A 136,212-nucleotide genomic window follows, 5' to 3' on the forward strand; every position below is an offset into this window, starting at 1 on the left:
AAAATAAACTGTAGCTGTGTAAAGAATAATGCTAGAAGTTTCTATAGTATCTTGAAATGAACTCGCTAGAAACAAATAATAGAAAATGTCATAATGAAGTGAGTATTGTTAAACAAAATAGTTTATGAAACATATGCAACGAATTAGCGTCAAACGTCATTATAACTATATATATATATATATATATATATATATTAGGCTTTGACTATTAGTAGGCACTCTAATAATAATAAATAATAAATAAATAAAATAATAAATACATATATATATATATATATAATTATACACAGCCATTTGGGAAAAATATGAAGGGCGAGGTATTTTTACTCCAATTATTAACATATCAAATATTGCATACAAAGATTCTGTAAGTTCTTACCTCAGTATTTAAATGTTAGCAATATAAATTTCAAAGCAATGAAATAATTATTTTTACATATTCAATCCAATTGTTCGTATATTAGTTTCAATTAAAAGAATAGCTATTGTTCTATTATTTCTGTGTCGTTTATTTATATTATTTATGTAAACTCTTCTCGTGCAATGATTTCTAAGCATATACATATATAAGCATATATATGTGGAAGAAGCAGACGCGATAGTGAAATGTTCCTGGAGATCACGTCTTCGTTTACGTGATCCATCTCCTTTTCCCGCGCCATTGTGGAACAGGCATCAGACGGCTCAAGGGTTGTGTTCCAACGGACCTATCGCGTCGAACACGCACGCATGTGGAGACCTGCAGCTGAGACAGACGGGCGGTTTATCCGTCGGCGCCATGTCCGAGTCTCTCTCTTCCGCGCTCCTGCTTGTGGGACGAGCTTCAGTAGCTGTCCGTGTTGGGTTTTCTCGACGACCAGTATACGCGAAATCAGGTGACGCCAGCGTGTTTTAAGTCGCTTATCGAATGTCCAGAAGCAAATAAACTGTGAGGACGCCTCGCAAAACCTTCTATATACGTATCCACTTAAATTTTTAACGTGTGAAAACCTTGTTGTTTTGTTTTAATCGAGACGTTTAATAAACCACGTAAGTAAGTGTTACAACCCAGAGGTGCACTTTACTGGTACATAAAGTGTTAATAATTTTGTATTTGAAATTTTAAAAAAAATAGCAGTGAGCTAAATTATTGTAATACAAAATATTTTCAGAATTTTTTGACTGTTGATATCTTGCGCCCGTTGTACTGGCACTGTTAGTAAGCTTGTGTTTGATCGTTAATTTGACTAGATAGTGTTTGAAATGTTTGCATTTAAAGTTATTATATGTGTTTACTTGGAAAATTGGGAAATTTAAATTACTCGTGAAATTTAAAAGAAGTGCAAACTGATATTCAGTAATATGGACAAAAAATTCTGTGGATACTGCCTCGCATATCTGAATTTTAAATGGAAAACACAAGTAGATAGTCTGGTCGATAGGGCTGGACGCAACCACCAACGAAAAAGTCTTTTCTTTTTTACGTAGTTTTTTTTTAGCAAAGCACAAACAGGCAACTTATATTTATAAGGCATCAAACTCGTGAGTTGTCCGTATAGCCTACGCGGCTGTCCACAAGTCGGGTTTAAAATGCGATATCTCGTCCGTCTATTAGGAGCCTTATCAATTATACGCTGTTAGATAAACTGTTTTAAAAAAAATTTCCTAACAATTCTTTGATTTATTATTTTAACTGTTCACTCAGCTTGCCTTTTTTTCTTTTTTTTTAACCTACATTGTCTTCCCTTACATCGCTAAAAGAAAATGGTTCAAGTTGCATTGATTAAATTATTAATTCATTGCTTTCTCTTCAACAAAATTATGTGATATTTTTCCTAGGTTTGCGGATCTGCCTGAATCTCGTGCGTGACCATTAAAATCGTAGTGTCTAACGCCGAGCGTTCACATTACTAAGGCTCAAGGTGACGGTACCGCCAAGGTAACAGAGGGCGTAGAACCTCTTTGGTACCGTATTCATTCTCATAAACGTGAGTCGTACAGAGTCGTTGGTACTATCGTGATTTTCGCCACATGAGCGAAAATTATTGTTTTTCATGGTCATGAGAGATATTGTATGGCTTACAGAGCAACTTGTTGGAAACCGACTTTGTAGAGAATCTTAGATAACAGGAGATTCTAAATATTTTATTTTTATCGGGGCTGGCTGGTTAGAGATGACTCGCAAACTAAGCTGTTCATAATCTTACATTTAAAAAAACATGTTAATGCATCATTCAGGATTGAAGCCATAATCCATCGCGCAGAAGTTGGCACTAAACTAACTGCGTCTTCACGGTTGGCTTTTGTTTAGATTAATGTGATGATAAATGCATACCCCATTTTATCGAACAATATAAAATGGCTACACGTGTGCTTTTCAGCTAAATTCCAGACATGGAACTTTAACTACACAAGTGGTGATGTCTAGAAAGTCAGTGTTGTTTATACTTTCTTGCCCTAGTGCTTGTCCTAAATGCACTCATTTTCACCAGCAGTTTTGCAATATCACTTTAAAACATTAAGGAGATTTTAAAATAATGATACAATTAAAGTGAAAAATTAATTGTTTTTTCTTCTTTTTATGAAACAAAATGTGACATCAGCCACAATTTAGAAAATGTGACTTGGTAAAATGTTGCAAGTGCCTTACCTATCATCAATGGGTAATAATTATTAGTGCGTGTTGTAAGAGACATTCTCATGTCTTAAATGACCACCAAAATGTTGTAAGAGCCAAATAAATATGATAAACACATTTTGTTACTATTTTAAACATATGACAGTGTTGTATGATGGAATTAATGATTAAGGAACAAACTTAATCGCTGTGGCTTCCTAAATATACAAAATATAGGTTTTTTGTCTCTCCTGAAAAATTTGGTTTGTGGCGCTTACAACAATCTGGCTTTCAACCATCGATATATACATTCACGTCACGAGACCATGTCGATGACAACTTACATGAATTTACTCCCTATCCAAACGTTCCCATAGAAGTTTTCACTTCAAAAATGGATAGTTCTCACGAACAACGTGCGGCTGTGAAGTTTCCGCTGCGTTCTTGCCGAGTAAAAAACAAAACTTTTCATAACGATTCCGGTTATTTTTGAGTCCCCCCCCCCCCTCATGTATATATACACACATAACGTATAATTGGGTGGATTCGTAACCAGCTACCATGTTGATCATTCAATAATCATTACTACCATCATCATCGATCATCATTCATAACATTTATAATTAGATATCCAGAAATTATGATAATTTTATTTTACGACAAATTAAAATCATACCAAATGTATGTGTATTTTTTGTGACGTCTTCAATTCAGCCACATCTGTTTTGACAAATCTCAACGTAGTCCAAGCCAGTGACAAATCAACAGCAACTGAGACGGTTAAATCACGTTCAGTTCATTCGATAGCAAACAATGTCTTCTCTCGAAGATAATGACCAAATAACAAACGAATAATGTTTAGGGGATTTTTTTTTTCACGAAAATATCTCAAGACTAGCTGAGACTTAAAACACTGTAGCAATGTATGCGCTTCGTTATTGGTGAGTTTCTTTCAGGTACATGTTCACAGTTAGTACACGAGTCACAACCATTCTGTGCGGAAGCAAACGCGTTCCGAATGGCCCGGTCAAAAGAGGCAATTGCTTCTCTTGCTGACGTTCACAAATTACGAGGGAGAAACCGCTGGCGCAGGGATACCTTATTGCAGTCTATTCAGCGTTAAGATATTTTCCGCGGAAAATAAGTGGCCCTACTAATTCTGAACTAAAAACATCATAGTCACCATTGGAATAATCGGAATCGTCGTGTAATAAATTGTTCTGAATATCTTTTTACGGCACTGGAAGGTTTTTTTTAAATTCATTTATCTCAGCATGACTGATGTAGTGATGTTGCCCTTAGACGTATCCCTCGGCAACGCCGCTTATTACTTCTTCAAGCCTCCCCTCCCAGTTATGACCTCTGAAGAATATTCTGGGAGAACGGCTTTGCATCTGGTCTTTCAGCGGTGACATCACTCTGCTGCGCGTAGGCAGACAGCCCCTTTGAATGAGAGGCATCTATGGCAGTTCGCTTTAGCTAAATACATTATTACTTCATGGATTAAATTAATCAAACCTAGAATTCCAGCGATACTCATTGGTTAGTAACAAGGCTGCATCTTTTGGCGGATTGTGCGTGATTCTGTAATATGTGAAATAATTGCGGCTCTAGCTATACCGCATTGCAGCTCGTATAAACATTTTGGAATCGCCTTAAAACAGTCATTACTGTAAAACGAAACTAAATCAAATTTGAATTAAATTATAGCCTGTCCTACAATTGTTTCATATGATGATATTAAGAAAATTAAGAAATACATGTTTTAAAGTGCCTTTTTAAGTGAAGGATTATCTGAAATTCATTCAATATTCTTGGTTGACGTTCTCAGGTCACTGTGAGAAAGTGACCAGAGTGCTTTCTCGGTAAAGTCACCAGTAATAAAATTCTAAATTATGGCTGAAACAGTAAAAGCCTGATTAATCTTTATTATAATAAATCGTTTTAATCCTTAGAAATTTTTTTCAAGATATTGGCGTTAAACCTGTTCTTACTGCATAGTGAACTGTATAAAAATTTTTTAGCAAGTTGTTTTTTTTAGAAACTGGTTGCCAAAATATTTCCTGGTAAAAAAATTAATTGAAAATTTCACAACAAATTACTATGGAATGTGTAATACGAACAGTGACGCCGACGATAGGTTTATTGCAGTTTCCCAAATTATAAAAACACGCAATTACACAGTGACAGTGAATTTTTTTTTAAATGAAAAACTGTTTACATCTAGCAACACAATAAAAATTTTGGCCAGCTAAATTTTCAAATGATTTCCTTGTAAAAGCGGTATCGAGTAACTTGCCTCAAATTTGACAGTTCTGATAAGTAGTAAGAAGTGTCCATACTCCAATTGTCACGAACACTGACAACTACATGAAGGAATTTACAAACACTCTTGACAGAACCAACAGTGGCAGACGTATACATAGATAACTGCTACTTCTATTGAAAATGGTAAAAGTTTGAGACAAGTTTCATGGTTCAGACTATAAAACGTGTGATGTTTTGATGTTTTATAGGTTTATAGCGTAAACATCAATCTGAAAGATAAACCAGCAAAGAGACTCCAGAAGCTCTAACACTGATGTGTAAGATATATTTTTAACCTTAAATTCCGAGATCATCTAACCCAATATACCAACAACAGCTAAAATGGTTCAAAATCACCCAAAAATGTAATATGCTCACACTTTCTTACAAAGCACTGCTTCACGGATCACACAATTAACCGTCAGCCAATATTATTTACCTAAATAAATAACCGTAGCCACAATACTACACGATCCACGCGCATTAATCATAATGTTTGTCAGGATCTTTTGCAGCCAAGATTAGCAGGATCTGGAATGAACTATATCAAGGAGAATGCAATTAAAAATCATAGCTAATATAAAACATAGGCTAAAAACAACATCTTTGGGATATTTACTTCCCATGATAACTTCGCGGCTTACCCACTGCTTGAATCTGCGTGTGAATGTGTTACCGACTGGCTTTGATGTAATACTACGTATTATTATTATTATCATCTTGTTTTGGCAACGCCAGGTATTTTAAAGTGTTAATTACTTTCCAGCACGTGTTCGCCTATACTTAATTATTAATTAGCACCCGTAAATGAGCTTTTTGGTTAAATTTTGTAATGGCTACATCTTATCTTTAGTTAAAGCTTAATTATGCTGTTTTTTTTAAATCTTATTACGTATTTTATCAATTATCATGTTTATGTAATGCTTATTTTTTGTGTAATGATGTAATAGCAGAAACTGTGTTTAAGTGTAAAGTAAAAGCGTATCGCCTCAACTTCGTCGGCAATAAGGACGATAATAAATAAATAAATGATATAAGCCTTGACGTTTGCCCTCAGGTCCGGAATGAATACGAGGCCCCGCCGCACGTTCGCCGGCTGGGCGCCGGGCGCGCCTCCCCTGCCGGCCGGCCGACTCGAAGAAGAAGGCCGAGAGGCCCAGGAAGCCGCCGGAGATGTCCCGGGAGCTGACCACGGAGGAGCAGAAGGACGTGGACGAGAACTTGGAGCCGATGGACGGAGGGCTCGCCGGGAGAAGGTGTTCGGCCTGTCCGCGTTCCGCCGCAGTCCCCGGTGGCGGCGGAAAGGGGGGGGGGGGGGCGGCGAGCCCATCGTCCCGCCCCCGGGGAAAGGGGGAACCACATAACTTAAGTCACAACTTAGAACTGTCATAACTTAGAAAACTTGGAAAAATCCACGTAACTTAGAAACACACAACTTAGAAAGATCATAACTTAGAAACACACAACGCAGAACCACACAACTTAGAAATTTATAACGTAGAAACTCGTAACTTAGAACTATCACAACTTAGAAACACACAACTTAGAACTGTCATAACTTAGAAACACGCAACTTAGAAACACGCAACGCAGAACCACACAACATAGAAACGTCATAACGTAGAAAGTCACAACTTAGAACTATCACAACTTAGAAACACACAACTTAGAACTGTCATAACTTAGAAACACGCAACTTAGAAACACGCAACGCAGAACCACACAACTTAGAAATGTCATAACGTAGAAAGTCACAACTTAGAACTATCACAACTTAGAAACACACAACTTAGAACTGGCATAACATAGAAACACGCAACTTAGAAACACGCAACGCAGAACCACACAACTTAGAAACGTCATAACGTAGAAAGTCACAACTTAGAAACACATAACTTAGAAACACGTAACTTAGAAACACGCAAAGCAGAACCACACAACTTAGAAACGTCATAACGTACAAGTCATAACTTAGAACCATCATAACTTAGAAAATTCTAAGTTATGTGTTTCTAAGTTGTGTGCTTCTAAGTTATGACAGCACCCCGGGGAAAGGTCAGGTCAAGGTGACCTTCAGCCGTCCCGAGAGCGTCCTCTCCGAGACGGGGCGCGAGGATCGACCGGCGGCGACGGCGCGCGGCGCCCGAAGATGCCGCCGCTAAACTGGGCGCGAAGAACCAACGAAAGAAGAAAACCCGGGAAGAAAGGAGAAGCGAGGCGGAAGAAGCCTCGAACCGAAGAGGAAGAACAACCCTGTAAAGTTCGTGGCGAGGCACAGCATCATCCTGGGTCGAGCAGCTGAGGTCCGAGAGCTCTTTATCTTCGGTCGGACCAAGAAGAAGAAGTGAATGCTATTTTTTTTTTCGTCGATGTTTTGTTTCAATAAACCTGAACCAACGTGAATCAGTTACAAGAATTATTTTTACGTAGTATGTAATCATCCAGCATGACTTCCGAACGTTTGTTATGATGATAGAGATTCCTGATGGCTGATGGGCCAAAGATCTAGAATTAGATTCCCAGTTTTGGCCTCGTGGATGATTTCCTTCCTGGGCGTTTGGCGTTGTTATTCATTTCCGCACATTGCAGAAGGCAATGGAAAATCTCTTTCGGTTCTTCGTAGCTTCCACCACCACGCCACCACTTGGTGAGCGACAAGGACTCATCAACATCCAACAACACCGAACCATGCTTACCCGCTCAGCACCCCAATCCAGCTTCGCCAAATATCAGTTTAGGATAATATTGTCACAGCGGGGCGGAGGAAAAAAAACGAGTTCGGGACGTTCGGGTGTGCCATATTTCTAAACCTTTAAATTTAATCAAACTGTGATTAATCATTTGGTGATTTAGCGCAGAGATAGGCCTTATTTTAACTGAAAAGCGAATTGCCAAGGATACGGCGTCATGTTTATATTTGCAAAACTATTGGGCAAAACATTACAACAAAAGGATAACTGCACACATTCAGTACAATATACTTCGAAAACATTACGATGTAATAAAGTTTTATGAAAACTAATTTGTAATTAGAATCTACCAACATAAAAATGTTTTCTTTTCTTTAGAAAGAGAAATTACATAAAAGATAGGTATCTTAGAAGCAAAATTTTCAGGTAATTTGAAAAGATGCTAAGCAACATTTGTAAGAATATTTTAAACATGGTAACAAGAAAGTATTTTTATTAATCCACAGCACTGGTTAGTTGTAAATATTGCGATAGCGTTTTAGAAGAGATTAAATATTTGATCAAAATATGAATATTAATTAATTTTGTGGTACTGTTAAGGCGAAACGCGGCACATGCATCAAAACCTCGAAAACTTTTATAGTCTACACTCTACAGTAAATAAAAACACTTCTTCCTTCCACGTACCTGTTTACGCTGTTCACAGCAGAAATCAACAGAACTAGTAACCTCAGTTACCCCTTTTTTTTTTTTTTAATTTTTTAGCCCGTTTTTTGTCTATCTCTTTTAAATATCTCTTGGGCTGCACAGGGTCACTAATTTTGTTTTTCATTGGTTAATTTGTCCGTCAAAAATGTCTTGCCTTTTTTAATGTCCAATTCGTGTTTCGCTTAGTTGACTGGTACAATGGCTCGTAGTCGTAGATGGAAGTGACGAAAATTACTGAAATCCAGGCAATAAAAGTCACAAAAAAAACCACGTGAACGAATCTTTCCGTACTCGTCAGAGAGCTGTAGCATCTAACCTGAGAAATAAATTAAATATTTAAAGTAAAAATTTAATGTTTCATTTCTTGAATTCTGATTTCTAAGACTTAGTTCTCGTAACACAGCTTCATTTTTTTTATTGTGCTTCCAAATGCGAGTCCTTTTCGTTTGGTAGATTGTGCTTCCTTTTGTAGATTGTGCTTCCTTTTTTTTTATTGTGCTTCCAAATGTGCTTGCAAATGTGCTGCCTTTTTGTTGATGGTGCTTCCAAAATGTGCTTCCTTTTTGTTGATTGTGCTTCCTTTTGGTTGATGGTGCTTTTAAAATGCGCTTCATTTTTGTTGATTGTGCTTTGTTTGTAGATTGTGCTTCCAATTCTACTGCCTTTTTTATTGTGCTTCTAAATGTGCTTCCTTTTTGTTGATTGTGCTTCCAAATGCGCTGCCTTTTTGATTGTGCTTCCAAATGTGCTTCCTTTTTAGTGATGGTGATTCCAAAATGTGTTACCTTTTTGATAGGATTCTTGGTCCTCTTGTTACGTTGGTTTAATTGAATATAATTAGCTGTCGATGAAGAAGGTCGTAAGGTTCGGAAATGACTGGTCTATACGTCTGACATTGAATATGACCCGGTCTCGTAGTCCGAAAACGTTTGGTCTATATGTATGTATCTATGTATGTATGTATGGCTTTGTACATGAACGTTTTAGAGGTTATTCTAAGTATCGGAACACTAGACTTTCATGTTAGGCTTATCGGCAACGTATTTAATTCGTTGGTCAGGTATATTGTCTTGAGTTGTTTTTTGTAGAGTGAATGATCAATAAACTCCGCGAAAGGTAATGGAAAACAGAATATAAAATTTATTTATATATTTAGTTACACTTGACACTGGTCAAGAATCAAACCGAAGACAGGAATCCATTGATTCAACATGTAAACTAATTAGTACATTTTTCGGTGCATTTTGAAATGTTTTTCCGAATTTCTAGGTCAATAAATACAAATTTTCAAGATGGCGGTCATATCAGCTTAATGAAGGCTGGTAGTAGAGGATTTGAAGCCTCTTTTTAGGATTTTGAACATGATTTTTTTGAAGTTATTATTTTTTTTTACATAAAATTAATTTTTTTATCTACCAGGGATCGAACCAATAACAGGAATCGATCGAATCAATAAGTATATTAATTGCAAATTTATTTAATAAATTTTGGAATTTTTCCCGAATTTCTAGCTAAATAATTACAAATTACCAAGATGGCATTCAAATGGTAAGATGGCGGGTGTCACAGTAATAATAAACGATTAATACACTCTAGTGGATAAGAATTAAACTAATATGATGGTAGCGCACTCTAGTAGATGTAAACAAGATGTTGGTCTCCAGCAGACGTAAACAATATGGTTGGACGTGACGACATAGGCCTACTAGCCGATGTTGTATATATACCTTGACATTAGTGGTGGGAGGTCAGTCTGCCGGCGACTTCCATGGAGGCAGAATCTGTCGCATTTTTTTTTGACTTCATCGGGTTCGAACCAAAGACATAAGTGCGATTTTAAATAATGTTTTATTAAATTTTAATTAATTAAATTTTATATAAATTTTAATTTATTTTCATTAAAATCGAATAATAAATAAATATTTGCAAAATGGCTACCGTAACGAAAATGGCAAAGTACTAGAATCCAATATGGTAGCCGTAACGAAAAGTGTAGCGATGACATTATAGTCATCCGAGATGGCGGACGTAACTAATCAAGCAATGTTTCTAGAATCCAAGATGGTATCCGTAACGTAAATTGCAACGGTGACGACATAATTCAAAATGACGGGTGTGGCCCAAGATGGCGGTCGGCTCCACGGCTCCACACCCTGAACCCTGTCCCCGGACCGGCTTTCCTATACTACTGTCAGTAAATGGGAATAATGTGACGTAATGTAGGTTATTATATTCTTTCTACCTCACCACCATCGTATTGTCTTAAACAAAACCTCTTGGAAATCATGGGGGTAAGAATTAAGGGCGTGTACAATTTTTGCCATATTAATACTTGAAGTCAAGATGAGAAAACCATCCCACCCTCCTTTACTACGTGCATAGCAAAAAACGGCTGGTTATAATAAAGTTAAACGCTAATTTCTTGCAGATTTTTTGGTATTTTGTATTTTTTAAACAAAATTCATTACATGAAGGCACCTTCACGATGCTCCCTAGCGAGTTCTTTTTAAGCAATTGAACACATATATATCATTTCAAACTTTATACGGCTACAATTTTTTAAAGTGAAACTTCTTTGGACGCAATGAGAGTAAAATATCAAGACCGAATTTTAATGCTACTTTTTCGTGAAAAATTGTTGTGAAACGTTTCTGATGCGATAAAAACAGATAATAGGTACTTATGCTATACACTTTGCTGGGCTCGTTTTAGTTTTCCTCTTTGTGCGATGATTCGTCCCCCGAACCCCCCCCCCCCCCACCAAAAAAAAAAAGAAAGATAGATGAACGTAAGAATAAGACAGAGTGTGTGCATTCACTTGTTTCAGAAAATAGATACATGTATCCTATTAAGTCAGCAGTGAGAACTTTGAATTTTATATTTGCTACCAGCGCGCTCGCGTTTATTCCTTGTATGACTAGCAGCGTAGAGAGCACTTTTGAGACAGTCCCTGCATTTCCCGCATACATGTATAGCGCTACCTGTTATGGCTTTCATATTTCGTTCAGAGATTTGGCGTGTTCCAAATAGCAGAATTGTTTGAATTAACAGTATCACGCACAGTTTTTCTTTATGGTTTGAGTATTTCAACTGTCAGTAAATTTATTACTATTTATTCATTATTGATTGATCAATAATTGTTATTAATATCCTGTGCGTTTATTTTGAACCGAATTGTAATTTTGAAAAAGGTTTTCTCTCTCTTTCTCTGCCGTTTAACCCCTTACGAGACACATAAGAGTCGATGTTTGAATCGCCAAATCATTTCACTTCTATCACGTGTACTGAGTGACACGCGCTATTTTTTTTTCCATTCAATTGCTAACCAGTTGACATAGTCTTCAGAACAGACACTGACTCCATAGACTAATTCTTCCATGGTGAAAATGGTGCTGATGATGGTTAGTACAAATCGGTATTTCCGTACCATATAGTAATTTAAACCTTTTTGAGAAATGTAAACACTGCATTTCATCCGATGCATAGAATGTTCTGCAAGTATGACGCAGACCATCAGCTGTACAGAGAGCTGCATAGCTACAAATAAACAAAATTTTGCGTATTTTTTTTTTACAAAAGGTTCCTTTAGAAACTAGTTGCCAAGAAATAATTTGTGATACTACAAAAAAGATATAATAAACTTTTTTACAACACATTGCTATGGTTATTTTTGCATGTATAAAATACGTTTTTCATGATAATACTGAGTATTTCTTAAGAAAATTGGCACATCATTTTATAATTAAATTGATGTTTCATTCAAACATAATTATTTTAAACATGGAAAAGTTAATCAAATATTCGATGATTGTAATTCATTTTGTTATATCTTACGTATTATGTGCGCAGTTAATATTGGAAAGCTATTTTGGAAAAGATTTTCAAAATAGGTCAACTATTGGAGCTAATGGGACAACACAGAGCATAAATGCCCTGGTAAGAATCCGAACACAGATATACTGCGAACACTATTTTGTAGTGATGCAGTTGTTTTTCATGTGAATGTGCAAATTTACAAATGCCTGTAATTTTACTTGAATATTTCTGTTCCATTTACGAAATAGAAAAAAATAAATATATCTCAGTGGACTTTCCGGTTTCGCTCGACCCGTTTGTGTGGCGCGGCGCGGGATATGTGTACATAGGAAGGTTGTTTAAATAAAAAAAAAAGTGCTTACACGCTATGCGTCAGCAGCACCGCGCTTTGAGACAATGCCTCGTGGCCGCGACTTTTAGCGTTCCAGGGACTTGCTTTATTCTCTGGAGGCTGTTTCTGGGTCGCACTGCTGGCGCGCGTGATTCGCCCTCGTGTGAATGCCGCTTACGAACCATCGACTAGTTAACATGATACCGAGAGTGCCCGAACCACTCAAAGCTCGGTCTCGGCACGCCTTGTCGATCATTCAGTTTATTCATGTCATAACTTTTATTTAAGGTTTTTTTTTTTTTTATTTTATCTCTATTCCTTCCTGGGTATTTTTTGTTTGTCACAAATATTTCCAACCGGTGGTCACTGAGTATAATAACATAATTGTTAAAGTTCGCGGAAGTGATAACAATTACAAAGACCTTTACACCCAATATATATTTCACTAAATGAACATCAGTTAAAAAAAAAAAACTATTTGAGACAGAGCGACAAATGCAAGGGAGCAGGGCTGCCACTCATGGGTTTTTCCACCCAGATCTGGGTTTTTCCGATGTTGTATGGGTTTCTGGGTTTTTAAATAATGAATTACAACAATTATAGGTTTTTTATAATTTTAATTATTTTTATACCTAAAACAGTAATAAAGGTAGCTACTGTATCTGTTGCAATATCTGTTTGAAAAATGCAAACAAGTCTATGTGTTTCACACACAAAAATACATATAAACACAAAACTAGTTTTCAAGAAGCTAAGTCGAATATTAAATTAGACACATTCTTCAAAGAGGCTTGAAGAACACAAAACCAATGCAACAATTAACCTTCAAACCTATCTTGTAGAATCAGACTCTGAATAAAGACTAACGTACATGATGCAGTTTTATAAAAACAATTACCGGTTTAAAGAATGAAGTGATGGTGTTTGTTTTGTCATGTATATATTTTTAGGTGTTTTTTGTGATATGTGCTGCTCCAAGAATTATTTATATAGCCATTTTGCTGCAGTGTAGTTTTCTTGTATTGGTTGTATTTATCCGTTTTCAGTCTTGTAAGGTAATTAATTGTTTTATATTAAAAACAGTTATGTTTATATTTTCGAATTAATACGCAAACATTTTCAACGATAGCATTTTAAACGCATCTGGGTTTTTTACCCATGTGCCTGGGTTTTTTTTGTAGGTTATCTAGGTTTTTCATGAATATCAGAGTGGCAGCCCTGCAAGGGAGGTATCAATCTGAAATGTCAGAACTAGACCTTAAATTAAAGTACTGACAAAAAATATTTTTCAACATGGTGTGTGTAAAGGCTTGGTCTTTCACGACGTGTGTGATTTATTTCCTTTCATTGTTACAACTATCATTTCCAAGATTTTTTCCTGTAAGTTCATCTCGTTAGCTCCTTCACATGTTATGCTTCGTCTCAAATTTTCTCCAACATACATTTACTGTGCATTATCTAACAGCGGCACTAAGTTGTGTTTGTAAACACAAACGTTACCACTTAAAGCTGAAAAATAATATTATGTGAACATCTGGATTTGAAAAGTCGTGTCACAACAACAAATGTAAGAGCGCTATCGAAATAAATTTACGGGAAATTTCCTTAAGAGGGACTGAGGGACTAACGAGTGAAACAAAAAAAAAACGTAATTTAAAACTAGCTGAAACCATGATTTCATGTGCGTGAACACAATAACTCACCTCATATATTTATTTTAAAAACGACAAAAAAACATTTTTCCATTATTAAGTGAGTTACATTGTGAAAGAAACATCGGCAAAGATCCTTAGGTGGCAAATTATGAAGCCCCTCACTGTAGGGGCCCACTTGCTCTTCGAAATTGTGAGTGTGAAATGGGGTCGATAAACGTAAACATCAAAACTATGTTTTGCAGAATACCATTTTGAATATTATAAAGTTGTTTTTTATTGTTGCAACATATGGCCAGTATACAACATACAAGTGCCCTCCCCCCCCCCCCCCCCCCACTACACAACGAATTTCCACGTGCGTTTCCCTTGCGAATCCTACAGATTTGAGCACCCGGGGAGAAATAATTTAATAAACAATATTTTATTTCAAAGTTTTAATGTGAATTTCACTTTACTTTTGGCTTAGCATAACTTCATACTATTCCATCCTTTAGTGAGATTTTAAAATATATTTTTGTTCGTTTTTTGCAGCCCTTATTAAACTTATTAAACTTCATTGCCGTCAAGTTTATTCGTGCATGACCTCATAACCATTTTTAATGGTATTTTCAGAGGATTATAAGGACTGAGTCATAATTCAACCTTCAACTTTGGCTGCAGGTTCATCAGGACTAAATAAGTTGAAAACATGATTGCCACTTATGGTGTAAAGTGCTTCCCAAGTCTGGTATACGTCTTTGAAATTAGAGCTCAACAACTTTTACATTGAAAATAATAGTGAAGGTATTTTAATATTGAACACTGGGTGTCTAGATAATGTTTTTTGTTGAACATAGTTATACAACCACCGTAAAAATTTGTCACTTTTGTTTGATGATTTCATTGAAACAATTGGATAGTACAACACACTACAAAAAAATGTATAGGTATTGAGGGTGTTACCTCAAATTATTTCAACGTATTCATTTTATAAAACCAACACCTTTTACGGGGGTTGAAGACCTCTAAACATCATCGAGAACCACTGTCGGCTCAGTGTTATATAATAAATAATTTCTCTATTGATTGCAAAAAACTACAGGTTCAGCTCCAATATCAAAATGGTGTATATTGTTCTGATAAACCTACAGATGATGTTTGTCGGTCGAATTCATAATTGCCTTATATTAAGGCAACAGTTTCACCAAGAATTTCCTTGCAAAACGTGCATTAATGTTTTTACCGTACATTCATACCGTCGTTACACAACCTGTTTCCTCATTGGACTTCATTTCACAGTTTAAAAAAAAATCTTTGGAAACCAGTGGCCAAAAAACAGTTTGTAATATTAAAAGAAAATTATCGTAAATTTAAGTACACTACATGACTACGGTTATTTTTGCATATATGAAATACGTTTTTCGGGATAGTAATGAGTATTTGTTAAGAAAATAGCATATTTTTTTAACCATGGAAAATATTATCAAATATTCAAAATTCTGACTTTATTTGGTTTTACCGTACTTATTAATATTAGCAGTTAAAACTGGAAAGCAATTCAGGGAACGTTTACAAATATTTTTAAATGGTACGGGTATAGTCTGTGTCATATAACTCGTCGTGAATTCGACAGTGTTCAAAATAATTTACTACCACATAGTTTGTGCATTCTTCGACGACTGTGTTCTAATAACAACGTTGTGTAGTTGTCGGTGTTCGTGAGCAAACATCGTGGCTGTTGAGGGAAAAGTGTACCACTGGTTCTATATTTGCGGGGGGGGGGGGGGGGGAGCGAGTATTTCAATACTCTCCAGATATGTGTAACATCTAACCTCGGTAACGAGTAAATTCATGTGTTCTCATGTTGCAAATACATTTATAATACGAAACACGCCGAGCGTGTTAAATATACGCAATTCTTTTTTTATAAACTACATTTCTGGACGCGAAATCACACGTAGTTTTCGCGCCCAAATTCGGTGCCACAGCTGCTACGTCAACTATCGAATCTTTATATTTCCAGAGCAAAATCTTAAACAATTTAATGAAACGGCCCTGATAAAAGTGAAAAAATTACATTTAAAAAATATTAAACATCGGTTTCAGGCCAGATTTTCGACAAAAATTTTTTTGGCTAAAATTCAACAAATAGTTAATACTATGATGTTTCCCTTTGGCTTTGTGAACTTTGGTTCGCGCCACACGCCACAGACGGCAGCAATGTGGATACATATTTCCGTTCCGCGCGATTTTCCCGTACCACACACGCGAAATCACTCCCACCAAATGCCGTCCGTACTCCTAGGGTTTAAGATGTTACTCATGTTACACGTGTTACGTGGCACAGACTGTATGCGAGGACAGGTGTGTGTGTGTGTGTGTGCCGTTTCATGCGCGCGCGTTTTTGGAATGCCTCGCCGCTGCGTCAGCAGCTGACGCTATGGTCGGCTCCACGCGCGGGCGGAATGTGCTTGTTGCTGGTCGGGAAGGATGGGGGAGGAGAGGGGGAAGGGGGGAAACTTCGGGCAAAGTTTTGTCTTGGTTTGAACTACGGGACGACGTGACGTCGCAAGCCATCTCCCCCCCGCCCCCCAACTACTCCTCCCCCTACTGGCACAACATACCTTTTGGTCGCCGGCGAAGAGCTGTTCTCCGTCGGCCCAGTCCGTCGCCGGCAGCCAGGACAGAGGTCGTCATGGGTCACCGCGAGCTCGTCGTCTCCTCGCTGCTGGCGTGGCTCGTCGCTGGGTCTTCCGTGGTCGCCGTCGATCATCTCCGTAAGCCGCCACTTGTTTCTTTTTTTAAGTTACTTCTTTAAGGCGCGTCATTGATGAGAGTGGATCACCACGATGCGCGCGCGCAACGCAACGAAATTTTTTCGCAGGAAGATGGTGGACCCATACGTATGAACATAAACCTATAACATAATCAGGGCACGTACCAAACCTATTGGTGTGCCAAATTAAACATAATTATGGTGAAACTACCCTGCGATGTATACGGTAAACTAAAATACTCATGGTAAAGAGAAATTTCAAGTTTTAAAAAACCTAAGGAAACCGGTATACTTTTTTATTGCATTGTTTTAATATTATTAATTACATGGCTCAATCCATTTAATTGATTATTTAATACTAGGTAGGCCTATATCCTTTATTTTCAGTTAAGTAATATTAAATTAATTAAGTTTGTTAGGAAATTAATTGCCATGAATTCGCTTATTTAATAAAAAATAAAACTTTTTTATAGTACAACTATCCTTTAGTATTTAATAACATATAGTCATCTAACTTGTGCCAAAACTATATAGTAAATTTTTTTTAATGAATTTTAACAATATAAGAAGAATTTTAATCGGCCCAAGCCGGTGTTACGGATTTTTTAAAGTCGTTTTAGTTATAATCGGGGACGTTTCATTGTATAGTTTAACCTTTCGCTCTACAAATTGAATGATTGGATAGTTGACGTAGCTGTTTTGGTAGCGAATTATAGGGGTGGGTGCGGAAACTACGTGTTATTCGCGTCAAGAAATGTTTTTGAGAACACAGTTTTCGTATATTTATCAGGATTTGCTTTATCTTTTTTAAGAATAAAATAGGTACTGTGTTAGAAGTAGAGACTATAGCTGGGTTCGCAATGATCCGTCTCATCAGTCCGTCAATCACGTGATACATTTAACCAATCAGATGGCCCGAACAATTCCATCCGTCCGTCCGTTAAAAGCGTGCAAGCTTTAATATTCGACGGATGGACGGATGAAATCATAACCTCAAAAAAGTCTGAAAATCTTTATCATTAGGTATTTTAAAAGTTTTTAGTTTGTTTATTTGTTAAGCTTTTTCCGTTTTATGTTCTTAAATTGCCTACGAACACGTTTTGAGTTTGATACAAAAAATTATAGTCTGAAACACAAAAGTAATTGATAATGAACGGTAACTCAAAAATATATTTAAAATGTGTATTTTAAAGTTTGTTTAATAATTTAGCGTACATGGTCGTCGAACTGGTAAACCTTCGCAAAAGAATTTTCTCGAAAATGTAAGCCTTAATAGTTTTTTGCAGCATCCAAGTGGAAAAATATTATGACTTACATGCGGATGATTGTAAACCACTCGGCTCGTTGACGGACAGACGGACGGGTGACGGATGGACGCTACGGATCATTGTGAGTCCAGCTATTGCCGCAATGTTGGTGGTTTCGCGTCCCGGATCACACAATATTTTCAAAATGTGCCCCACCAAAAATGTATCATGGTCACAGCCAAACACTTTTGTATGCCTCAGGCCAGAATTTCAATAGTCCGCCACGTCCGTCCGTCATTCGTCCGTCGATCATGCGTACGTCCGTCCATCCGTCAGCTTGCCGAGGGATTTGCAGCACTCCGCTCATCCGTCATAGTATTTTTTCCTCCCATTTTAAAAGCGGCCAAGTGTAGAGAAAACTAAAATTTTGGAAAAATGTTATCTTACATATTTTGATTGGTTTGACTATCGTGTAAGATATGCACTGATAACTCATTAAGTAAAATATTTATTTTCATCTGGCATTTATTAAAACATTTTAAAAGTTACCATTAATTTTTGTTTTTTATGTGTAATATCTTATCTCTCTGTGTACGGCATTGGGTGGGAGTAATTTTTATGAATGCAACGGAGGTTGCATCGTTTGCTCCCACTTAAAATCATTGTGATTCGTTTGTTGGCAGAAATAGGTATATTTGAAAATATATATCCTCGGACCAGTTACGAAACGCAGACAATGCTACTGTCTATTAAAATACAGCTATAGTCACGAAATATTATCGCCATAAATACGTTCTCCCTTTGGTATTTTAAGATTTGCTATCGTAAGAGGCCTGCCAAATTCGCGTTAGTCTTTGGAGATAGCTGCTACCCCTGAGCTGCTTTCTCATTCTACCATAGGTAGCTATTATGACACGCCCAGAAACATTACAAAATTCAAATGGTCCATACACAGAAAAAATAACTTTTCTGTACTATTACAATTGATTCCTGTGGCAACCAATTGCCAAAAGTTAGTTTGTAACACTACAAGAAATATATTGTACAATTTGTACAACACATGACCAGGGCCGCTGAGAGAATTTGTGGGCCCCTGGGCAGCTGGGGTAGTAGGCCCCCTTCCTTTTTTTTTGCATACCACTACTACGTAGGCCTATACCATAAATATATATGGTATCGTAAAATTGCATACTTCATTTGAACATACATAACGATTTCCTAGTTACGCAAAAAAAAAGAGAGCATGTGCATGTATTATCTCAGTGCACTTTTACATTGTTAATCCCATGAAAATAAAAATAATAATTAATTTTAATGTATATGTTGCTAAAAAAAAATATCTTAAATGGTAATCAGAAACTGCATTATTATGAGTGTTTAAAATACATAAGTATAATAATTTATTCTGAAAGTAAATATTACTAAAATAATGTAAAGTAATAATCAATTTTATTACTTCGAAAACATCAAACACACTGAACCACGTTCATTACATTGAAAAATTTGTAATACATATTAATTATTTATAATGTTCCAGGGACGTCGGAACGTTTTCATTAGTGAGGGGCTGAACAGATGTATCACACTTACCTCAGTCATAGAGCGGGGGGTCCGGGGGCCCTCCCCCGGAAAAATTTGGATTTTTAGATGCAAAATTGTGCTATTTAATGAGTTTCCGAACCAAAATATTAAATATACCATTCCAAGACTTTGATAACGTAGTATGTGTTAAATACTAATCTGACAGTAGATGTAGTACAATTTAAATAAAATACCATCTAGGAATTTGCAATCATTTTACAGTATATTGACAATCATAAATTTGATTTTCTAATCAATGTGATCACCAATGCAACATTTGTAACTACAGGTTGAGAAAAATACTACTACGACCAAACATTTATTCCGGGAAAAGGAGGGGGGAGAAATGCTACTCTCGTCCCCCCCTGCATAACAGCACGGGGGCGACTCGCCCCTGCTGTCCCCCCTGTTCCGACGTCCCTGTAACGTTCCCATTTCTGCTACTAAGCAAGTATTTTGGTGTGAACTGAATGTTACAAGTACCTACTGCTCGGATAGGTTATTGGTTATCGACTGTAGTTTTAGGAACACATAAAACAATTATATATATATATATATATATATATATATATATATATATATATATATAGTACAAGATTTTTTAATAGCAGGGGGAAAATGTTCTTCCAGCCATTTTTTTTCCACTTCCCAGCCGGGCGCCCGGGCCTCTAAGGCTACCGGGCCCCTGGGCATTTGCCCCTTTTGCCCCCCCCCCCCTCTCGGCGGCCCTGCACATGACTGTGGTTATTTCTGCATATGTGAAATACGTTTTTCGAGATAACACTGAGTATAATTTACAAAAATTGGTGGATAATTTATGTTTCATTCAAGAATATGTTTTAAAACCTTGCAAAAGATAATAGAATATTAATTAAATTGTTATTTTTATTATTATGCTTATAAATGTGCGCAGTTATTACTGGAAAGTTATTCAGGGAACGGTTCACAAATAACTCAAACTATTGGAGGTAATGAGACAACACAAAGCATAAATGCCTTGGCAATAATCCGAACCCAGTATTACTGCGGAGTTATTTTGTAGAGATATAGTTGTTTTCACGAAAATGTACAAATGTAAACACATCTGTAATTTTACATGATATTTCTGTACCGTTTACAAAAAAAATAATTACGGCGTTCCTTGCGTTCGTCGTTCTCACTTTTTTCGCAGCCAATCGGAAGGAATTACTAAATTACCGACCCCCCCCCCCCTCCACCCCGGCCAAACAGAAAGCGGGGATAGCTTTGATTTTTGACGGACGGGTGCACGAAACAGCAGAATTTTTAGAAGTTTTACTGGCAGGGGAATGATTTTATAGCAGTGTTACTGTGCCAAATGTAAGCAACGAACAGTTGAACGAACAATAAAAAAGAACTACATATGCATGAATTAACAACTGACTGGTGCAATCCCCATGGAAAGAGAACTCGGAAATTTCGAGAACTCTTTTGACTACAGGCTATAAATAAAAATTCCTGGTGTGATCTTCCAATGTTTGCTATTCCATTGGCTATTTCTTCTGAGATACCTACTCATTGTTCTTGTTAATCGTCACTTTCTGATTCGCTTGCTTCTCTCCTTAGCTGAGCATTTCTTTCTCACGAACGAAGGGGGCGTATCTAAAAAAACTGCGGTATGAAGGTTTGCATCCTAACTTGCGACCAAAATAAATCCGCAAAATTTTCATAACTCTACCGTCCGCCAGTCAAAAGTAGAAATTTGCCAAATTTTTGAGGACGGACAGACAGACTTGGAATTTTTCGGGCCACCTTATTGGCTGCAGGTCACAAGGATGATGGACGGATGACGGACAGTCTTGCGGAAATATTCAACGCTGGACTGCATACCTTACAATTTACATATTTATTCCAGCTGTTTATGATTTTTTTTTCCCCACAGATTCCATTACGTATTATTTACACAACTATTTGGCATAACATTGCATTTTTACCTTCCCAAAATAACCGCATTCGTGCAGAGTAAACATTTTACTCGCATTAGGTAACCCATCCTGTTTTAGGTTTTCCATGATTTTCCGAAATTACTCAGTTTTAATACTCTGGTGGTTACTTCCCCCAGTTAAAAATTCTGAAATTAGATTTAATTTTTGACTTTTGTTTTAATGGAAAGGTAAAAATAGTTTTGTTGATATCTAGTGATGGGTCGAATCCAAATTTTCTCAAATCCAAATATCGAATTCTAATTCCTCAGGGTACCTCGAATATCCCCTTCAAAACGGAATCTAAGTGCCAAGGGTAAAAAATAAAATAAAGTACGATAACTTAAATTTATTAACTATGGTGTTGAAACATTCTACCCTTTAAATGGTTGTTTCACCAACAAAGTTTCCAGAATCAATAAATATTGTAATTTTATTTGCTTAATCACATGTTAAAAGGACAATATCTTGGGGAATTGACCTAGTAAACTTAAGAGATAATCAGTAATGTATATGTTTTTTTTTAATTTACCATACGTGCTGTAATATTTTACTTCGAATGTTTTTACTCGAATATAGAATCCTTAGAATACTGAAGTTTGTATGGTATTTGAGAATCAGATGATTTTATTGGCTCATTGATAATTACCTATAACTTATAACATATAGTTATAGAATTAAAAATAAGTGCAATTTTTTATTTACAAAGGCCCCTATAAAATATTATTAAAATTAAAAAAAGCAATTCAACTGTGATCTTGAGAATAGTATTTTTGTCTGGTCAAGAAATTTAAGAAAAATGGGTTAAAGTTACATAAAGAAATTCCTACTACTAGCAAGGAAACCTAAAAATAAATAAGTTGAAACTAATTTTAAAAAAACTGCTCTCCTGAAATGATAAAATTGTGTGTCAGAGATACATAAATATAAACGCATATAATTTTTTTTCTTGGTACATGCATAATACCTAAGATTTTTACTCTATGAAAAGTAACTTCTACAAAGATAATTGATAACTATGCCTGTTAACCTAGAAATGTGGGTTTGTTCATTACCTTCAACAAACGCTCCTATAGGAAAATTGTTATTCTGTTGTTGTAATATTTAATTTCAAAATACAATCGACGACATGTTGGCCGGAAATTGCATATATATATATATATGTATAAATGTATATATACCCATATATACATAGGTACATACTCCTTTTACGTATATTGTTAAACGTTTAAAAAATTATTTATATGACTTGATGACAGTCACCCAAGTATTTTTGTATAGTATATGCATGCTTTGCATTACCAGTTCAACACATAACGGGAATACAGATAACTTGTCGTCACTATCATAATATGGCTAAAATACTCAGTAGGAATCAATGAAGTGCTCAAACAGAAATATATTTTATTCCTAGCAGATGGCTGATCCAGACAACTCTAACCACAATATTTTTTTTTCTCTCGGAAAGGTATATAAAAATAAATATAATAAGAATTTACGTATTCATAAAATCTTATGTCAACAAAATAATATTTGAAATGGTACATTAATATTCTCAATTTGTATTACTTCTTGTGTGGTTTTTCATTTCCAGATGTTTGTAACAACTCACTTTTCATTATTCAAAATAACAAACTGTCTTCATCGAGATCTCGCAAATGATTTTTTTATAACTTCAAGGGGGGAGGGGGGTAAATCCTCCCCGCTCCACTTCCTTGCGACAACAACTGTTAAAACACATCACATGCGTGGCGTGGCGACGCATCCTTCCCATATTCAGCCAGTTCGCATTCTAGGAACCGCAGTTGTTTTTCCCTGACGTCAGCACTGCGCGGTCAGTTGACTCCAAACATCACGTTGTTTTGCCAACAGTGCTCAACTCCGCGTGGTCATTTTTAGCTTCCGCGAAACGCTTGCATAACTGTCTCACTTCAGCTTTGCCAACAACTAGGGGCGATTTGCAAACTCGGGAGACTCAGAGCAGCGTTTCCAATAGAACAAACGTCTGTTTGTTGTTTAGAGTTGAAACTTTGAGGCCTCGCTTCTGGTGATATGCGGATTTATTTATAAAATACTACGGTCGTCAGCTAGATCAGTTTTTAGACCGATTGAAACTAGACATATGCTCTCAGGGTAATTTGAAAAATGTTAAAAATAAACTGCGAAAAAATCTTGTTATTATTCTTGTTGTTATTTATAGGTTAATTTAAGGTTATAATGTCCTTAAATGTATTCAGCATAAATTATAACTTCGCTTAATTTCAATGAATTTTGTAGAGTTGAAGAAGTATTTACTTTTCCCTAATCTAACTAAAGCTAAGTGCATTGGGAGGGATCTGGGTTAGGGATGACTCTAGGTGCGTCTCACGCCGAAGCCTACATATATGTCTAATCATGCTGGGTTTCAGACATGCATAGGGGTGAAGTATTCACCTTGTGCTAGGTAGGGATTGGCTGACCATGGCACAGTGATTGATACCATGAACTAGTCCTCTACTTTAACACTAGACTATAATTAGTTGAGTTGGGCGCAGGTAAAAACCTGCATAGGCACAGGAAAACTCGAGGCTCATTCATGAGGGATGCAATAAGTCATGCAGGCTGAGTGCAGGTCAAAGAAAGAGGGCCCAGGAAGAAGATATTATCGGTGCAGAAAAGGGACAAGTGGTGGGAATTTGGATATTTATGTCCTCATTGGCATTGGATGGCACAGTTTTTTTTGGGGGAGGGGGAGGGCGGATGCTGTCGTTTCCCATCCGGTTGCCAGTCAGCTTATTGGAGGAATTGCGTAATCGCATTCGGTTTTATTTAGCATTTTTACGTCACCCTGTTATGCACAGAAGTTACAGTTGACGGTATGTACCTCCAACTGTGTATGCGTCCACTGCGCACATGTCCCTACATTCCTTAGCAAATGCTGCCACAAAGGAAAGAACGCATTTATAAGGAATTGATGATATCCGAATATTCTTACTGCTAACACTACCTTCTGAACTTTGATCGAAATAATGTAAACGCATCCAATTTGAGTCGTGGTATATAAGTTACTTAAACAACCACGAACATTCGAAGTAATTTTAACGTAGCGTAGATGTAGTTTTGGATACCGAAATAATAAATATACTTACAGTGAACATATACTTTTTTTTAACGATTTTCTTTGTCTCTTTTTGAGGTATAACTTACTATTTACGTTTTCAATCAATCTTATGCCAAAATTATGAAGTAATATTATGAACAAACACAATAAAACTATATTCCGATGCTAATGAATGGAGAGACGCATCTCTGGACGCAAGTGTAACATTCCTAAAAATCTACATTTTTTACTAACATTCACACACACTCGCGCATGTTCGATCACACGTTACTGAGACCACAGTAAAATCTGAGCATAGGAGTTTATAATAATTACCTGAAACGTTTCCTTGAAAATCGAACGATATTTTTGTAGTTGTGTAGCGAGAGAGATAGCTGAATGGGTCTGAACCCTTCCCAAAGGTAAAATAGTTACACAAATTATTTAGTAGAGAAAGAAATTTAGGATTGAGAAACCGCTTGACATTCCTGCAGCAGTTAAAATGATTTAAAGTTATGCCATTTATCCCGCTGAGTTAAATTAAACGACACTCAAAAATTACCCTTATAATTAACATTGTTAGGGCGTAAAATTTTTTCAGTTAGAAATTAAATGCGAAAATGTACCAAAACCTAATAAAATTAAAATGTATAGTTCTGGGCGACCAAAAAATTAAAAATAAATATTGATTTAGAATATAATCTTCACACCCTGATGAATCAAATGATAAAACAATTAAATTACGATGTGTTGTTAATACAGTGATAGCAGCACTTGCTAGAACAATTTTAAGATGATAAAGGATTGAACTATTATAATATTTCTGTTTAATTTTTATTAACTGCGTTCAAGAAGACTTTTACATTCCCAGTGATCAAAGAGATACTACTATTTAAATGTCTTTAATTGGGCGCGTTCGGGAACACGGCCGTACCGGATTAAGGATTTTGCCAGATTATCGAACGTTAATATAGTTTTAATGAGGATCCCAAACAATAACAATTTAAAAATATATATTATCTGCTCCAAGACAAAAAAAATACTAATGGGCGTTAATGTTTTCAAAATACTCAGATATCACGCTGCTTCAAAATAAAAAAATAAAAACCTCCCGAATCAAACCGGAAAAATCAGAATGTTAGTTGCTATATCAGTTCCGGATTACAGAATGTTACGAACGGAAGAATTCCGGATTAAAGAGCCCGTATGTACATGACAACTTTTGTTTATTTCCTCGCTGGTTGGGCACCCTTACATAACTAAGCTCTTGGCCACGTTACTGATGTGTTGATTGTCTTTGGTTTTTGACGTTTTTGACGTTTTAACGTCTAATAAATCGATGAACGCCGGCTGCACGCACGAACAAGTGTCCCGTTACGCACATTGTCCCGTTACGCTGTGTCCCGTTACGCTCATTGTACGCTTGCGCCGCATCTATCTCTCTTCCACTCGATTGGAACAACCATCGATTTGACTTTTTCGAGGCACATTAAACTTGGAAACACTCCCATTCGTTTCCTACTTTTCCTATCATCGTCCTATCCTTAACAGAATAACACAGATTGGAAGAAGTTAAATAGCAAACATGTATAAAGGTTATAGTTAAAATAATCTCTTCGTTAAAGTAATAAACATATTTGAATTAATGAGTGCAAATAGAAGTAAATTTATCAATTAAAATGTAGATTTAATTTCACTCCTTTGTATCCATACAAAATAGTGATAATTCAATAAAAATGATTCAATTGTATTCATAAAAGTATGCAATCATTTCATCAATGTTTTGTTATGACTTTGTCATGTTAAACTATCGTCCGTAAACCGACTTTACAGACAACCATTTTTTTTTTTGCAGCTTCGTTCGTCAAGATCTGCAGGAGAAGCGACCCGAAGCTGAGCGAATGCGTCAAAGACTCAGTGGAAAACCTGAGGCCGTACTTAGCCGCAGGTGAGAACACTTATTATTAAGGACTGGAAAAATTCTTCGTTTCAGTAACTAGGATGGACTTCACGATGTTCCACATATATGAGAAAATTACACATGCTCGTTAGATTTCCAACTCATGACATCTGTTAACTGGGACGCTTGTGATTTTGGTACTTCTTTTGTAGAGGGTTTTCCATTTGGCTCAGACTCCTTTATGTAACTAACCTGTGGTCCAATCACTGAAGCAGCATGAAGATGAAACGAGTTTGGATTCTACTCTATCGCAAAAATTGTATCCGCGAATTTTTCAGGTCTCTACTTATAATTTACGTTCATCTCGAGGTGATTAGAGACGATAACATACGACTGTAAGTATATTCTGTGTCGCATAACTTGTCTCAAAATTTGACGTCTTTCTTAAGAACTGTAACTTGCAAAGCATCATATGACGTTTATTTACGAATGTAAACAACCACATGAAATTGCTTACAAACAGTTTTGACAGAATAAACATAGGTAGATGGATGTGTAAAACATTTGAACAAATTTTGAGAACTGTCACATTTGAGACAAGTTAAATGTCTCATTCTGTACGCAAAATAAGTGTACACTGTAAAATTTTCTTTTAAACAGAACATAAACATTCGTGTTAAATAACATATATTTATAAATTTGTACACCGACATTTCAACAACTGTATCGCTGCAAAATAGTGTTCGCAGCAATACTGGGTTCGGATTCTTACCCTGGCATTTATTATGTGTGTTGTCCCAGTACAACCAATAGTTAAAGTTATTTGTAAAACCGTTTCCTGAGGAGCTTTCCAGAATTAAATGCGCACATAATCATGATACAACAAAATAAAGTCAAATATTTTACATGGTTGAAAAAAGATTTGCTTGAATGAAACATCAATTTAAAAAAAACATTTCCGCCAATGTTCGTAAGATGTACTCAATATTATCTCGATAAACATATTTCACATATGAAAAAAATAACCGTAATCTCGTGTTGTACAAAGTTACAATATCTTTCTTGTAGTGTTACAAACTATTTCTTGGCAAGTGGTCTCAAAAGGGATATTTGTAAAAGTACAGAATATTACTTTCTGGCAACTCTAATAGGTCGTGGATAAGAGTATAGAACCACGCAAAAGTTTCCTTGGAGTGATTTTACCGAAATCAGTATGGCCGGATCGAATTTTAAAACTGGGATCTGTTGACTTCCAGTCCAGTGTCTTACCACTAAGTCCCGGATCTCGTTCAAAATTCCATGCCAACCCCTGGGAAGATTAGCGTTTACTCGCGAGCAGAGATTGCAGACATTTGCAGCCATTTTTCTATCAAACTGTCTTGGCTTTCGAGGTAATCAACCCTGAAGATGCCTGCTGCAGTGCGGAGTGAAATGTCGGTACACACTACCACGTTGTAGTTTTGACTGACAGTTACCTCACCTAAAGTCGTTTCGCCGACTTTTCGGACGAATTACTATTAGCCTACTAACTGCATCTTTTGGAGAAAAAAAAGTTCATTTAAGAGGGTAGTATCGTATACAATCTTTTCCTGTTATTTTGTGTTTTGATGCGATTTGGATTAAAATCTTAACTATGTGTAACTTTATTGTTAAAAATAAATTTCAATCAATTAAAATTGTGGTTCTTTAATCTAAATAGGGACGTATATATAATTTTTAGTGTCTCCATAAATTGGAATAAACATAATGTTACGAAATTTTTAATAATATACTGAAACTGAAGATTTTTATAAAAATAATCTAGGTATAAACATAAATACAAACCTGTAAATTACTTCACTACGGACATATCTCGTATCATGTTGGGATCGAAACATAAATAAGTTTTTACGTTCTTCAATCCAATAAATTATCACTTGTTCAAAAGATAAAACTATTTATAAAAGCTCTACTATAAATTATTTTAGGGTTTCCTCTAGCAGGGAAAACCTGAAAAACAAAGGAAACTAAAAATGTGCTTTCAAACCTTTGAAAATACAGGGAAAACTAAGGGAATTGTAAATGTGGCCTCTATACCTTCAGAAACACAGAAAAAACGTATGGAATTTAAAATATGCCTTAAAAATGTTTGGAAAAACCAGGAAACTGGCAACATCCAAGTAAAAATCAGTATATCGCACATCCAGTAAAGTAGTACCAAAACTCAAAGAATGCAAAACAGTGTTGAACTTTAACACCATTATTTTGATGGGTTGAGAAACAAATTGCTATTATAAAATAACGAAGTATTTGTATTACAATTTGTTTGACACCAAACGGACATAAAACAGTATTTAACTCACGAAAAATACGTTTTACTTAAATTTTGAGTATAGTAACTAAAAAATTGCATTTTTGCGTTACAACAATATTTTACTCGGTGTGCGATTTTTAATATTTAAACTATATTATAGTTTTATTTTTTTATATGAATTCAACTTAATGGAAACAAACAAATGTGTGTTAATTTCAGTGATGTATCTTTTTAAAATTTGTATAAAACTAATTTATTTGTTTGATTTCAGGCGGGCAGTTTTCGTTATTTAGTTTTGGTGTATATATTAACAGTGAAAACTGCATATTTTTTTTTGGAAAAACATTCTATAGAAAGTTTTGCATTTATGTCTCTTGATAAATACTTGTGCTGTGGTGAATCTGTTGTATTACCAGGTATGCCAATATGAAAAAAACTGAGAAGGGCGGGGAGGTTTCATGGGATAGGGAAAACAGGGAAACGCTAGATAAAATCACGTTCTTTGGATGGTAATTGAAATGGGGAAGATTGACTAAAATTGTATTTTTAGACATACGCCATTGCTAGTTATACTGTATGTCTAGGGGCAGGCATTTTTCGCGAAAAGACCTGAACACTTATTAAACTGCAACAAGGTAAACCCGCACATGTGGTTTCTTCCTTGTGAATGGCGGCCGTCTGCGAGAGAAGTCGTTGCCTTATTTGCCCGAGCCACCCAGGACGCGTTTACTTCCGCACTGAATCACTGTGATTGGTGTTGTTACAATCGATTTGTACCTGGGAGAAACTCGCCCAATCACGAAACACAGACGGTGCTATAGTGTTTTAACTTTCATCTAGTCTCGAAATCTTTTCGCGAAATCTGCATGCCCCTATGTATGTCATATGAAACCTCAATAACGGATGTTCCAGGCCACTGTGTCCATCTGTGCTGCAGTATTTATCTGACTAATTGTCTGTATCTTCTTATATTTCAACTTTTGACATCAGCTAATTTTGGCTTGTTTCCTTTGATACTTTGTCTGAAACCTCATCTTAACCCAGATAAACTGGCTGGAGTAATTGTGTAGACAGCCTGTAAAAAGTCTTCGTTCAAGGATAACCAGACGTTGACTGACTCGCGCGCTGCGCTGCCTGCCTGTAGGCATACCGGAGCTGCGCATACCGCCGTGCGAGCCGCTGGTAATACCGCAGGTGGAACTGAACCAGGGCAAAGGCCCAGTGAACGTGAGGTCGACCTACTCCAACATCAAGGTCTGGGGCCCCACCAACTTCCAGCTGAAAACTGTCAAGTGAGTAGCCTACACTCTCTTCTCCGGGGCGATAACTCGAGATGATTTACTGAACCACGATTATTTTTAGAGACCTGAAAAATTCGCGGGTTCAATGACCTGCAGGATGAACTCCACAGTTCTACGTACACTCGGTCAAATGTCACCCACTCATTGGCTGCTGTCGTGTGAGACGTCCCAGCGTAGCAGCCTGTGATTCGATAAAGCTTTGGTCGGGCGTTTATCATTGGCCCAGAGGCGTCCAGGTGAGTTGTGAGCCAATAGCAGATGCAGCACTGAGGTATAACTATTTGTATTTTAGCCTATCGCGAAATGAATTCGCGAATTTTTCCGGTCTCTAATTGTTTTCCATATTCGTCAGGTAGCAAAGTGGACTTGGAACACACAAACACCTGATTCGCGTTGATGATTGGTAGGGACGTGTATTTTTTTTTTTTTTTTTGTGGATTGATCCGGGCAATCATTAGACTGCAAACGAAGTAACGCCCACGCGAGCAGTTTCTTCCTTGTGATTGGCGGCCGACGGTAGGCAAAGCCTATTTGTCCGGGCCACTCACTGGGATGGCCGTGATTCGTTTGCCTGCAGTAAACACCTACCTTGTAGGCCCGGTCCGTCCTTCAAGGCGAACCCTTGTGAAGCGCGCTTCCTTCTCCGGGGGCGCACCGAGACCGCGTCAGTCCTTCTTGCGGCTCCTGAGGCCAGGGATTTCTTACTGGTTGGCTTCGGTGGTTACGCCAAGCGGGCTGGATTCAAAAAAATTGCCGCAATGCGAACATTTCCCGGCGGGTTGCGGACACGTCAGGGATGCAGCTAAGGAGTTTCGCTGGCTGCCTAACGCTCAGGCGTGTAGCGGTGACGCTCTTAAGGACGTCCGCGTTTATGGGAGCTGCCCTGCCACTCATGTCGCTGTGATGGCGTGCTTGATTCAGGGGACCGTTCAAAAAAACTGATGTAAACTTAACTCATCTCGAAACACATACGACACAGTAATGTTTTACCGTGTAGCTGGTCTCGAAATCTTTACGCGAAAAATTGCCTGCCCCTGATGATTGGACTGGCGGGCCTTTGGACACGCCCTTGACGTCTTTGAGCCAGTTATAAAACAAGGTAAATAAGTCGCCAGCAAATCACGTAACACCGTCTAAAGGACGTGACGTTGTTTTTGAACTGTGGGCATTCTACTGATATCCCATTACATGTAGGCAAGTTCATCTAGAATGGAAATGAAATAAAAAAACCGTGAAATTATTTCAGCTGTTGTCCTTGGAGAGAGAGGCGGATCTACTACTTGATGCTGAATGGCATAGGATGCAGAAGGTAACAGTAATTATGTAAGGACCTTCAAGATTTTGTTGTGAAAATCTGGCGTCGTTGTTTTAGCAGTCCGCTAAATGGCACAATATTAATCCTGTTTTAACAATAATTTAGTTTAAAATTTACAGTGGGAACATTATGACAGTAAAGTGCTCTGCTTTAAGAAAAATATTTTTTTATCGTTAAACCTCCAGTGGTTTAAATTTCCTTAATGAAATAATCAATTTGCGTCAGGGGATGATAAAATACATTATTTCAGTATGAAGTTGTAAAATATTAATGTAATGTGGCACCATTCCACTAGGGACTCTATGTTGAATGCACAAAGAGCGGCCCGAAATTTGCCAACTAGCATTTCTGCCCAGACCTCCACCAAGCATCCATCTTTGCTCCGGCTGAGTCGCTTAAGTCGTGTTAGAGAAAAGGCAACTGCGAATTCAAGCAGCAATGCTTAACTTTTATTGCTACTATGGAAAATGGGACTATTTGTTATTTTTGAGTTGCTGTCGTGATTGGTAGGGACTTGCAAAATTCTAGTCATTCCCCAGTGCCAAGTTAGCGTGCCCAATAAAGTCTATGTCAAATGGGTATTGGCTCCTGCTATATTTCCCATCCTCTCCAGGTTACACATGTGTCCGTCAGCTGTTTTCGTAAGTATTTGTGATTATATTATAGCCATAAAATGCATATCAATTAACGAACTCATCCAATGCTAAATTAAATTCACGTATACTATCTTATTGTTTTTTTATTAGTTCATATTTTCACCGCGGGACTTGGTTCGTGGTGCGAGCTCTAGTAATATTGACGTTCGGCTTTCGGTTTTGTAAGCAAGGTCCCCACTACACGCACACATCTTTTGATTGTCACTGTTCCTGAGCAGAAAGCCCGAGGGAAAAAAAGGAAGTTTTAATAATAAATAATTCTACTGAAAATAAGATTATTTCAATCCAGTGCTCTCTTTAAATTAAAACTTACTGGGAAATCAACGAAAGATGCACACGGTAAATACAACAGCGTTTTTAACTTTGCGTTTTAACCTACGATGTTGGTTGGGGTTGTTTGCGTGGAGGGAGGGCCGATGGTGCAGTCACGCCGTGTGCTGAGGTGTCGCGCGCTGCTCTGCCGCAGGCTGGACCTGCAGCACAACCGGGTGCGCATGCGCGTGTTCCTGCCCCACCTGTACTTCACCAGCGACTACGAGATGTCGGGCCGCGTCCTGCTGCTGCCCATCGCCGGCCGCGGTCGCTGCCACAGCAACTACAGTGAGTCGCGCTCCTCCGCCGTCCCCCGCTGTCCTTGGCTGTCCTCCGCTGTCCTTCGCTATACTTCACTGTCCTTCCGCGTCCGGTTGACCATACCGCAGGGACCGTAAAATTTTCACGTTTTCGAAGTCCACTTTGGTTGCCACAATTTTTTTTCGACATCACTTTTTAAACCATAACATTGAATTTTTTTTAAAGAAAATTATAAAGACAGTAAAATAGTGCATATTTACTGTAATTTTTTTACAGTTTAAGGCAATTGGAAAATGAGTTAAATACTGAAGACCAATGACTTCACGAGAAAAAAAAAAGTTATTCGCAGCAGCCATTTCACCAAGTTATATTCAAATGCTTAAATTTTGAAAATCAAACCATAATAATTTTTATGGTTTGTTTATCCCCTCTTACGGGGTAGTATTACATCTTTCATTTTTAACATTTTGTGTTTTTGCTATTGATTTTTAATAGATTTATACAAAAACCTTATTCAATTGCTTATAACATGCGTTCTATACAAAAAAAGCCCTTGTTTAATGGTTCCTCTGAACTCATAGGCAAATAACACAGTTTTGGATTAACTTTACATATGCAGAATTCATCTTCGAACTCTTTCATTTTATTATATAATAGACTAAATCAATAAAAAATAGGTTTTCTCGAAACCACGGAGACATTAGTTTTTTCAAAGTGTTAAGGAAACAAAGTTTCTAATTGATTTTTGATTGGTATACTAAATAGTAAAGTGTTTGAAGACGAGGGCTGCATACGAACGGCTAATCCAAAACTGTAAACCACAAGATTCCATGCTTTTAGTACTTGCTAGCACCGACGAATTTTAGCCTTTTAAGTTAAAAAATTAAAAAAACTATTTGAAAGAGCCTCTTATTGAAATGAAATATTTATATATTATTAATTTATAGGAAACAATAAAAAAAACAGGAAATATTAGAAGGAAAATGAATCGTGGCACGACCACCTGGACGGTATGAACATGGGCGTCGCAAGGATATATTTTTTTTTGGGGGGGGACTTAAATTTATTTAGTTGTTTGAGGAATATCCATCCCCTGGAAAAAAAAAGCGGCGGGGGGGGGGGGTCCTACCCCGGGAAAATTTGGGGTTTGAAGGTGCAAAAAGGTATTTTTTAGGCATTTTTCTTTCATAAATATTCTAATTATAGTTGGTTGTAATATATAATTTATTTTTTTGTAAAAAAATATTTTCAGAGAACAAATTTGAAAAAAAAAAACAGTTAACATATCTGATGTTGCTATATCCACACAAAATCATTAATTTAAACATCAGGAGAAACTACGAAACTACGAAACTAAATATATTATTGGAGGGGACGAAATTGAAGACTTTTATTATTTGGGGGGGGAGGGCGTGTCCCCCCCGTCCCCCCCGGTTGCGAAGCCCATGGTATGAAACTCTCTGATCGCTCCCTGGTCGGTCCCGCAGCCGACGTGGAAGCAGCTTGCGACATGAGCGGCAGGATGAACAAGCACGCTGACGGGAAGACCTACTACCAGGTGACCGACTTGAGGTTCCGGCTCGACATCGGCAACGCCAGCATGCACCTGTCGGACCTCTTCAATGGCGACCAGATGCTAGGTGAGCATCCGAACCTCACTCGTACGTTTGAATATATATACTGTATAGAAGTCGCCAGCCCAGGTTAAAATTTCTAATACGGTTTTGAGGTAGTTGGTTAATTCACCGCCGCAATCGCCACCATCTCTAGGGCATCGACTTGTGGTGGTCCCTAGCGGACGAGTGCCGAACTCTTCAAACACCCCTTCCCCACCCTCCCTCAAACTTGCGTTGTCCTCCACCCACCCTCTACCCCACCTCTCATCCCTACAGTTTTGTGACGCACAAACTCCCGTTGAAAGACCTTGACCTGCAGTGAATGTTGGGTTAGGGGTGCGGGGAATGACAGCGGGCGACAGTGCTGCGCTCTAACGTGTAAATAACAACCTAAGACGATACAGGGAGTTACGGCAGCGCACTGCAGCGGTGAAGTTCCCAAGCTGCTCCTCATACGCTCCTGAAAAACGTAGAGTAAATCCTATCCACTCGCGACTTCTATACAGTATATATATTCAAAGCTCGTACGTTGGGTATGCTCGGCTCCTGGCTTGTAGCCGCGTCAAAGAAGAAGAAGATTTCACCGACGTTCCAAGCGCGGCTCCAGAAGGGAGAGGGGTAACTCAGGGGGGCGATAGCCCCTCCCGAGCCCAAATTTTGTTTTAAATTTAATTTTATAGGGTACATTTACGTTAACTTCCTTCAAAAGTTGTTTCAAACTATTAAATGACGTATTTGAGACCATACATTCGTAAATATTCCAAGCCTATCTCTGACTTATTTGGAAGGGGGGCCTAAATGTCATGCTTTGATACTGAACCTTTCTCTATACGATAGCCCCTCCCGAGAAAGTCTTCCTGGAGCCGCCGCTGCGACGTTTCGGTAGACGTGGCAGTCGCCATCGTCAGGGCAGCAGTCACCTGTAAGTGAATGCTGCCCTGAATGTGACGACTGCGCGTCGGTAAAATCTTCTCCTTCGCGGCGGCTACAAGGCCACAAGACTTCAGAAAATGACTTCAAGAGCCTACACCAATGTTCTATGATTGGTTATTGTAATGGGGAAGATTAATTTTATTTTATTTTAATTGGACATAACGCCATTGTCGGTTACATTGCATGTCATAAGAGACATCAATAACGGGGAGAAAAATTTGCAAGCACACAGACACAAATAAAAATCAGCCTTTGTAAAAAGTTTAAAGCATCGATAACACAGAGAATTCCGTGGAAGGAATTTTAGTCGGGAAAATATAACAGCACAGACGACGGTACTGCAGCAGAAAGAACAATGACCTTAGGCTACACAGCGACGAACAGAGATCCCTACGACGATACTAAACAGACAATGTAGACAACACGAAGACAAACAGACGAGCTCAGCAATGTAACTAAACAGATATCATGAACCACAACAAAGATAGCATAGATGAACACAGTAGTCTTCCTAATAATTTTAAACTTTTTATATCAACTGATTTTGGATTTTTTTTTCAGTTTATTATATATTACATATTTTTCGTCCGTTATGGATATTTCTTATGGCATACAGTGCGAATGTCAAACAGGAAAAAAAATTTGCAATTGAAGACACCGTTAAATACTTTCACTTTTATTTAACGAAACCAGTTACGTGAAACTTGAAACTTAAATTTACCTAACCATTCAATGCAATAACCAATATATATACTTATATGAACGAGTTTCACGAAAACAAAATTTCTGCCAAAATTCTGTGAACTTCTAATTAATACTTCATGCAACAAATTTTCGTCAGTTTTGCATTAGACATTTCAAGAACCAATTTCAATTATTGAAATTCCTTTTATAAATATTATTATAGTTGGTATTATCTTTGAAATATTTGTGCAATCGGAGTGCATGACTTGATGTAAGCTTTTGGACATACGCCACTGCTATGCACATGTATGTCTGTAGAAGAAAACTACAAAAAACACAAATGACAAAAACACAAATGACAAAAACACAAATTAAGCAATAAATTGCTGTTGTCAGGATATAAACACCACACAATACTCCACAGCAGGAATATGGTCAACAAACAAAGAAAAACAAATAAAAATCGACTAACAAAACGAAGAAACACCCACAAATAATAACAGCACAAAAATACCGAACCCAAAAAATTCAGCACAACAGTTGAAACGAGACAAAAACACAGCAAAACGATAAGACGAAACAAACACAATAGTTTTCCAAAAACAGAATAGAACGAAAAAAAAAACACAAATGATGACAGCACAAAAATATTGAACCCAAAAAAATTCAGCACAACAGTCAAAACGAGACAAAAACACGACAAAACAAAAAAAAAAACAACAGTTTTCTACATCAGAAACAAGCATGTTTTTCAAAAAAACTTTCTCCATTTCTACCCTTGTGGTCGAATATTGTTCATAAACTAACTCGGCCAAGATTTTCCGCAATATTAAATTTTATGTATCAGTTTGGGAGTGATTTGTGAACAATTGTGGCAGTTATCATGTCCACAAAATTGTGCTGTGTGAGCGTGTATATGCACGCGCGCACACACACACTGCCACAATTTGTCTCAAATCACTTCCAAACTTATATAAACACATATAAACTTTTGAGTTGACGGTTTTGGTTTCGATGGACCATGAAACTAAAACTATACAATAAAAAATTTTTTTTTCCGAAAGTCGCACCATGGTAACAGCTACAATAGGTAGTATTTCTTTAACATCGACCTAATTATTTTTCTTTATATCGTGTTTACCATGGATCCATTGCCTAAAAATTTCTTCATAGATTGTTTTTATTTCCTTGACTTACGGACCAAAAAATTTTCATGTCAATAGTTTACGCATATATCACTTTTTTATGAACGGAAGTGTTCATAGTCTATATTTCACTTCCAAAATGATACATAAAATTAAAATATAGAATATTTTGGTCCAGTTAGTTACTAAGCAAAATTGGACGAAATGGGAGAGATTTTCTAAAAAATTCTGGTAAATATTTTTAACTTTATTGCTATGAAAAATTAACACAACCGAATAGAGATTTTATACCTCAAAGAATAATACTAAAAATTATTTCTTAAACAATTTTTTATATGATCGCACATTATTACAATGGATAGACAGTCATTGGCTATATATCCATACTATTGATAACACAATGTTTTTGGGTGTTAGGCAAACATGGCTCAGACCAGCAGATGGACACAAATCGGCTTCGCGCGGTATCCACGTGATAATGCAAGCATTCCCACCCCCTCTGCTTCTCTGTATATGTCTGATTATGCTTCACTCTGTCTGCAGGCGATGCCATGAACACCTTCCTGAACGAGAACTGGAAGACTGTCGCGATGGAAATCCGGCCCCTGATCGAGGAGACGATAGCTGCCACCATCAAGGACATGTCCAACCGAATCTACAGCTCGACAAGCATGGACGTCCTTATGCCCGAATAGACTCACTCGAGTTGCACACATACACGCCCTCGTATTTACTAAACCCTTTCGTTATTAGTTATTTATTTCACATCCTATCTGTATATACGAATCGAGCACCCTTAGTTAAAATAAAATAAAAATCACTGGTTACTGTCAAATGTGCATTTTTTTTTTTAGAAGTGTTCTCATAATATTCTATGTGTAACATCAGTCCGAACTATCAGTTCCAGACTTATCAGTCGGAATCACGGTCTAAGAAGGGGAGGTCTGGACACTCCCCAACCTGGCCAGCATGCAAAAGTGGCACACCTAATGTCTCCGTAGTTCCGCTCCGCTCCACCATCTGACGTGTAGCGCTGGTTGTCTTGCGGTGGTATTTTAAGCTTTGTTGTTATGAACAACTCAACATAATAATCATTTAAATTTTCATTTAAATGTTTAAAATGCATTAATCTCCAGATATCGATACAGTATTAAATTGGATGTGTTTATTTTTTATAAGTTTGGGAATTATTTCATAAATTAGGTCAATTAGGTTACGAAGTATAGTTTCCACATTGGCATTTGCGGGAACTTCATTGTGAGCAAGGAGCATTGATTTTAGTAAAGAGAATAAGCGTATATTATTTTAATTGTGAAAATGCCTAACCTTTGTGTTGCACCTGGGTGCAAAACAAATTATCAGGCAAAGTCGGACGAGAAAGTTGCAATATTCCGAGTTCCCAATGATGACAATGTTAGGCAATTGTGGCAGAAAGCAATTCCATCAGACAAGTTTGTACTTAAAAGATCCCATTATGTATGCGAAAAACATTTTGTGGAAGACGACATTCTCACAAAAAAAGGAACACAAAGATCAGTTCGGAAACGTCATTGGAATAGTAAGTTAATTTTTATTATTTGTATGAATGCAGTCTAAAGATTACTTATTTTTGTATAGGCCCAACTTTTTAAAAAATGGAATGTATGATGTCGAATTTTATTAATGACCAGCACAACCCTGATAATACCTGTTTGTAAGTAGTTTGACAATACACCATTTTTTATTAAAATACAAAATTTGCAAAACGAGTGCGATCTCTTCCTTAAAAAAATTATAAAAATCCCAAAATACTTTTATTCAGTGCTTTAAACTTTCCTTTGTTATCTTAAAAGGCGCAGATACGGAATTCAAACTCGTTTAGGAGTAATAGCAGTTTGTAATTTACATTACAATACCTGTGCATTCATGCGGCTATCAATATTATTTTTGCTTGCTGTGTATGTGCGTCTTGTTTGTTTTCGACAACTTATAAAAACGTATATATTTTTTATTTAGATATTGTAAGGCAATGTAAATAAAACAAATTAAAAAAATACGTCCCTACTATGCACCCAAGCTGAAGCGTCAACACTTGACATGAGACACGAAACATTGACGATGGCACTTATTTGTGTAGCAAATAATGTATTGTAAATGCAGGTTTGGTATTGTTATTCAAATACGTAAATCAGCCAAGTTATGTAATTTGATTCAGCCTTTAATTTTAAATGTTAAAATATAGTGTAATTATATTAAAATTCATTGCAGTGCATCAAATACTGTCGTAACTCTCTACGTTTGTAATTATGGAGTATAGGGCCACCATGGAAATAAAAAAAGTAAAAACAAAACTTATTTTACTTCCTTACATGATTCCTGATCATTCTGCAAAACGGCATTGCGATATTTCCAGTAATTTGCATAAAAATTACCTTTTTAAACGAGTGTATTTTTTAAAGTTTTATAGACATTAACAAATTAGGTTGCGGAAATGTGGCCCTATGCCCGATTATCACGTTACTGTGCGTCCTCCGGCGATGATTTTAAACTATCGTTGTATCGTATATTATTTACCTCTTGTTTGTTTTTCACGAGAATTGACAAAATCATCATAACGCCTAATGATATATTTCCACCGCAAGACACCTAGCGCTAGAGTTGAATAGCGGACGTCGAACGAACTATGGAGACAGTAAGTGGTCACTTTTATCTGGCGAGTGTCCAGACCTCCCCTTCTTAGACCGTGGTCGGAATTAAAGAGTCGGAACTGCCGTGTGTGAGCAAGGTAGGTGGACTAATCAGTCGGAATTGATGGGCTGACGAACTGATGGCCGCCCATCAGATCGAACTGTGGGCTCCAGAGCACCGCTCAGTCCGAACTGCCCGTGTTGTGGGAACAGCGTCTCGCCAGTCCGAAACTGCCAGTCCAAACAATCAGTCCTTCAGCTAAGTGTCGTGTCGTTGTTTGTACTCTTTAGTTGCTTTGTTTTTTCTTCTTTTTATAACCAAAAAAATGTAAATGATATTACAACATCCAAAGTTTTTTTTTTTTTCATATTCTACGACGAAACGATTCATCCAGTAGCGACAGCAACCACAAGACTGGTCATTTGTGGGGAAGGCTTTAGTTACTAAATAATAACTAAATAATGGATTGGTTATAAAGTGTCGATGCCAGTTAGATTTATGAGATTCCTGGAAGAATCCAACTGTCTGGTTCGCAACAGGTGGGTTTGTCGTCGAAACGAAAATGCCAGATGCAGGATATTGGGCAAAATCCACTACCAAACCATTCCTAATTACACATCCTAATGAAAAACCTCAATTCTCTGAGCTCACAACTTCTTCTCTTGCGCACTGATTGTGTGCAGTGTGCGAATTCAATATGGTGCATGAGTTCAGCAAGTTATGTTATGTAGCACTATTGGCTAATGTTCTGATATTTTGAGAGCTAAAAAATGTTTTCATGTTAAGAACTATTTTACCCATTCTACTTTTAATGTTCAGTGGAAAAAGAATATTAATATGTTTTATTTAATCGTGTATTTAAATACTTTCTCATAAATTAATCTTATGTATCTAACAAGACACTAAATGTTTATTCATATTCTGGACTCGATGAATGAACTATCCACTCCTGCTCTCCCTCATTTATTTCCAATAATAAAAATTTTGTATAAAATTTGCAGTTGAATTTTTTGATTCGTTTAAGAGTAAAAAAGTTATATTACACTCCAAGTCTCAACTGGGAGTCACACAAATAGTTTTGTTCACTGCTGAAAAATCAATAATATTTTTTAAGCTTGCATGCTTCATGCTGCATGCTGAATAACCAATAAAAATTACAAGGAAAATATCAGTAAAAAATCCACTTAAATATAGAAAGAGAAATCTTACAATCATTTCCGATTTCTATCCTATCAGTTTTCTTTATATTGAATGTATAGTAATAAAAATGCAGCAAATTAAAAAAAAACACTTTTAAAAACTAAAATATTTATTTGGCTGTATCTACAATAAAATGCAGTAGACTGCATTTTTTAAAACTCCAATGTGTTGCACAACATGTGCGAATAAATAGTTCTAGGGCATGCACTTTCCGCGAAAAGGTTACGAGAATGTTTGAGAGTTAAAACACTGTAGCATCGTGATCGGTCGAGTTTCTTTCAGGTACATGTCTACTGTAATTCATAGCGGAAGTAAACGCCTCCCTGAATGGCCCGGTCAAATAAGGCAATGGCTTCTCTCTCAGACGGCCGCCAATCAAAAGGAAGCAACAGCTGGCACGGGCATACCATAATGCAGAATAATTGGGGTTCAGTTTTTTTATTCGCGAAAAATCTCTGCACTTACTTTTTAATCGTGCATGTACAAGTTTGTGGAGTCTAACGTAGTAGAAGTAAATAACGCAAAATTCGCAGGACTATGTAGCACACATTTGGCTGTTTTTTTTTTTTTTAACTATTCACGCGTCAACTAATTCCACACGAATCACGGCTTACTAGCGTTACTGTCACCGGGCTTCAAATTATACTTTCCATTAGCGTGGGTACATATCGTAGAGACATCAGCCAACAGGAAGATAAAGAGACGTATTTGTCCCTGCCGAACCAGAGACCTTCCCGAATTCACGTTATTTCCTGGTACCAGAATGAACGCCACACACTTCTATAACAAGTTATGAGTCGGTGTCTACTGCATTCACATTTTTATCTCCCGGCCAGATTGCGTGAGATCGTGATATTTGAGTATAGTAATGTTATCTATTTTATCATCTTATTTTTACACGTGGAAAAGTTTAGGCCGGGACACTACCTTGTCTTACACTACATCACAGATAGAAAAAAAAATATTACTTTTACAAAAAAAATATTAAATAGAAAACAAAGAAGTGATCAATTTAAAAAAAAAATACAACTAAGAAAGAAGCACATTCACACTTAAACTAACAAAAAAATTATTAAGAATTTTTAATTTTCTCTTTTCTGGAGATCTGATTTCTTACAGAGAAAAAGCACTTAGTATAAATATAACATTTTAAAAAGATAGCTAACCAAGAACAAAAATTATAATTTTCAAAAAAATTAAACCACGGTATTATTTAATAACTAAAAATTTCGGGGCGTATCAAAACTACTTATGATCCAAAGAGAATGTAATTTAAGTGTATGCATTTTAGCTTCTCTTCAAATATTTACACGGATTCTGGAAATCTCTGTAACTACACAAGGCTATATTGCGTGTGTTCACAGTATTTGGCGAAAAATCTGTGGCCCTAGACATCACATGTGCCAACTACATGCGACAGAGTACTGTTCAGCCATAATGCCTTGTTGAGCCTAATTTCAGTTCCAAGCTTATTTCAGCAGTCATAGGATGGGATGTGAAACAAAGGAGACAGGAAGAGTAGACTCCGTTTAACTACCCGTGGTTCGTTGCACCTTTTAGTCCAAGAATGAGGCGCGCGTAATCCAGTGTTGGGCAGAATGTGTGTGTTCCTATGTTATCATCGATTCATTAACTCCTTAAATATGAAAAAATCTATTCATCTTCACTCTTTCCTTCACCCAAGCACAATATAACTAGTCTCTACTGTTACAAAGTAAATATCTTTCGCGTGGCCGAATGCTTGATCACTGAAAGCAAGGATACCTTGCAGAATTCGTAGGAAAGTTTTCATATACCTCCATGCATTTTGTTTTACAAGTGGAATTTCAGTTGAGTTTTTTTTTCCATTCCATTTTATACTCATAATATCTAAATTTGTATCCTTATTTTTTACGGGAAATGGCATGGCATTTTAAAACTGAAGAATGCTAAAAAAAAAAAAAAAAATCTGTGTATGTACACATAATACAGAAGTAACAAAAAAAACCATCTCAAGTTTCAACTGCGTCACAAGATTTCGGTAGCATGAATCGAATATGAAAATCGATTATGAAAATCGATCATTACAACTACTCGGTTTCGCCCATCACTAAGCGGCACGCACGCCTCAGTCTGGGCTCGGCAGGTGTGGCAGAAGCCAGGACCGAAGGCACCGGGGCCCGGGTTGGAAAGTGAAGAGCAGTCAGGGAAGAGTCCTCAGTGTTCGCCCACGTCGGCGATGTAGAACTCGGCGGGCGTCTCGTCGAACAGCTTCTTCATGATGGTGTAGACGATGTCCGCGCACGTCCTCTCCAGGATGGGCTGCAGCGTCTCGCCCACGGCGCGCCAGTTGTTGTTGATGTAGTTGTTGGTGCTGTCCTCTGCCAGGGACAACAACAACATCGTCGAGGCAACTTTGACAAGACAACGTCGTCGAGATATCACCAACAATACATCATCAAGACCACATCGACAAGAGAACATCGTCGAGACATTTTCCAGACCGAAATCGTCGAAATACCAACACATCATTGACAAGACAAAAAACCGTTCAGAAAAAAAAATGTCCAGACAATAATTTCATGACATAATAAACAAGACAACGCTCTCAAAGAAGAAGAATGTCGCACAGTGACCGAGATTGCCATAGTTTAAATTAACTTGAAAACATTTTTACTTAAAACTCAATATCATCGGATAAATTTATTAGCTACCTACGACGGAAAAAAACACATTTGAGGGAGACGTTGATACTAGCTCTGCGGGTTTCGATAACACAATACGCGCTCAACATACTCACTCGCTCACAAGATGTTTTCGCAAGATCTTGTACATCTGTTTTTAAATGATAATGTTTTGTTACTGTTTTAATAAGTTTAAGTTTTTTTCAATCAAATCAAACATTATATATAATTTTGAAGAAATTAACTTTATACTTTTTGAAAAGACAATAAAATAGTGTCTATTGACAGTATTAATACAATTGTAGTCATTCTGTCAGAAAAATAATTAAATGCTAAACACCAATTATAATCTCCCAGAAGAAACTATTTGTAACAGTCAGTCACTATTAGCAAATATTGTAGAAGACAAGATAGGAAACTCAGGACAGTTAACATGAGCGAATCGCGAGAATGCGCTACTACAGCGATCCTAGCGGCGAGAGCTGTAAGCATACGCGTTAAATAGAAATTTGTGTACGTTTTAATGGTGTGACTTAGTTGTCCGTAGATGTAATAAGGCACAGTTTTTTTTCTTAAATGCTAAGAAAAATAAACTGTTCTTGTACTGAAAATAATGCTATTATGTCGTATTCGTATTACTCCGAGGAAATGAAAATGTGTATTCATACTTCAAGATTATACAAATGAAATTTAAAAAAAATTAATGTGAAATAAAAACTCAAAATCTCGTACTAACAACATTGATCACAACACTAAGTACAACTCGTGCCGCCAGGATCACTGAGCATCACTTGTCTCGCGGATTTTCGACGACTTGCCTATATTAACCTACTGTAATATTTGCTATTAGTAACAAGGCATTCCAAGAAAGTAACTAAAATGCTGAAAAGAGCAAAACTTCTTAAAATTAAATACTGTAAACAAATAGTTGACTAAAACAGTTGAAACCAAGATGGCGTCTTTAAATTACGTCACCTTAAGTAAATAATGGAAATTATAATATGAAGTTCTTGATTAAATACACCACGAAAATTGATTTACACCATCCTCATTCCAAATTGTAACTTTCAAAATACAATATCTGATACATTAACCTAATGATTTATTTTGATTACATTGGAAAGTTGTTTCTATGAATTTTGCGCTCTATGGCGTGCATCTGGCAACAGGGCGCGCCGAAACAAGGACAGAAAGCGTGCACTGGAAAGAGGAAGTAAGGATAATAATGCGCCATGGTTGAGGTGACTGTACTGACCCAGGATCTTGCGGCCGTTGTATAGATTGTTCAGTCTCATCTTCAGGCTGGACACCTCGTAGGTCACGTCGACGCGCTTCACGTCGAAGAACAAGTGGCCGTCGTGCTCCTTCAGGACTATTGTCTGCTTCGACATCACCCGCATGTTCTCTGTGGAGCGTCACACACACATTGCTGATGTCACTGTTGTATGATTTATATAATATTTCGGTAGGTTATTATTTCAAAATCTAATTCATTTAGATTAATTTTACTGTTAATCGTAATTTTAAATTAAATGTAACTGCTCTCTCTTGATGGCGACTTCAACGTCGACCGAAACGTCGGTGATACCTTCGCCTTCGAATACGCGGCTACAAACAGCCCAGAAGCCAAGCAACTCCAAACAGTGGCTGCGAAAACCTGCGATCTTTACTTTACCTAGCATAACCATGAATTGTATTTTCATACTTCCAGCATTTTAATAATTAATTAAATGCGTGTGAGTTTTTTGATGTGTAACATCTTAGCTCTCGGTATAAGGCATTTTGTAAGAGTAATTTCGTGAATGGAACAGAAGTCGCATGGAATGGGCAGTGTTTTAATAAAATAACGTGTCGAAAATCAGGCCCAAACCCGAGGATAAGTATTTTTAAAGTCTTCTTTATCTTTTATTGGAGCCGCATCATTATATAGTATATAATTTCGGTGTGCTAATCAATTAAATCAACTGATTCAGTAGTCGACGCAGCTGTTCCGGCAACGAATTCTAGAGGTTGGTGCTGAAACTACGTGTGATTCGCGTCAAGAAATGCAGTTGAGAACACAACACGCACATAGTACTTATCACGCGTGGCGTTATTTTAAAGAATTCCGCTTTAAATGTCATGACGAGTTTCGTATTACAAGTGTATTTTGCACCGTGAGAACACAAATTTGCTTGTCACCAAGGTTAGTCGCCGGCGAGAACTGCCAGCTGATATGTTGGCGGCGCGGAAGTCTGCCATACTGGAAAACTACCATAAATGTTGTATTCCGCCTGCCATCTTCGAAAAAAGGCTGAAAAGTACCATAACGAAATGGAATTCTGCCATATTTTCTTATACAGTCTATGGAATGAATACAGCAGCATTTCTCTCGAAGTAATGTACAGAATACTCGGTAGATAGTGCTGTCAAACCTCTAGCTGTTTCTCCGGTCAACTTTAAAGCCTACAGGTAGCGCTTTCTGACGGTGATGGTTTTGCAATCAAACCCGATACGCCAGAGGATAAGTTACACTCACGCGGCTCGAACCAGGCGTCGCCTCTGCCCACGAGGGGCAGCAGCAGCACCCGGCCCTTCAGGGTGTAGTTGCCCTCCACCCGCAGGTCGGGCACCTGCATCTCCGTCGCGAAGCTGTACGTCTTGAAGTCCACCCTGCGGACACAGCGCGTCGTCCAGGTTCCGCCAACCCTCTCCCTCTGCTGCACACACACACACACTCACTTGCTGCGCCTTCACAAGCCATTCCTTTCCCTACGGTTATGTTTGCAAGTTTCTTTCCAGATAATACTGCTTGTTTCTTTCGTTTTAACCACGGAAAAGAAAATCGGATATTCAAAAAACTGGAATTTTTTTTGTTTTGTTTTTGAAGTCACAACGTCTAATAAATTGATGAAACGCCGGCTGCACGCACGAAAAAGTGTCCCGTAACGCACATTGTCCCGTTACGCTTGCGCCGCATCTACCTCTCTTCCACTCGATTGGAACAACCATCGATTTGAGATTTTCGAGGCACGTTAAACTTGAAACACTGTTCATTCGTCGCCTACTTTTCCTATCATCGTCCTATCCTTAACAGAATAACACAGATTGGAAGAAGTTAAATAGCAAACATGTATAAAAGTTATAGTTAAAATCATCTCTTCGTTAAAGTAATAAACATATTTGAATTAATGAGTGCAAGTAAAAGTAAATTTATCAATTAAATTGTAGATTGCATTTCACTCATTCTTTGTATCCATACAAAATAGTGATAATTCAATAATAATTATTCAATTTTATTCATAAAATAATGAAATCATTTCATCAATGTTTTGTTATGACGTCACGTTAAACTATCGTCCGTAAACCGACTTTCCAGACAACCAATCTTTTTATGCTTATTAATGACCACAGTAAATACTGCAAAGCTATTCAGGGAACAGTTTACAAAAAACCTTTTAGTATTGAAGGTACTGGGAGGACAACACAAAGCATAAACGCCCGGGTAAGAATCCGAGCCTAGTATTACTGCGGACTATATTCTGTAGTGATATAGTTGTGTTCTTGTAAATGTGAAAATTTACAAACATCTGTAATTTTACATGAATATTTCTGCTCCATTTACAAAAATATTACAGTGTAAGAAAATATAAATATGAATCGAAATATTCCATAACCATTTCATATATCGTTTGGCTGTCGAAATCTGGCTTCGTTAAAACATAGCGTTCAAAATATCTCAGGTATTTAACTGTGAGAATGTTGGAATCAATTTTAGGAAATATCTCTTCTTCAAGGGATATTTCATGTTATGTTTTTTCTCAAATTTTAATTACCTTACCAAATAAAAACGTTAATACTTAAATAAATACTTATACTACAACAAACACAATCACATCATGCGAAAGAGCATTGGATTTTCCGTTAGATAACCGTGTTTTAAAGTTTCAGAGTAACTTGGGATGCTGGCCAATATAAGTTCAAACATTTAAAAATTAAAAAATTGTATTTGTGAAAAACTTTTTGCATGAACTGTATTTAAATAAAATACCTAAAACTCCTCAGATTTCACCAAAATGACTTCATACACACACTCAGGTGTAAAAATGTGCCCACGTGATAAAGAAAGAAATCGGGCTATAAGAAATTTTCTATTTTATTTCCTCTAGTAACATTTTTAGCTAATGTCAATTTATCTAGCTATCACTAATTGAAGACTAGCCTAAATAGTAAGGCTAAATGTCAAAATTTTCCAAATTCTTATCTCTAAATGGATGGACTAAATTTTTTTTTGTTATTCAAAATATGCATAAACTGCTATTCTAAGTACTGTACATGACTTTGCAAATATGAGTCAAGCAAACAAACCACATAAAAGTGTACTCACTTTATTAGTAGTACTTTCTATATGAAAATATGAAAGTTAAATATGTTATTATTATATAACGTTCTAAACTTTGCATTTATGTTTCGGTTTGTAATTCACGTCAAAAACTATTTATTTGTCTAAGTCACAAACGAATCGTGATCATTTTCATAGTACCAGGTAAAGTTTCCTAATTTAGGAAGTAAAAAATAGTGATGGTTCACTTACTTGTTCTTGATTACCTTGATACCGGATAACCCGCGTATGATCACGTCGTTCAGCGAGGCATTGATGGTCACAGGACCATCGTTTCCTTGGAAGATGTTGATCTTGCTTACCCGCAGCGGGTCTGTGGGCAACAGGCCGATCTCAGGATAGCCTGAAAACACACAGAATTTAATTCAGTAACGTCTGCTTGGATGGCAGCCCTCAATAAACGTAAAAAGGATTTTACGGCTGGATTATGATGTCAAAATTCCTTCACAGCTATGAGTAACGGTCTAATATTTTTTAAAAATACATTATAATAATAAGAAAATTACTAATATATTTTAATTAAGTTTTGTTTAAACCATGTAATATTCGTTAACGATATCTGAAATTTAAGTACACAGATCTCTAAGTGTAGTTATATAGTAAATGGTGAACAACATTTCTTGCATCTGTTTGTTTAAAGCAAATGTGTAATGTATCCACGCATGAAGACTTGGTGTAATTCAAATTTATGTTTTTTTTATTTGCAATTTTTTGAAACATTGAAACACATGTGTAGATAGCATTTTTTCTGACACCCATAAATTTATTCGTGTTTTTTATTTCGTATGATTCTTTAAGTAGGGACGGCCGTTGTCGCGTTCACTCTTTCCAAATTAAAAGTAATTTGAGGCATGGAGTTAAGAATTATCGGATGATGACATGCTGTGACGTAGTTGCAGAAAATTCCGTCCTCACTATCGCCATATTGTGACGCCCAAAACACTGTGGAAATGGTGCTTGATCACGCCTGATGATAGTTAACAAGCATGATACAGAATTTCCGTCGTTAACAATGTCACTTCCATAAAATATCGTCCTTTTGAAACTGTTTCCACATTGCAACAAGTGCACTTCGCCCAAAATTGACTTAAAGTTAAATATATTTATTACTATTTCCCTCCTAACTATTTTTTCTCATAATAACAGAATGTTCCCCAATAGTTGGCTCAAAATATGATCCAAAACTTAAACTGTCTCCTTTTGGAAATAAAAATTACCATCTTTAAAGTGCTGTATTTCGGAAACTATGAGACGTATAAAGATGCAATTTAGCTAAGATTGTGGAAAATTTAATCCTATTTGAAAATGTGCAAAGTAAGTTTTTCGCTACCACATATACTGTTGATATAATAAGTGAAAAACAAAACAAGTGTGAAAATTTGTCCTATTGTGAATATTTCAAAACGCACCAGGAAATTTTGTAGAACTCCAGATTCGTATTAAGCAACCCAAAAAAAAAAACATTGGAAACGATAATAAAACTTACTACTGGTATTTTTGCAACGAGGGACCGTTTTTTAACACTGTTTGCTTGGGTCACAATGTTTTGGATGTCCCGCAGCATACCGCAGATCATCAGCGGCTTCAGTGTCCATGTGGTAATGGGGTAAAGCATGGCGACCAACATACATGTTTAGGTAGCCCTGAAAAAGGCTTTTCTTTTAACATTGAACTATGGTGAATTTGAGTTTTATTTATGACAATAGATTATGTCAGACATTCCTTAGCCTTAAGTACTGAAAACGTTTTAAGGAACGGGAACCGTTGTGATGTGAATGCTATAATACGAAAACCTTATTACAAATAACAGTATTCTAATAGACACCACTACCTTTTATAATGCTTCTGTAGTGTCTCGTTCTATGAGTTCCAGAAAAAAAACCATGTGCACACTGCATTATGCGAACTTATTGCGAAGGTGTGTAACTATATTGCAGTAGAAAAGTGTTTTTTTAAGTAAGTTTCGTTTTTAAAGAAAAAAAGTAGATTTTCTTTTATATATATTATAGGATGTTGGTATGTAGGACGTTGATAAACTCCGACACCGTTTGACCGATCGCCATGAAAGTTGGCGTATAGAAGTGTTTTTCATGGATAAATTTTTATGCTATCCATTTTTTTTTGTAACGCCGCTAGATGGTGCTACAGCGCATCAAATTTTAAAACGTTCAATCGATCGCCATGGGTAAATAGAAAATCATAGGTCAAAGACATACAAATAGCAATTGTGTGTCATTTCTCTATGTCCACCACACTGCCATACAGCGCTATCCATTTTGCTTTAACTCGCAGACAATATATCAATCACCCTGTATTCAGCCCGGGAAACACCGGGTACTGCAGCTAGTCATTTATATTTTTACATGTAAGGCTGTATCTTATTCTACTTTTCTACATAATTTTCACCAATATTAAGGCAGGTAACATATCTTACACCCAGCTTTTAAATCCATTCCTCATTGAAGTCTAACACCTGATTTAACAACCACTGCAACACGTCAAATGATGTAGAAACTGTAAAAGTATGTTCTCTTTCAATTTTTTTTTAACTTTCTTCACCAAATCTTCAGTAATTAACGAAGGTCGCCCACTTAGTTCCCCGTCATTAACATTCGTGCAGCTTTCTTTAAGAACTCTAACCCGTTCTCGTACCATTTCATCGATATTAAATATTTCTCAATGCAGTTCACTGATCTCACGATGAATTTCAGCAGCTTTTACTCCATTAGGACTGAGATAACGAATCGCAGCCCGTATTTAACAGTCGGTGGGATTCTCAATCGACGGAGGCATTTTAAGTACTCAGAAACAAACGTAAACAAGTTAGAATGTTTCCGTAATGGCGTCTGTGGCTTGCCAACAGATGTGGGTACATAGCCCGCATGTGCGTAATGCCGACTGCAGCGCTGCAGCTGCAGATTTTCAAAACAGTATTTACCTAAAAAAAATCGTAATTCGTCTGACAACAGGATGTGTCAAATCAAGATTTTGTAAGTTTGTCCTGTTTGCAGTTTCTCGTTTCATCACCTAACATCATCCTTTCTTCTTTGACGTTGCAGTTATCTGTGATCTTCTTCTTCCTGTGTGCACTTGCACTGAACCCGGCCTTGGATGACGTCACTCAGTCACGCATGTCCCATTCATTTGGCTTCTCCCGCAGGCTATGTATATCTGCTCAGGGTCTCTTCAGTGAGTGTGTACTATGGAAGTATTAGCGTATGTTCTAGAATATAAGTTAGCAATTGCTTTGTAAAACAAAACGCAGCAGTATAAGAATAATGCTTGTAATATGTAATGCAGGATTGAAAGAATCTAGCTTGTAAGAACAAGGAAAATACCATATTTACGACAGTATAGTTCAACAAAGAAGTTTACAACACATTAGGAAGGAATTAGTGTGAAACTTAACTAAAACAAAAAAAAAATACCATTTAAATGGGAAAGGAAAATGTACTAATTTTAATTTCAATTATTAACATGACAGTTTGCACACACCAACTCCCTAACTTCTTACTTCCATGGTGAGTACAAAATTTGATTAACTTAGTTTAACAGGTTGGCCAACTTCAAAATTTGCTGGTTATTCCCAGTCAAAAATTGTACAAATTTGTTTGGGTGACAAGGGAAGAAAAACACACAAAAACACTTTTTCTGTACTTTTACAAAATATTCCTTGGAAACCAATTTGCGAAGAAATATGAATTTGTTCGTTACTGAGGTTAGATGTTACACATTTCTGGCAAGTACTAAACTCACATGATTTTTTTTTTAATTTCCAAATAATATTTTGGTTAAACTTCTGCCAGTTTGTTCCACATGTTACTTCTTGCAGTTACATGGTACTTTATATTCAAAAATTCTTAGACAATGCTTCGTCTTTCACAGTGTCTAGAAATGTCTTAAGTTTATCGCTTGTCTTGTAAACTGTTTGACTATTCTTCATGTTGTAGTCTTTTTGTAATGCAGTGCTGTAAAATGTTCTTTGTGGTCACGTGGCCTCAACTTAGAAGCCAAGAATAGGCTTCGTTCTGAAATACGCGTGTGCATATTTAAATAGTTATCGATTTTTCCACGCATGTGGCTTTGCTTCAATATTTGTTGAGTGGTTTATGTTAGCTCTTCAAAGTGAAGGACAGTCGGCTGGTTCTTTGTCCGCACGTGACATTAAGAGTTACGTATACCCCCGCAGCCTTGGCACCGTCCTCTGCTAGCCATCCGCTGCAGTGACTGCTAAAGTAACCACGACAGTCACCCGCGACTTTGTGGGCAGATATTTGGTTCTTCTTCTTCACAAATTCATGGACAGATGTTCCTGGCCAGACGCACAACGCAGAATCATCTGCTAGAATTGACGCTCAACAGTTTACTCAAATGAGAATTCGGTAAGTTGAAACGCGCTCCTTTAGGGAGGAGGGGGGGTTCAATAGCAAAATAAAGTCCTATCCTGATTTCAAAATGTTTTAGGATATACCATTTTTTTCTTCAAATTTTAGCATCATTAAAAAAGTAATTAACATAGTGTAAGGCCTGAATTTAATAGTGACGGTTCACTACAAATGTTATACTTAAAGTTTATTATTTAATGCCCCCGCCTACCAGCGCACACTTACTGTATGCAGAGCCCCAGATAAAAAAAAAATTCGATTCAAAAACTGTTTGAGATATCATAATGTTGTGTGTTTACGAAAAAGCATTTAACAATACAACGAGGGCGGATGAATAGTTCTGTATCCGTTGTATTTTTTTAGAAGAGTGAAAATTTCTAATACACAAGTTTTCATGATAGTTTTTAGGTATGAAACACTTGATAAAGATTTTTGAAAGTACTCAAGAGACTTGCATTGCACCTTTATCCTTATTTATCCACTATATAACGTAATTATTGTCACCGCTCAAATTTCAAAGTTGTCCTATGCACGACTAGAAGACTGCGCCTTACGCTTAGAAGCGATACCGCTCTAGAAGAACAAGCATATCGTACTGCAGTATACCTTAGGACTTGTAGGCTTGTAACCTCGTAATTGCATTTGTAGTATGCGTAATGCATGCTTATTATTTCTGTATCTATAGTATGCACAATATATATCAGAAGGCTATTGAGTGCCAAAACTACATAATTTCGTTGTCTACTTCTATAGTATCTTAAATTGTAGATGTTTCGTAATTTTCATTGTCTTTTTTTATTAGTGATCTCGTCTAGACTTAAAGCCAATATTTTAATGTTTGTTTTGGCTCTGTTTGTAACTATAAATACATTTAATTACTTTTTTAAATAATATGATGGTACAATTTCATGCGCTCGTAGAAATTCAAACAGATGACCTAACTTGAGCTTGGACGACTTCCGTTCAGTATTTATAAAGACATCATAGCTCTTTATACTATAAACAATCTAATTAAAACTGTTTGAATGTTAAGTTATCATACAGTATGGTAGAATATTAATTTGTACCTAATGTATTTGTAAATTTACCTGTTAGTAATGTATGTACAAATGTATTTTCTGGCCCAGGCTTCAGTTTGTGGAGCCGTGGAGCCGACCGCCATCTTGGAATGTGACGTCACGGTGGCATAAATTCCCGGGTAAGAATCCAAACCTATTATTACTGGGAACACTTGTTTTGTGGTAACACGGTTCTTTTTCATGTAAATACACAGACGTACAAATTTCTGTACTTTCACACGAATAGTTTTGGTACATTTTAATTGTTTTTTAAATATTAAATATATTCAATTTTAGAAATGGCGTGTGTCCAATGTAAAGTTTTAAAGCAAGAAATTAATTTTTTAAAAAGATTTCACTCTCGGTGTGGTGAGGAAACCTGCGTGGCTGAAGCGCGTGATCTCTGCGAGTCGAGTTTTCGCTCGCGACTTTCTCCCGCGACCTCAGCGACAAGCGCCGAACGCGCGCGACCTTGCCTGCATCTGCTGCCGCCTAAACAGTGAAAGCTGGAAACATCTTCTTCAGAGATAGATAGAGAGAGAGAGAGAGAGAGAGAGAGAGAGAGAGAAGAAAAGAAAACTCGGCGACCATTTCTGTCGACGATACTTTTCGGGAAAAAGTAAAATCACAACCGGAAGCGACTCGTGCGGAATGGGCGGCTGCAGTAATCGCGGAGGCAAAGAAAGAAGCCAAGGAGTTTGTGCGTGCAATCCTTGCCGTATTAATACTTAAAGTCAAAACAAGTACCACTTTCCAACCACCTTTTTCATCTAGACAACAAACTATTTTTTTTTCTTTCTATTATGATGACGTTTGACGCTACAGTGTATTTTTTTTAAATATGGAACAGAAATATTCATGCAAAATTTCAGGTAACTGTAAAGTTGTACATTTACATGGAAAAAAACTGTATCAGTACAAAATAGTGTTCGCAGTAATACTGGGTTTGGATTCTCACCGGGGCATTTGTGCTTTGTGTTGTCCCAGTGCTTTTAATATTTGAAGTAATTTGTTCTCTGAATATCTTTCCAATATTAACTGCGCACATTGATGAGCATATTAAAACAAAATATAGCCCAAGTATTTAATATTCAATTATCGGTTCTATTGTTTAAAAAAATTATACTTGAATGTAACATTAATTAAAGTATAAATTGTTGGGGCCAATTTTCGTAACAGCAAACTTAGTATTACCTCGAAAAACGTATTTCATTCATGCAAAAATAACCTTATGTGTTGTACGAAGTTACAATTTTTTTTTGTAGTATTACACGTTATTTCTTGGCAAATGGTCTTCAAAGGTATCTATTAAAAAAGGACAGAAAATGTTTCTTCTATGTAATTCCTTGTTGATGTGTCGTTAAATTCTTTGTGGAACAATGCTCTCTCCTGATGGCACTTTTACTATTCTTCCTAGCGAGTTACTTTCAAGCTGTTAAACAAACTTCTAGCATTAGCCTTTGTTTTTCTGACCAATTTCCAGCCAGAGACACTTTAAGTTTAGAACAAACACACTCTCCATGTATTAATACCTTCATTGGTGTTCTGAGCCCAGGTTTTGCCCCCGAGAAGTCAATCATAATTTTATACTCTCGTGGTGCTAGGGTTCTAATTACGTAATTGTTATCACTTTCGTGATAGGATACACCCATTATAAGCAATTACATCAAGTGGTACTTGTTGAAAATATTTTTAACAGAAAAACAAATGCAAGGAAGCTTTCGTGTTAAAATTTTATTACCAGCTTTTACATAAACTATGACCAAAAAAATAACTTGGCTTGTGAGAGCCGAGCCTTCAATGTGTGAAGTGTGACTTTGCGAAATGAGGTTCCTAACCAAATTATAAGTCATAAATCGTTTTCTGAAAAAAAATTATGAACGCTCTAATGATTCATCCTGAGTCGCGATAGCATCAAAAGAATATGCGGAGAAAATGTTAAACTTAAAGAAAGCAGTGGCCTTGATTGCAGCGTTTATTGTCATTTTATTCTTAAGAAATATGCAGTGTGCGAAAAAAAATATATTAATTATTTTTGGTACATACGCATTTGATAGTTAACAACTGCATCAAATTGCTTTTTCGATTTTATAAATCACATTTTTTTTTTTTTTTTTTTTTTTTTTAGTAATGCTCACAAGTACAAAGATCTGGATTAGATTTTTAACAAAATATTTATTCAAAAGAGAAAGCTTTACCTAATAATTAAAACATAAGTTCGCTTTAAAATTGAACTTTTTTTCATTTAAATAACAACCAATTTTAAGAGAAACTTTATACAGCCATTATGGTAATTTTAGTGATGGCATTATTACAGGGTAACGGAAGTGAGTATAGGTAGTTTGCTTTCAACATACATTTTTTTTTAGTGGCGCAGAGCTTATAAAGGCGCTTGAAAATAAATTGTAATGAAAATATTAAACGGTTTTAACCTGTAAATTATTTAACTGGGCTATTGCACACAAAATAATGATAAAATACATGAATATAGTTGCAAGATGTAATTTCTCAACGCATGGGAATAGTAGACACATCATCCTTCATTTACGGACGAGAGATGTACTCACGAGAAGAGTGCCAGAGTGAAAGAGGAGAGCCCCCGGATAAATTGGACGGACGTTACCCAACGACACTGGGAGGACATGTAGATGATGAAACAACGACGTAATGAGCAGTTGTAAAGCGAACCTGTTCCTGATCGTGTCCCGTCGAACACAATATTACCAACAAGGGCACTGTCCGATGAGGAGAAACTTCGTCATGAGAATCCAGTTCGGGAAACAAGCAACGAACAGATTAAAAAAGAAAGGAAAATTCTTCATCCAGCACCATCATTCATAACCTGTATAATACTCGTTTGGTCTGTGAAAGTTCCTATGGTTTATTACTTAATGCACGTATTACCTGAAAGGCCTTTGTAGAGATGAGTGTTGTGTGCTCAATCTGACTCTGCTTACCCTGACTCAGCTTATCAAAGATGCCCTGAACGGTTTGACGGTTGCAGTCCTCGAAGTCCGGTTTCTTGTGGTAGCATGTCTTGATGAAGTCAGCTGAAAACAAAAACCATTCATTTTAAAATATTTAACAAATAAATGGATACAAAACAAGTATAACCTGAAAGTAAGAACTTACATTTCAATATAAGCTAACAGTAGAACATGTCTGAAAACACTCGTTTATTATATAAAAAAAAAAGAAGTAAAACTGGCTATAAAAATTAAAGACTTACGTATGCAAGCTAATGGCTCAATGTAATGTTCATTAACAAAATTTTGTAGAGAAAAACAAATATTTTTTTTATTATACGTATACAACATGTGTATGAAGTGTAACCTAAGGAATTTCCATTAGTTATCTACTTTCAAATACAATTTTGCGAATAATTTTTATTTCTCTCATACATAGCCTATATTTTAATTGTATGGTGTCGGTCAAGCTGTTACTGTTTCTAGCAAAAACTCCTGGAAATTACGCAAATAAAGTTTTTATACCTGTTATTTAATGCACAGTTTCGTTACTCATATTCTAGTAGATACGAAGATATGATAATTTCCTTCTTAAAACCCAACGTACCGTTTTTTACAACCACTAAGCTTGGAATTTCCGAAAATAGTACAAATTTATTTGTTAGATGTTGTTTGTTGATTATTCATAAAATTTAAATTAAATTCCGCTTGAATAATTAACTTCGAAGATATGATTACTTTCTTAAAACAATACTTACCCAATTTAATATCCTAGGAGCGGAATTTCGTAATATTACAAAGCTTAATGTTTAATTTAGAAAATACCTCACTAACGAAAAATATGTCTTCCACATCAATGCAGTATTTTTCGAATGATGCGAAACAAACCGAAAAAAAAAAACAAGCCGACAAAATTGTATATACAATTATATGTTTGTGTTCCAAATAATGTAAATAAAAGTTCCTGGTATAATTTTTCAAAAATCCTTGGAATAAACAGTTATGGTCATGAACAGATGTATCATTATTATTCCCAATTTCCACAGTACCATTTTCAGGTGATTTAGCCAGAACGGATACATTATTTGTGTTAGACCTTTGTTTGCTCAGGCAGTTACGTTCTAAAATTAACGTAAATGAAAGGTTTAGGAAAACCATTGAAATTTCTGATAATACAGCCAGCAAACAAAAAAATATATATATTTTTTCATCAAAGATGTGTTAGCCCACTACAACTTCGAAAGATAATGACTAATGTAATTGGGTTTCTTTTTTTTCTGTTTTGTTTTAATAAAGTTGAGCTATATCAAGTTACAATTTGCTGTATGATTGTTTCCTGTACCTGCATCTATGGAGCATAGCCCGAAACAAATAGAGCTTTACTTATTGTTAATTGTTTCACCACCATCTTAAGAACATCACAATTTCGCATACATAGCTGAGCTCTCTTTCTTTGCTGTTCTGGGTCTTGAGAATTTGTTGTGTTTGTTAGTCTGATTCCACCGACCGGTAACTTATTTAAGCCGTTGTCAGAAAGGGAGAAATATTTTTGAAACAAATTGTACGAGATAGTTTTTTGTGATTTCAATGTTATGAAATATCAGGTAAGTATTAAATAATCGTTTATTATTCTACATCTAATGGTGCACTGAGACTACGAAAGATAAAAAAGTACTTAGGTCGTAAGCTGGTTTGTAAAGTCGTGACTTAGGCAAAATATTGCTATTTCCAAATAGTAAGAATGTGTCACTTAAATTTGCAGCTTTGACAACACGGAAAGTTAAGTCTCAAGGCTACATTCGTTGAGAAACTAGCCGTCAAATGATACTCGAATTATTTCGAAGCTAACACACAACGGTGTATCAACAATAAAATTCTTTTTCCGCAGTCGTACGTTTTTTTTTTCGGCAAATTCCATAAATTCAAACTTTAAATGAATAATTTGGCAGTGATAGATACACAAAGAAAGGTCTTCACAGAAGTTGGTTGGCTAAGCAACAGACTTTCGTTTCTAAATATAGCGCCAGAAAATTTCAAATGACGCAAGGTTGCACGAAAGTACGCGACCTGCCCGATCTGTACGAATGGCAGTATCAGCGATCCTGTGAGAATAATTGCAAATCCATGGAAGGACAACAAAAATGGCTTAGATACTTTAAGATGCTCTTTTCAAGATTCCTTGGGTCAAATGCGTCATTTAAGTTTGTATTCGGAAACTGATTTACAAACCATATTTAGTCAGTAATACCACCGGAATAAAATGTTATATACTCGTAGTTTAATTGAACTAGTAACCAAATACAATCAATAATTACTTATTTAATAGTTATTATAGACAGTCTAAATTCTAAAGGTGGGTTGATAATGCTGTCGTGCAGTTTATGTTGGAACAATACATAACCAAGCAGTAGCGTTGACACTAAGATTTGGCAAGGAAATTAATTTATTACCCGACACAATTTTATTCATGGTTAGGTACGTCTTGTAATAAACGTAAACAATTGAGTGTTTTTGAAGTGGGCAGATTTTATTTTAAAGCCACATGTTTACTGCGTGTTTCATTTCGCTCATACATGATTCCAGCGTTAAGAATACTTTGCCACAAAAGCGTTTATTTCATTACATATCAATTACATAATATATGCATAAGTTTAAGCTACAATGCAGTGAGAGTGTGTACATTGTTTTTTCATGTCCGGTGAAGAGGGACGGGAGGGCAAGATTTTCAATCACAGAGATATGGTGCGAAAGTACGTGAAATAAATGTTTATTGACTGAAAAAATAAACCAGCGATAGAAGAGTCTTCAACTGATTAGCTGGTCATCGCCAAATTGCTAGAGCTCCTCCTCTTATTGGCTCTAGCGCAAGCCAATCAGAGGAGGGCTATTATTTCACTGACTTCTCTGTCGGCCAATCATATACACACTGACTTCGATGCAGCTTAACTCTAGTAAGCCAGGGTATTTTATCAATCAGTGGCGGGGAAACCCTGCCATCTACAAAAGAAATGGTGAGCGAGTGTTTCAGTACTCGCCAGTGATGTTTGAACATCTAACTTCGGTAACAAGCAAATTAATGTGTTCTCGTGTTACAAAAAAAACTTATAATAAGAAATTTGGTCATGACATTTAACGTGTAAATATTTAAAGTAATACCAGTGTGATAAATTTAGGATAAATTAAGTATTCGCATTTCAAGTAACCAAATTTCTGGACACGAATCACACATAGGTACGTTCTGCGGCCGTCGTTAGAATTCGCATCCTGAATCGTAAACATTGCTTGTTACAAGAGCCACGGAATTTTCGCGCATTCATAGAGACCGGAAAAATTCGCGGATTCATTTCGTGATAGGCTGAAATTCAAACATGTGTAAAATTCTGCTGGTTCTGCTATTGGCACGCAGTTTAACTGGAGCTCTCTGGGCCAATGAGAGACTATCGACCCAAAGAAGCGTCGAATCACAAGATACCCAGTGGAGACGCCTCACAATTTAGTACCCAATGAACACGCGTGTTTACTTGAGAAATGCAGAGGATAATGGAGGCTATCCCAGAGGTGATTGAATCTGCGAATTTTTCCGGTCCCTACGCATTCATTTAGTCGCAAGCTAGAATGCAAACCTCCACACTGTCGCACTGTGTTCATGATTGGCCCGCAGTTGTTTGGACACGCCCCTCTACGACCGTGAGCCAACGATGCCCAGCTAGGAGAGAAGTAAGCGAATCAGGTAGTGCCAAATAACAAGGATAAAAATGTTCTCGCCAAGAAATAAACCAATGAGAAAGTAAACATGGGTCGAGCACACCTATAACTTTGAATACTATCCTGGGGCCAGAGGAATCCGCGAAATTTCCGGGACTCTACTTGTTACCATTACGCGCAGATAGCAGCACGTAACAATAGAAACGGCTCCAATTAAAGTGAAAAAAGACTTGAAAAAGAAATCCTTTTGACTTGATTTTTGACAATAAATATTTATTAAAATACTGTCCATCTTGAAAAAATTTACTACAAAATTAGTAGTACAATGTTTCCGCACAAGTCAGAAGTGATTCTTATGAAATTTTTAAGATATTAACTTGAAATATTTTAATGTGTTTATATATTTGTTTTTGCTTAAACGAATGAGATCAGTCTGTAAAAATTTCCTACAAATAAACCTAAATCTTACTGAGCTTATTCAACATTATTACTTATTATTGTATTATAATTATTTTATTAAAAAGAAGCTTCGCTCTGAAGCTTTATAAGCATACCTCTACCATTGTGCTACGGATCCTTTTGAGAATTTAATAGGAGAATATGTTTTATAATCATTGTAATGGCAGTTTTCTCGCGTATTTTAAAACTTGGGATTAAATTTTACTACGACTATTTTAGTTTACCAAATGTATATTCCAGGGTAGTTTCACTACCATAAATATTCACTTGGCACGCCAATCCTTTGGTATGTACTGTAATGTTTACGAAAGTGACTATATACAGATTTATGTTGTTAAACTTTGGTCAGCCATCTTTGTTGCATATTTCCGTTCATCGACTCCCGTTCCATTTTTTTACGAAATTACTTCTACCAAATGCCGCACACCGAGACCTAAGATGTTTGCACGTCAGAAAGTATCCTGGAAGAACCCGACCTATAAAACAGTTAATGTCTTCATTCGTTCGTCCATCCACTCGAGAGGCCGCCACGATTGAGTGCTACCTGCCACCGTGGCTTAGTCGGAAGCACGCTTGCTCTCGGTGAGACTTGTATTATTTATGCTCTAAGATTTTGTAAATAATGCTCTAATTTTTACCTGAACATTAAATTAACCTGCATAAAGTCCGTGTCTGTTCCCACGGTGTCGATCCGAGATCATCGCCACGAACCGACCCGGCAGTCGGTTCACAGAACTTCACAATGATCTTCGCTCAGCGCTCGCAGCACAGTGGTGCAGCAGAAAAATGTGGTCGAACGGTGATCAAACCCACCTTATGACTCGAAATCACGCATGAACTCCATCGGTGAAACTGTTCCTTTAGAGTCATTTCAGGTTTAAAAAAAACTGTGGTCCAATCACACTCGTTTCAGGTAAATAAACTGTATGGTCCAATCACACTGCAGCACGATGAATGTGAACGGGTTGGGCTCCTAGTATATATTACGAAACGAATCCGCGAATTTTTCCTATCTCTATTAATTTTTTTCCCCTCTATAATGTGAGGCACATACTTTTTACATGCTTTATATTAGCTTCACCTGTATGTTTGTCTGTCCGTCTGTAGCTCTTTCGACTAAGAGTGAGTGACTCATCACTGTGAAATGTCCCACCAATTTCATTAAGTTCGTTAGCCAAGCGGTCTAAGGCGCGCGACTTCTGTGACGTCAGCTTTCGGATTCAGCGATCGTGGATTCTACTCCCGGCCACGCCGAAAAAAAAGACGGTTTTTTTTCTCGGTAAATTCTAAGATTATATCCATACATCTAACTGTAAATGATTCGGAGAGACTTTACCATTTCTTTGTGAAGTTGCAACTCCAAATAGTTATCTCAGATGGTAATAGGTAGTATCGGTAACTCATTCCCCTATGATAATTATACATAAATATAGTTTAAAAAACTAAAAAGAACATGCTTTTAAAGAATATCAAACTAAAAAGTTAAAAATAAATATAGTTTAAAAAACTAAAAAAAACATGCTTTTAAAGAAAATTAAACTAAAAAGTTAAAAATAAACATAGTTTAAAAAACTAAAGAAACATGCTTTTAAAGATTATCAAAATTTAAAGTAAAAAATAATTTTAAAATTTAATTTATGACAATAGTATATAAGCAATACTAGTATAAATGAGAAAAAAGCATGGGGCGCTTAATATACAAAAAATATGGCACAAAGCGCCTCAAGATTTTTTCTCATTTATACTAGTATTGCTTATATATTATTGTCATAAATTAAATTTTAAAATTATTTTTTACTTTATAGTTTGATAATCTTTAAAAGCATGTTTCTTTAGTTTTTTAAACTATATTTATTCTCTCCCGGTCGCTCGAAAGACTTCTTAAAGCCCCTGCCTGCATGGACACACACACACACACACACACGGCGCGCAGAGATCCAGGGAAAACAAAGCGATTTCAAAACTACTAAAATATCCGAGTGGGGTCTGTTTACGAAAATCATTTAAGAATTCGCTGAGAGCCGAAAAGTACTTTTGATTTCGGATTAGGTTTTCAAACTTTATTTTTAGAATAGTTAAAATGGCTAAAAGGCGTGTTTTCAAAGTAATTTTTTAAGCGCGTGAAACAACCGGTATGGATTCTTGAAAGCACTTTAAGGGACTTGCATTACACCTCTATCTTTATTTCTCCACCCAATTTAACAGTTTTACTGTGACGACGAGAAGACTGCGCGCTAGTTCATAGCCTTGCTCGGAGAGGTGATATCTCGCTATAAATACCAGCAAGCGTCGCGCTTATCATCCCGACTCAGTAACACACATGCATCCAGACTCGCGTGGCCTTCAACTTAGTATGCACCGGTTGTCGACGCGGTGTTGCGTCAGACGATGCCAGGCCTCTTGAAGGAGGGGGGAGGGGGGAGCAATAACTCCCGCCCGTAAGTGTGGCGTAATGGCACCGTGTATGTTCCGACGAACCCAATAAGTCCTCCCACAAGGACGCCGACCAACGACGCTACTTGGTTATTTACTGTTCCGTAACGCAGTCGTGAAAGTTACCTCAAATTATTTTCCCAGTCAACTGGATGGTCGTGAAAAGTGAAGGTATCAATACTTCCTCCCCGTCAATTAATTAAACTTTTATTTTTTATTTTTTAAAATTAAAAAAACGTGTGATCGAATCCTTCAATACTCCCCAGAGATGTGTAACAAATAACCTCGGTAACGAACAAATTCACGTGTTCTCAGGTTGCAAATACACTGATAATACGAAACTCGGACACAAAATTTAACGCAGAAATCCTTTAAAAAATGTCGGGCGTGACAAATATATACGGAAATTGAGATTTCAGCTACATTTATTAACGTGAATCACACATAGTTTCCGCACTGTCGGAGCAGCTACGTCGACTATCTAATCTTTCGATTTTCATAGCAAAATTTTAAGCTATTTAATGAAACGGAACCAACAAAACCGAAAAGACTTCAACATATACACTAACCAAAGGCTTTGGTCCTGAATTTTGTAACGGAATTTTATCAAAACAATGCCCATCTAGTTAAAACTGATCAAACAGTTAATGCTATAAAGTTTATCTTTGACTTTGTGAACTTTGATTCTTACCATCCACCACAAAAAATGACAGCACGGTGGTTACACATTTCCGTTCCATGCGACTTTCGTATCATTCACAAAATTGCTCCTACGTAATTTCATATACCGAGAGCTAGGATGTTACACATAAAAATAATTTAGTTCGTTATTAAATTTTTTAAGTTTTCATCGGTAAATCACAAAATAGCGTTGGCAGAGCATGATGCAATGGACGCATAGCGAATAAAATATTTTTACAACCAATCACTTTCCAAACATCTATGACGTCAGTGTGCCCAAGTTCGCGGACACGAAAGACTTCCCGAATCAGAAAATATTTTATTTTTCCATTGCGTCGCGCAAGTGACAATACTGAAATCAATTTAATTAAAAAAAAAGTTATAAGTTTTAAAGCTTCACTTTTTAACTTTATATGTGAAATTTTTGAAATTTGTTCTGACTAAGATCGCTATCGTATTTTTTGGGTCGTTACCACAATGCCGAATCTCAGAATTGACCACAACGCCGACAGCTAGAAAACTGCTGTGTACCACAACGCCGAAATAACAACTGAATGAATTTGTGTGTGTGTCTTAAATGTACCTTAACGCCGAAATACCACAATCAAACCTAACCTTACCTAACCTAACCTAACCTAGCGTAATATAACCTAACCTAACTTAACCTAGCCTATCCTAGCCTAGCCTAACCTAACCTAGCCTAACCTAACCTAGTCTAACCTAACCTAGTCTAACCTAGTCTAACCTAACCTAGTTTAACCTAACCTAGTCTAGCCTAACCTAACCTTTGTGGCAGTCCTGCAATGATATTTTTCGGCGTTAGTGTATTTCGGCGTTAGTGTATTTCGGCGTTGTGGTACACAGCATTTTTATAGCTGTCGGCGTTGTGGTAAATTTGGCATTTCGGCGTTGTGGTATTTCGGCGTTGTGGTGCGTCCCCGTATGTTTTGTGCGTATGTAACAACTATAAACTTTTGACATAAAACCCAATTTTTTGTCGCGCTGGTAAAAAGAGAAACAAAGGCGCGATGTTTTGTTGTCGCATCGCAGGCTCTGTTGTGATCCCAGTATCACGTCACGCGCTTATACGCACAGAGACTCCACACAACTAAATCTTCCAGATAGTCTGCATTTGTAAATTCTTACTAAACTCCCCTAAGCTATAGCCTATAGGTCGGGACTGAAAAAAATTGCGGTTTCAATTACATCTAGGATTAAACTCCATCTGCTCATTGGCTAACTCATGACAACTGTCAACTGGAATGTTTGTGATTTGATACTTCTTTTGTTGAGGGCTTTTCATTAGCTTAAGCGTCATTCAGGTAAACTGTGGTACAAACACTGAAGCATGCGTGGCTCTGTAAAGTTGCGGGCGGGCTGTTGCTTTGTCCTCTAAAAACAATGAAATCACGGAGCAGTGTTGTCGATCTTCTCCGTCGAATACGAACGTGCGTTGAGAACCAGAGGAAGACAGTGTTGCCACGTGTATTGCGATTACATCGAGTATACAGTCACAAGACCTGCTGGCGCTTACTTTTTAAGTTTTATGGCTCCTCATGGCCTTATGGCCAGACAATGGGTAGTTCCACCCGCCTAGTGATAGGCAACTTGCTGCGCACTTAAATAATTTAAGTTGCGTTACTCTCGGCGATGCTGAGACTTGTTCGGTTGTGGTTCAGTATACATCGAGATAATTTTCAGGCTAGAAGTACTTCAAAAAAATTCGTCTGAATAAAGAATTTCGCCACAACTGTTATGATATTTTGGTTACTCAGTACCCAAATAATAAATATTAAAGTTTTAGGTACAACATTCATTTAATGCATTTTCATCCAAATTTAGAAAATATTAATTCGCTACCGGTTTCTTCCGTGCGCATTATTTCACTATGGGTGCAGTTAATGTAGCTTACATAATTACAGCTACAGGTAATAAATGTATTATTATTTAAGTAAGTTTCCTGTTGAAATCATTATGTGGCGTTAAGAGGTAAAAAACAAGGTAAGTATTGTTGGATGATATGAAATACCTGAGTTGGTAGTAAGATGAAACGTTTTTTAAAGTAGTTAATTAATAGTGCAAAACTAATTCAACACAATATTTTATTTATACTAATTTCAATTTATAATTACACGAATGAAACTTATATAAAAGAAGCCCGAAGTCAGACTATAATGATGTTTGAGGAGAGATTCCCACTTTAAAAAAAATGTATGGCTTTACAAAAAAAATAATTTTGACTAAATCTTGAAATGCATTTAACTCAATGATATTGTAATATTGATTATCCTAGCAATTAAAATTTAATTTTTTATCAACTCAGAAAAATAAAGCGTATATTATTTTTCTTGGCGTAAAGGTTGAAAACGCATTGAAGGTCAAATGACGTTTAAGTCGAAAATGCCGTCACCATCCTTAGGTTATGGGTCTCTGATACTGCTAGCCACCCTGAAAATACCGAATGAAATGTCGAACGAACGTCGGCAAACCCTTCGCCTTCGACGCGGATGGAGTTCACAGTCAGGATACTGCTACCCGGAAGATGGCGATTGCAATGTCGACCGAAACGTTTGAGAGCCCTTCTTCTTCAACACGGATGGAGTTCACAGTCAGGATACTGCTACCCGGAAAATGGCGAATTGCAATGTCGACCGAAACGTCTGAGAGCCCATCGCCTTCGACGCGGATGGAGTTCACAGTCAGGATACTGCTACCCGGAAGATAGCGAATTACAATGTCGACCGAAACGTTGGAGACCCCTTCGACTTCGACCCGGAAGTGGTTCACAATCAGGATACTGCTACCCGGAAGATGGTGAATTGAAATGTCGACCGAAACGTCAGAGCGCCCTTCGCCTTCGACGCGGAAATAGTTCACAGTCAGGATACTGCTACCCAGAATATGGCATTTCAATGTCGACCGAAACATCGGAGAGTCCTCCGCCTTTGACGCGGAAGGAGTTCAGTTCACAGTCAGGATACTGCTACCCGGAAGATGGCGAGTGCAATGTCGACCCAAACGTCGGAGAGCCCTTCGCCTTCGACGCAGCTATAGTTCACAGTCAGGATACTGCTATCCGAAAGATGGCGATTGCAATGTCAACGCGGATGGAGTTTACAGTCGGGATACTGCTACCCGGAAGATGGCGATTGCAATGTGAACGCGGATGCAGTTCACAGTCAGCATACTGCTACCGCCTGTCGGCGCTGTGGTGTGCTCCGAGAGCCCAAGTGCGTGTTGTTGCCCAAGACGCGCGCCTGGGGCCCGCGGGAGCCAGTCAGCCAGCGGCCCGCCATTGTGCGCACTTGCAAGTGGGGCAGTAGACGAGCACCGGCGCAGCGCCACCAGGTTGCGAATGCTCTGCGGCTGGTTTTAGAAAGCGGCGGTCTGCGCCGGGCCGGAGCGGAGTTGCGCAACGGAAGCCCTGTCGCCTGACGGCGGCGAGGGCCGTGCTGAGGGTTGGAGGGCCTTCAGTCCCCGCGTGCATTTTTTTTTATTATTTTTGTTTTCCTAACCTAAATTAAAACTTAGCGTGTTTGGGAGGGGTCTGGATTAGGGACAAACTCTAAGTGCGTCTCAGGCCGAAGCCTATACGCTCTAATCATGCAGGGGTTAGCCATGCGGGAGAGGGTGCATGCATCGTGTGCTAGGAGGGGATTGGCCAGCCATGGCAGCAATTGGTGCCATGACTAACTCCCCTCACTGACTATTCTAGACTAATAGGTACTAGATAAGTTTGGCCCAGGTAAAACCTGCATAGACACAGGGAAAACCCTGGGCACTTACATGCGGGATGCAAAATTCATGCATAACTTGGCCCCGCGTGACCAGCGAGGTCAGACCCCAACCCAGCGGTTGCGGACCGGCGAGAAAATACTGCATACATGCTTTAGCATTGCGCCCGGTAGGTCATGCGTAAACCTGCGTAAACCTATTTGACAATAAATATACCAGCACAATACACACGCTTATGCTGACATTTCACACACCTGGACTGAGCTATATTACATCCCGTACAACATCGTAGATTAAAAAAAAGCGTAGAAAATAGAGATTATCTTTGAAATTTTTGTGCAATGGGAGTGCATGACTTGATGTAAGCTTTTGGACATACGCCATTGATATTCACATGTATGTCTGTAGAAGAAAACTACAAAAAACACAAATGTCAAAAACACAAATTATGCAAAAAATTGCTGTTGTCAGGATATAAACACCACACAATACTCCACAAAATGAATATGGTCAACAAACAAAGAAAAACAAAGAGAAATAGACTATCGAAACGAAAAAAAAACCAAAAATGATGACAGTACAAAAATACCGAACCCAAAAAATTCAGCAAAACAGTTGAAACGAGACAAAACCACAGCAAAATGAAAAGACGAAACAAACACAATAGTTTTCCAAAACAGAAGAGAACGAAAAAAAACCCACAAATGATGACAGCCAAAAATATTGAACCCAAAAAAATTCAGCACAACAGTCAAAACGAGACAAAAACATGATAAAACGAAAAGACGAAACAAACACAACAGTTTTCTAAAACAGTAACAAGTGACGTTTCGGCGACGTTGAGGCTAGGGACTCGTGAAGAAGGACCGGGTAATTTCGCAAACTGTCGACTGCTTTTTGCTGGCGACAGGCAAACCTGACGCTCTATCCACTCCTGAGTGTGTACCGATGCACCAACTCGTGGTTTTACTTATTTAAATTAAGTTTATCGTAGCTCATGAAGCGTAGACGTTGTTGCTAAGGGCTTTTCAATGACAGATTGTGAAAATTTCACTAACTGCCGTCAGCCATTGACAGGCGACCAGGCGCTCTATCCATTCTGGAGTGAGGCCCGATGCAGCAGCTCGCGATTGATTAACGTAATTAAATTTACTAATGTCTACACAAGCGTACGCTAAATATTTAGTTTTAGCTACACGAGCTGACTGGCAGCCTGGCGGGAAACGACGAAAGTCACCCCCAACATACCAGTAACTCCCAACAAAACCAAAGCGGACAGAAATGCCCAAGTTCCCGCCCATTGCTTAGTAGTTTATTTCTACTCTGACCAACTCTTTTTGCGGAATCATCACTCTGTTTCCTGTAACCAGCCTGCCTAGTTTTTTACATCCCACACGAAAGTGCCCAGGGTTTTCCCTGTGTCTATGCAGGTTTTACCTGGGACCAACCTATCTAGTCTTAGCCTAGAATCTTCAGTGAGGGGAGTTAGTCATGGCACCAAACGCTGCCATGGCTGGCCAAACCCCTCCTAGCACATGATGCATGCTTCCTCTCCTGCATGGCTTAAACCCTGAATGATTAGAGCGTATAGGCTTCGGCCTGAGACGTACTTAGTCTCTCTCCTTACCAAGACCCCTCCCAAATACACTTAGTTTTTAGTTGGGTTAGGAAAACAAACGTTAACGCGACTGTGACCCGAATCATATGCATTAGAACTACTGACTTCATTGAATACATTCATTTGAATTAGATTCGTGCAATTTACTTGTGTTAAAGATTCGTCCAGTAGCATTAGCATGCTGGCAGTAGTTATGTATAAGCTAGAGATTACATTCTTATATTTTTCGATAATTTTCTATACATGATTGTTCTTTTTGAATATCTGTGATTTTTTCTTGATCCATTCACAGTCCCAGCACCTCTTGTTAGCTGTAATGATGAAAATAATATTTGAGTATACGGCAAGTTCTAATTATGTAACTTTGTAATTGCGAACAGTTTCAAAATATGTACACATTAAGACACAATATATTGAATTTATAGTAACTAATATAATTCAAGTGTGTCGAAAAATGATTGTTATTAAAATCATAAAATAAAGGTTAGTTAAATATTGAAGTGAATGTTCTAAATCGGTTTTAGAAAACAACTATTGTAAATCTATAATATTTGATACTAGTAATTTTAAGATTAATAAATTTCAAATTATGCCTAGAAAAATCTTAATTGGAAAACATTTTGTAATATTAAACATAGGATGTATATAATTTTTTTCCCCTTATTTTTACGAATAATGTGGGGAAATGGGTTCGTAAGGGATAACCCAATTAATTTATTTTACCACTTTTATGAATTACTGATATTTACATTACTAATAATTAATTGTACTTAAAAATATCTCATCACCAATCACTTGCACTTAAAAATATTTATTCACTAGTCACTCATTGTCTGTCTAGTTCCATAGACCGCACTCCTCACTAGAGCTGGGCTCAACAGTGGTTCGCCTCTTACCTCGCGCCTGACCACACACACACAGTCTCGCGCCAATCAGTCGCACTCTATCGATCCCGTCGCTCCTCGTCGCGCCACTCTCGAGGAAGTCTCTCGCCCTCTTCGCCCATGTCGTACTTCCCTTCACTCGCGGAACTCTCCGAACTCGCGCAATCTCCGAACTCGCGCTCTTTGAACTCGCGGAACTCCCGCGGAGCCTGGCTTCGTCGCTTATATCCCTGTGGAGTCCTTCTCGAAGGGACGAGAGCGGCTGTGACGTGTCACGTGATCCCGGGCCGACTCAACTCCCAAAAAGTCCTAAAAGGTGGTGGCCTCGGGAAACCTGCAGAACTCCCAGGGCGCTTAAACTGCCATTGGCAGCAGTCCGTGGCGGGATATGGAGGGGGATGGTTAGCCAGACCCTTGTAATCCGGCCGGGAATGCGTGGCATAGCGTACGTGACGTCAGCACCCGTGCGGGGCCGCTGGCCAGACTCGCTGGAAAGGCCCACTCAGGTACCTGCCTCGCTTCCTAGCACGCATGTAATATTATCCTCGACAAACAGTTACGACAGCTTTAATATGCTAATCAATATTCCAGAAAATAAATTTAAAAAAATCGTAAATTACAAACAACAATATTTTATCATTTAAGACTATAAGATCGTATTAATTGTTGAGGGAATAATAGCTGCGCTCTAACGACAAGTCACGAACTATTGGAGTTTAGTGCTACTATAAAGCGCTTCATTATATTCACGAAGTAAAAAAGAAAATGCGAGCGAGTCTTTCCAGTAATCGCCAGCGATGTGTAAATATCTAACCTCGGTACCGTGCTAGTTTATGTGCTCTCATGTTGCAAATAAACTTATAATGCGAAACAAGGACACGGAATTTAACGTACCTATAACTCATAAAAATAATGCCGAGTGTGATAAAGATACGAAAATAATTTTAGGGGAAAATGTTAAAATATTTTCCCCCTTTTTTTCCCCAAACTATAATTATTTTTTAACAAAATTGCATTATTGATAACACAAGGCATGCCGTACAACAGGAGTATCAAAACCGTCACATGTAAATGTCTCAATGCTGAACCTGTGAATTTTCCCCTAAGCCGGAGTTATTTTTGAGGTTTAACTTATTTTATGCACGTTAAGGGTGAAATTGTATTATTTACCAAGAATATAATAAAATGACCAAGAATTACACAACGTAAATTTAACAGGTTGAAAGTCCAATGTGCCTGCATACAGAAACTCGAGAATAAGTATTTTTAAACATAAATATTTTTTTCGCATCGACTTAGGACCAAACAAGGGACTGAAATGGATCGAATAAATAAATAAAGGTAATTATTGCGTATCACATATCCAAGTCTATACTTTGATCCTTGATGGCATGATCCTTTATAATTGATCCTGTGGTACATTCTGAACATAGCAAAAACAAATATTATAATATAAACAATACTAGGAAATGAAAAAAATAATTTTCAGATATTTATTAGATTTGATAATTCTATCATAATTCATTGTTACATCACAATTTTTGTTATGTTTAGGATCTTTCGATGTACTAAGTTAAAACAGCAAGCATCACATACCACATGATAAATTGATTCAGGATCATGCCCTTAGGATCAAGGGATGGACTTGGATATGCGATTCAAAACTTTTACCATAAATATATAAAATAAATATCTAAAAAAGTCATTATTTTGACGATATTTAAAATTTTCCCCAAAATTTTAAGTTAATAATTACAGATTTTCAAGATGGCTGACCAGATGGGGGATACTATGTTGGTCTGATAATAAATACTACTAAAATTTACTCGGTAAAAATCAACAATATGGTGGCACATAGCTCTACCAAACGAAAACAAAATGTAAGGTAAGTCTGCTGGTAGCCTTCATGTAGGAAGGACCCATAGCCATTTTTTTGCCCTCACTAGGTTCGAGGACTACAATATATGTGACATAAGTATGTTTTAAAAATAAAATTTTACTAAATTTGTGACTAAATTGTTTATAAATTTTGAAGTGTTTTGGATAATAATTAATTATTAATTTTCAATATGGTGAACATTATGTCTTAATTCAAAATAGCAAATTCCAAGATGGCGTAAAGTAATAGAAAACAAAATGAAGAAAAGTTCTAGAAATCAAAATGGCAATTGTGGAAATTTCTATAAAGTAAAATGTCAGAACCCAATATGGCTGTCTTCAAGATGGCGGGCATGTTGCAATTCAAAATAGCTGCTTGTGTCAAGTTCTAAAGTCACCATTAAGGTCATCTAAAATGATTGCCGGGTCCAAGGTAATCCAATATAGCCGCTGTGACATTAGACTCCAATATGACAAACCCCAACACCAATCAGTACTCCGAATCCAAGTGCAGGACTGGCCAACCTATACTACTATGCACATCAAAATGTAAAGTTATATATCTTAAACTATCATTGAGATTTATAATTGGAAATGTTTTTAGTGTTAAGAATTATTTAAAAAAAAAAAAAACAATGAAAAGGTTTTTGACGTGACAACTTCTAATAAATCGATGAACGCCGGCTGCACGCACGAAAAGATGTCCCGTTACGCACATTGTTCCGTTACGCTGTGTCCCGTTACGCACATTGTTCCGTTACGCTGTGTCCCGTTACGCTCATTGTACGCTTGCGCCGCATCTATCTCTCTTCCACTCGACTGTTTATAAATTGAAGTGAAAATTTAATGTGGTTTTCATTGCTTATTACAACATCAATTTCGGCAATAAAGGTTAATTATTCTTGCATTTTAAAAATCTGATTACTAGTATAATTTCAAGTATTTATTCTTTTATTACTTATTAAAATAAAAATTATTCAATTCTATTCATAAAGTAAGCAATCATTTCATCAAATTTTGTTATGACGTTGTCACGTTAAACTATCGTCCGTAAACCGACTTTACAGACAACCAATTTTTTTTTTAGATCTGTGATTCATTATTTTAATATTACAATATGATTTAAAATTGAGTAAGCTCAGTGACATAACAAAAATTTTGTGGTGCGACAAGATAGCAAACATATTTGAGGTTCTCTGTCCAACTTTATTCGATGAAGGGAATCGGTGGCCGCATTCGTGAAATAAAGTTGGCGACGAAGATTCGACGGAGCGACAGGGGGGGGCCACAGACGAAGAGAAGTCGCGTGGAAGTCTCGTCCGGCGGGGCCAGCTGACAGGGGAAGTTTGGGGGGGGGGGGGGGGCAGTGGGTCATTCGGGTACCGGGCAACACTCCACGTCGCGAACACTTTGCGCTCGCTCACTTTCACTTGTTTTCGCAACACCGCGCCGGCGCGCTTCCGAGCCAGTAGTCCCGCATTCTGGCTCCGAGCTTAACGTGACACTCAACCTCTAGGGGAGCAGGTAGAATCAAAAACACGCCGTACTGGTTTCAACCATTTCATACATATCATGAAAGGCATTTTTAAAGCTTATAATAGACAATTTTTCAATCGTTAAGGCAGATTTTTCACATTAATATTTGCTCAATCGTCATACCATTTGGCGTCTGTTGACATTATTATTAAAGTTTTAACGATTCCCTTAAATGTTTTACACACAAAACCCTTCAAAGGAGAAAATATGTGTAGCGGCAATTCACTTTTATTCATAGGCATGCCAGTAGATCTAACGAGGCAGTACATTGAAAACTAAACCGTAAAAACTGCTACGACCTACGAAATGTTGAAACCAAGATGGCGTCTGCCGTTTCCTGCCTTTCCCCTTCCAGGCTCGCTTTAACCCATCGTATTGGAATTTCAGTTAAGTTTCTGTTTATAAGTTTTTATAAAGCAAATTTTCGAAAATTATAAGAACTTAAAAATATATTATTTGTATTTTGGGGTTGTCGAATATCAGATAAAAACTTACAGTTATTGTCCACATCTCAATCATGGATGCAAACGTAAATCATTGATTTTTTTCTGTCTCAGATACCACGTAAAAGTCAGGCGATAAAATTAGATCAAAATACAAAATGCAATGCTTATACAGTAGAACGTCCGTTGAAAGTTTTCTTAAAAAAGGGGCATTAAAATGAAATTGCCCAAAATGGCGAGTAAATTTGAGTGTTAAAATGATGAATATTTTTGTGTTTTTCCTCCTTGCTATGGCTTCCATCAGTATTTGATCTTGTAAGTTAATTACTAATAACATGATGGTTTTGCAAAATCCCATAAAAACATCAAGCAAAAAAATAATACGTATTAAGGGTTTCCAAGCTATATTGAGTTATATTATTTTAATATTTTAACATGATTTACATTTTTTATAAATTATATTTTTTTTAAATCTTCAAAAAATATTCGTTGTGTATAACGAAATTACAATAAGTTATTCTGATATAATTTCATTTGATGTTTTACTGTCAAATTAAAAATAAAAGCAGCAGATGTTCAAACTATTGAGAAGCAATACAAAGGCATTTCATTTCTCAGCATTTAGGAAACATTACCGTTGGAAACAAACTGATAAGTAATTTTTTTCGTAAATTTTATATTAAAATTGAACCCATTGGTTAAACAATTATGTTGTTATTTTATAAATGTGGAGTTATTTGTAGTAAATATATCATTTATATTCATTCGTAAGTGTATTTAATAATTTGGAGACAAAAATATTGATTTTAAACATTGTAAAAACTCATAAATAATTTTCCTTGTAAATATACAGAAGTATTGGAAAAAATAATAATGATATTAAACAAGTAAGTTCATCAAAATAGGATCACTTATATTTAAAGCCCTACTAATAAAATTTATTTTAAATTTTCCTTAAATCATGATCATTGTAATCATCACCTGCTTCTTTAAATTTTCCTTAATATTAAGTTAAAAATATTACCAGAGCCACGAAACTTTGGTAATAACTTTCATTTGGAATATTTTTTTCTTAATATAGTTTCATGCTTGCTGCTTCAATTAATTTTAAGTCCGATTTAGGCTTCATGCGTCTAGCAAGTTTACCACGTCAAGCAAACTAGGGAACAATTGTGCTAATGTCCTAAATACTCGTTGCCGCAAAGATCATAGATAAATTTGGTGCAATAGTTATTATTATAAAATATCTTTGTGTAGTAAGCGAATGCCAATTATTTCTAGAAAACGTGGTGGTAAAGAAAACATTCAACTGGAATAAGTTTTATAGAATGGCTCGTTAGTTTTTTTCAATAGGGATTTATAAACTATACATAAATGACTGTAAGTCCAAAATCACTATTTAAATAATATAATAATTTTATTTGAAACATTATCACTAAACTTATACAAAAATAATCTTTAAAATTCCGTTCATGATATTTGAACCCGAAGATAGGAAAGTAAGTCGAAGAAAGAAAAAAAAAACTAAAAGTGACAGTTGTGTTTACAGTCGGATAGCGTGATCTAAGCTCCGAACATTCAGATAGCTTACGTACTTTTGTAGCTGCATTGCGAAGCTGACGTTCTGGAATTAAATGCAGTTTGAATTATAGTCTCACGATTTCCGAACTCGTAATGTCTACGATACTACAGGATGTAGTTACCTTGTTACAAAATATCATGCTCGAGACTCACCAAGTGGTTAGGTGATGAATTACTAAACAATGGAGAAAGTAGTGGGTTATATTCTGAGAGATTTTAACGAAATTCATTAACTCGTCAGTTTCTCATTCGTATCTGTCTGTTCAGTGACCAGAACTTCTGGTGGCCACACTGTAATTTTTTTGTAAAAGGAACTGAAGTACTTAAAAAAATACATATATATAGTTAATACATTAACGTCAAAGCAACTGTTTCAAAAAAATTGTTCGCAGTAATACTAGGTTTGGATTATTGCCCGGGCATTAATGCTTTGTGTTGTCCCATTACCAACATTAGTTAAAGTTATTTGTAAACCGTTCTCTGAATAGCTTTCCAGTATTTACTGAGCACATTAATAAGCATAATTAAAACACAAAGTCAAATTGTTGAATATCCAATTATTTTTTCCGTGGTTTAAAAATTATATGCTAGCATAAATCATAAATCAACATTTAAAATAATAGCTTCAATTTTCGTACGCTGGACAAGTAATGATCACTATTTTTTTTCCAAACACGTATTTTATAGATGCCAAAATTAAAATATCAATATGTTCCACAAATTTACAATAATATTATTTTATTACAACAAACAATTTATTGGAAACTGGTTTACAAATGAATATGTTTTGAAAGTACAAACAAAAAATCTGTGTAATTAGCCAATGGCCTTTTGTTCAGTTTGGTCAATTTTTGATTATTTGCCTGTGGAAAATATCCTTCCCAATTTCAAATTGCAGAAGGCATTGTTAAACCATATTATATTCATTCCCCCCTTCCGGGATCCGATCAACACATCATCCAATATGCTCTTGAGAATAGAGAGTGGTCGTTTTATCCAGATTTGGCAAGGCAGGTTCTTGCTTTCTCCTGTTGACAAGACTGGACTCCTGACAAATGTGTCGCAAGCCTGCTGTGTCGGAACGAAGGTTCTGTAAAATGCATTCACGTTAAAAAAAATTAATTCAAATTGGGAAGAGAGATAATCTTCAACACGTAAACACCTTTATGTCGTCACACGAGTATTTTTGTTGTTGGGACGCGAAGAGTTGCAGACCTCTCGCTGCGGGATGGTGGGGGGGTGGGAGGAGGTGATTTTTCAAGCCTTGCCTTCGCCACGACTCATTAGTAGGGACATACAAAAATACTTACGTTTCTTTTTTCAAGTTATAATGCATACTTAATCATTTTCACGTGATCATGGTTATTTGGCCTGCCCTGTAGGAATAAACCCTGCGACAATTAACTTGCCTCAAATTTGACAGTTCTCAAAAAAAAAATAGTACCAGCGTGGTACCCATTCCCCAGCTTTCACGTGCAAAGCAACACATAATGTTTGTTTGCAATCACTGACAACTACCACTTGATGTTGTTTACTAACGTGGTTGACAGAACAACAGTGGAAGAAAAATACCTTAAACAATCGGTATTACTTACGACAACTGTCACGTTTGAGAGAAGTGACGCGACACAGACCGCAGGAAGCCAATGTAGAAAAACAAAATCACGGAAATCACAGGATACGATCCGATGCAACCCGGGCAGAAAGCAAGATGTGAAAGAAGCCAACGGATAAACGACCGTGTTCTAAGATTGAGGAGTCTACCCTGGTGCCTAAAAATAAATTTACTTTTATGGGTCGCTGATGATAACTTATGAGAACCAGCCTGATATCCAAAAAACCTATACTATTGCAGTACATTTTCTTATATAACTTAACGTAACACGTGTCCATTCAAGCTTTTCCGTGGAACCAAGCAAGCTGGCGAGATGACCTCCATAGCGCAGTTCGAAGCACTCCAGCTTTCGATGTGAGGGGTTCTGGGTTCGAGTACCTGATAAGGCATGGGTTTGATTTCTGTGCAAATTCAAAATTACATGTGGTTACCCGCATTAGGCAGGGTCTGCATGGATGGCACGGGGCTGACACTCACAGGAGCCGGCTGCCCTACTCGAGGGACTGACCTGTCGTTCCGGCCAGCCTGGAGAATGCGCGAGGTGAGATGAGATGGGGCGTAAAGCAGCGAAGGTAATGAACTGGGAGAGGAAACGGGAGTATCCCGAGAAAACTAACAGGCCACGGCAACGTTCGACACATTTCCCACTTGCGATAAATCCTGTTTTGGGAATCGAACCAAGGTCGCCTTGGTTGGAGGCAAGTGTGCTGACCACTCAACCAACCACCGCGCCTCTCTTTATTTTTGAATCGTTGATAAATGTGTCAAAATTAGTAAACCATTTGTCAACTTTACAAATTAAAATCAATTAAAAAATTAATTGAGAGTGGTTAACGTGTTAGAGATGAAAAATTACTAATGAACAAAACATTTTTGTATGTAATAATAAAAAAATAGGAAACCATTTAACTTATTAAAGAGGATCTACGTACGAATTAAAAATTTCTGTTTATAATCAGTTTCTTTGCCAACGATAATTAAAATTAAAATTCAAACAAAAAAACATTCAGGGATTTTTGAAAAAAATCTGCCTTTAACTTTCTCGTTACTGTGGCTCATGATTAGTGCGCGATACACCTGCAGCTGCAAAACATTAAAATATGTCCAGCTGACAGTTCCTAATTGCTCTGACAGATGGGATCATATATCAGGAGGATTAATTAAAGTTTTGGCAAAGTACCTACTTAGTTATTCTGGTTAAAATTCTTGCGTGTGGGTTAAAAAAGAGACGATATTCCACAAGAAATATCTTACGTCCGTTATAATGGTGATTAGTGTCCGCGTTGTGAAAAAGAAATATTGGGTTCCATTTCCTCTCCAGAAATAAACTTTCTAGTAATGTTTCCAAAAATTTGACCAACGTTATGAATCTATATAACTATATGGGAAACATAATTATCTATTTAACTTTCTTCTGAACAAATATGGGAGCGATACCATGGATTCACGTTAAATTTCCCGTACAATTCCAAAGGTTAAAAAAAACTTCCATTGATTTTTAGTACCGTTACCAAGAATATGCTAGGGCGTACGGCTCAAGGAAAGTCACTTAAAGGTTAAGTGAGCTCAATTTAGCGCCGTCTCTCATTTGAATGTACACGTCCGGCCAAGCTGTCACGTAGACCGCCCTAGGATTCGAAACTGTATTGAACTCGTGTGACTAACATAATAGTATATCGATGGAGTTCCCGTGTGAATGCAAGTTTATATATATAAAAAGGTTTTGCTGTGGTTTTTTTTTTTCATAAAATTTCCCAATTTGTTTGATTAGTCAATTTATTTGTATTATCCGCCCTCCAAGCGCGTGATCTGAAACCATGCTGCCAATGTGTAATGACTAGAGACCTGTAAAATTCGCGATTTCAAATCCCTAAATGATAGACTCCATGATCCTCTACGCACTCGTGCAAATTACGTCTGCTGATTGGTTACCGACTCGTAAACACCTGTTGACTGGAACGATCGTGATTCGCTAATTCTTCTGTTAAAGTTTTTTTTTTTTTTTCATTGGCCCAGAGTCCTTCAGATAAACTGTGGCCCAATCACCGAAGCAAAATAATGTGTCAAAAGTATTTGGACTCTATCCTATCGCGAGATGAATCCGCGAATTTTACAGGTCTCTAGTAATGACAGGGTAGTCATTCGTTGAAATGAAGGGGGAAAAAAAATGTGTGAAATAAATTTGTAGCTAGTGACGCAATTGTGCAACCGGGCGGTATCAGGGACACGAGATGGTCGAGGAATAAAGAACGCGAGGCACGTCTTTCGGCGGGGCAGGGCGGACGGGCCGAAAAGGGGGGAAGGACGCATCGGCGACGCTACTCACGCTTGTCCTTGATGTAGGCTTGCGCGAGCGTCGCGGCGCCCAGCGCCAAGGCGAGCGCCAGCAGGCGACGCCCCGGGCTGCTGCTGCTGCTTCTGGCCATGCGGGTCTGGATGGGCGCAGCGGCCGACTGAGCCGCCGCGAGCTGCCACGAGCTGGCTCTCGAGAACTGGTCCACGCGCGCCCCTGGCGGCCGCTGACGCAACTGGCGCCGGACGGCGGCGAGGCGGGCGTGCCTACCCCGCTAGGAGTTCTCGTTCCACTCCTTCGTCCCGCCGCCGGATGTTTGCTGTAACAGTTGCGCAACTACTGCCGGTGGAAAGCCGCGCCAAGTGTGGCCAAGTGATGGGCATGTTTGCGTTCGCCGGTGCGAACACCACACAGTGTATTCGAAAGTATGTGAATGTTTCAAATAAATTAATGCGTGTTTGCAGTCGCGTTCACATTCGAAAGTTGGAGAATTAGAATAAACACATAAAATATTAGTTTTTCACGAATATGTGCAGATGTTAAAATTCGCATGTACGTATCGTATATAAGTAAATATGCGAATTTAACAGTTTCATTAATATTTGAACTTTTTTCGGGATTGTAGATCACCAATTTGGATACTTCTCCAATATCCTATAAGACTACTTATGTTTTACACTCCAACGGTCCACCGCTGTCTCTTCAAGAATTAAAAACAAAGTAAATACTTCAATTAGTAGAAAACATAATATATAGTATCTCTTAAAGAAAAGTAAACTAAACACAAATAACTCATAACACTGTGTAGCATAAAATTAATAATTACCTATCAATTTTAAATTCTACTTTTAAAAGGAATAACAATAAAAATTACAAATAAACATGACAATGTGTTACGAATGTTTCATAGATAGAAAACAAAATGCTGCTCTAGTTATAAATAAATGGTGTTAATTGCTTTTTGTCAAATAATAAGATAGAAGAACAAGACTTAAACTTTTTAATAAACCCTGTGAATTATACGTATTTTGGAAAAAAAATAAAGAATTTAGACTGTAAAAACCACAAACTTAGAAGCTATAGTCTTGTCTCATGTAACTTGTCTCAAATTTGACAGTTCTCAAAAGTAGTGCCAGTGGCCTACGTATTCATTTACCATTGTTGTCCTGTCGACAGAGTTTGCAAGGAACTGCATGTTGTTGTTAGTCTCCGTTAACAATTATCATCTGTTGCTCTGCAAGTGACAGTTGGGAAAAGGGTTCTACAATATCTCATTTTAGGAACTGTCGCATTTGAGACTAGTTACTGATTCCATCAATCACTGCAAACAGTTTGACTCCAGTTGGTTGTATGTCTAATGTTTGTGTTATTCAGCATTTGGCCATTTCATATCGAAGAAAGTTGATTTTTTGACGTGACAACGTCTAATAAATCGATTAAACGCCGGCTGTACGCACGACAAAGTATCCCACTACGAATGTCCCACTACGGATGTGTTCTGTTTGCTCATTGTACGCATGCGTGGCATCTCTCTTCATGCTCATTGTACGCATGCGTGGCATCTCTCTTCCACTCGATTGGAACAACCATCGATTTGACTTTTCAATAATATTTTCGTCGTTTGAATTATTAATATTATGTAATTTAACGATCGTCCACCAATTTTCAGCACAATCAATACGGTTATTTAAAAGTAATGTTGAAAATTCAAATACGTTTTGAACCGACAATGGTGTTTTACAGTTACACATAATAATTCAAATTACACCCGGGATCTTTTGCACAATGTTTTAAAAACTATGGTAACACATTATAAATAAGTTTGGTGTATTTGAGATGCGTATTTGTTATAAAATCGTGTTAATATTATACCCCTACCGTGAACAAAGTTTTTATAAATATATATACAACGTTTGAAAATATAATACTTTAGTATGGCCTCGTGGGCGTGTGGATAGCGTACCTAACTCTTAAACTAAAGGTCGTCAGTTCGAAACCCGGCAACTGCGAAGTTATTTTGTACTTGTAAAAATAAATATGGCGCACGCAACATTTCTAAAGTAATAAATATATTTGAATTAATGAATGCATATAAAAGTAAATTTATTAATTCAATTGCACATTTCATTTCACTCCTTTGTATACATACAAAATAGTGATAATTCAATAAAAATGATTAAATTTTATTGATAAAAGTATGCAGAGGTAGATTTTATCATGCAAAAGATTGAAAAATTAAAAAAAAATTCTTCCTCAAAGAATATCATATTTTTAATGCCTAAATGGTTTGGTTGCAAAAACCTATTACGGCTCAGTCTCAGGCCGAATATGATATTTCTTTTTCTTCTGGATCAATCATTTCATCAATGTTTTGTTGCGACGTTGCCACGTTAAACTATCGTCCGTAAACCGACTTTACAGACAACCATTTTTTTTTTAAAAAAAAAACCTTATTTGAATTAAAGGAGCAACGCTTGCATCTGGCAGAGAGATTGAGTGATATTTTGTGCGATGTCTAATTCCGGAATTTAAATATATTTAATTCTATAACTTTAATAATCACTTTGGATGGAGGAGTAAAGAGGAACACTTCCTACATCCCCTACACCACATCCACCACCCCCTAAAGCTTCTTTGATTCTTCCTTTTGGCGATGCAATTGATGCGTCAGATTCCCGGGAATCAGACTGACGTGACGTGGGTGTTTATGCCCCCTGCTTCGGGTTGCGAAACTTCCTTATTCGTCAGAAATTATGACACGAGGTAATGTACTGAATTCAGCACAGGCCAATTGACAACGCTTAACTTAAAGTGGAATAATTACACTGTGCTCAAGACAAGGTGATTAATATTTTTACATGTGCATAAAGCGAGCCTTCGATATTTTTTTTCAGCTGGGTATCTTAACGCAACGTACAACACAAGCACAGGAGGAATTAAAATAGCTGGGTATCATTACATAAATAAAAAAATCAAACATAAGATTCGTAAAGTAAAGACAGTGTTCAGTAACATATTCAAAATCCAACCATTTTCCAACTTATTTTTATTAAGGCTACTTTCGAAGCAACACATGGTGTTTCATTAGCACAAAATTACAAACCTTTTAAGTTACAAACAAACACTGTTGAAAACCGTCAAATTTGAGTAAGTTTAATGACGAAGACTAAAACTGACCAGCCAGACATGTGAAAATAATGATTTTATTTTTATTTCATGTAAAATATTCAGTTGTCGTAGTCTGAATTTTTTTCCAAGTCTCACATTTTCTTGAACAAGGTGTAGCTACTCGACTCGGAGAAAGCTTCCGATTCGCGTGGGATGAGTTCCGTAAATGACTTACTGCGAAAGTGCGCGCTAATGAGGTTCAAAAAAAAAACTCAACTCACGTTTCTCTTCTTCCGGACAATCCCAAAACACATCATCTGCAGTTCATGTCAAAAATTAAACATTTAAAAAAAATAATAATAATAACGAAGTCTCGCCTTATCTCGAACAGAGTGTAGCTGCCCGTGACGAAGCAGGAAGCGGGAAGGTTACCGGAGAAGTGCGTGCATCGTGATGGAGTCTCTTCCCTCCCCCCCTTTCCTCCCCGTGTCGTCGCGACGAGGAACCACGATTCCGCATTGCGCGCGCCTGCGGCTCGAGACAGACAGAGCGTCTCCGCTCAGGGGTCCGTGTTGCTTGCGTCATCCGCGCACGCCGAGCCTGGGGGCCCGCTACCGCCACGCAACTTCACATCTCAACAACCCACCTGGAAGTTAAAACCCAATCACAAAGCACACAAGGGAGGTTCATGATTGTATGTGTAAAAATTTGGTTATCTGTAAAGTCGGTTTACGGACGATAGTTTAACGTGACAACGTCATAACAAAACATTGATGAAATGATTGCATACTTTTATGAATAAAATATAATCATTTTTATTGAGTTACCACTATTTTGTATGGATACAAAGAATGAGTGAAATGAAATCTACAAATTAATTGATAAATGTACTTTTATTTGCACTCATTAAATAAAATATGTTTATTGCTTTAACGAAGAGATTATTTTAACTATAACGTTTATACATGTTTGCTATTTAACTTCTTCCAATCTGTGTTATTCTGTTAAGGATAGGACGATGATAGGAAAAGTAGGAAACGAATGGGAGTGTTTCAAGTTTAATGTGCCTCGAAAAAGTCAAATCTATGGTTGTTCCAATCGAGTGGAAGAGAGATAGATACGGCGCAAGCGTAGAATTAGCGCAACAGGACAAATAGTAACGGGACAAATCGTAACGGGACACAGCGTAACAGGACAATGTGCGTAACGGGACATTGAGTCATCTTTTTTCGTGCGTGCAGCCGGCGTTCATCGATTTATTAGACGTTGTCACGTCAAAAAACGTAACAACGGCGAAACCTTCAAATAGTCCTACACTTGTCTGTCTTGCTACTTTTTTTGGTTACTACCATCTATCTCCGCAAGCGAGCACCTCAACTACCAAGCGTTGCACGTTTTTGTTACGCTACGATGATACGTTCTTTAAATGATTCAAGCAATGGGGAATTTTTTATTTAATGCAATTTCTGTAACATAAGTCATTTCAGTTTTGCATTGTTTGTCATGTGAAAAGAAATCATTAAACCAAAACATAAAGTACAAGCCTAAATCAGCTGATGTCAAACAGATAAGCCCAACAATGGACCTAAACATATATTATGGAAAACACAACGACGACAGCACAGACGAACACACTCAAACTTCAAAATTGGACAGCTTAAGAATTCCGCGAAAGGAATTGAGTCATGAAAAAAAAATAACAATAGCTCAGACGAACACCGTGGATTATAAACTATTTATTAGTAACTGGTTTCCAAAGGATATTTTTATAAAAATACACAAAATATTTTTCTGTGTGGGCTAACAACGACAAACACAGTTGCCACAAGAACAGCTAACACAGGGGATAAAACAACAACCTTGGGTAACAGCGACAAACAGAGGAGCCCAATGACGTCAGTAAACAGACATCCGCACAACACAAGGAGTCTTCCTACACCAAGAGAGTTGCGGCGTTTTGGGAACTGAAACCTGTTAACAGAAAAAAATTAGACTGATAGCGGACACTGGAAATAAGGGTTAATATGTGTTCAACACATGGAATTCTCTGTGCTGTCTATGCATTTAATATTTGACATGGCCTAGTTATGTCTTGTTATCTGTGTGTTTTATGTATTCATATTTTTTGACTATTGTTTAAATTTTTCTATGGCACAGAGCGTAAGCCAGAAGTAGCGTATACATAAAATAGACATTTTAACTCGCTTATAACAGCGACTGTAATCCTTGTAATTCACATATACATATACACTCAATAAAACTCTCATTCTGACTAACCGACAGACAAACGCCCAGCTTAAAATTGGTAGGTCTGGAAGCATAAAATTTTGCATAGGAGTTCCTTATGTAACAACTGTAAGCACTAAGAAAGGATATTTTAATTCATCCCCTCAAAATGGGATTTAATTGGTGATGAAAGTGTGTATGGAAGTCTGGCGTATCTGAAGTTATAAATATGTAAAATGTGTGTTTGGGCAACTGTTTATAAATAAAAGTCATTTGTACCAGCGTTTTTTTTTTTTGGTAATTCATCAGGCACACGGCTGATTTTTTAGTAAGCGTGTGCTTGTAGCTCAGACTCTGAGCGGAATTGAGGGTGCTAGTTTGTGTTGGGGAGATCTGGGTGTTTAATTTCAATGGTAGCTCGTGGAGTGTGTTCGAACACACTCGGTGGGCCGACGCGCCAACGACGCCGTCCCCATGCCGGTCACGCGACTGGAGGAGTTACGCCGACGGTGATGGCGGTCTCTCGGCGCGGGCACGGGTTGCGCCAGCCGTGGCCCCGGCGTCCGGAGGGAAGCCATCTTGGGATGCGCACCTCGCGTCCGAAGCCGACGAGGACCACGAGGTTGATGTTATCTTTGGAAGATTTGTGCAATGGGAGTGCATGACTTTATGTAGGCTTTTGGCAATTGTTAGACCATTTTTTTCTTTTTTTCTTTTCTTTGTTTGTTGACCATATTCCTGTTGTGGAGTATTGTGTGGTGTTTATATCCTGACAACAGCAATTTTTTTTTGCTTAATTTGTGTTTTTGTCATTTGTTTTTTTTTTTTTTTTTTTTTTTTTGCAGTTTTCTTCTACAGGCATACATGAGCATAGCAATGGCGTATGTCCAAAAGCCTACATCAAGTCGAGGTTGGTGTTGTTTTATTTATTTATTTCAGCACTGCAGTCTCGCCAACCTCAGTTTTTAAACAAAAAAGGTTCCACGGTGAAATTTAACAGACGTGTTCACGTAAAATTTACAGATTTTTTTATTTTGTCAGTTTTGTACATTTACATGAAAACAACGGTGTCGCTACAAAGTAGTGTTCTCAGTAATACCGGGTTCGGATTCTTTTGTGTTTTCCCAGTGCCTCCAATAGTTAAAATTAGTTGTAAACCGTTTTCTCAACAGCTTTACAGCATTAACTGCGCACATTACTAAGGATAATGAAACCAAATAAAGCCCAAGTATGGAATATTTAATTATCTTTTCCATGGTTTAAAATATATATATACTTGAATCTAACAACCATTAAAATATAAAATGATGCATAAATTTTTGTAATGAATACTCACTATAATCTCGAAAAAAAAACGTATTTTATGTACATATGCAAAAATAACCATAGCCATGTGTTGTAAAAGTTACAATATATTTCTTGTAGTAAAAGTAAAGATAATTTATTTTTATGTTGCTGAGGCTTATGGCGCCAGTACCTCCGAACAAAGGGAGGGAGGGAAAAAGGAAGAAAAATATATATGTTAAAAAAACATTTGTGTGAAAGATTTTTAACCGTTTGGCTGTTGGTATTTATACTCTTTAAAGATTTAGTTACTAAACTACATCATCTGCGCGAAGCACACGAGTCATTAGATGAAGAGAAAAATGCAGCAATAATATGATAAAGCATGGATTACGAAACAAGACACTCAACCCCCCTCCCTCGTTTTGTTTGTCTCCAAATATTATAGTGGACTCCAAACCACCTGTATGCCGACTCGGTGCTCATACATTTCAGTCACTGGCTTATTATCGTCCATGAGCAATGAGTGCACTGGAATCAGTATTTAATAGTTAATAACCGAGTTCAATTTCTGTATTTTAAGTTTGACACGTCCATCGTGAAATGGTAAGCTGGATTCACAATGTTCCTTCCCATCCGTCCGTCTGTCCGTTCGTCCGTCCGTCAAAACCTTACCAAAGCTTTAACTTTCGATGGACGGACGGATGAAATTTATAACCTCAAAAATGTCTGAAAGAAAGTATTAATTTTAAAAGGTATTTAGTTTGTTTATTTGTTGAGCTGTTTCCGTAACATGTTTATTAACCTTTTTTTATGAACACGTATTAAGTTTGATGTGTGAAACAAAAATTTTCTGAGACACAAAAGTAATTAATAATGCACAGTAACTCAAAAACACTTTTAAATAAATATTTTAAAGTTTGTTTTATCATTAATACGTTTTTAGCGTACAATATCGCCAGACTGGTAATCTTTTACAATATAAATTCCCTCAAAAATATAAGCCTTAATAGTTGTTGGCAGTATACAAGTAGAAAAATGTAATGACGGACGAGCAGCTTGTTGACGGACGGTCGCGGACGTACGCAATGTATCATTGTGAGTCGAGATGTATTCTTAAAAAGGAGTGTATTCTCACTCTTCGAAAAAGACTCTTTTAAATGTAACTTCGTCCTCATTGACAGCAACAGACTGAAATGTCAGAATGCCAATTTCTGATTATTGTGGCATTAAGTAAAACACGAAAACCAAAAAATGATTTAAAATTGAATCGAATACTGATAACATTAATGGTGGAGATGTACAAAAAATGCTTTAAAACTGATGTTTTATTGTAAATTGTTACATTCGTGACACAATCGTTTTATGAAAACATTTCGAGGAAAACCATTAGAAGACATTTTGTCTTCAATGGATTGTAAGGTCATAACAAATTTGTTATCACTGGATATTTTACTTATTTAGAGCATAGAGTGTAATCCAACGAAATTTCGATAGTGATAATAAACTTTCATTTAATAATAATCATTAAAATAAATTTTTCGTGATTTCTTTGTCTTAAAAATATATTCAATTTTTTGTTAGAAACTGTGAAAAAAAAATTGTTATGACAAAAAAAATGTATTTAATCTTCTTACCCCCCCTTTTTTTAATGTGACATATCAAAGATAATTATTTGTTTTAGTACGTGTTGAGCAGTTGGTGACACTGCTTGGAAGCCCTCACGAAGTGGGAAAACAAAGAAACCCCCCTCAGTATTCTTTTCCTTATCACGATGTTCTCGGAAAGTGATGGGTGGAGAGTTTTGTTTTGGAGGGGAGGGCGAGGTGAATCACCCCCTCTTTTTCCCCCTCGTGCCACCCCCTCCCCGAACCCCACGCGGGCCGCGCGCGAATAAGACGTGTTCGGATAAAACAACCCGAGCTTTCACCGCCCGGCGCGAGAGCGACTGGTCGGCAGTCGGAGGAAAGCACAGACCGCGAGGAACACAGTCGAGCGCGGGCCATGGCGGCGAAGGCGGCTCTGCAGATGGCCCTGCTGCCGGTGGCGCTGCTGGCCGCGGCGTCGCTGGACCAGTCCGTGCTGCTGGAGAGCAGGCGTGAGTACATCTCGCCGGCGCGCGCCTCCCCCACTCCAACACCTGGCCCGCTGTCGGCTTGAACCGCTGGCTTAAGAGGCCACTCCAGTGTTTCAGGGGCACTACGCAACCCGCGTTAACCTCATAAAATTCAATGCTATTTTCATTTTGCTTATAACTAATTGACTAATATAGATTTCGAAATGATGCTTGCTTGATATGTAAGACAACGATGCTCTTATCAAAGCCCCTCTCTTCAAAAAGGTGCATAAATTATGGTTCAAACCTAGACAATACACTTATGCATATTAGTAAAGATTAGTATAAAACCATAATTTATGCACGTTTTTGAAGAAAGGGGCTTTGATAAGAGTATCGTTGTCTTACATATCAAGCAAGCATCATTTCGAAATCTATATTAGTTAATTAGTTATAAGCAAAATGAAAATAGCATTGAACCTTATGATGTTAACGCGGGTTGCGTAGTGCCCCTGAAGCACTGGAGTGGCCTCTTAAGGTTCCTGAGTCCCTTGGGGTTCCTTGAGGACCACTGGGGGATAAAGAGCAGAGCTATGACGTGTCGGAGCTGTAGTTGGCTCTAGTATCTGAGCGTAGCTCTCGTCAGGATGCATAGCCTCTCCCGCTTACGGCAACCCATAGCCTTCTCGTGACGCCGGTGTTTAAACAAATATGGGATATGCCGGGGGTGCCCACTCCTCTGACTTCCTCGGTGTGTCGGAATGGGAATTCTGGTGGATTAGTAAGCTGTGGGCAGGTGACTACGCCTTTCTCCTGCAAAAAGCCCACTGGGGGGTTTTGGACCACCAAACTCTAGGTGGTGTATCAAAGCATCGGATTCAATGTGTAGAATTCATGATGAATATGAAACAGAGAAGGGTGGTAGCGTGGCGGAGGTGTTCTCCTGGTAAGGGTATCCGGGTTCTGGCAAGGCTATAACCGTTTGGGCGGAGGATAGTCTAAGAGTCGGTAATTAAGGCAGTCTTTGGTCTGGTGTTACCTTACCTACCCGGGCTTTGGCACAGCTGTAAACATAGGGTGGGAGACACGCTTATATTGAAGTACCCAAGGACATCCATGTCCTGATCCGGGGGGACTCGGCCGCCGTAATGCTGCCCGGGAAAGCACTATACCTGAAAATGAAGGGTGCCATGGGACTGATCCTTTACTCTGATTGTTCCCTGCTGAGGTTTCCTCTAATGGCTCAGGATCAGGATTGGAGTAGGAAACGTGCTGGTAGTTGTCCTCCTATGCTTGGAAAACACTCCGATGGGTCCCCACCCTGTTGACGAGTGGAAGTGTTGAGCTGCTTAAGCTCGGGTACTAGCCTGCTGAGCTAGTAGAGGTTGGATAGGCCTCGGCTGGATCACGAGCAACTGAGTGACCGAGGGGTCCCAGGGATGTGAGAGGTATGGTTCCGTGACGGTTCTACTCAGATCCAGCAGAGGGGGCTAGCTCTGTAGGTGGTCTGGGGGGTTACGGCGGAGCTGGGGGCGGGTCGGTGGGGCCGAAGTTGGGATGGGTCTCCTCAACCTCTCGACCTAGCCGTGCGCTCACCAGTAACATGCCGCGATTGGAAATGAATGAGGTGAATGAATTCTATGAGGTGTGAACCTAAATTACATGTCGGCTTGAACCAATGTGTCTACAAGCATGACATATATCATAAGAGTTCTTTATACAACCTAATATAAAATGACTTTTTGAAAATTCATTCCCTAAATGGGGGATTATATAGGGAATGATAGTTTTGGAAATTCCATCGTGCACACAGACTGACTTGACAGACAACGCACAGCTAAAACTGGTTGATCTAGAATCATGATGTTTGCACAATGGTTCCATATATAACGTACTAAAAAGGATTAGTTTTTAATTGATCCTCTATGGGGGTTGTATATGGAATGAAAGTTTGGAAAATCCCATCGGTCACACAGCTAGTACATACTAAAAGAATGGTTACTAGAATGGTTAAATGGTAGACATGGGGAAGGTTTTTTTAAAAAACAGGAAAATCTGTTTAATTCTCATAGTATGAGAAATACCACATACGTTTGAACGTAATATAATTGGTAAGCGTTATACCAAAATCATCGTCTGAAAAGGTTTTTGATACGACCATACATAACTGAAAGATTTTGAAGAAACAAGGGTTGGAGAACAAAAAATTAAACATAGCTCCCTTCGTAGGCAAAATATCGAATTATTACAAATTGTATGTTAATCTTAAAATTTGTATCTAAAACTTTTGTCTGAAACTATTTTTGATTAGACGAATTGTTGCTGTAAAAAAATCATAACTCCTTTAGTAGGGACACTATCAAATCCGTTCAATTTGTTTATTAGTCTTATAATTTTAATTCTAATTTTTTGTCTAAAATAATTTTTGATTAGACGAGCCATTGTTGCATGGGGTGAAATAAACATGGTTTGGAGGACAAAATAATCTTAACTCCCTTCGTAGGCACACTATCAAATTCCTTCAAATTTTCTGTAAATTTTAAAAGTTTTATCTCAATTTTTGATTAGACCAACCATTGCTGCAAGGGGTTGAATATATGAAGGGTAGAATTTAAAAAAAAAAATCCAACTCCTTTAGAAGGTAAACTATCAAATCCGTTCTACATGTTTGTAAATCTTATAAATTTTATCAAAAACTATTGTCTGAAACAATTTTTGATAAAAAAAAACATTACTGCAAGGGGTGGAAATAACAAGTGCAGAAAGACAACAAAAACGTGAAATAAAGCTGCAAGTAAAGTTTAAAAAATATGTAAGCAATTTCTCGACGCGGTGGTGATCAGTTCTGTGGGTGACAAAATTATGCGATACAATTTATAAAGGAGCCTCTGCCTTCACGTACCAAAGCATTGAGTCCTCGCACAGGGCTACCGTCTCCCTGCAAGTTCCGTCCCCTTTGTTGGTCTCTTCTTGTACCCTATCAATTTCAATATTATATTAAAGGTGATAATGCTGGAAAATTGTTAATATATAAAATTAAAATACAAAATCGTATTAGACATGGAACACTATGGAACCTCAAGTTTCCTCAGCTGTGTTTCCATCTACTCGCGGGAGGGAAACATAGTTTTTACCATGATCGTAATATTGAGGCTTCTTGACCTCAGCAAGTGGCAGACAAAAGAACCCTCCCTCGGCTTGCGTGGGAATACTGCAATGCCTCTCCAACCAGAACCGAGTTATCACGAGTTATTTTGTTAGCACGTGGTTTTCTAGTGTCGTATACGTATCTTCCGGTGCCAAGTTCTTTGTTAGAATCCTGCAGGTTATTCAGTCGTGAGAGATATGTTTGAGGTGATTATGTGACGAAAGCATATCTCCGTTATGCCGCGGCGAGTCAGATTTCCAGCTGAGTTAGTTCCAGAATTTTTGCCAGAGGAGAAAAGTGACGGATGTTGCCGTAAAATTAAAGTGTTTTTTCTTTTCGAGGTGGTTGGTCCTCTCCCCTCGCCAACAATTTTTTTCCTCATTTGCTTCTCCAGTTCACAATTTCACTTCTAGCGACCTAGATGTCGTCGGTACTTTAAACACTTAATTTATTCGTTCCAAACTTCCCGTTAGCAGAAAATGCACGAAGCTACAGTGCGATGCTGGCATAACCAAAACCCGATATTATAAAAATAAGTAAGCGGAGAGTAAAAAAAATCACGCTTGACACACTTGTGACTTCGGTGCGGTGAAATTCGTGGGTGCGACGGACTTTTCAATTAGAAAGATTTTCTATTTTTTCCATCCCGTCGTGTCGTAGGCACGACGTTCCTGAAATGCGTGTCGGTAGGTTTTATTGTTTTAATGTTGGTTAGTCTGGTGCATTGTTAATACTATTATTCGTAAACCCATTTTAAAAGGCTTTGCTTATATATTTATTATAAAATATTATAAATGCGTTCACATGTAGTATTTTTTTTCTCCAAATGATCTTTAATTAATATTTATTAAACATTATGTTTCAGTCATGTAGATTTAAAAAGAAATTAAGTGTGTAAACGTTGATAACTGTCATATGTGTACTTCATATATAATGTCCATAAACAAGTTTTAGATAATTTTTAATTTTTATTTTGAAGCTCGGGCGGAAAACGTGTGTTCACACAACGCGATATTATGAGTCGCAATCATTGGCGTAGTGTTGGACAGGCATGATGGGGGGGGGGGGAAGGGCATATCCCTCATCTAAATACAGATTTTTTTCCAATAATAACGATATTCATAAATTGGCTTATTATGGCTCAAGTAAGTATGTCCTCATTTTTGGCATTTTGACTATGAAAAATGAGATTAATCGTGTCTTTAAACACGCATTAGGACATTAAATCATTAGCAGTGGTATATAACGTAAGAATCTACCTTTCTCTAAGTAAATATTCTTATCTAATAATTTCAGGTTTTGACAGCGCGCTGAAAGCTCATCAGTAAGCTTTAAAAAAGATTCCAAAGTTTCGTTTTTTTTTTTAATTTCCAGGGTAGGTAACCCATAACCCTCAGACTATCAGAAATACATATTTACAAAATATATTCTTGTAAATGATATCGCCCTCCCCCCCCCCCTCCCCGCCCTTTCACGAACAATTCTTGGCCACGCCCATAGTCTCATCACGTCCGTACACATTTAAAAAAAATTCTGTGTTTTTACAAACGATTCATTTGGAAAGTAATAGCCAATAAATCTTTGTAATACTACAAAAAATATATTATAAATTTGTTCTTTTGCATATATGAAATACATTTTCCGAGAGAATACTGAGTATTTCTTGCAAAAAATTGTCATAATGTTATAATTTGATTGAATATTGAATAATTTCACTTTAATTTTTCATTATGATTATTAACGGGGTCAGTTATTTGTAGCTAGATATTCAGGGAACGGTTTACAAATAACTGCTATCGGAGGTACCGGCACAACATAATTCATAAAATTCTCTAGGCTAGAATGCGAACCTATTATTACTGCGAACGCTTTTTTTTTGTAGTGATGCAGTTGTTTTCACGTGAATGTACTGGAGTACAAATATCTTCTGTAATTTTACGTGAACATTTCTGTTCAATTTGCAAAAAAAAAAAAATGATATAAAGAGATACAGTGCAGCGCCATCGTGGTACGGGCACGGGAAGTCTTCATTTCACAGACGAGAGAGCCACACCCGAAGTTCCCCGAAGTTCATGCTCGCTTTTTCGTTTACATGGATCTTTAATGTAGCTATCCTAACCAAATCAACTGTCCACAATGTTTTAAAGTATTTATAATGTAGCTAACCTAACCTAATCGACCATTAGTTATCATGAGTTACAATGAACCAAAAAAAAAAAAAGCCCGAAGATGCACGATCGGGCGTTTGGTTCTCTCGTCTGTGAAAAGAAGGCTTCCCGTACTGGCACAAGAGGAAGGCGCGTCAGTCCAGAGAAGCGAGGCGAAGAAGAGGCCAAGTCGAGGGTAGTCCTCGCTGCGCTAGGTCACTGACCCCTGCAGCAGCGCTCAGCCGTACTGAGAACACCCGCGGACGAACTTCGTGTTTCGATCGCACCCCCCCCCCCCTCCCCCACACACACACACACCCTGCTCCGCTTCGATTCTCGCCTGTCCGCTGTTGAACTGCGGGAGCGCACTTGAATGGTATATCGTGGGCTTAGTGGAAAAAGTCGGTAAGTTCAATTTCTAGAAAAAGACTGTTAGTTCACTTACCAAGTTTTGCTTGCCTAGAATAGCGTTATAATGGACTTGCCGAAATAAAGATAGAAGAAAAATTCCACAATCATTCATTATTAGGACTTCTTCCAAACGTTTTCTTGGCGAAGATATTGCCCTTACAACTTCATCTGTGAAGTTAACTCATTTTCACAAAAAAGTGGACTTACCAACTTTTTCCACTAAGCCCACAATATTTACTTATTTTTATATTTACTTACACATCTATCAAGCGCCGGCCAACAGACATAGTCCACAACAGGCTGGCACCACACAAGCATAAGACAAGTACAGTAGAACCTTGACTAACCGGGCTAACGGGGGGGAAGGTCAAAACGGATAAGCGAAGAACACAGATAATCGAGTTCCAATGTATTTAGGTTATACATTACAAAAAACAATTCATAGGTAATTTATACACTGTATCTAGTCCTTTTCTATGTCCGTTAGTTTCTACTTTTAATACGTAGTTTTTTTTTAGTTTTACTCATTTCTTGTCCCGTTCCTAATGGATTACGCTTCGCGGGCTAGATCCCCCCTTACCATAAAAATATGTTTAATTTTTAATTTAGAACCCGATTATTCGTGTCGCAGACAATTGAAGTTGTACTGTACAAGCAACATGAATATAGAAAATAAATAAGGACAAAAAAGAAAATCAAATGTGGATAGACGCTGATATCCAAGCAATCATACACAACACATCATTGAAAAGTGAACACATTCAAAATAAAATATCAAATAAAAAATACCGCTTCTAAAAAAATAAAAATAAAGGAATTCACTATGATCTATGGAAATTAATGATTTATAATACAAAGTATAAATTGCAATATGGATTGTTATCTATACTAATATTATAAAGCTGAAGAGTTTGTTTGCTTGTTTGTTTGAACGCGCTAATCTCAGGAACCTTGGTCCGATTTGAAAAATTCTTTCAGTGTTGGATAGTACATTAATCGAGGAAGGCTATAGGCTATATTATATTATCAATAACATTAGGAATCCTTACATTAGGGATCCAATTTAGAATCAAATGCGTTGGAGGGGGTTAGATACAACATGCAGTACACGTACGAAGTGTGTGTTGACAATGCCGCAGTCGCTAGAAGTTTATTTCCAATTGCCTATTAACATTGTTGCCACGCACTAGATGCCTTATCATTCTTAAATTTCCCATACAAGTAAAAAACACCCTTGTGATATTAACAACGAAGCAAGAGTTCAATTAGTATTTAAATACTTTTTATCACTTTAAATCGCAAACCTAAACTATTGTTTTTTTCCTCTCTCTGTGTTTAATTTGCTTTTTTATTGCCCTTTTTTAAAGTATAGGTATATATTTTACAGACTTGAAACTTCACAGTAATGTTCCTTATGTTACGCAGGATGACATTTTCCGAAAATTAGATCCCATGGGTGGTTAAAACCAGGCAACAGTGGGTACTTTGTCTGCATGAGAACCGGATTTTGCATTGTTCTTGCCTTCTGCGTCTCCATGGCAACGGGCATCGCGCGGCAGTGGCGTACCCACAAGGAGGGGCATGTATAATGAGCGGCGCAAGAGTGATCTGCCTGTAGACTGCCGTAGCGAAGTACGGGTACATCAGTTGTACGTTGCGTGCACGAGTCGGGAAACCATCGGTGCTATTCATTTTCTCTCCGGTACATTATACAGCATTGTAATAAATTTTCACTGAATTTTTTTTATTTACTATTACTGTAAATGGGAGATGTTGCTTAATTTTTTTCCCATTAGTATAGCTGTGCGAAGCCGGGTCGGGCAGCTAGTTATAAATAAGCAACTAAGGCTGCACTGAGGGCTGACAGAGCAGAGCTCGGCTAGGACGTCAGAGCGATCCTCCTTTACGCCCTTTGTTGAGAGACCACCAGCTCCTTCCCCGAGTATCTCCCCTCCCCCAAAGGCCGCCTTACTTGCTGCGTATTTGTATCTGGGTGAAAAAAAAAACAGATACAGCACACATACTGCTGCACTAAATCATTAATACTTATTTTATGAGGATAAATAGATGAATAGAACCATTTACTACAATAATTAATACAAGCATAAGAACACATAAGCAATTTATATAAATTTTTATTTAGTCAAGAAAAATATAAAGTAGGGTATTCGCCGCATTAAAAGAAGCTTTAGTGTTGTTTTCTTAAAAATGTCATCAAAATGGTTTACCTGTGTAGTGGACCTTCAAAATTCACGTTATGCTATGGATTGCAAGTGTCTCTAGCCCACGTTTGAATGACCCCTGCCATTATGTTCACAGGTGATTTGACAAGCCCTTGATTACTTTATAGCCAATCACAAACACGTAAGCGAACATCAGACCGAGTCATGTGAGTCCCTGAGAGAAAGATAAACGTGGCAGCTGCCAATGAACAACTGACATAGACTTCATTGTCTACACATTTGAAGAGTCTAAATTGATACTAAAAAAAACATACCAAAATTACAAATCTTCTATATATTTAAATTTTTCGTAACCAAATACTAAAAATGATTTTGTAGATGCATGGGAAATATTGTTACCGTCCTAAACTTCTCACTATGCCTATATATATATTTACAATGTAATATCGCAGAATTATTTTTATCGTGAAAGAATTTACAATTCAAATTTATTAGTTTTGAACTATCTTGTTTACAGCCACGGTGAAATTATGTCCGTTCGGATTACTCATTTCCTTATTTTCAACTTAAATGTTTAACCTCATTACGTCTTCATTGTAGGATTTCCGTCATGAAATGTTGTACGCGTAGTTATTAATTGATGATTATTGCTTATTTATTAGAACTTAATTTCGTATCACCTTCTAATTTATACCCCCCTTCCAAGCCTTCCCTTTCTCCTCATCACACACAAAAATTAAAATACACAAATAAAGGCCTGCGTTTTTTTTTATCTATTGTTACGAACGCGAGGGACCGTACCGCGATACCAGGTTCGGAGCTGGCTGGCGGCCCCGTACGGTCACTGACTTCATGCGCCGTACACTGACGTAAGACATGCCACGCGTGCCTGGCCGGATTACAAGGGTCGTCGCTACCTCCCCCTCCTCCTCGCGGCTCCCCGCGCGGTGCCCTGCTGTGGTAATTCCGCGCGGGCTATCACGCGAGCTGCCGATGCCCTTCTCGACGCTTCGGACGTCGGGTCGGCACAGCCCCGCTCGTGACTTCTAGAAGGGCGCCAGGGTCTATATAAGCCTGGACGCCGGCCTCCGCGATAGTGACTCGGCGAAGGGAAGTGCGACGGCGGCGACGGAGTATGACGAGAGTTCGGCGACGGAGGTCCACGAGGAGTGCTGCATCGAGAGTTGCGCCAGAGGTGCGGTCCAGCGAGGCGTGCGGTGTGCAAGGAATCGAGATTCTGAGTACGAGTAATTGATTAGTAGGCATTTTTAAGTTAGATTATGTATTAGTGTTGTAAATATTAGCAGTCAATACAACTGCGCAATAAAAAAATAATTGGGCTAGCCCTGTACGATTCCAGTTCTTTCCACTCAACGATTTTTAAAATCGTAACAACATTTATTTGGGTTTTTTCAAGCAAATATTTGTTATTTTTTAGGTGACAAACTATGTATTGGATACAAACTCCTGACTATTGTCTATATTTTTTCTTATTACCGGTTATCTAGAAGGTATTATTAATCTAACTATTCTGTACTTAACGTTTTTATTTCCTAATAACTTCCATGTTAATTGTCTGTACAAATGTGTTAAATTATTTTGGATTTTTATTTTGTCCACACCATTTATTTTCCTTTAATTTTGTCTTCCATAACTAAGTAGAGCAAGCGTGGTTGTTGTATTCGTAGTGCCGAACTGTACTATACACAACATGTGTTTGATAGGGAAATAAGTTTATCCACGAAGGAGGGGGGGGGGTGTTTGCAGAGCAGTTAGCATGTATGTCCTGATAAACTAGTAAATTCAGAACGACTGATGTAGTTGTTTCACTGCTAAAAGAACGCTTCAGGAAGAAATTACAAGACCGTTGTTTACATGTGTGTGAAGGTAATGTTCAAATTATTGAGGTATAAGTCTATATTGTGGATATCTGTTCTAAAATTCAAGCAACTGTGGTTGGTAATATTTAGCATAACAAACCGTAATTTTATTAAGGCTAATGCTAAAAGTTTGGTTAATATCTTTAAAGAAACTCGGTAGGAAAAAAAGTTTAAATCCCATCATGAAGCGAGTATTGCTAAACAAAGATATTAACAACACATAAGCAAGGAATTAGTGTTAATCTTTCTTATAACAAGAAATTTTTTTTTGCCTTATGGATGGGAAAGGCGGAAGTGGGTTTGTTCTCATTTCCACGTCAGTAACTAACATGGCAAAGGTTGCACTCAACTACTCCCTAGCTACTTAACCTCAATGGTTGAGACCACCAATCTGTTACTGAGCAGATTGCGAGAACTTACTCCCTCCTGCAATTACTTTCACTCTGCTTAACTCCTGCTGACAGCAATATAATCACAGACACGCAAAGAAAATAGAAGAAGTTATGAAAGGATTGGACCGTAATATGCCGATGACTAAAGGCTTTGTTCAGATCTGCGTAATTTTTTTAATTCTTTTATCTTCGTTTTAACCTCCATTTCGGCACTTGAGACCTACGCCAATGAGAACGGAGCTGTTGGTTTGTAAAGTATGTGGATCGTGTGGAATTAAAGACGCCCGGTTAAAAAATTTCTATCAAACTTAAGAGTAAGAAGATGTTAACCAATCAACGTAAACCATTTTTACAAGATATTCACATGTATCTACTTATGACCAGGGACCGGACTAATCAGCGTATTCATTTCGTGATAGGATAAATTGTTAATGTGTATATACCTGTAATATGCCTCCGCTGTTGGCACACAGTTTATAGGGAATACCTTTGGCCAATGAGATACCCTCAGCTATAAAGAATCACCGAGTCACAGGTTTCTATGTCTCACCAGTCGGCAACCAATGAAAAAGTGGCATTTACTCGAGTATGCAGAGTATTGTGAAGTCTATCATAGAGGTCAATGAAAATGGCAATATTTCTGGTCTCTACAAAAGACTTCAAACCTGCAAAATGCACGTTATTTTGAGGTTATACTTCTTTAGGCACGTTATGAATAAATCATGAGAGTGAATGTTTACGAGGCGCGCGCACCATGCTACGAAATTTTCAAATGATGAAAAAAAAAGTTACATTCAAATAAAAATTACATATGTGCTTTTAAACCTTATTCTTTAGTGACTGATACTAAATACTAGTCCATATCCTTAAAAACTTTTTATTGTGAATATTAGTCATAGAAATTGTGTTTATAAACTTATTCAAGTGTATTTTAAATTGCATTTATTTAAGGGAAGTTACGTAACCATATGTATAACGATCTCAGGTTGTTTGTAAGCTCCCATTGTCACTGGGAGGGACTGTCGGTGGAAGGTGTAGTAGTCTCCTGGTCGTTTTCATAATAGCGTTTGTGAGGTTATGTTCCCGTATGTATAATTTATTTTCATTATAAAACCAGTATTACTGCGATCACTATTTTGTAGTAATACAGTTGTTTTCATGTAAATGTACAAATTTACAAATATTTTTAATTACCTTAATGATTACGTTCCATTAACAACAACAAATTACAAGAAAAACGTTCTTCGAGATAATACTGAGTATTTCTTACGAAAATTGCCGCATAATGTTGTATTTCAATAGATTTTTTATTCAAACATATATTTTTTAACAATGGAAAATATAAACGGACATTCAATAATTGGGCTATTTTGTTTTATTAGGGATATTAATGTGCGCAGTTAATATTAGCAAGCTATTCAGAGAATTGTTTTCAAATAACTTTAACTGTTGGAGGTACTAGGACAGCACAAAGCATAAATGCCCCGGGTAAGTTTCCGAAACCAGTATAAATGCGAACACTATTATGTAGTGATCCTGTTGTTAACCTGTAAATATATAATATTTACAAACATCTGTCGTTTTACGTGAATATTTCTGTTTCATTTGCAAAAATAAAAATATACTGTGTAAGTAACTTTACCACAACAAATGTTCCCAATTACAATAGCAAATAAAAATAAAATACAAAAGACGTACGGACGCGAATAGTTCGGTTGTCTGTCTCGGAGAGTGTGGATGTTGGGTTTCCCGCGAGAGCAGAGAGAAGCAAAGAGGGAAAGAGGTAGAAGAAGAAGAGGGAAGCCTAAGATGTACATCAAGTTCTGTCCCTGCCCGAACACGCCCGAATATTCACCTTCGGCCAACCTCGGGATTTGTTTTATTTTTGCGCAGGAAAAATGAATTAAAATATTAAGAGTGGTCGGTTTAGGTTAGATACATTAAAACACTTTAAAACACTATGGACGGTTAGTTAGGTTAGTATAGCTACATTAAAATAAACAGAGAAATATAAATATATATACGAAAAATAACTCATTTTATATTTAAATTGATGTTTCATTCAGGTGTTATTTTTTAAAACCACGGGGAAAAAATCGAATTGTCCATTTTTGGGGTTTTATTTTGTTTCATTGTGCTTATTAATTTGCGCAGGGAACGTTTTACAAATAACTGTACTGGGGCAACACTAAGTATAAATGTCCGTGTAAGAATCCAATCCCTCTATAACTGTTAATGTTTACCTGATGGACATCTTAGGCTTCACAAGAAGAAGAAGAAGAAGAAGAAGAAGAAGAAGAAGAAGAAGAGGCAGAAGCGTGGCCAGAGATGACAGACCGTGACGGGCACTCTCGGGTCTCGGGTTCGCCGCGCGGACGAGATCGAGAGTTGCGGTAGGCCACGCCCCTCCCGCGCGCGCGTACCTCGCGAGACTTTCTACGGTTATCCAACCTTTTTCGAAACAGCGCGCGCGGCGCGACCTCATTGGTTACACAACCCGCCGCCCGCCCGCCGCCCGCCCCCATCTCGTCAACTTCCTCGCCGGTCTCGACACCGTAAAAAAAAAAATTTGTGAAAGGAACTGAAATAATCACGTAAAACTACAGGTGTTCGTAAATTTGTACATTGATACGAAAAAAAAAACTGTATCGCTACAACAACAACAACAAAAATGTTCGTAATAATACTGGTCTCGGATTCTTACACCGAAATTTATATTTTGTGTTGCCCCAGTACATTTATTTGTAAAACGTTCCCTGCGCAAATTAATAAGCACAATGAAACATAATAAAGCCCCAAAAATGGACTATTCGATTTTTTCCCCTTGGTTTTAAAAAATAACATCTGAATGAAACATCAAATAAAATATAAAATGATGAGTTATTTTTCGTAAGAAAAACACAGTATTATCTCAAAAAACGTGTTTCATATATGCAAAAATAACCAACGCCATGTGTTTTAAAAAGCTACAATATCATTCTTGTAGTATTAGAAACTATTTCTTGGCAAACTGGTTTCCAAAGGAATCCTTTGTAAATGTACAGAAATTAATTTTTTCTGTGTAAGCGGAGGGCTGTGGACTGTCGCGCAGTCTTATTATCGTGCACAGGGAAACTACGGAATCTGATTGGTAACCATAACATAATATGACTGAGAAATGAAGATAAATGTGATATGACCTTTAGGTGCTTTCAAGAATATTTACCGGGCGTTTATCGTCCAAAAATTAATCTGAAAATACCCGTTTTAGTCCTTTTCACTCTCGTGAAAATACAGTTTTAAAAACGAAGCACGGAAATAGAATCACCCATCCGCCCTCTGCGCAATTTTAAATAATTTTTTCTCAAGCAGACATGCCTTGGACATCTTTGAGCAGTTTTAAAATCGCGTTTGCTGCTTCTGAATCTCTGCGCCCGGGAAGGAGGGGACCCTTGACTCTTCACTTTCGACGTGTCTACAAAATAAATTTTAAAAACACTACAAGCCAAGAAAGGTTATCCCACGCCCAAGGAGGAAGGCACAAAAGAGCTCTACCTTTTAATATATATACTGTATAGAAGTCGCGAGTGGATAGGATTTACTCTACGTTTTTCAGAAGCGTATGATGAGCAGCTTGGGAACTTCACCGCTGCAGTGCGCTGCCGTAACGCCTTGTATCGTCTTAGTTGTTATTTACACGTTAGAGCGCAGCTCTGTCGCTCGCTGTCATTCCCCGCACCCCCCCACCTATCATTCACTGCAGCTGAAGGCCGTTCAAGGGGAGGGGGGAAGGGGTGTTTGAAGAGTTCGACACTTGACCGCTAGGGACCACCACAAGTCAATGCCCTAGAGATGGTGGCGATTGCGGCGGTGAATTAACCAACTAACTCAAAACCGTATTAGAAATTTTAACCTGGGCTGGCGACTTCTATAGAGTATATATATTCAAAGGCTCTACTGAGCGTGTTGGTTCCTTCGGCGGGGAAATATCTTGCGGCCGCAGTGTTTGCGGAGGGATAGTTTCCTGCGCTCTCTTCTGAAGGAAAGCGCCATCTCTCTTCCGCCCTCTTTTGTCTTGCCGAGGAGGAGGAATGTGGTGGGGGAAGTGTTGGTGGGTGGTGGGGGTGGGGGGTGGGTGGGGGAGCAGCCGTTTGCAGGAAGTTGTCGAGTCGTGATAAAAAAAAACTATTGCGAAATCGACGGCAGTCGTTGCGTCACGGACACTTTCTCCGCGAGACACCCGCGTAAAGAGCGCGACGGGAAGGATCATGACCTGGTGGTATGGTGGAGGAGAGAGGTGGAAACAAGTGCATCTCCGCCGAGACCTGTTCTCGCCTTGCCCCGAGGCGAGAACTCAGTGCGGGGTCGTTACCACAACGCCGAAATACCACAACGCCGAACGTACAATAACGCCGATTACCATAACGCCGAATGTCAAAATTGACAACAATGCCTACAGCTAGAAAACTGCTGTGTACCACAACGCCGAATTACCACAACGTCGAAAAATGATTTTGCGGGGAAGGGGGGCCACAGGAGCAAAATGAAAAACAACTGAATGAATTTGTGTGCTAACCTTACCTAACGTAACCTTTGTGGCAGTCCTGCAATGACATTTTTCGACGTTAATGTATTTCGGCGTTGTGGTATTTCGGCGTTGTGGTGCGTCCCCCTCAGTGCGGTCTTCTGCCGAGCTGGCGATATTCTTCTTCCAGTGACGTACTGACTCGTGCGAGAAAAAAAAAAATTGAGAAACAAAAAAAATTGTGTGTTTCAGTTCTTTTAATCACGGTGAATGCTAGAAAGACCGGAAAAAATTCGTGGACTCATTTCACGATAGGCTAAAATTCAAACTCACGTACCTTCCAGCTGCTTTCGCTATTGGCCAACTATTTACCTGGAGGACTCTGAGCAAACGAGAAAGCCTCGGCCAAAGAAAAATCCAGTCACAGACAACCCAGTTACAACTGGCGTTATTTGCACTGACTATACAGAGGACTGTGTAGTCTACCCTGAAATTCATTGATTCCGCGAAATTTTCCAATTCCCTAGTGATTGTTCTATGAATAGGGACAGGATAAAATCAGGGGTTCAATGACCTCAACGATAGACGCCACGATCCTCATGCACACTCGGGTAAACGTCTCTTGTTTATTGGCTGCTGACTTGTGAGGCGTCTCACCTGGGTAGATTTGTGTTTCAGTACTTATTTCATTGAGGACCTCGAATTTTGGCCAAGATTCCGCCAGATTAACCGCGAAACAACAGCAGAAGTTTTTATTTGAATTGTAACATACAACGAAATGAATCCGCTCATTTTTCCGGTCTATAAGAGTGGCATTACGAAATATTTTAAGTTTTTTTTATTGCCTGTTACAAAAATTATTAATTGGTAACGCTATTTACGTTTAAAATACTGAAAATTGGTTTCAATAGTTAGTTAGGTTAGTTTTGTGCAGTAATCAAGGAAATAGTGATAAAATTTTACCATTTACATTTTTTTTTTTTCATTCGTGGAAAAATCGCATTGGTCTACGTTTTTGCCGACGCATCAAGCTCATTTGAATAGGGTCAAGGTTTCGACGTCATCAGAACTGCGGTATGCCACACAGTCATTAGAAACCGAGTTGGTACCCACTGTTACTTTGGAGTACCGTTGCGTTAAGCCTAAGTGCATAGCCATGCAGAGTGTTTGGGAGCAGAGTGTTTTAGTGGTAAAATTACTCTCTTCCCGCCTAGGCGATACTTCCGGATGTCACCCAGCCGGGAGACGAACCCAGATGAACTTGGTGAAATGCGAGTAATCTGACCACTTTTTTTTTCTTTTTTTTTTTTTTTTTCAAGTTTGCCTTTTTGATTAGTTTCATCACCAACGAACAATTGTGTTCACTGCTTTTACGCAATTTACTGATCTTCGGGTGTTTAATTTGACAGTTTCATTAGTTTTTGATATATTTGTAACGAATTATACGAGTTCACTGCAACGTCTCACCCAGAAACAACTCGCACCAGAGCCGGCGTACATTCAACTGCGTTACGGTTTCAACAACCATTCCATTATCCCTTTCCGGCACACTTTATCAGGTTATTTTCATTTTATTTGAACTACCTGTTGTTGTAGTAATTATCTTTAGCTATAATTATAATAGGTGTTTAATAAGTAATATATAGTATTATAAAACTGTATCTGTTTGTTCAAGCATCACGCAAATCCTACCGGACCTATTTTGAAGAAACAAAGAATGTTTTTTTTACTTAAAATCTGGTATAGGTACATATTATCTCGCTTGAATGAGGGGAACCGGAGATATTATATAATAACCACATTTTCACATAGATAATTCCTATCCTTCTCCTTGGCGAGACCCGTCCGCTTAGTGAAGTTCGCGGCGGCTTGCGAACTAACAGCGCTAATAACAGTCTAGTTTTGAATTGCTTCAATAGATTGCGTCACCTGGAATATGAAACGAGTTATCGCTCAATGCGTCCGTCACGTCATTGTTCGAGCATCACGCAAAAACTACTGGAGAAATTTGTATGAAAGTTTAAAAGCTTATGATTATATTTAAAAGTTTTACATATTCTATCTCTCTAGAACACGAGAGCAGTTTGATAGAAATGAAAGATTAGGTTCTGTTGAAATGAACATGGCATCAATGATATTTAAAATTTTAGGTTCTATAAAGAATTGCGAACGAGGCGATATCTTTTCAACATACTTTTATTGGCTTCACTTGTAACTATTTAATCAAATCTTGAAGGTCGATTTTAACGTACTTCTAATCGTCGTATCGTTTTGAAACTTTGCAAGGATGTTTGATTCGGATGACAATACAATAATCTTATGACTATTACCTGAAGGATAGGGTGGGAGGGTCATTGGGACCGAAAACCGCTACTTTGTAGTAATGGAAATAACCATGCTTTTTATGTATCCATGAGGCCGGGGCATGGTGGGAAATTCGCCGGTGGTAAACTCCCTCCCCCCTCCCAAACCCACTTTCAACCACCCACCGTCATAAGGTCAACACCCAAAATTTCAAAAATTTCATAAATATATTATCTTCCGATCCAAGAGGCAGAGGCACGATGTAAAATGTGCTTGGGGTTCGATAACCCCACCCCCATTTCCAGGAGGGGAGTTTACTTGCCCCTGATTTGTCAAAAGTTCGGAAAATTGAAGTAGGTTAATTTGAACGTGCTCCGAGATCTTCGGACCCCATCGGATCCCCTCGCAGGTTGAGGGTCAGTTTCCCCCAAATTTTAGGTCTTTTAAAATTGATTTTGTGATGCATTTCAAGGAATATATAAAAATTATAATTTAAAATGAACTTAAAAGTAAAAATATAATATATTATAAAATTAAAAAAAATGGTTTCATTGTTCCATTAACTAAAAAGTAAAAAAAAATAATAACAATCTTTAATTTTAAGTAAATTTTTCAACAGCGATAGACTGAACTACGACTCTGTATAAAGAAAGTTTTTTTTAATAACCTTAAAATAAGAATCAAGTATTAAACAAAACCATTAATTTCAATGAAATAAAAGCGTGAGGTCTCTCTTCTTTTATTTTCATAATGACTAACCTAACAAATAGACATTAGTGATAAAAAATTTAGGTAAACTTATACCAAGCACCCCACGATTTTTTCATTTAAATTAATTGTTTTGTTTATTTCTGGATTCTTATTTTAAAGATATTAAGAAATACATTATACACATTCATAGTTCATTCTCTCACTATTTAACAAATTACTTAAATTTAAAGATATTTTTACTTTACCGTTCATACAATAAAATATTATTTTATTATATTTTTCTAACTTAATTTCACTTCAATTGATAGCTGTTTAGTTCTTCGCTAAATTGTAATAGTATCAGTGGGTTATCACGTATGACCTATAACTGAAAACCATGAAAACTTTACAAAATATTGTTAAAAATAATCATATAAACAAATTTTAATCAAGTGGGATGATGAATATATTTTGGTACTAACCATAAACTATTAAACTACTCACACATACGGTAAGGAAATTGATACCATTATTATACGTTTCAAATTAAGTTGCGATTGTCTCAAAAATCTTCAAATAATGAAGTGAGAAAGGGGGGAGTTTAATTTTAATCCTTCTGTGCCTATAATCATAATTAAATTGCTAGTGAAATTATTAGAGATAACAAAATACAAATACGCGTGTTTCAAATTTTTTTAAATAGGCTATCTTAGAAAATGAAAACGAAAAAAAAAAGTGGTAACTGTGATTTCATCAAGGTAGTGTATCTCCGAACACACTAAAAAGAGAGTTATGAAATCGGCGTACTTGACGGTATTTAAAATTAATCAATATTACATTTTACAACAGTAAGAGGCGCGTTGGTCAAGTGGTTAGAACATTCACCCCTCCCCTTCTTTCCAAAGCGATCGTGATTCGATTCCCGGCGGAGTCGAATCCGAATTTTCGCAACTGGGAAGTGTGGCGGACGATGCCATAGCCTGTGGGGTTTCTCGGGGTGATGCCGTTTCCCGCATCAATTAACACCCCATATCATCTCCCCTCATGCATTCTCCCTCGGATAGGCAGCCGGTTCCTGTGAGTGTCAGCCCCGTTCCATCCATGTAGACCCTGCCTTAGGCGGGACACTGTGTGTCGATTCTCGAGGTACTTTCTACAACATTACAAATTTCAAACTTATGTAGTTTTATTGAGAATGAAATCTTAAATATAGGTGATATTCAATTTTATTTATTTTTTATTTAAAAGTATTGTAATTAACTTTACAAAAATGTTTGACAGTGGTGCATTATCAGCAATATCCTGAAGTTGCCACGAGCGAAGCCGCGGGGGATTAAGCTAGTTATAATATAGTTCCAAGAAATGTATTGGAATTCCAATAATACAGATTTGTTTATAAATGCCTCTTGTAATTTAATGAATCTACAGTGCTGCCCTCTATGACTGTTAATGTTAACCAGACACATCAAAAAAGTGAATGTGGCGCGCTGCTGCAGAAAACGAATGAGACAGCATGTTCGGACATCACTGTCATTCAGATCAGACAGACGCCACTGCGCGAATAAGCCAGGGTCATAAAGATAACACAACTCCGATGTTAACGTCTGCATGTTCGTGAAGGTTCTGAATTTTCTTTTTTTTTTTTTAATTGCAGCTGACTGGCTGCTCACGTGCCGCCGGAGCGACCCGGAGATCGACGAATGCGTCCGAAGGCTGTTCCAGCACATGTTCCCGGCGCTCGCAGCGGGTGAGTGGCGCTAGCGTCGCACAGAAAAAAAAATCGTTTCGAAAGGCAGGAGCGCTTGCAGTAACCTCGGTAGGTGACTGCTCCCTGGTGATGGCGACTGCAAATTGACCGAAACTTCGGTGATATCTTCACCTAAGAAGCGGCTACAACCCCTAAGTCAAGCAACTCCAGAAAAATGGCCGAGAAAGCCTGCGATCTTTACTAAACAATTATTTAGACATACTTAAATGTTGATTAGTAAAACAAACTAAATGGCCTGCTATTTATTGTTAACGTCTACAAAAATTTTTAAGCTCGTTGCCATACTTGAAAAGTGAAAAATGCTTAAAGTTAAAAAATAATATTCACAATTAAATTGCGTAAGATTGTGAATTACTATTTTTTCTAGGCCAGAATAAAATATTTTCATACAAAAAATATTTAAAATATACAGTGAACATCTGCATCCTTCAGTGCCTTTTTTTGTTGCTATTTTTGACCATTTTTATTGGTTCATTGTTGTAATTAAGACTCGTAAGTATGCACATTGTATCTAATAAATGAACGCAAGTAACTCTAGCATCGCACAACAGCAGACACGAGCTTACACAACAAGAGTTCTGACATTGTGTGTCAACAATTGAGGAACAATCTGATGGTGTTGTGGGGGAAGTTTGATAATTTTTTCAGTGTTATTTATGATATCATGTGGGGTTTGTGGGTATAAGGTTACTTACTGGAAATGTTTGGTGTGAAGCTATCGTCCCCGCCCCCGCTGGTTGCCAGGCATCCCGGAGATCGGCGTCCAGCCGTTCGAGCCGCTCTACATCGAGCAGCTGGGGCTGACCAAGGGCCAAGGAGCCATCACCATCTCGGGCAGCTTCAGGGACATCCTAGCGCACGGTCCCAGCAACGCCACCACCACCTACGCCCGGTGAGTCACACCACCTACGCCCGGTGAGTCACATGACCTAGGCCCGGTGAGACACACCACCTAGGCCCGGTGAGTCACACCACCTACGCCCGGTAAGACACACCACCTAGGCCCGGTAAGACACACCACCTAGGCCCGGTGAGTCACACCACCTACGCCCGGTGAGTCACACCACCTACGCCCGGTGAGTCACATGACCTAGGCCCGGTGAGACACACCACCTAGGCCCGGTGAGTCACACCACCTAGGCCCGGTGAGTCACACCACCTACGCCCGGTGAGTCACACCACCTACGCCCGGTGAGTCACATGACCTAGGCCCGGTGAGACACACCACCTAGGCCCGGTGAGTCACACCACCTACGCCCGGTGAGTCACACCACCTACGCCCGGTGAGTCACATGACCTAGGCCCGGTAAGACACACCACCTAGGCCCGGTGAGTCACACCACCTACGCCCGGTGAGTCACACCACCTACGCCCGGTGAGTCACATGACCTAGGCCCGGTGAGACACACCACCTAGGCCCGGTGAGTCACACCACCTAGGCCCGGTGAGTCACACCACCTACGCCCGGTGAGTCACACCACCTACGCCCGGTAAGACACACCACCTAGGCCCGGTGAGTCACACCACCTACGCCCGGTGAGTCACACCACCTACGCCCGGTGAGTCACATGACCTAGGCCCGGTGAGACACACCACCTAGGCCCGGTGAGTCACACCACCTAGGCCCGGTGAGACACACCACCTAGGCCCGGTGAGACACACCACCTACGCCCGGTGAGTCACACCACCTAGGCCCGGTGAGACACACTACCTACGCCCGGTGAGTCACATCACCTACGCCCGGTGAGTCACACCACCTACGCCCGGTGAGTCACACCACCTAGGCCCGGTAAGACACACCACCTACGCCCGGTGAGTCACACCACCTAGGCCCGGTGAGACACACCACCTACGCCCGGTGAGTCACACCACCTAGGCCCGGTGAGACACACCACCTAGGCCCGGTGAGTCACACCACCTACGCCCGGTGAGTCACACCACCTAGGCCCGGTGAGTCACACCACCTAGGCCCGGTGAGACACACCACCTACGCCCGGTGAGTCACACCACCTACGCCCGGTAAGACACACCACCTAGGCCCGGTGAGTCACACCACCTAGGCCCGGTGAGTCACACCACCTAGGCCCGGTGAGACACACCACCTAGGCCCGGTGAGACACACCACCTACGCCCGGTAAGACACACCACCTAGGCCCGGTGAGTCACACCACCTACGCCCGGTGAGTCACACCACCTAGGCCCGGTGAGTCACACCACCTAGGCCCGGTGAGACACACCACCTAGGCCCGGTGAGACACACCACCTACGCCCGGTAAGACACACCACCTAGGCCCGGTGAGTCACACCACCTACGCCCGGTAAGACACACCACCTAGGCCCGGTGAGTCACACCACCTAGGCCCGGTGAGACACACCACCTAGGCCCGGTGAGACACACCACCTACGCCCGGTAAGACACACCACCTAGGCCCGGTAAGACACACCACCTACGCCCGGTAAGACACACCACCTAGGCCCGGTGAGTCACACCACCTACGCCCGGTGAGTCACACCACCTAGGCCCGGTGAGTCACACCACCTAGGCCCAGTGAGTCACACCACCTAGGCCCGGTGAGACACACCACCTAGGCCCGGTGAGACACACCACCTACGCCCGGTAAGACACACCACCTAGGCCCGGTGAGTCACACCACCTACGCCCGGTAAGACACACCACCTAGGCCCGGTGAGTCACACCACCTAGGCCCGGTGAGACACACCACCTAGGCCCGGTGAGACACACCACCTACGCCCGGTAAGACACACCACCTAGGCCCGGTAAGACACACCACCTACGCCCGGTAAGACACACCACCTAGGCCCGGTGAGTCACACCACCTACGCCCGGTGAGTCACACCACCTAGGCCCGGTGAGTCACACCACCTAGGCCCGGTGAGTCACACCACCTAGGCCCGGTGAGACACACCACCTACGCCCGGTGAGTCACACCACCTACGCCCGGTGAGACACACCACCTAGGCCCGGTGAGACACACTACCTAGGCCCGGTGAGTCACACCACCTAGGCCCGGTGAGACACACCACCTACGCCCGGTAAGACACAACACCTACGCCCGGTGAGTCACACCACCTACGCCCGGTGAGACACACCACCTACGCCCGGTGAGTCACACCACCTAGGCCCGGTGAGACACACCACCTAGGCCCGGTGAGTCACACCACCTACGCCCGGTGAGTCACATGACCTAGGCCCGGTGAGACACACCACCTAGGCCCGGTGAGACACACCACCTAGGCCCGGTGAGACACACCACTTAGGCCCGGTGAGACACACCACCTACGCCCGGTGAGACACACCACCTAGGCCCGGTGAGACACACCACCTACGCCCGGTGAGACATACCACCTAGGCCCGGTGAGACACACCACCTAGGCCCGGTGAGACACACCACCTACGCCCGGTGAGACACACCACCTAGGCCCGGTGAGACACACCACCTAAGCCCGGTGAGACACACCACCTAGGCCCAGTGAGACACACCACCTAGGCCCGGTGAGTCACACCACCTAGGCCCGGTGAGACACACCACCTACGCCCGGTGAGTCACACCACCTAGGCCCGGTGAGACACACCACCTAGGCCCGGTGAGTCACACCACCTAGGCCCGGTGAGTCATACCACCTACGCCCGGTGAAACACACCACCTACGCCCCGTGAAACACACCACCTACGCCCCGTGAAACACACCACCTACGCCCGGTGAGTCACACCACCTAGGCCCGGTGAGTCTCACCACCTAGGCCCGGTGATACACACCACTTAGGCCCGGTGAGACACACCACCTACGCCCGGTGAGTCACACCACCTAGGCCCGGTGAGTCACACCACCTAGGCCCGGTGAGACATACCACCTAGGCCCGGTGAGACACGCCACCTAGGCCCGGTGAGACACACCACCTAGGCCCGGTGAGACACACCACCTAGGCCCGGTGAGACACACCACCTAGGCCCGGTGAAACACACCACCTACGCCCCGTGAAACACACCACCTACGCCCCGTGAAACACACCACCTACGCCCCGTGAAACACACCACCTACGCCCGGTGAGTCACACCACCTAGGCCCGGTGAGACACACCACCTAGGCCCGGTGAGACACACCACCTACGCCCGGTGAGACACACAACCTAGGCCCGGTGAGACACACCACCTAGGCCCGGTGAGACACACCACCTACGCCCGGTGAGACACACCATTTAGACCCGGTGAGACACACCACCTAGGCCCGGTGAGACACACCACCTAGGCCCGGTGAGACACACCACCTACGCCCGGTGAGTCACACCACCTAGGCCCGGTGAGACACACCACCTAGGCCCGGTGAGTCACACCACCTAGGCCCGGTGAGACACACCACCTAGGCCCGGTGAGACACACCACCTAGGCCCGGTGAGACACACCACCTAGGCCCGGTGAGACACACCACCTAGGCCCGGTGAGTCACACCACTTAGGCCCGGTGAGTCACACCACCTACGCCCCGTGAAACACACCACCTACGCCCGGTGAGTCACACCACCTAGGCCCGGTGAGACACACAACCTAGGCCCGGTGAGTCACACCACCTAGGCCCGGTGAGTCACACTACCTACGCCCGGTGAGTCACACCACCTAGGCCCGGTGAGACACACCACCTAGGCCCGGTGAGACACACCACCTACGCCCGGTGAGACATCACCTACGCCCGGTGAGACACATGACCTACGCCCGGTGAGACACACCACCTTCGCCCGGTGAGACAGACAACCTACGCCCGGTGAGACACCCTCAGGCCGGGCTTTGCGAATCACTCGAGGAACGTAACGCCGCAACCACACAACACTTCTCTCCTCAAATTTTTATGTTTACATTTACTCAGAACGCTTGTTAAAAACCTTCCTCGTATCTTCGTTAATTTACAGGTATCTTCGGGAAATAACATTTGCTGTGCTTATTCAATTTCAACATAAATCCAAATTAATAATCTTATTTTTACGTGTGATCTTAGCCCCCATAAACAGAACTCCGAAGTCGAAATGCGCGCAAATTTTGGTTTGACGAAGATCCACTTATCTGAGATTACGAGCAACTCATCTTCTATTTCGGGTGTATTCTTCTTCGAAAACTCCTTAAACCAACTGTTACTTCTAAGAGTATACACAGCTATAAATCACAGTGAATTAAAGGAATTTTCAACGAAGAATTCACCTCAAATAAAGAAATACCCCTTTGTAATCTCATATAAATAGATCTTCGTAAAACTACGCCGTATTTCGACATCCGAGTTCGGTTTTACGTTGTAAAAAAATGATTAACATGCACGAGTAAGAAAAAAAATATTATTCTGTAGACTAGAAAATGTTTTTAATGCTTAATTAATATAATAAAAGTTTAAGATTTTATTCGTGTTCAAAGTAAGTGATCGTAATACCCGTTAACTTCGAAGATCCCTGGACGATTTTAACCAGCATTCTTCGTAAATTTAAGGTGAAAAATTTTAACTAATAGAAAAAATTTACGGTCGTTTTAAAATTACGCCAGTCGCATGACATTACCAACACTTAAAAAAAAATTATAAATTTCTAGCTTGTGGTTCTTTTGATAATTTGTATTTATTATGAAACTAAATGTAATGTGAATAATTTGATTTAAGTGCAAATTTTTTTTTCACTGTGTGAAAGTGTAACAAGTGTAAAACGTTTTTTACATAATAAATAGACCATCGTAAGCTTGCACACAAAAGACGTCTGCGTCTTTAACAGTTTTAGGAACACTTCTCTTCCAAAATGGCTGTCGGTAACGCAAGCCAAAATGCAAGAAACTTGGAAGTTGAACAATACTTGCGTTGCGTTATTGCGCCATGCATAGTTTATAAACCGGTCTTATTGAACATCTTGCGCTCTTGCGTTGGTTTATATAAAACCGAGTTTACCCATTCAAGGTTCCGCTTCGTACGGCGACGTCTGCGAACCATCATGCCTACTTCACACCCACCCGACCGCGGGGGGGAACATGAGCTCGTGAGACACTTCATCCTTGGCCGAAAAAATGTGGTGGTAGGGTACATGACTCCCAAATAGTCTTGCTGTTGGTGAGGGACGCCGACAACTCCTACTGCTTTGACCGGCTGATGGTGCCGTGTTTAGGAGGGGGGGGGTGGAGGGGGAAGCCGGCAATGAAAGTGGTTTTGAGAGATTTTGGAGGAGAACACATCTAGCCTTCACGTGTCGTCTGTATTCTGAAGTTCTGACAAAGGTACCGACGGTTGGTTCTGGTCGAAGTGAAAAGTCCGAAACCCACAAGTTTCACTAGTAATTTGCATTGGTGCGGGATGATTGTTGGAGTGAGTGGATCCTCGCTCAGGTTCATCTGTCGGCCCAGAATCACATAGGTGTTAGTCTTGCACTTGCCTCTGGGGCTCCTGTCACTTGGAGAAATCTGGGAGGATTCCTTGACGCAGAGATAGGCGACACAGCTCAGAAGCTAAACTGGACAGCTAGTAGAAGTTGGATGCACCTCGGCCGGACCACGGGCTCTCCGGGTTGTCTGAGGGTTACCAGAGATGTGTTAGACCTGGTGGAGCGCCTTGCGATACTCTTGGAACAGGGAATTCTTCGAGTGAACCTCAGGTTAGCCTAATGATGGCGGCGGTGAGGCTGGGATGGGTAGCCTCATACTCTCTTTTTAGCTCCTCCTCAGACACCTCCAAGTTTCGATGAAATGACTAATCCATTTCCTCTTTAGCTCTAGGGAGCCCGTCTACCTGGGCACACACACACACTGTGCGCAAAGCTTCAGGGAAGGGGGCTGGTGGGGAACGAGATTTTAAACTTACTCAAGTTATCCGACTGGAGTCTGTTTACGAAAAGCAATTAATAGTTCTTAAGTTTTTTTCACTGTATTTTTAGACGAGTTAAAATGGCTAAAAGTCATGACACAAACGGTACTGATCCCTGAGGGTCATTAAGGGACTTGCATTACATCTTTTTCTTCATTTCTTTACTATATAATGTCACGGTCACCGCTCAAAATTTCATAGTTGCCCCCTGCACTACGAGAAGACTGCGCGCCAGTACAGAACCGACGCCGCACACTAACGCAGATACGCCCTTCGGCGGGAGCGGAGTACTGCAGTGACTCACGGCGACCCTCCATGCAGGTTCGACCTGAAGAACAAGGTGTTCGAGCTGGGGATGGACATACCGGAGGTGCGCGTCGAGGCGGACTACGACCTCACGGGCAAGATCCTCATCCTGCCGCTGGTGGGGTCCGGCGACGCGAGGCTGCGACTGCGTGAGTCCTGCATCTTACCATCCCCCCCCCCCCTCTTCATAGAGACCTTCAGTGTTTTCAAACAACGTCACTCTCGCAAATTTCCTGAATCTGGATCGGAAGCATTTGCGGCCAGAGTTGCAAACTATACTTCTTGGATTCTCTTGTTTGGGGCCAAGTCCGTGGTAACTACGAGGTTGACCGACCGTTTCGCCACTCCCCATTGAAGCCATCTTCAATGACGACTGCCCTTGAAGATGGCTGCTATCGTGCGTGTCGACGAAACGTCAAGCGCACCATCTTTTCCGCGTAACCTCAACCCAGAAGCCAAGAAGTAGCTTCATCAAAACCAGAGACAAAAATGATTCCAATATATATATATATATATATATATATATATATATATATATATAGGTTCAAATTAAATAAATCTGACATTAAATCAAACATTACGTTAAAGACCAAAATAATTATATATATTTTTTAGGTAGCTGGTTTATTTCAACACTAATATTTCTTTGAGGTAACAATATTTTGTATTTAAAAAACTAATATTTACTGTGACAATATGTCATAAAGAAACTCGTATCACTACACAATACAAGCTTGATTTGACTGTTAATATACATATTGATTAAAAACCATTTGGAGTAACACAACCTTTAAACAAAATCAATTAAACAAAACTTTTTTTTTCCGTCGCACAAAACCATTTGTTGTGGCAAATAAAAAGAGGCTATGTGGCGTAGCCGCGTTATAGCGTTAAAAATAATTAGAGCGAAGTGATTTATCATATTGTCATGTGTTTTTTTAGAAAGTGGCTTTTGTCATGATGTAAAATTTAAGGGATGTTTAATTTAGATAATCTTAATCCTCCAATAAGTTATAATTTGGAAAGTAAAATAAATTTAATTAAATTTAGTATTCATTTAAACGCCTTTTCCATAAAATCATATATTTTTGAATGAAAACATCTAATTTGTTTGGCTAATCGAATGTAACAGTGAACGTATAATGTCTCTACAGCAGATAATTCATCCATTTCCACGTCATATTTTGTTCAAATAAACCATAAAAATTCACTAAGTATTAATTTGTACCGTTATTCTTTAACATTACATTTCCAACTGTCTTTTGAGTAATCAAATATCACAGAATGCTTAACTTAACATTATCAGTTTTAGTTCAATACTAATGTATTGTGATTTTTATCGTGTTTTAAAACATAATATTCTACATTTCATGGTCTGATGAAAAAGAATAGCTAAAAAAAATTAAAAAAAGACAGGAACGTATGGTATGCATTGAGCTTTAGGACTTTCTTCGATCATTGTAATCTTATTTTTAAATCGTTTGGTACCAACCTAACGGTATCGTGAAAAATTACCTAATACAATTTCAACTAGCTAATTATTAGTTTTAACAACTATAACATGTAATTGTAGTTATTATATCAGTACTGGCAACTTGAATTCACATACATGCGCGTACATCTGTCTTCACTATATTTTGTTTTTACAAAATGCCAAAATAATAAGAATATAATTATTATCAGTAGTCTATTAAAATAAAATAACACGATCTGCCGTTGCAGTTATAGATTTTCTTTAAACGTTAAGAGTTCAAGTTTGGGAAATATTATGGAAATATACAGTATTATTTATTTTATATTAATTCAATGTAAAAAAGCGGCATCTAGCGTGAAGAATTTTTTTCAAGACAGAAGTATTTACTATGTTTAACAATTTATGTAAATTATATTTTTCTTCAATTTCCTATTGGTTTTTGATAACTACAAAATTATCTTTTCATAAAAAAATCTTCTTGCTAAATGCCACTTTTTGGGTGTTGCACATTGAATGAATCTAAAATAAATAATACTTTATATTTCCATAAATATGTCCAGCACTTGATCTCTTAACGCTTAAAGAACATATATAACTTCAAAGCCAGTCATAATTTTCTGCCAGATCGTGTTATTTTTTTGTAAGGCTACTGATAATAAATCATTATTATTATTATTTTTGACATTTTTAAATTCTGAATTTTCACTGTCTGTATATGAACTTTATCTAACTTAAGTAATATAAGCCTTCGGCTTAAGCATTTCGTGGCACCAGTATTCGCGATACTGTTGTAAAATTTGTTAGATCACTATCGTATTACCATAACAGACTAAACGTCTTAGCTATGTGGCTAAAAAAAATCTGAAATGTAAAACTACCTGAATACAATTTGCATGCCATACAAACAAATAGTAACCAAAAATTTTAAGAGAAACCTCTTTTTTGAGCGCTGTCTACTTAATTTTTCAATTCTTACTCGTAGTTGTTGGTAATAGTTATCTCAGCAGTCTTTTTTTTTCCCTTAAGTGAATTTTTGCTTTGTTTAAAACGTTTTTTTTTTTTGTTTCAGACAATATTACCACATCAATCAAGTGTGACATGGAGTTTCCCAAAGTGAATGGTCGAGAAATCATGTATCTTAGGACTATGAAAGCCGATTTTATAGTCAGAGGACTGAATGTCTATCTGGGGAATCTATTCAACGGCAACAAAGTGTTGGGTAAGAGCTATGTCTTGTGTAAAGATAAGCATGCCTTGTTAACGCACCATTCCCTTGGTTCATATCCTTTAAGCATTTGTCATGTAAGAGTTAATACGTATTGTGGCTGCAAAATGTTGATACCTACTTCTAACACATGGCCTAGGTGGTTATATATGTGGTATATGTACTTAAATACTGGGAGTGTGAGATAATAACTTTAGTCCGATCTCAGTTGTAACTTATGTATATAATATATTAGGCCTGGCTTGTAATCTGTTTCCCTTCAAGTTTCTATGGAAAAACAATAGTATTAAAAAAAACTATAATTATTTCTTTCAGCAACTGTCATGAATCAAAATTCTGTAAACTTGTGATGGTTGCCAGACTGTGATATACGTAAATATATATTTTATACAATCAATTCTTTCTCGTGTTCGGATGTGTATAACCATATCCAGTGCTTTTATTTGAACAAGATTTTGTTGATTGTTTCTTCACCATAAAAAGTCATTAATTTGCAAAAGGTATTTTTTACTTGACAAAACCTAAGCTTCATTCATGAAACATATTTTAAAAAGGGCTGTTTAAAAGTAAAGTACAAATTTTGGTTAGACTATTTTTTACGAAATAGATACGTGGTAAATTATTATTTCCTCTTTTACAACAAGCCTATATAATTTCGATATGTTAAATGGAAGATTACATATGTACTTCCTTACCCCTAAACTCAACATTAACCGACGGGAAGCAGGTAATAGAAATTTTCTGCTCATAAGGCAAAATAACCCTCCTCTTCTAAAACACCTATTAGACTAACGCACTGCTAGAAGATCTCGAATAAGCCAAAGTATTTTAGAGTAATAAGCTTTAGACCAAATAATTCTACACTCAATAGTGCTAGAAAAGTTATTCTGATCCAAGTGAGTTAAAGGCAAAATATTTTAAGTGAAGTGATTTTAGACTAAATAATTGTACACTAAGTTTTTTCTACACCAAGCAATTCTGTTACATTCTCACCCGCGCAATGGGACTTTAAGACATGAAACTCTCTAACTAATTAATTAAGTGAAATAAAATTATAATTAAGGGACGTACATAATTTTTGTGTGATAGTTTTTGAGAGTAGAGGTAATAAAATTTCATTACCAGTTATATAACCATCACAATCAATAGCTGTAAACATTTCTGTGTATGTTACAGGAATAGTCATGTCCACCTTAGCTTTCCCCCTATTTCTAATCTCTTGCATTGTTGAAAGTGCATAGTTTTGCAATATTTTTCGCCTTGTGGTCGTTGCTAACTCGTGTATATAAATACAACTCGTGTATATAAATACAACTCGTGTATATAAATACAAATCGTGTATATAAATACAACTCGTGTATATAAATACGTCATCGACATCCGTGTAATTCCAGGCACTGAGGGGAGGGAGGCATGACAAAATAAACAGGAAGCATTGACGGAATGCCATTAGTGGAAGAGGGAGAAATCACTTTCCCCCTTACTTTTCTCCTTTCCACGTGAAACACCCGCTGGCACACGGCAACGTCCGTCACGCTTCTCACTTGCAAAAACAAAATATTTAGTACGACCCCGCCGAGATTCGAACCCACATCGCCTTAGTTGGAAGCGAGTTTCTGACACACATTTTATACAAAATTATCTTGTAGGTAACTTTACTTTGGGCGATTAAAATTCCTTTTTTTAAACAATTTCATGCTATAGCACGTCTCATCCTTAAATTGCAGGTGCATTCAAATGTGCACTTATTTTCTCTTTCCAATGCACGATTTCTGTCACTACAGCGTCCCTTGGTTCTGTGCGCTCTGTTGCCAAATCTATTTCATTGAGTCAAAAAGGTTTTAGACACAACTTTGTAATGTACTATAATTTTATTCTATGTATCTAAAACAATGTATTTTCTAAAGTAAAACTTGGAATGAGAGTTTTGGAAATAAAATTTCCTGCTGTATTTTATCAAGAACATTATCTGATAATAGTCAACATTTATTTCTCAGGAGAGGTAATTAAAATACGTAACCTTGTTTTTGAAAGTTTTTTTAGACAATTTTCATATCATTAAAAACTATTATTTTTGGCTCTTTTGAGCATAGCACATAATTTAATGGAATGCCTTGTCATTAACAGTAACTGACTGCTACAAAAAGTTTTCCTGTTTAATAATAATTTATCACTGAATTAAATTTTTGTCGGAATTTGATAATACATTCAATACACAAATGTTATGTCTTAAAAAATATTAAAATTATAAAAATCATTTTAAGTAATTATAATCAAAGTTAGCGAACAAAATAAAATTTAAAATTGTTAAAGAGCTGTGAAGAATTAATCTAGCAACAGTGGTCGCAATTTACTCTTTACTGAAATCTAATCTTGGGGAAAAAAATTGCGATATTTTTTTCGACGTATTTACACATTACAAATTACCCAGGACTCAAACCCGGAACCCCTCCCACAGAAACGCGAAGTGCATCCATCATGAGGTCGGAATTTAATCACCGTGACCATCAGGTAGTCGGAAATGTCCCAAAGAATATGCTCTCCCCCAACCTTCACTATCCTCCTAGGTGCAGGGAAGAGTGTGTGCGAGGCCACTGTTAAGGGTGTTGGTTGCGGTGTGCTCGCAGGCAACACGCTGAACGCCTTCCTCAACAAGAACTCGCAGGAGGTGCTGGCGGAGCTGAGGGAGCCCGTGGCGAACAGCCTGAGCGAGGTGTTCAGGAACCTGATGAACAGCGCGTACACGCACATCCCCACGGACCTGTGGCTGCTCGACTGAAGAACAGCGACCCCCCATCCTCCTCCTTCTTCCGCGCGGACTGACAGCCGCGTCGTTGGACCGGCAAGCTAGAGTTTCGTTGAACCCCCGAACAGTCCCGAACACATCACAAGTTCTCTCTCGCTCGCTCGTGGAACTTCGCGATCGGAAGAAGAAAAAAAACCTAACATTATCCGAGAGTTCATACATTTTCGCGATTTTAGAGTATTTTGTGGTGTCTTTCGACTGACCTGACAAGGTGCACGATCACCTATACACGTGCGAAAACCTGCCCTCTAAGAAACCATAAACAACGAATTTTTGCGAGAACCTTTAATTCATGTCATAAACATATTCTAACTTTTAAAAATTTTTTTAAAAAAAGTGGATAGTTCGGGCGTCTGACTAGGGGTTTATGAATCTTCCGTTTCTCCCATTGCACGTGCATATACTAAATGCGGAGTTAGACCGTACGTCCAGACGGGGCAGTAATAATGTTGTTTATCCATCATTGAACGGCTTACTCGGCAACTGAAGTGTCAAAGTTGTGTATCATGGCGAAAGCAGCAGTTATGAAGTCTCTCATCGCTTTGTTTACCAAGTTAACTTTACAGTACAGTTAGTACATATGCAGTGCGTCTAACTACTGCTTTGCATTCAACATTTTCAACAAATTATTGGTAAACAAATGCACATAAGTGTGAATTTGACGTTTCTGATAGCAAATCGTGAGCCAGTGTTAGCCATATGTTCAGTAGGAAAGAATCGGTCTACATATCTTTGGTTTATACTCACGTGCACATATAACTTTCAACAAAAGGCCATCATGATGAACGCATTTGGTGCGTTTTTAAAGTTATTAAATCCCATGACACTTTGTGTCGGCGAGTTACAATGGACGGTGTTAAAAACACTCCTGTTCAAGAAAACAACGTGTCTGCACTACAGCTGGCCTCGACGGTTCTGTCGGCAAGTTCCGAAGCAATGACGGCTCCATGCGCAGAAGGCGAGGACCGCTCTATGTGTCTCATCGTTGGTCCATGGTCCAGTTCGCGTGCCCTGAGAGAGGATTCAAAGGTCTCTGTCAGCCAGCAGTCGCACTTCTGCTCGTGGCCGCCTCACTTCGGTTTCCCGAATGCGGTTCGTCACTCAAGTCGACCGCTCAACGGTGATCCAGAGACAATGTGGTCTCCTTTTTCGCTTCCGGCGAAGGTAGTTTTTTTCCCCCTCCTCAACTTTGTGCTAAGAAGTTTCACATGTGATCACTCCAGTATGCTTACAATTCGGCTTTATCATGAGATTAATTATTTTCTGGGAGCTAAAAGTAAATGGTGTATGCATGTGGTTGGATACTTGCTCATGGTCCTGGTAGGGTATACGCTAAAGAAATACGTATCACCAAGTAAACTCTCTAAAAATTATAATGTTTGCAACTACAAGAGAATGACGAAATCCTTATACAGGTGTTTATATATAATTGCAGGTCCGTTTTCCATAATAAAGGTATATAATAATAATTATTATTATAACCTAAATTTTAAAATCCATTAAACAATTCTTTACATATATGACAATTTTAAAAATAAAATTGTTTTGAAAGTCAATATTTAAAATATATAATTTCGCGAAAGTATAAATCGTGTATTTAGTCTCCTGCAATAAGTTTTTATAAGGCATAGAATAACTTAAAAATCTGAAAGAAATGGTTGGTAAGGGTAGTATTAAACCCATTCCGCAAATATTCCTGAAAAACAAAAAATCGTTTTATATTTAAATATGGAAATTAAACCCCAATATTCATCGAAAGCTACAGTTTATTTTCCAGAAAATTTTCTGGAAAATAATATAAAAATTTGGATTTGTAAAGGAAGCAATTTTTTTATTTTTTAAAGTTGCTTTACAACATTATGTGAATTATATATTAGAGAAAAAATATTTATTTTTGTAAATTTCGTAAGCACTTGTGTAGAGCATGAACTTGTTAAATCCAAAAAATTAATTCATCTGGAGTAATCACACTTGTGAAAAATCTGTACATATTAAAAGCATGTTTCAGACGACCATATCACGTTTCCTTAGAAACAAAGTTTGTGGGGCGATCGGATGTCAACTCTTAACTTTGTGTGGTTAACGGCGACGATAACGCCGTATTTATTACAAATGCTTCATTGCCATAAAGTAGCAATGTTTCAAGATCGATACAACGTATTTAAGAAGCGCTTTCTTTATTATTGTTTAAAAGTCATCGAGTGAAATGCACTATGTTAAAAGACTGAAAAAAAATAACTCAATAGTTTAATAGCTACTTAGTCCTGCTTTATCCATTAACTTTAAATAATATAAGTTTTTTTAGCTACCGTCAGGAAGATATTACAGTACAACAATTAAATGTCAAAATTTATGTATATAACCTTATACGCTGTCCTTTAAATATTTATATTTTTTAAGAAGAGAACTATATAATCGCTTAAAATAGTCAATTTTATTGGAAATATAGTAATTTAGAAGCCATCAATACAATAACATTTGGCTATTAATCCGAACAAAATAACTTTTAATACAACTGAATTTATTGCATTACTCATAAACTACTTTGAAAGTATATCTAAATAATTTATTTACATCGAAATAAAATTACATTTGAGGTTTTATGAGTTTTCACGATACAGTCCACTCGTGCATGCCAATTTTTATTGTTGAGTAGTTTTCTTTATAATTGTTAAATTTGTATTTCTTGTTAACCTTTATGTGTATGTATAATCATTTTACTTTTTAACGTTATCTAATAGAGTGAAATGCTTTTTTTAAACCAAAAGGTAAAATGTATAAAATATTTTATTTTTGAATTAAATATTTTTAAAAGGCTTGTCTGTTACTTATATATTAATTTAAATCCCACCTAGATTAAAGTATTTTTATTCATTTGATTCCTATATGAAGTTATTTTCTTGACAAGGTATTAGAGGAAATGTAGTGAATTGTATGTAGCTATCATGCAAGCTGTGCCACTTTAATTTAAAAAAAAACGCAAATTTAAAAACCCGTATTATCTTCAACATAAGAAAAAAAACAATGGATACTCAGCGTTCAAGGAGTTTTGTTTTTGTGTGTGATGAATAAAAATGAACAACCTCAATAGTGTTTAATATTAAAAAGTATTTACATAAATCCATAACATCCAGAGTTATTGATTGTAAATTTGATATTCGTTATACCTACATAGGTACATTGAAAAAAAAATTGTTAGTTGCCTGAAACACTAAATTATTTTTTTTACTTATAGATTGACTAAATAAAGTTCCCCTTGATCCAATAATCCATTAATTCACTTCACTTTACAGGTCTCAGGTCTGCCTCCGCTTTATACCTGTCCAGTCCCGCCTTGGAAAGGTCTCGTAGCCCCCGAAGTGTCACCCCATCAAAGTTACCCGACTAAACACTCGAAGTTGCAAGAACACAAGCGTCCTATTTTAGCCACTTCAAGCAACGGCCCTGACGGAATCAATCTTCTAGAGAGACATAGACTCGTTCCCGACGCTTTGGGAAGGCTGCTAATGGGATTTCAGCGTGACGGTAGGGGACGGAGACCGCTACCTGTGCCGCTCCTCTCAAGGAGGAGGTTAGTATTGGGGCTTCCTCAAGGGCACAACAACTTAATTTCCAAAGGGGGGGGGCAATATACCTTTTTATAAAGAATCATTGATCCCCCCTATTGAAGCGAACCCGGGAAAATTTGTATTTCAAGGTGGAAAATGGTGCTATTTAAGCAGTTTTATTATCTAAAAATTTGATTACACAGCACTTTCTTTGCTCCCGTATGCCCCCACTTCAAGGTTTCAGAAGGGGGGGGGGCAAAATACCCTTGCCCCCCCCCTGTTTTTGCGCCCCTGGGCTTCCTTATAGGGAGCCCGCAGACTGCCGCGCTTACTGGCTGGCCTCGTGTGTCTGCTGGGGTGCGGCTGCTCGTAGGGTTAAAGATACAATAAAATAAAGACTATGGCAAGTAAACTGGATCGATGAGGAAAAGCAGATGAAGTGCCGACGATCATCGCAAAGACGTCCGGCTGCAGCGGCTGGTGAGTGTGGACCCTCTCTCCCGGAAGAGCAGGAGGCGGGCAGGGGGGGGGGGGGGTCCCGAGCACGCACAGGAGTACGGGACAGCAGTGCGAATGTTTGGCATGATTGCCATGTGTGAATAACACGTAGACCAACGTTTGATATAAGGATTAAGGGGAAAAAAACATAAGCACTTGAGTACACTGTAAAGAAAAACACATACACTTCCTGGTGCTAGTACTTAATTCCTAGTACACTTATCTAGTAATAGTTACACTAGGGCCTTTCCAGAGCACTGTGTGTAATTGGTGACAGCTGATCAGCAGGGGTCTAAAGGGTAAAACGACTAAGGGTGAAAGCGAGATATGTATGTCGACGTCAAGTCCAATTACATGAGCATTTCGTTTCGTTTAACTTATTTTTATTTTGTTTCTAGGAGCTAAAGCTCGTATACAGAAACTGCACAATAGTCGATTGTTTGGCAGGAGGGAGGGGGGCGAATGTGATGGATATTTATTTATTTTAATTCCTCGGAGAAGTAGTGTTTCAGGATTCTGGGCAGTGATGCTATAAACAATAATTTACATTTACTTGGGAAAAAGTTGTTGTCCCCTGAAAGTAACAACAAGAATGTAATTTTTGACTAACAACGAATGTGTCAAAGCAAATAAATTGAATAACAAATAAGTCTAAGTTAAACATACAACAGAAATTGATACCCGGACATTGCACATAATCTCTTGTCAATGTAACTCGCTCCTATTCCTCTCGACGAGTACATACTCGCGTTGACTGCCAAATGTTAATAACTAGGCAAAGACAAAATTAATATTTACACTAATCAAACACCAGCACTATCACATTTACTGCTGCTATGACAAGTTACAAATATTATTTGCTTGTTATATTTACCGGCAGCAACTACCACAAATAATATTACACCCGCACTAAAAGTTATTAATGATACTGAATATAATTCACTAAAATTGAGTGCTTCGTTTATTAGAGTAAAACTGAAGTATTTATCCAAACTTTTGAGTGAATCGATAAATACTTAATTGTTCTCCTTTGTGGAAAAATATTATAAAGTCTCGGCATTACTTGTTACGAGACACACACGTACTCATCAAAACCTCTCTGCACAAAAACACTTTAGGAATTTGGCTAAGCATGATTATTTACAACTCAAAAAAATTTTCAACAATAAACTATCAATCCTTATTTAAAATGCTGAAGGAATTATTTTAACGAAGACAACCCACAATTTTACTTGGGTCGTTTGCTGTGCCAGCACTAGCCTCGTCTTTGAAACCAACTTAACTCGCGCAGAACTGCAGCGAGTCTCAGCTTTCGGCGCCAACCCTCCTGCCCTTCTCAACGGTCGCTTGGACTTCGGTGGTGCGACCTCAGGAAGAGACGACCCCGGCAACACCACGAAACTTTGGTGCTGAACTCAACTTTCCGCGCGAATGCACCAAATTCGCTTCCTTCGGCAAACTACAAAAGTTTATTATATAAAGAGACCTTCAAACTCCAGTTACGCCTTTCTCACACGTAAGTGACCTGGCGATGACATCATATTGGCCTGTAGGAGTCCTAAGAGTCCAACTCTTTGTATGAACTCGGCGTTGACAGCACTGCTTTGTACTTGTCTTGAATGGCCGAGGCTTATAATAAATACATCGACCCACTGGTACTTGAATCACTATTGCTCACCTCCTTGTATACTCGCTCGCGCCAACTTGCTCATCACTTACTCGTTCCAGCGAGTAAAAAAAAGTCTCCTTCACCAGCGAGTAATTTAACATGCCCTTAAGCTATTGTATAGTGCTACAGGGACCAGATTCCCCTAAGCGAGTTTTCAGGGTTTACTCGCTCGGTGAGTAGAAAACTACAGCGAATATGTTGGAGCACTCGCCCAACGAGTTACCTTCTCTTGAAGACTATTTCTGGCTGGTTCTCCTCCTCAGGTGCTAATTCCGTCTGGACTCGGTACGTAAATGGCGCTTACAGCACGGAGTCGTCCCAGCGGCTGACAGCGGGGCGGCGTAGTCACACAGCGGCGGTAGCTTCTTGGCGTCTTCTCTGTAGATGGCTGTTTGACTACTGGTAGGTGACCACACTCCCCCCTATCATTGAAGGGGTATCTATACTTGGCCAGGCCAAACGAACTTGGCCTCCGAGAACTGGCGTGAACTAACTCCCGAAGTCTGTTCGGAAGAGATAGGGAGTCGGAGTCACGTGGTCGCCGGTTTCCTGGAACATTGCTGGATGCCTATCCACTCAGGGGTGAACTGAAAAAAAAAACACAATATTCCTGTGCTCGGCGGGTACGTTTGCTTACAGGCGACAAAACACGATCAAGTCCGGGAGGAAAGTAATAGTTTTACAGGGCACATAAAAACCACCTATAAAAAGGTATTTGAGGATTCCATGCATTGATGCTATAAACTAACAATATACTAATGCAATAAAACTCATAAAAAATACATGATATGAAGTATAACATATATACATATATATAACATATATACATATATAAATATATACATTGGCAATATACGTAGTAGTACCGTAAGTGATTATAATACATCCAGTTTAACCTAAGAATGTGAAATGAAGAAAAAATTTGTGATATACAGTACAATTTAGCCATAAAAAAATAATTTTCACATCTAAGTGTTTTAGCCATCATATAGTATTATGATAATACAGTTAGTCTAATACGTATAAATTAAATATAATTCCCAGAGATTAAACACGTCTATGTTAGTTATGGATTGGAAGCACTGAGGAGGTCCATTAAAATTTTAAAGGCGTTGTATGTAAATGATTTTAGACCTATTTTTTTCGATTTCACTCCGTTATGTCCCAGTTATTGTTTATAGCGTGTAATGAGTATGTGTCATTGATTATTGATTGATGCATGATCATTGATCATGCATAAGATAACTCAAATAAGAATATATAGTAAGGTCATCGATTGAGAGTTGTCCTTTAAATTTACAATTTGCTAAATCGTTGATATATACTAAAAAATAAAAGGGGACCGATTATTGAACCTTGTGTAATGCCACTTAGTAGGTACAATCTCATCTATATTTCTTGTTTCTCCTATGCTCACATATTGTCTCCTTTTCCGCAAATAATTACAAAATTAGTCCAGTGTTTTCCCACTTATCCCTGCATATTATAATTTCCTACAACGTATCCTGTGGTCTACCATATCAAATACTTCTTGTAGGTCAATAAAAATGATTATGGTAATTTTCTAATAATCTATTGCTGGTTTTACTCTCTGTACAAAGTATACTGCTGCTTGTTCATCGCTTATGCTATTTATAAAGCTACACTGAGCATCGGTAAAGCATTTAGTTTTTTCCCCAAGATATTTAAAAGTTCTTTTTTCATTGCTGCATCGAGGGTTTTAGAGTGGCGGGGAAGAATTGAAATAGAGCGATAGTTTTTAGGGTTCCTTTTGTCTCCACCCTTAAACATAGGGAAAAATTTTGCTATTTTCAAGATTACATCTTAGAACAAAATGCTTTTACATTTTAAATGTATGCACTCAATTTGTATGCACAAATTTTTAAAAATTTGGTTTGCGATTTTATCTTTTGCTTTATTGGTTTATTTTTTAGTTTGTATATTAACTTTTTAATTTCAAGACAACTTGAAGGGGACAGAAATAAATAATTACTTGTATGAGTAATATCTGGAGTTAAACGTTTCATTTTTGTTCTCTGCACGCTGCAGGCATGTGAGGCGGGAGTCTTATATTTGGCCTAGGTATTTGGTTGTCGAGCTGAATGGAATGGGCTGCTCAAATTTCTGGAGAGATAGCGGTGGTTGCTGCCTGCACCTCGTGAAAATGACCGCTGCTGACTTGTTGGCGTTAGCTTTGATGCGCCATTTTTCAAGATGATCGCACATTCGACCCTCTCTCCTGGCACGGCCAATGACAGGCGAGTAGTCCTCTGATTGGCCGTGCACCTGAAAGCAGTTGTTATTGGATAGCTACCTGTATAAAATAACCTAAACTCAAAAACATCCACTTAAACCGATATTTAAAAAAAACTATGCACTTTAAATTCAACTTACCAAATAACTAAATTTAATTTCAATATCTGCCTAATAAATTAAATTCAAACGAACATCCTCTGCAAACAGTTTAACAAATGCTAAAATCAAACACATTATCTTTTTTTTTTCACTAACCCATCATATCCACACTAGCTTCACAGTTCAACACTAGAGGTCAGGGGCGGCAATCCGCTCCTGGTAGTCACGGTGGTATCCGTGGTTCTATGCCCTGGTCTGGCATCGGCCTTGGGGTACTCGATGGCTGTTTTCTTATAGCCTAGTGGCAGTCAGCAATGTCTGCCTGGGACTGCTTCATTGTGCAACTATTCTGATATATTAGCATATTCTATCTAGTCTATATCTATATAGTCTTGCTGAGAGAGTAGTTGCTGATTGGCCTTTTTTTGTGGAAAATTTGTTTCAGTTTTAATTAAAGCCCGAATGATCGAGTAAATGGGAGATAATACTACGTCAATTGCGAACCATTGGTAAGATTCAAAATGTTAATTACATCGCCCAAACGGAGCTATGCCCTTTGCGGTTGTTGTATCATTGAAAAGATGCAACAAGTTTCGAAGACCTTCGAACTGTATCAGCATCAGACACCCAGTATCAGACATATAAGCAAGCCTGAATAGCGCGTGGTTTAGCCTACGACGATCAACAATGGATAGAAGAGTAACGATAATCTGCATCATCTAAAATTCCTGTTTCAATGCTTAGCCTTTTTATATAAGTATTGATCTACGAGATCTCCTGAAAACCCAAAGCGACTATGGGAAAAAAAAATATTTGGCTGAATATTTTATACAAGCAGTCCGGCGTAATGGACAGTCTCTATAAAATGCAATTAATTGCGCCTACAGAATTATTACCCATTATTAAACACTGAAGCAACATAAGGCAGAAATTTCCAATACTGGTTACAAACGTTTAGCTTTGAAGACATTGAGGATAACGATGTTGAAGTTAATAAAAAAACTCTGAACATGGAAGAATCAGCAGTATTAGGAGAGAAAATTTATCAATTACTAAGAAGAAAAAATGTGGAAATCGTTAATGCCGTTCTTCAAGCTGTAAATGATACAAATGGTGAAACAAAATTGTCAGCTTACTCTCGAAAACTCCTAAGTCTAATACACTTGTTTTTACAGGAGAGGCAAAAAACATTTTGTTTGGGGTGTAATGACAAATGAAAATATGATAATAAATAAAAATGTCAAAATAAATAAATAATTATATACAAAGAAAATACATTGTGTAAAGGATTTATTTTTTAAGACATAGAGGATATTAAACAATAAAATGAATAAAAAGTAAGACATAGGTGTTTCTGTTAACATAAACTTCACCAACTAAAGGCAAAGGTGACTTTAAATAAATGAAAACCAGAACTAATCACCATTTCTGCTTATATATGGTTATATAGACTTTAATGTTCCAAAACTAATTATCTCCATATGGCAAAGTGTCATAAGACAAATTAAAATCTGCAGGAATCTTATGTTTTATATGCTGGAGATGATCATATTTACTTTTTGTATAGTTCCTTTATATTATCGTTCTTTTGAGTTCTTCATGACCTCTTCTCAAATACCTTCTACTTATATGGAAGTCTTAGCTTATAGCGAATTGTCCTGTCAGTTTGATACTGAACTGCACAGAGATTGTTAACTTTGGGATCGCCTATTTGGAAACCTGGAAGAATCGAAGAATAGTATTTCCATTGGGGTAAGTCTTTCAAAAAATATATTGCAAATATTTTACTTTATATAGGTTAGGTTTTATTCTTGCCACCTTACAAGCATAAAGGTACCCTGCTGGAGAGTAAATTTCTACATTCCTTAGTTTACGTTCAATTGTGGAATGCATACTATCACACTTCATTTTTGAGTGTGCCCTGACACTAAATACTTTTGGGGGAAGATAATGTTCTTATTTGTCAGATGTAAATATGGATTGGAGAGAATCATTTTTCTGTTCTGGTATGAACAGCCATCACCAGAGAGAATGATTTCCTCCTCAGCAGCTAATTCTATTTCTTCATCGATAAAGTGGTACAATATTGAAGCAAATTCATTCGCAGTGACGCCACCTTCTGCTTCGTGCCACAAAAATACCTTCATCTATAAAACTTTATGCTACATTCTCACTGGAAAACAGTGCAAAGTGAAGAGTATAGCTTTTACCAGTATTGCTTCAATATTGCTGCCCAATGGTCAAACTTCTCATAAAACCTTCGGACTGAAAGTAACACTAACACCAGGCTCAGTCTCAAGTATCAAAGCTGACTCTTCGAAAGCCAGAAAATTAGCAGAAATAGTTATTTTTATAATGGATGAAGCTCCGATGCTTCAAAAACATTTATTGCGGAACATTGATCAACTTTTGCGATCCATTGGAGATGCTGATCTCCCTTTCGGTGGAAACGTTATGGTACTTGGAGAATATTTTCCCCAATGTCTGCCTGTACAGCCGCCAGCTAATAAAACCAAGTTATTAAATCTTTCTTCTAAGCGATGTTCCTTGTGGTTATTTTTTAAGGCATTTACACTAGATGAAAACTTGCGCGTTGTTATAGAGCAACGGCAATTTCTGATTATTTACTTCAGTTAGGCACCGGCGAACTGCTATTAAATACGATGAAAGAAATCGAATTGCCACAAAATATTATTTCAAACAACAATTTAATTGATGAAGTGTTTGGTAACTGCTTTGTCAGTGAAAATTATGAGGGTCTGAATGAAAGAGCAATGCTCGCGCCCCTCAATAAAGATGTTGACAGAATTAACGATGACATAGTTGCCAAACTTCCCGGAGAGTACAAACTCTATTATAGTAATGACTCTATGAAAGACCAAACTGAAAAAGCACTAGAATTTATAACATAATTTCATAATACTGTCAACATTTCAGACTTGCCACCGCATGAATTTATATTTAAAAAATTCATTAATAATGCTGTTGCGTGATCAGGATGTATTAGAAGGTCTGTGAAACAGTGTAATACTCATTTTTACAAGGCTGTGTAATAACATAATAAAGGAAAAAAGTGTTACAATCCGGCAAAGAAGTACATATATCTAGAATCACTCTTGACTCATCAAAAGGTTAACTGGGATGTACTATGCACCAACACCAATTTCTAGTACCATAACAGTACATAAACCTAAATGCCAACCTTTTGTATGTGTTGGAGTGGACTTAATATCATCAGTTTATATGCATGGCATGAAGTATGTGGCATTTTCCCTAGTAAAACGACCAAGTGCATTAAATGTACTCCTCCAAATTAAAATCCTTCTACATATTCGCAACACAGTATGGAAGGGAGTATTAAGTTAAGTTTAAAGAATTATAATTAATAACAACTGTAAAGTAAAAATGAATAAAAACCATTATACGGCTGATTATTTAAAATAAAGTGTTGAATTATGAGAATTAATGATTATCTTATTTAACCGACTGCAGTTCTTATGTATGTAGGTATTAAGTATAGTGAGGATTGCAAAATATCCATGTATATACTATATTGTATATATATGTAATCCATCTAATCTTTTATCAAGTGATCAATATATATTTAGAGTTATAGGTACACTCTAAATCTCTCGTATCTCAGAAACCGATCTAACAAGTTGGATGAAAATTTATGTTTAGTTAACGTTTTGCTTTTCAACTTTATCTAAATAGATTTCTTCCCTGAAAAACTTCGAATTTACAAAAATAATGCCGAGCAATGCTCTCGTACAGGTTCTGATATTTTAAAAGAGTAAAAATTCTTACATGCTTACCTTGGATTTGTTGTGTTGTGCTATGTGTTTATGAATATAAAAGAGTATATACTAAGGATTATATACTAAATCGTATGCTTGCTATCTTAAAACTATATAACTGGGAGTATTTTTGCATTGATATTTAAGATGCTACGAATTAAATAATTACACATGAAATTATTTCATATTAAGTGCATTTAATAAAGATGTTGTTTGCTAAAGCTAAGCATATGAACTATAGAGCAACCGAACAAAACTGACAATATTTGTTCATTAACTTTTAAGACTGTTTCATAGGTTTCTAGAATGCTTCAAAAGTAACCATAATGTTCAAAATGAAATATGCTTCGACATATACCAGCGCCAAAAACCTGTTCAGAGAAAGAGAGAGAAGAGGTTTCGTCTAAACAACGTTAGTTTATAACATGTTTTAAAAAAACTATTTTGTCCAATCAAAACTTTTAAAGATATTTGTACTGAGAATGTACGTATATCCCTGCCAAACAGTGGACGTGGTGGATTTGAATTGTTTGACAGGTGTCAAATTACATGTTGCCTCAATTTAAAATAAATAAGACTATGTACTTGTTTGTCGATGTCAAAAGGTTTACTGTGTTCTGGATCTTATTTATTTATTGAAGAAAATTGGATCACCGATAATTTGCATTAAATGGTGTTTTAAGAATGTAATAAAATGTAGCAAAGTTTTGTAAATGTTAAATATAGTTTTTGCGACAGGAACACTCAGCTTCAGACGAGAGCTCAGCAAGTCCGCGAAGCGAACGCAGGTCACGCGCCAGCATATGCGGCTACCTGCAGAATACCAGTGTGCGGCGGGAAGTCGGCGACCAGGGGTCCGTCCGCCCTCAGACTTTGAATAAACATCGAATGTAGCTAACAATGTACAGATACTGTTCAGACGTGTTTACCAACACAACTATGAAAAAAATTCGCGAATCGGACTAATACAATCCGCGAAATTACAAAAATTCCAGTTACTTTTTGAACACACCTCGTACATACGGGACGGCTCCAAGGCCGCTCAGGGCACCGCGCCACCTAATTTTAATTTTTTTTGCTTTCATTCTTTGTCTAACTTAATGTGAAAAATTATTGACATATAATAGAAAAAACTTAAAAAATTGTTATTACCATATCATCCAAAGTGTTGGTCAATACAACTAGATTTAAATTTTTGTGTGATTACGTATTCGTAAAACTTCCAAATATTTCACTGCCTCATATAATAAAGCGATTTCCCCTATTTTCATCGATATAATTTATAAAAGTTAGCCTATAATAATTTATCAGGAACGAATATACAACATTTGTTAAGAGACTTTAGTGAAATCATCGTCGAAATTTAAGTTCCCGGTTTTTTAAAAAGTTTTTTTTTTAATTTTCCACGAGGAAAGGGGGGGTGTGTTTCCCAAACACCACTTTTCTTGAGGGGGCTATTCCGTACCTCCAGGCCCGCCAATACGCATGCATAGAGAACATAGCGAACCCAGCGTAGCTGTGTGTGTGGCCTCGCCACACTGACGCCTCCAGGAGAGGCACAACTGCGTGCCTCGCGTACGCTGACGCAGTGTTGCGCACCACCGACGTAGCGTTGCGCGTTCGAGCACGGAGCCTTTATTACCGGACCGAGCGCTGACCCAGTTACCCCGCTGCGATTGAAATGATGTAACTGCAATCATGAACCGGAGGTAGTTGACAGAATAAGAGGAGAGAGAGAGAGAGGAGGGTTGGTTACATCAGCACAACTTTCTCTGGCCTTCCCTTTCGTTTGCGGAAGGATCGGCTTCGTCGCGGGGAAAAACAGGTTTGTCGTTTTATTTTTAATTTTTAGCTCTGGGCATAAGACAATTTTTGTTAGGAGGAATTTTGTGAATGCTATGGAAGTCAAGGAACGGAACGGTGTTACAGCCACAGTGCTGCCATCTGTGGCAGATACCTTATAGTATTAACTGTTTAATGAATTTTAACAAGATTGGCAGTGTTTTAATAAAGTTCGTTGTCGAAAATCAGGTCCAAAGCCGGAGATAAGTATTTTTTTTTCAAGCATTTTTCGCTTTTATCGGAACCTATTAATTACAAATTTTATAATTTCTGTGTTCTAATCGAAAGATTAATTAGTCAACGTAGCTGTTCCGACAACGATTTCTAGCGAAATTACTTTTTTCTTCTAAATGCCTTTTATTTTACAACTGTTGTAGTTTATGAAAATTTTTGTCCACTTCCCGCCACCTCCCTCCCCCTCCCCCCACTATGTCTTTCTCCAACCTCACCCCCTCCCCCTTCCCAAAAATCAGACACTGCTCTTGATGGTCCTCGCAGCCTCATCGATCGCAATATTTACATCCGTCATATAATACAATACAAACTCTTGGAACACATTTACGAAAGTAATTAGTGTTTATTACCGTAACTTAAACAAATCATAGGATAAATTACTAACTCAATTTTGAAATATATTAGAAAGAGCTATTTTGTAGTTGAACGTCTTACTCACTGTAACAAAGAACGAATTTTCAAAGATTTTGCTTGGCCCTGAATTAACTATTTCGACTTTATAAAATAACTTTTTTAATTGTGTACTCATTCGAATGTGATTTGGAATATATGGCTAAGTATTTAAAAATAAAAACTTAATTTAACAAAAATATGCAATTCAATTAATATTGAATTCTATTTATGTTGAGAATTTTTTTAATAAAAAAAGGGGTTCAAGCTTATTTTTCGAGGGCTGCGGTTAAATTTCCACACCCGGGTATGTCTCTAAATTATGAACATCGAGTCGATGTGCCAAGGGGTTCTCAGTCCACTTTAATCTTCGAGGTCCGTCACCTAGTCTCTTCGCATAAACATGCAACATTAAACCCTATCATATAAATTTAAAAAAAAAAATGTTAACTGTGGAAGCTTAAGAACATAATATTTTCTTGGATTCATTTCGTAAAAGACTAGAATTCATACACGTTTACCACTTTGTGCTGATTCAGATATTGGTCCACAATTCATCAGAAAGACTGTGGGCTATTGAAAAATTCTAAAATAAAATTGCTATTGAATTGCAAGCATCCGAGTTTAACAGGTCTCGCGAATCATTGGTAATTGGGCAAGTGACATTTGCTCTAGTGCGTACAGTATTTTGGAGTCCATCTTGAAGTTAGTTGAATCCATGAATTTTCCAGTCACTCGTGGTTGTTAAAGCTAGTTTTACTTTTCCGGGACAGTTATACTGCTTAATAGATCTCAAAAAATTATTTTTACGGTTAAAACTTTTATGAATTGCTGTTAGTGACTAGGCCAATAGAGATTTTGCAGCTCTACTGTGAACTGTGTTTCGATGTTGGTAAGGTTTCTTTCAGGCACAGAACCTACTGTTGTCCCCGCAATCACTAGAGCCACGATAGACTTCGCGTCGATAGTTTGGACTGCAGTGCTCTTGACAAGCCTTTGTAGACCCTGGGCGAATCACAAGCAAGGAGAAGAAGAGTGACCCAACCTTAACCCGCAAAAGAGTATTTTTACCTTGTTGTTAACTAAAAAGCGTTTTTAAATATCTTAGTTTTAAATAGGCAAGTTGGTTTTTGTCCGGAACGAAATGAATCCGTGACGTAATCGTGTATCTAAATGTAAAAAAAAAATAAGCAGTTCACTGTGGAGACCCGTTAATCAAAATTTTGAAACAGCATGATGACCTATATATATATATATATATATATATATATATATATATAAAAGCCCTGTGGTTGCATGGAAATATTTGGGTGGGTGGGGGGAGAAAACTAAATCTCAGCTGTGGCAATGTCCACGCTATAAAAATCTGTCCAACGCAACGAATGAAACCGGAAACTCGCAGTGCGAAGAGAGGGGAGGGGGGGATTCTCTGAGCCAGGAAACCAATCGCCGGCTTCCCTCCAGCGGGGAGGACGTAGTCCATTTGTCGGGAACTGGGTCAACACCGGTGACCGCGGGAAACCCACAGAATCTCTCCTTGATCCCCTCCCCTTCAATTACGGACAGTTGTGTGACCAGTTTTGTCCGACAGAGGACAAGAAGTAACGGTACTGGAGACGGTGACAATCTGCTACTTCCCATTTCATTCTAGTACAACATTCAAGTTGGTTTGGGAAAAAAAAATCATAATTTTAATGTGTACCGATTTGGAAAAAAAAATGCCGTTTTTGACTGCAGCAGCGGACTATTCACTAAACACAAACGATTATGAAACAAGTTAAATAATTACTGAATTTTTTTAAAGTTTTGCGGAATGCAATTCCCACA

At 38.1% G+C, this 136,212-nt stretch overlaps 3 protein-coding genes across 3 annotated transcripts; 2 read left to right on the top strand and 1 right to left on the bottom strand.

Moving 5' to 3' along the window:
* The first annotated feature begins 16,623 nt into the window (after positions 1-16,623).
* LOC134531823 (protein takeout-like) lies at positions 16,624-37,956 on the top strand. The gene is made up of 6 exons (XM_063367784.1): positions 16,624-16,859; positions 26,561-26,653; positions 30,043-30,190; positions 32,637-32,770; positions 34,231-34,383; positions 37,665-37,956. Exons 1-6 carry the CDS (start codon positions 16,778-16,780, stop codon positions 37,814-37,816), a joined length of 762 nt encoding a protein of 253 aa, XP_063223854.1. The 5' UTR covers positions 16,624-16,777; the 3' UTR covers positions 37,817-37,956.
* A 3,123-nt stretch (positions 37,957-41,079) lies between these two features.
* On the bottom strand, positions 41,080-79,524 carry LOC134531822 (circadian clock-controlled protein daywake-like). The gene is made up of 6 exons (XM_063367782.1): positions 79,336-79,524; positions 56,433-56,525; positions 48,225-48,375; positions 46,170-46,303; positions 44,907-45,056; positions 41,080-43,348 (listed from the first exon to the last, which is right to left on the bottom strand). Exons 1-6 carry the CDS (start codon positions 79,433-79,435, stop codon positions 43,185-43,187), a joined length of 792 nt encoding a protein of 263 aa, XP_063223852.1. The 5' UTR covers positions 79,436-79,524; the 3' UTR covers positions 41,080-43,184.
* An 8,340-nt stretch (positions 79,525-87,864) lies between these two features.
* Positions 87,865-122,870, top strand: LOC134532379 (protein takeout-like). Its single transcript, XM_063368816.1, has 6 exons — positions 87,865-88,018; positions 107,290-107,382; positions 108,148-108,295; positions 114,563-114,696; positions 117,091-117,240; positions 119,874-122,870. Exons 1-6 carry the CDS (start codon positions 87,925-87,927, stop codon positions 120,023-120,025), a joined length of 771 nt encoding a protein of 256 aa, XP_063224886.1. The 5' UTR covers positions 87,865-87,924; the 3' UTR covers positions 120,026-122,870.
* Positions 122,871-136,212: the final 13,342 nt, after the last annotated feature.

Source organism: Bacillus rossius, chromosome 5 (genome assembly GCF_032445375.1).
Source record: "Bacillus rossius redtenbacheri isolate Brsri chromosome 5, Brsri_v3, whole genome shotgun sequence".
Taxonomy (NCBI): Eukaryota; Metazoa; Arthropoda; class Insecta; order Phasmatodea; family Bacillidae; genus Bacillus; species Bacillus rossius.

What these genes read in the sequence shown, in the direction of transcription:
- LOC134531823 (XM_063367784.1), top strand. Translation starts at nt 16,778, where the DNA reads ATGGGTCACCGCGAGCTCGTCGTCTCCTCGCTGCTGGCGTGGCTCGTC. An exon ending in GGTCGCCGTCGATCATCTCC is followed by an intron (nt 16,860 to 26,560) that starts GTAAGCCGCCAC and finishes TTTTTTTTGCAG; the next exon opens with CTTCGTTCGTCAAGATCTGC. An exon ending in GAGGCCGTACTTAGCCGCAG is followed by an intron (nt 26,654 to 30,042) that starts GTGAGAACACTT and finishes GCCTGCCTGTAG; the next exon opens with GCATACCGGAGCTGCGCATA.
- LOC134531822 (XM_063367782.1), bottom strand. Translation starts at nt 79,435, where the DNA reads ATGGCCAGAAGCAGCAGCAGCAGCCCGGGGCGTCGCCTGCTGGCGCTC. An exon ending in CTTTGATAAGCTGAGTCAGG is followed by an intron (nt 48,376 to 56,432) that starts GTAAGCAGAGTC and finishes GTGTGTTTTCAG; the next exon opens with GCTATCCTGAGATCGGCCTG. An exon ending in ATCAAGGTAATCAAGAACAA is followed by an intron (nt 46,304 to 48,224) that starts GTAAGTGAACCA and finishes CTGTGTCCGCAG; the next exon opens with GGTGGACTTCAAGACGTACA.
- LOC134532379 (XM_063368816.1), top strand. Translation starts at nt 87,925, where the DNA reads ATGGCGGCGAAGGCGGCTCTGCAGATGGCCCTGCTGCCGGTGGCGCTG. An exon ending in CGTGCTGCTGGAGAGCAGGC is followed by an intron (nt 88,019 to 107,289) that starts GTGAGTACATCT and finishes TTTTAATTGCAG; the next exon opens with CTGACTGGCTGCTCACGTGC. An exon ending in GCCACCACCACCTACGCCCG is followed by an intron (nt 108,296 to 114,562) that starts GTGAGTCACACC and finishes CCCTCCATGCAG; the next exon opens with GTTCGACCTGAAGAACAAGG.